We start from the raw sequence: 144,179 nt of genomic DNA, 5'->3' as shown, positions 1-144,179 counted from the left end.
AAGGTTGATTGGATAAAGAACTAATAGTTTGTTGATATCGGGTTGCAGGATGATTTAGATTTGGTGATGTTGGTACGTTTGAGGGGGTAGCATAAGATTTGTGATTGGTTGATGATATCTGGAGAGAGATGAGTCATCATTTTGATTGTGTATACACCTATGATAATACGTTGATGATTCATGCGATAGATTTGACCTTGGATAAAAGGAGAATGCGAGATCCCATGCAAGAATGAAATGCAAGCTAAATGAAAATGAAAATGTAAAGCTACGAACAGACCAGTCACTGGATCATTGCGTTTTGTCATCATTAAGCTTTTGTAAAGTGGGAAGTGAGTGCAAACATCGATGGTATAATTAAACCATGATGACCTGAGCACTGCTTTCTTGGATTTTGATATGGCAAGTTAGAACAAGCATCTAGGTATAATTGAACCGAGATGACCCAAGTGTTGCTTGCGTAAAATAGACAGTATTAACCATTTCAATATGCAAATCATAAATATCTTCGATGATACTCTGATGATCATGTCCTGAGACAAATTTACACATATTAATGATTAATTTTCAGACAGCAGACAAGAAAATATCATGTTCCTTCCCTGTTCCTCTAGTCAAAGACATCCTGGAGTCACTCAAAAATCATGATAGTGAAAATCAATTATAGAAAAGTTGAACAATCATGTTAAAATCATTATCCAAAAGATATCATCCATTGAAAAGTGTGTGATGTGCTTAGACCAACTTTGTGATAGTTTGATGGTTGATAATTTGATCTCGTGTTCAATGTTGGATATGTCACAGTTTTCGCTCGATAAGAGTTGTCTAACTGTTTATTCTACTTGTTTGATTAAGCTCAGTATTGATCAAAAGTTTTGCCCCCAACTAAGTGTAGGATTTTGCCCCAAGCCTAGAAATAAATTCGTTATGATATACCCAATGATCCAAACCATGGCGAGAGATTTAGCTGGGATGCCTGCGTATGTACAAAGGCTTCATGATGCATATGAACAATGCTGATGGAAAATGAATGTAAGCAGAAAGATGCATGAACTGATAGATGGAAGAGCTAGCTGAGAGATAGCGCATGTTTGCCAAGTTTTCACCATCTATTTTTATTGCACTTTTTCTCATATTTGATTTTTTTTTTCACTGTTTTTGTATTTTTTGTTTTTTCACTATTTTTGGATTTTCTGCTTTTTCACTTTTTTTGGATTTTCTGCTTTTTCACTATTTTTGGATTTTTCTGCTTTTGCACTGTTTTTTTAGATTTTCTGCTTTTTCGTTGTTTTTGGATTTTTTCTGCTTTTTCAGACATAAAACTTCTTCAGATGCATGCTATTGATCGGTTCCTCGAGCTGATCCCCATCTTGTGTTGATAGCTAATATGCTCCTAACCCAAATACTATTGTGACCACAAACGAACCTAACCAGTTTGGTTCAAACTTTCCTTTCTTTTCTCGATCTGACTAGTTTCGTGGATTTTCTTTTAGTACTAGTTCCCCAACTTGAAATTTTCTTGGTTTGACCCTATGATTATAACTCTGGCACATTCTTTGCTAATATACCTTTAAATGATCAAAGGCATTTTGTCTTCGTTCATAGATTAATTCTAGTTCTTGTAGTCTAGATACTCGTTGTTCTTCATCTGGGATAAGGCCTTTTAATGATACTCATAGAGAAGGTATCTCTACTTCAATTGGTAGTATTGCTTCCGATCCATAAACAAGAGAGAAAGATGTGGCACCTTTTGGTGTGCGAATACTAGTACGGTAGCCCCATAGAGCAAGGTTTAATTGAATATGTCAATCTTTTCTAGCATCATTCACTGTCTTTTTTAGGACTTTCATAATAGTTTTGTTTGATGCTTCTGCTTGCCCGTTTCCTTGTGGATATTAGGGTGTGGAGAATCTGTGTTGGATCTTGAATTTCTCACATAGCTCTTGTACATCCTGATTCTTCAACGGTCGCCCATTATCAGTGATAATGGTCATTCGTATTCCATAGCGACAGATGATGTAGTTCAAGATAAATGCAGCAATTTGTTTTCCTATGATATTTATGAGAGGTACTGCCTCAATCCATTTTGTGAAATATTTTGTAGCTACAAGGATGAATTTGTGACCATTAGATGAAGAAGGGTTTATCTTTCCTATGAGATCAAGACCCCATTGGCAGAAAGGCCAAGATGTTGCCAAAGCATGAAGTTCTTGTGCTGGTGCATGAATCAAATTCCCATGGATTTGACATTATTTTCATGTTCTAGCTATCTAAAAGGAATCTCGTTCCATAATCGGCCAATAAAAGCCCAAGCGTATGAGTTTTTTTGAAAGGGTAAGACCACTTGAATAAGTGTCACAAATGTCATTATGGACTTCACGTAAGGCCTTCTCAGATTCTTCTTGTTCGAGACATCTTAAAAGAGTAACGTCTAGACCTCGTTTAAATAGGGTATCCACGACAAGAGTAAAATGGGAGGATTGGCGAATAAAGTTTCTCTTTTGATTTTTTGATAAATCGGGAGGTAGGGTGTTATCTTTCAGGTATGTGTAAGTTTGGCCATAGCAGGAGGAATCATGTCCAATAAGTTGACAGATAGTTTGGGAATCAGGATAATTATGAGCAAGGTAAAACAACTCTTCTACCAGGAATTCATAACGCTCTTGATTTTCCTATGTCTGAAGTAGAGAAGCAAGTGTTGCCATGGCATCTGTTGCTTTGTTGTCATTCCTTGGAATCTGCTGAAAAGTTATTTCTACAAAGTATTTCTTGATATCATCAACCATCTTTTTATAAGGCATTAGTTTTTCATCCTTTGTTTGATAGTCATTATTGATTTGATTGATGATGAGCTGAGAGTCTCCAAAGACCTGAAGTTGTGTAATGTTTCATTACACAGCCATTTTGATACCTGTAACCAATGCTTCATATTCTGCTATATTGTTTGTGCACGAAAAGCTTAATTTGTATGCTTTCGAGATTGTATGACCTTGTGGTGTGATGAAGAGAATACCTGCTCCTGATCCATGTTGTGTATATGAACCATCAAAGTATAATTGTCATGTTTTTGTTGTGACTGTTAGGATATCAGCATCGGAAAATTCAATCTGTAAAGGATGATCAGCTTGAAGTGGTGCCTCTGCTAGTTGGTCTGCAATGACTTGTCCTTTTATAGCTCTCCTGTCAACATACTCAATATCAAACTCACTCAGGATCATGATCCATTTTGCTAATTGTCTTGTTAATGTTGCCTTGCTGAGCAAATATTTTAGAGGATCGAGTTTAGCTATTAACTTGATGGAGTGAGATAGGAGGTAGTGTCGTAATTTTTGAGAAGCGAAACCTACTGCCAAGCATGCTTTTTCTATTGGTGAATAGTTGACCTCGTATCCTACTAATGTTATGTTGATGTAGTAGATAGCTCATTCTTTTCCTTCATTATCCTGTTGTGCAAGCAGAACTCCTAATGATGCTTCAGTGGTTGATACATAGAGTAATAATGGCTTTCCTGGAATTGGTGACATTAGGACGGGTGGTTGCATGAGATATGCCTTGATCTTGTTGAATGCGTCCTCACATTGATTGTCCCATTTGAAATGAACATTTTTATGCAATAGATGAGTAAATGGTTGACATTTATCTGCTACTTGAGCAACAAATCTTCTGATTGACTGGAGTCTTCCTTGGAGTGATCTGAGTTGACTAATATTCATGGGAGATGCCATTTCCATGATTGCTTTTACCTTAGCTGGATCCACTTTGATACCTCTAGCTAAAACAATGTATCCCAATAGCTTTCCTGAAGTAACACCAAAGGCACATTTCTTAGGGTTTAGTCGTAGCTTGTATTGTTCTAACCTGTCAAAGATCTTTTCCAGTATCTCTATATGTTCTTCTTTGTTGTATGATTTATCCAATATGTCATCCACGTAGTCTTCCATGAATGTATGCATCATGTCATGAAATATAGTTGTCATGGCTCTTTGATATGTAGCACCTGTGTTCTTTAATCCAAAAGGCATGACGTTCTAGCATAAAGTACCCCACGGGCATGTGAAAGTTGTCTTTTCTTGATCTTCAGGTGCTATTTTGATCTGATTGTATCTAGAGAAACCATCCATTAAAGAAAACATAGAGTGTCCAACAGTTAAATCTACAAAGATGTCAATGTTAGGCAAAGGAAAGTCATCCTTTAGAAATGTGTTATTAAGATCTCTGAAGTCTATGCATATTCTGATGCTTTTATCTAGTTTTGAAACAGGAATGATGTTGGATACCCATTGAGGATAGGCAATAGGTCTGATGAATCCGACATCCCATAATTTCTTTAGTTCTGCTTTGACTAGAATAGCGATATGCAGATGCATTTTCCTTAACTTATGTTTGACTGGTTTGACTCCTGGATTTTCATTTAGGTGATGCATAATAAGATCTAGATCTAACCCTGGCATATCTGCATATGACCAGGCAAAATTGATTTGTCTTCGTTTGAAGAACTCTATATTTTGTTGCATTTCTTCTTTTGATAGAGAATTCATTGGATGAAGAATCTTTGGTTGCTCTATTGTGCCAATGTTAACTGCCTCTGTTGGTTCAATCAAAATGGATGACCTTTCTTGATAGTGCTCAGGTAAAGTGTCAAATCTCCCATCTTCAGGTGCCTCAAGGAGGTTTTCACCGTTAGATGTGTCCTTTCTTTCTACTTTTTCCCAATCTAATGTTGCCAATAAATGTTTTTCAGCATTAGACCTGATGTTGTTTTCTTTATTTTTCTTTTTGCGACTAGAAGATTTGGCACCCACTAGACTGGAAGATGTGTTGCTGAAATTCCTCATGAAATTTGTTATGGGTTCAATTGCATTAAGATATATAGATATGGCATGGTCATTTGGAAAGGTATCAATGGCATTATGTCCTTCATTTTCCCAATCAATGAGCTCAGAGTGGAGTAGAGGTAAGGGATCATCAGGTTGAGATGGTTCGAGGGTATTAAGGGTCATGATAGATATGGCAAAGTTTTCGATATGTATGCTACTGTCTAGAATGATACTCTCATCAGAATGACCTCATGCAAGGAGCTCTTGATCATCCTCGATTAAGTCCAAGTTAGCCGAATGTGATTCTAATTCAAGTGGGCTAGTTCCTGACGTTTGTCCTGCATACGTGTGAACTACATCGACTTCTATATCTTCTTCAAAGCAATTTTCTTCAGCTGATTCTTTAGAGTGATAGGAATCACATTCCCATTCATTAGAATCTATATCACCTACAGCCTGCAATCTACAAATTTGTTCATATAGTATTTGATTTGTTTCGTCAGCTTTTGTTGCTATATCTTCTCTTTTTTTATACTCAACTTCTTCTGGACTGAGATTGAGTTCTGCCAACCTTTCTATGATCTCTGCTGGATTAGTATTAGCTTCTTTCTTGTTTTGATTTAGAGTTAATGTTGCTTGGGAGATATCATTGGTTTGTTTCTCTTGTTGATTTTAAGCTTGCTTCTTTTGCCATTTCATTGTTTGTGCTTGTTTGTCCCTTTCAATTGCAAGTTGTTCTTGTATGTTTTCATATTCCTCTTTTTGTTGGCTAGAAGATGTGGCTTTTGGTAGAGTAATTTGTCCATACCCTAAGCCTGCTTTGTCTATAGTTTGTTGAGTGTGAGGTTGAATAGGTTCTGAGATACCTTCTTTTCATTTCCCTATAGGCCCTGTTCTATTGTATCCTATTTTTTGAAGAATGTTAAATCCTTTCCCATACTTTTCTGTAGGTATTCTGACATTGTTGATCTTTTGTTGAAATTCTTCGTCCTTGTATAGTCATTGTAGCACATCTTTGTCTTTTGTCTCCTCTGATAAGGTTCCGGCACTAACAAATGCTCCATCAAATATCGGAAGATGTTTTACAATTGGTTGTTGTTTAGATTTTGATGGTTTTCCCAAGGATTTAGCAGAAAGTGGTATTTGTGATATTGAATATTCTTTGTTCCCTCGAACTCTTAGCTGCATTTGTTTTTTCATAATTGACAAAATAGAGGCAAATGATTGTTCCTTGGATTGTGTGTTCGAAGATGATGCCTCCCTATTATGAGGAACAATAACTTCTTGAGCCATTTTAAGATTGCTGCAGTATTGAAATGGATTTGAGTCTGTAGAGATTGTGATTTCTTGTCCATTATAGGGAAATTTGACACACTGATGATATGTTGATGGGACAGCTTGCAAGTCATGTATCCATGGTCTCCCTAGGAGTACATTATATGATGTGTCCAAGTCTAGAACTTGGCATGCTGTGTCTTTCTGCAAAGGTCCCACTCTAATGGGTAGTATCACAATTCCCTTGGAGAAACGTTCTTCTTCATCATAGGCTTTTATGGTGATATTTTTCTGGACATCGTATCTTTTGAATATCCTAAGGCACGAACAAGACTAAATGAACAAATATTTAGGCCAGCTCCACCGTCTATTAGAACATGTTTAACGCACGTTTTGTGAATAAGGACTTCAGTATGCAAAGGAGCATTGTGAGGATGTTGCAAGGACATGTCGTCTTCTTCAGTGAATGATATGCAGTGAGGGGTTGTGAGGTGTCTCACCATGGTTTGGAATTTATCGATATCAAGATCTTTGGATACTGTTGTATTAATTAATGCTCTTTCTAGAATTTCTTTGTGTGTAGGTGAAAGCTTTAAAAGTTATAAGATGGATATTTGTGCGGGTGTTTTTTGCAATTGTTCCACTAGATTGTATTGTTTTCCTATAGTGGATGATGTGTTTGTTGTAGGACCCGGAAAAAAAACTTTAGCTTTTCTTCTTGTGATAGCATGAGTAGGTTCATGATGTTGTTTTTCTTTAACTACAATCACATTTACTGCGTGATCATATGTATGAGCGTAGTTTACTTTTGCTTTACCCTTACTATTATTTCTTGTTGATGATTCACCTTTCTCATAGTTTGGAAGCAAAGTTTTAAAAGTTGTATGAGATTCATTTGTTGTATGTCCATCCATAGTTATTACTTCATTGTTAATCAAATCTTAGATGACATGTTTCAACCGCTGACACTTATCTGTGTGATGTCCCTTGTTTCGATGGAAATCGCAATAATGGTTATCATTCCACCAAGGTGGTTTTATTTGAGGTTCGTAATTCCTTTCTTCTGGCAAAGTGATCAATTTGTTTGTGAGAAGTATCTTTAGTGCCAACCCAAGGGGTTCACCAATGTTTGTGAATTGCCTTTGAAAGAAATTTTTGATAGTTGCTTTTTGGTGATGGTTGTTTTGCCAAGCTATCGCTGAGTGAGTGGATAAATTAAAAACCGGTTGCTTTAGTTTCACATTGTTGTTATTCACTATTCCATTGTTGAGGATATTTTGATTTCTATTACAAAATTTTGGCTTATCATTGTGGTTGTTGTTATTGTTGTTGTTGTTATGAGGATTAACTCCTTCTTTGTATATTTTCAACTCACCTTTCTTTATCATTTCTTCCTCCATTCTGATTCCATTATCAATCAGTTTTTCGAAACTTTGATTTTCTTGCATTTTTAAATAATAACTCATTTGATCATTTAAGTTGTCAATAAATATGTCCATTTTTTCATACTCTGCCACTGTACGAGGATACCGTGAGGCTAACCATCTCCATCATTGTAAAAATATCATGAAAGGTTCTCCAACCTTTTGTTTGGCATTACATAGGTCTAGCATTGTTACTTCATGTTGTATGTTGTAAGAGTATTGTGAAACAAACTTATCCACTAACTCTGAGAATGATCTGATTCCAAATGGAAGTTTGGAGAACCATTCCATAGCTAGTCTAGTTAAGCTTTTCGTCAATAATCTCATTAAGTAGGTATCCTCATGTGCAAACTCCCTTACTCATTGTGCAAAATTCTCATATATGATCTTGAGGGTCAGTGATTCCATCGTATTTTTTGTATCTAGGAGTGTCACAACCTATAGGAAATGGTATCATGTTTAGATTTTTGTCGAATGGATAAGGACAGATTTCTTGAAGTGAGTATCTTCTAACATTTCCTCTCTACATATCTTGAATTATCTTGAATTTGTGTTCGCAATGTTTGTAGTTGTTGTGTGAGAGTTGTGATAGGATTATCAACATGATTTGTTCTTGCATAACCATGATTTTGTATTCTAGGAGGATCTGGATCTCTTCTTGTTTCATCTCTAGTCATTCTTGTATCTTCGAATGGAATGTTATTCAAAATTTCTACTTCCTCTCTTTGGGGTATGTAAGTTTCTTCATTAGTTTTGCTATTACTAGGAATTTATGTGTCATTCATTTTGAGACCAAAAATATCCTCATATTGTTCACTATTAGGGGGAGGGTCATTTTTCTTTTGTGTCAATTTATTCACATCAAAATCTTGGGGGAGTGTAGCACCAGATTTTGCTAACATTAGGAAATATTTTTCTTTTTCTTCCTCCAATATTTTCTTCATATATTTATCGAATTGAGGATCCCTTTTGATGTCTCAGACGTGTTGTTCTATTATTTCTTCCTCAACTTGTATTTCATCTTCGTGTTCCATGTTTCTATGATCTTCAGTTATTTCTAACGTTTCTATTTCTGTCTCTGTGATTCTTCGTCTCTGAGCTCTAGTTAAAACGGGCATACACTTGTGTTTGATATTGTGCTAGGATTTGATTGTCTAAAGGTTATTTTGATAAGTGATCAACTATCAAGGTGGATACGATAGAGCGATATGACACTAAAAGAGGATTCAAGTGCTTAAAGGTTTGTAAGTTTTTCGATCTTCAGTTTTGGAGTGTAATGGTGATGATTTGATAAGAACCAAGTCCAGGAGGAACAATATATCCTACGATGTGGGACAAGATTATCCTGACCAAACATTTCAGTTTCATGATAGAGAATGATAGATCCTGATGAGAAACTATGTTTGAGTGATCAGTTTATCAAATAGGATGATAATGCACTTTAAGATGTTTAGATTTTGAACTTGTTGAGGGCGAGCACTTGAAAATCTTGAGGTGTATATGTTCTAAAGTCTGATTTTGATGAATGATAACTTTGACCAAGTGAACCAAGAAGACAATCTAAGCACAGATTGACAGATAACAAGTGTTTATGCTTACTGCAAATTTATTTTATAGTGGGTTAGATTACTTGGCGTTAGTCGTTCCCACTTAGGTTGTTCCCCTCTTATCGACTGTAATGGCTTTAAGAGTTATTAGCTCCTCGGGAGGGCAGGCCTGCTAAAGATATGCACTAATGAAAGAAAATGATGAGTCTAGCTTTCTGATCACCTAAGAAAGGTGAGAGCATACTTGCCTATCATCAAAAATACAAAATACATGATTGTTCATTCCTTTAGCAAAATCAAGTGTGCTAAGAAAGATTAAAGAAGACATAGATTTTTGTTGAATTCTTTTAGGCAACCTACAAAATAGATCCATTAGTAATCATGATGTGTTTTGAATTAGGTCTTTGACTAGCGTATCTTCGACAATCATTCTACAAAAATGAGTTAGGCTGCCAAAAATCTCACAAACAAGTCAGGGTTAGCATTAGTAGTAATCAATTAAAGCATCAAACCCTTAAAATATAGTCAATTTAAAAACCACAGAAGTAGAGTGTCGTATGACACTATTTACCATATCGTACGAGTAACTTTTTGAGAGTATACGAGTCAGGATGAGAGCTCATACGACACTGAAATTTTCCTAAAGGCTCGTATGAGTTAGGATCTCTTGTTGTTCCATCTCACAAAGTATGTTGTATTAAGCCAGAAAGGGACTTGTACAACATTCTGATTCAGACCCAATAGAGATAAAGATTTGATGAGGTTCAAGAGGCCGAAAATGAGTTTTCAGTCCCCAAGGTGGGTGTCAAAATGTCGTGCCTGTGAAGTGTATACCTACAACTGTAACACAAAACACTCAATAAATCATTACAAGCATGGTCAATGAATTTAAAGCAAAGAAAGATAAAACCATAGCTAAGCGATCTATCGCCTCCTAGTAAATGCGAGTATGAATTTTGCTCTCAGATGTGGTTAGGTAAATTCCATTGACTTGACTACACCTAGATGGAGGATTTAAATGATAAATGATGCATTTAAGCTAGCAATGATTAAGCTACATGATTCTATGATTATGCTATAAAATATGCTAAAATGATGTCATTAAACTATGATAACAATGCTCAAATGATAAACTAAGATTGCATATGCCTTAGTAACAATGCATGAAATGCAAATGTGATGGGATGAATCGGGATCAATGAGATGAATCAATCAGGGTCGAGGTTCTTTGTGCTCCAAATTGGGGTCTATTTATAGGATTTCCAAGGCTAGGGGTGAGGTGACAAGAATCAACGATCAATATTAAGTCTAAAGACATCAATGGTGAAATTGGAGGAGGTTGGCAAAGAGGTTGGATTAAAGGGAACATTTGTCATCTCTATGGTGACAAGTGTCAAGAGGCTTCTAGAAGAGGTTGGATGAAAGGGAACATTTAGTGACAAGTGTCACAAAGCTTTGCCCATGAGAGGGAAAAGTGTTCAAGGAAAGGGGACATGGTGGTTAGGATGTGAAAGCTAGGAGAATTTGAATTTAAAAATTCAAATAATAGGAAATGGCTAATTAATCTCAACAACTCATGAATTTGATTTGTTTTAATTAATTACGGGATTTTAGAAGAAGTGAATTTGATGGGGGGAATTAATTAATTAAAGGGCATTATTGAAATGAACTTATTAAATAAATTCTTAGATTTATTAATAAGTAGATGAAAGGGGGAATTTAATCAAATTGCTTATGAATTCAATTAAATTGGGAATGAGGATTAATTAAATAATTGCTTATTCAATTAATTATCTTCAGACCATTTTTAGGTGTATACAACATTAGTGCCTCTAAAGTTGATAGATCTCCCATTATAAATTACTTCTTCCAGCAGAATTATACCTGAAATATATTTCTTTTAACTAGTTCTTTTAACTAGGTTGTTAATTATTAGCCCATATTTTGCATTGCTAGAATTTTGTTCAAGTATCACAACTCATAAGCTTATGCTCCTATCTCCCTTTTTTCTTTTGAGCTTGCATGATAATCATTTTAATATTTTTATCTCACAATGCGGCTTGATAGAGGGAACATGAAGAATATTGAATACTGCACCATAATTTTAATGCAAACAAGTGCCACGTAGTGGCTAGTACTTGACGTTTAGATTTGTAACAGTAATTGAGTATGCTTTTTTCAAACAATTATCAAAGAGAAGAGATTAATAATTGTGTAACCGTTAAAAGCATATTCAATTACTATTACAAATTTAAACGTCAAGTACTAGCCACTACGTGGCACTTGTTTATTTTAAATCTAATTTATTTTAAACCTAAATTGTGCAAATATAATTTAATTTTTATCATCTTACTAATATAACAATAATAATAACTTTGAGTGTAACATATTTATGAATAATTTACTTGCATGAAAGTATATTCTAAATTTATTAAATGTTTTAAACTTATAATCAAGATGAACCCATTCATGGGTTACCCAGGGTTAATCCTGCTAGTGACTGTATGGATAGAGGTGTTAGGTCCCGGAGACAACTGAGAGGGGGGGGGTGAATCAGTTGTCTAATAAATTCAAACCCAAAACTATTTAACCAACTTAATGCTTAATACCGGTAAACCAGTTAAGTATGTCGGTAGACAATGTTAACAGTAAATTGCTATACCGGTAAGGATTAATGCATGAAACATAAACATAAAGTCATCCACAACACATGACACCAATATTTGTACATGGAAACCCTATAAGGGGAAAAACCACGGTGGGAAACCTTACCCACAATCAGATGATACTACTACAGATAGTAAGTGTACATAATGGGGTTTGCACATGTAGAAAGGTCAACAGCCTAGAGCTCACTGCTCAATCGTAAAATGGGAGTCACACTGACTACAGTTGGATGGTTAAATCCAATAAGAATGTACTGCACAAAATAGCATCTTCATATGCTGGATTCAGTACCAGTGTAATGCTGATATGCTTCTACAAAAACCTAGCTTCACCTTCAAATGATGTCTTCGTGTATACCTCTACTTTATCTCGCATATACCTTCACTCAATTCTTTTTTGCATTCCACACTTGATCTTACAAATAAGATCTTACATATATACCATACCCTAAGACCAATTTTAGTAGGTCGTCTCTACAAGATATTACAATAAAATCATTTTACAAACAATATCATATCCGATGCAATAACCGATTGAACATGTCAGCTTAATGCATTTACAACAATAATAAATCATCTCCATAGCGTGCCATGCTGATCTGGAAAAGATAAACCTGCTGGTATAACCCTAGATAACCTAGACCTATTTGCCGGTAAAAGAAAATATGCAAATATGAATATACCAATGATTAATTCTTCAAAACAAGGTGTCCACATGATGTCTTAGACATTAACAAGTGTCTTCCATATCATTCTAGGTACCGGTGAACATTATATCCTGTCGGTGAACCATATACCAGTAATTGTTGCACAGTTTACTTGCTTGCCACTGAATGTTGCTGGATCTCCAAAGTGCTTGTTTTCAGTAGGTGTTGACATCAATGGACAAACCATACCAAAATACCAACAATCTCCCCCTTTGGAATTGATGGTAACACAAGATGGAAAAACCATCAAAATGCCAAAACAGAAATGCCAAATATCAAAAACCAACAATCTCCATTTCTCCCCCTGGGAGCAACATGTGTTTTATCCAAAGATTTATTTTCAATATCAATCTCTCCTCAAAATATAATGTGTTTTTCCATAGATATCTCTCCCCCTTTGACATCAAATGCCAAAGCTACAAAATTCAAGTTCATACAAAATACCAACTACTCCCCCTGAGAAGTAGCTTCCTCATCAAATACCGGAATAAAGATTTGTCTTTTTAATTCTACTGGTTGATGACAATCATCAACTGTCTGAGTCTCTACCGGTGGTGGTATAACTCCAAGCTGATCTCTGAGATATTCAAAAGTCTCCTTAGGCAAAGGTTTTGTGAAAATATCTGCAAGTTGTTCTTTAGTATTCACATAAACCAGTTTTATCTCCTTTTCTTCAACTTTTTCCCTTAGAAAATTTAGTTTGATAGAAACGTGTTTTGTTTTAGAATATAATACCGGATTCTTAGATATATCAATTGCTGCAGTGTTATCACAATATATAGTAATAGGTTCCTTGTATTTTACCTGTATGTCTTTCAACATTTGCTTAAGCCATAATACCTATGTACAGTTAGTTGTTGCTGCAACATATTCTGATTCTGCTGTTGATAAAGATGTACAACTCTATTTTTAACTCAACCAAGAAACTAATCTCTTTCCAAGAAAGAATGCTCCTCCAGTGGTGCTTTTTCTATCATCCACATCTCTTGCCCAATTTGCATCTGTGTATGCACATAGGTCAAAATTTTCATCTCTAGGATACCATAATCCAAGATTTGTTGTGCCTTTTAAGTACCAAAAAATCCTTTTTACTGCTGATTCATGATTTTCCCTAGGATTACTCTGAAATCTAGAAACAATACATATTGCATTCATAATATCAGGCCTGGTTTGTGTCAAATACAGTAAACCTCCTATCATAGATTTGTATCTAGTTGGATTAACAGGTGTAGATTCATCCCTTTGAGATAATTTGTCATTTATAGTCATAGGTGTGCTTACTGGTTTAGAGTTCTCCATCCCAAATTTCTTTAGTAATTCTCTCAAGTACTTGGATTGACTCAAAAATATACCTTTATCCGTCTGAGAAATCTGCAAACCTAAAAAGAATTTTATTTCTCCAATCATAGACATTTCAAATTCTTGTTGCATTTTAATAGAAAATTCCTTACATAATCCATCTTCTCCTCCAAAGATTATATCATCAACAAATACTTTAATAATCAAGATGTCATCATTAGTTATTTTGTAATATAAATTGCTATCTGCATTTCCTTTAGTAAAACCAATCTTCAAAAGATATTTATCCAACCTTGCATACCAAGCTCTTGGGGCTTCTTTCAATCCATACAGAGCTTTTCTTAACCTGCAAACCATATCATTGTCATCTGTCAAAGAAAATCCATCAGGTTGTTCAATATATACTTCTTCTTCGAGATCTCCATTCAAAAATGCACATTTAATATCCATTTGATAAGCTTTGTAGTCCTTGTGAGCTGCAAAAGCCAAGAATAATCTAACTGCCTCAATTCTGGCTACCAGTGCAAAGGTTTCATTGTAATCAACTCCTTCTTTCTAAGAATATCCCTTATACACTAGTCTTGCTTTATTTCTGACAACCTTACCATCTTCATTAAGTTTGTTTCTAAATACCCATTTGGTTCCAATTACATTTTTATCTTTAGGCCGAGGAACTAATGTCCAAGTATTATTTTTCTCAATTTGTCATAATTCTTCTTCCGTAGCTTTAATCCAAAATTTATCTTCACATGCCTCATTGATAGATGAAATAAGACATACCTCTTCATTTTCCAATCTTCCTCTTGTCATAACTCCTTTAAATTTGTTTCCAATTATCTGATCTTCAGAATGATTCAATCTTACATACTGGGGTGTCTTAGTTTGTTGTTGTTCTTCGATTACTGTGGAATCTTCTGATGATACCGGAGTAACTAGATCTTCATTTTGTACCGACGGATTCAGTATAGGTTCATTTGTCACAATTTTTGTTGCCGGTTCAAAATCTATGTACCTTGAAGTTCCTCTAAATTGTTCATCAAACTTTACATTTGTACTCTCAACAATTTTCTGCAATCTCTTATTAAAACATCTATATGCCTTGCTCTTAGATGAATAACCAAGAAATATTCCTTCATCACTTCTAGGATCAAATTTGCCAATATACTCATCTATTCTAATATAACATTTACTTCCAAAAATTCTGAAATACTTAAGAGTAGGATTATTACCAAACCATAATTCATGAGGGTTCTTACCGGTTTCACCTTTGATGTGAACTTTGTTGAATGTATAGATAGCAATGCTAACTACCTCTCTCCAATACACATGTGGTAGATTTGCTTCTGATAACATACTTCTTGCTACATCCAAGATAGTTCTGTTTTTCCTTTCAACAACTCCATTCTGTTGTGGTGTCTGAGGTGCTGATAACTATCTTTTGATTCCATTCACTTCACAGAATGTATTAAAGTCCTTAGATGTGAATTTTCCTCCTTGCTCTGATCTTAAACATTTGATTTTCTTACCGGTTTCATTTTCAACCATTGCTTTGAATAGTTTGAAATTTCCAAGTGCTTCTGATTTTTCTCTAAGAAAAGTAACCCAACACATTCTAGAATAATCATCAATAATTAGCATGAAATATCTATCACCTTGTAAGCTTGTAGTTCTAGCTGGACCACATAAATTAGTGTGAATTAAATCAAGAGCATTATTGGATTTTTCTGGAATACTTTTGAAACTAGCTCTAACTTGTTTTCCAAATTGACATTCCTTACAAATTGTATTATGAGGTTTCACAATTTTAGGTAGATCTCTAACTGCCTTAGAAGTACTGATTTTTACCATGCAATCAAAGTTTACATGACATAGTCTCTTATGCCATAACCAACTTTCATCTATATGTGCAATTAAGCATTCCTTTTCACTGTTATTCAAATGAAAGATATTGCCTCTAGTCTGATTACTGGTTGCAATTTCCAAACCAGTTCTATTCATGATTTTACATTTTCCATTTTTAAATTGTAACTGAAATCCCTTCTCAACTAATTGACCAACACTTAAAAGATTATGCTTTAATCCTTCAACATAGTAGACATTGTTAGTGTTATGCTTACCATCAAGAGATATTGAACCCTTACCTTTGATTGAACAGGCTTTGTCATCTCCAAATCTTACTAAACCTCCATTGTATTCTTGAAAGTTTAAGAATTTACCTTTGTCTCTAGTCATATGATGTGAGCATCCTGAATCAATGATCCATTCATCCTTTGCTTCAACTTTAGCTGCTAGGGCTTGTTCTACCAGTTGAGCAGTAGGTGTCAGTTGATCTTCTATTATAGCAACAAAAACCCATCCATTGTCTGCTAGATCCTCATCAGAATCATCAGTCACACCTTCATCAGCAATGTAACAAGATTTGTCTTTGTTCTTCTTAAATCTATATCTCTGATATTCAGGATTAGGCTTGTATGTTCTTCTAGCTTTTTCTCTTAGTCTAGCATGTCTATCAGGGCATCTTGAAGCCATATGACCAATCTTATTGTAGTTAAAACATTTAAAGGGTGCTTTACCTTCATACTTACTTCCAATTGGACCTTTTGGCATTTTTCTTGCAAATAATGCTTCAAGCTCTTCGAGCTCTTCATTCTCCTTTCTGGATTCTTCAAGTTCTCTTGCATAAAAGGCTCTCCAGTCTTATTTGTCAAATGATGGAGCAGATGATGTTGATGCTTTAAAGGCCAAATTAGTTTTTATAGTAGCAACAAAACCAAATTCCTCAATTTCAAAGGCTGAAAGTTTTCCAATCAATGTATCCCTAGTTATTGATGTATTAGGCATTGTTCTCAACTCATTTATAGCAGTAACCTTCATTTTATATGTCGGTGGCAAACCTCTTAAGATTTTTGAAACAATTTCATCCTCACTCAAAGTTCCTCCACAACATTTAATACCCATAACAATTTCATTTACTCTTTCCATAAAAACAGAAATCCTTTCATCTTCTTCCATTTTCAGATGTTCATACCTGACTCGGAAGCTTTCAAGTTTTGCAATCTTGACTGTGGATTCTCCTTCATTCAGTGTTTCCAAATGATCCCAAATAGCTTTAGCAATAAACCTATCTGATAATCCCATGATTTGTTGATCTGATAATGCGCTCAAAAGTGCTTCTCCTGCTTTGCAATCATTCTCTTCATCTTTAGCTAAGGTAGTTGGAGAAGTCTAGCCAGCTATAGCAGTAGTATAACCATTCTTTGTAACTTCCCATATGTCTTTACCAATGCAATTCAGATGTGTCTCCATTTTGATCTTCCATATCCCATAGTTGCTTCCATCAAGCTTAGGATTGTCCTTCCTGAAATAATTAGTAGACATTGGATCTCCTCAAGTTGTTAAACTTCTGCAAAAGAGGACTAAGCTCTGATACCAATTGTTAGGTCCCAGAGACAACTGAGAGAGGGGGGGGGGGGGGGGGTGAATCAGTTGTCTAATAAATTCAAACCCAAAACTATTTAACCAACTTAACGCTTAATACCAGTAAACCAGTTAAGTATGTCGGTAGACAGTGTTAACAATAAATTGCTATATCGGTAAGGATTAATGCATGAAACATAAACATAAAGTCATCCACAACACATGACACCAATATTTGTACGTGGAAACCCTGTAAGGGGAAAAACCACGATGGGAAACCTTACCCACAATCAGATGATACTACTGCATATAGTAAGTGTACATAATGGGGTCTGCACATGCAGAAAGGCCACCAGCCTAGAGCTCACTACTCAATCACAAAATGGGAGTCACATTGACTACAGTTGGATGGTTAAATCCAATAAGAATGTACTGCACAAAATAGCATCTTAATATGCTGGATTCAGTATCGGTGTAATGCTGATATGCTTCTACAAAAACCTAGCTTCACCTTCAAATGATGTCTTCGTGTATACCTCTGCTTGATCTCGCATATACCTTCACTCAATTCTTTTTTGCATTCCACACTTGATCTTACAAATAAGATTTTACATATATACCATACCCTAAGACCAATTTTAGTAGGTCGGCTCTACAAGATATTACAATAAAATCATTTTACAAACAATATCATATTCGATGCAATAACCGATTGAACATGTCGGCTTAATGCATTTACAACAATAATAAATCATCTCCATAGCGTGCCATGCTGATCTGGAAAAGATAAACCTGTCGGTGTAAGCCTAGATAACCTGGACCTATTTGCCGGTAAAAGCAAATATGCAAATATGAATATACCAATGATTAATTCTTCAAAACAAAGTGTCCACACGATGTCTTCGACATTAACAAGTGTCTTCCATATCATTCCAGGTATCAGTGAACATTATATCCTGTCGGTGAACCATATACCAGTAACTGTGGCACAGTTTACTTACTTGCCGGTGAATGTTGCTGGATCTCCAAAGTGCTTGTTTTCAGTAGGTGTTGACATCAATGACAAAACCATACCAAAATACCAACAAGAGAGATAGTTAAATGGTCAAAACCAGAGAAGGGTTGGGTGAAAATAAATTTTGATGGAGCATAAAAAGGCAATCTAGGGATCTCAGGAGCAGGATGTGTGGCTTGTGATGATGAAGAAAAGGTCTTGTGCAAGGGGGCTAGAAGACTTCAAGATGACAATAATAATGAGGTGGAAGTTCAGGCGGTTCTACTTGCAGTTGATTTAGCAGCTAATCTGAAGGTGTCAAAAATATATTTAGAGGGTGATTCCCAAATTATTGTCCAGGCTTTGATTAAAGGACATACTCCGTGTTGGAAATTAAACAAATATGTACATATAATAAGTGAAAAACTAAAAATGTTCAATAATTATTTCATCTCACACATGAAAAGAGAGGGAAACACTCTTGCAGATGAGTTGTCAAATGAAGCATGTGGCCTTGAGCCAGGGGAGGTGAGGTGGCAGAATGACATAAATAAAATTGTTAAATGGAGTTAAGACGCATTGCCAAGTTGGTACAACATTAAATTCAAATCCCTTATCAGAAGCTGGATTTTTTCCTGCGCAAGTGTGAGTTAATGAGTAGTTATTGTGACATGCTCTGAATTGGCAGCAATGGTGGAGAGCCATGCATTAAATGCCAATTTTGTAATGCCCACACTGATAATGCATAGACTTGGCAAGTTGGTGAAACTAGTTTCAAATCTGGTTTTATCAGAATCTCTGTAATTTTCAGAAAGCTCAGAAATGGAAGCTAATTTCACCTTGGAATAGTCCAAACTGATGTTGAAATTTCGTGGTCCTATTCCGCCAAAGAAACTCGAGAGAATATTTCTCATTAAAGACCTGCTGCTTTTAAAAGCAGTTCAGCTAGTTGTAGTAGAAGAGGTGGTTGTCATTGGTCACCGTTATAGGTGCAGAGCTGACATCTACTCGTTGCTCATGGCTTGGGGTCTAGAGCTAGGACACACGGTTGAAGAGTTGCGAAAAGTGTTGCAGAGACTAATTTCAGGGTAATATCTGTTAAATTTGGAATCCCTGCTGGAGTGGGCGGTGTTGGGTGGGGATTTAATCTTGCATAAGGTATCTCGGAGGAAAATGAGGAGATGAGGGCATGTCACTCGTGCATTCAGTTTCTTCGACGCCATGAGGAAGTTAAATTGTGTTTCAAGGATGACACGAAGAGAGGCTGGGAAGGGCTTTTAATCTTCTTCTAGATTATGGAGATAGAAGATGTGATCAGACAGGAGGGTGGTAGGAGAGCGGTGGAGAACGCGAGCCCTAGGAGGTGGATAACAAGGAGACTATCCACAAAACTAGCTAAATAGGCAGGAGTTGATGCAGAAGGTGGATGAGATGGCAGGGTGGTTTCTCCAATCCAACGAGGTGCAGTGAGTAAGAAGGAAGAAGAAAGAAGGAGGCGACAAATTGCTGGAAGAGGAGGCTCTCACCGTAATTGGTTGGCTGGTGAATCGAGTTCCTTGGTTGCAAGAGGAATGAAGGAAGAATCATGAATAGGTTATTACAGGCACGATACCCATAGGTGCCATTTTTCTTTGCTTTCTTTTTCAATTAATTTTACAATTGAACTTTAAAATTCAAGTTGAAATGCCTATTTTTTGACAGCCAAGATGTAATAAGTTTTTTCGTACTTTTAAGTATGGGGGGTGGATGTGTGGGTGTTGGTTACTGGTTTTAAAATTCACCTTTTGGGAGGGTGGTGATGGCAGTGTAATGGATGTCTTGTTTTGGGAGTTTTTTGATAGTTCATTATCTTTCCGAAGTTGTAATGATTATATCTCAATTAAATCAAAATATATATTTTACCGATCAAAAAATAATAATCAAGATGAAAGGAGTGTTTATTAAATGTGGAGTACTTATTTCTTTTAAATCTAAATTGATTAATTAATTTGCATCAAAATATTTTCACCTAGTTAGTAAAAAAATAATAATACAGTTAAACAATTGTAATCTAAAATTCACCATAAACTAGTTTTCTTTCAGTTATAAATGTTTTATGTTTGCTAAGTTGATTTATTATGTTAGTTTGTTCTTACCATTCTATAATTGTTACGAAGCAAATAAATGAATAAATAATATTTACCATATAATTTACTTTTCTCACTTTTTAATTACTATTATAATATTTATTCCTCTAGAACAATTATTTTTTAAGAGTTATTTTATTTTCATTTTAAATTATTAAAATATATAAGAATTGTTTCTTGAGTTATTTAATTTAGGTAAAAATTATTTTATAATTATTTTAAATATTAGCTTTACTTATGTCATTTTTTAAAATTGAATAGTTTTTAAACATATAAATATTAATATGTATTTAAATAATATAAAAAAATTATTTAATTATTGAATGATAATGATCATAATTATTATCTAATCTAATAATTAATAATAACTAAAATTATAACTATAGTTTAATTATTATAGAAAAATAAGAATAAAACTAATTAATTTGATGTCCAACAGGTTGAGCTTAACTGGTTAAAACATTGGGTTCTCACTATGGAGACCCAAGTTCAATTCCCAATAGGGACATCTAAAATGAATTCTAAGCTGTAATAATAATAACTCAAAATACTGCAGCTTCGACCTATTACCTAAAAAAAAAAAACTAATTAATTTGATTATAATAATCTTAACGAGTAATTATTTAGTTAGATAATTTAAATAATTATAAATGAAAAATAGTTTATTTTAGTTAGATTTATAGTTTAATTGATTAAAATACTTATAATGATAAATTCTAATAGTTCTAAATTAAAAAATTAAAATTCTATCTTATATAAATTTATTTATTAATTATTATTTTAAAATACTAAATTATTACATTTATATTTATAATTATGTAACCATATTTAATATAATTATATTCACTCCATACCTAGTAATAAAATTTATTATGTTATTTACTTTTCCCACTTTTTGAAGTTGCACATTTTAATTTATTTGTATTTTAAAACCTCATAATTTGCCATAATGGATCTGTAAAATAAATTTGATAAGAAAAATTAAACATGCTAAATATTATTTTAACATACCTAAAAATTTGTCTAATAAGATGTAAATTTTCCAAGCTAATTAGATTGGAGAAAAATAATTTCTATAATTTAGAAACTTAAAAATCATGCATCTTAACTTTATAAAAATTAAAAAACATATATCAAAACAAAAAATTCATAGTTTAACCTGTTAATGGGTCCTTACGGGTTAATCCCCCTTTAGAAAAAGAGGAGGTTACATGGGAACCACCGAGCAAGGAATGGATAAAAATAAACTTCGACAGGGCATCTAGGGGAAACCCGGGAGCCTCAGGAGTGGGAGTAGTTGTGAGAAATGATAAAGGGGTCATCCTTTTCAAAAGAGCACGATGACTGCAAGATGGAACAAATAATGAAGCAGAGGTATAGGTCGCACTTATGGCAACCGAATTGGCTATAAACATGAAAATCCCAAGGCTGCACCTGGAAGGAGATTCCCAAGTGGTCGTCAACGCAATTGCTAAGGGAAATACCCCATCATGGAAATTATCCCATTGGGTGGAGATCATTAGAGAGAAACTCAACCTCTTTGAGGAGTTTCAAGTCTCCCACGTCAGGCGAGGTGCCAATGCAGTGGCAGACCTACTCTCCAACATCGGATGTGACATGACAAGCCAAATGGCCAAGTGGTGGAAGGGAGATGGTAGAGTGTGGAAGTGGATTTAATGCAGTCCTAGAAGAATGAAACAATCTACATGCACGCAAGGCAGCCCGTAATGAGGAGTACGCCCTCTCAAAGACACTGCAATTAATGAGGCAGTTGCCAAGTGTAGAGTACCTATTAGAGATGATGGTGGAGTGCAGCAAATCTGCTGTGAAATATCATTCTTTTTATATCATTGATTATGCATTTATGACCCGTCGCAAACGACGGTGGAGGAATAAATTAATTCGGTTTGGGAGTGGAGTATTATCAAACAATTTGATTGATAAATGTTTTTCATGTCATTTGCATTGTAGAGTTTGGAGATAACAGTTTGTGCAGGTTCAATGGAGGCAAATTTTACTCTGAGAACCGAGAAGAAATTGGTTCCTTTTCTGGGGACAGTGTCGGATAAAAGAATGCAGGGACTCTTCAAGTACAAAGAAGAGAAATTGTGGAGTGCAGCACGCCTAATGCTGGGGGAGGATTTGTCGCACATTCACTTCTGTTGTAGGATGAATATGGAGGTGTACTCCTTGATTATGGCCTGGGCATGTGAATTTGAACCAGAGATAGAGAAAATAAAGCTCACGTTGACAAAGTTGATTGACAGGGACTATCTGATAAACCTTGACTCAATTTTGGAGTGGGTTATCCCTCAGACAGGAATCCGCATTCGGGAGGGAGATGTTGAGGAGGAGATATTGCCTTTTGCCCGAGGGTCGGAAAGCTGAATTAGGGAGCAATGTCGTGAGCGAGCTCGCATCGGTTGGGAAGCCATGAAGCTCTACGTCAAGCTAATCAAAACAGATGAATTTTTGAAGGCCCTCAAGGTGGTGGCGCGTATGGAGGTTGGGAGAGAGTTGAGTGACTGTTTTGAGGAAGGGTGGGCGGTCCAACTGTTAGCCAGTCTAGAAGGTGACCCTGACTTTGGGAGTTTGGATTGCATCCCGAAAATGAAGAGCGAAGCAACAAAGGGAAAGGCACTGGCAGATATCGCGGATGAGGAGGAGGAGAAGAAGAACCAGAGCGGGAGCGACTGAGCGGCCACAGGTCTATAAATTTTGTTTTGCTATTACTTCTATTTCTGGTTTTAAAAAAACTATAATTTTATGGATGACTGTAATATTTAAGTGCAGAGATGCACAGTACTTGTTTCTTATTCCTTGTTTTTAACTTTGAATGTTCTCCATAGTAGGTCAGGACTGTTAGTTTTTTGGGCCGATGTTTAAATCTTGTATGGCCTCGGATGATTGTATATCCTTTTTGAATCAATATACTACAAAATTACCGATCAAAAAATAAATAAATAAATTCATAGTTTTAATTGGTGGAGAAATTTTTTAATAATGAGTTAACAAAATACAATGGCAACCGATTGCAATAGTACTAGCCTAACGACAAGTACTAATAAGTGGATATATCTCTTCTTTAACAAACTATCTATGCAAAAATAATAATTTTGGTTTTCGTTCATTTTTATTTATTAGTAAAATTATTTATTTCACATGCAAATTTTTAATAGTTTAGTTGATCATCTATCTCTTTCTTTCTTTTTTTACATGTAAATGATCATAATTACAACAAAAATATTTGTATGTTCTTATCATAGATAAGATTATGACTTAACTATATTATCTTCTTAAATTTAATTTGTGTTCTTTAGTAAGAAATTTATAACCTCCTTCACTAATTTCTTTGTTAAGCTATATATATATAAAATTTTATTTTTTAGATATTTTTATGTATATTTGATTTGGAAGCATGAGCCTTTATATTAACATTTTAAACTTTCTCATAATAACACATGAAGCAAATGTGCAAAAAAAAAAATGTAAAAGAGTATTGTCATGTGAATATCTCTTACTACTATTCCTATATAGTTTCAATGGTTGAGTGCATAACTCAAGAATAAAAGATAAGTTTTATGTCATGTATAAAAAAATAAGACATAATTCTTCTTGACTAGGAAAAATATATTTAATCAAGTGCAATCCTAAACAAAAGCAGACTTTCTCTTAAGATGAGGAAAAAGGGGAAATACAATATTTTACACTTCTTTCTCTTAAAAGATTGTTCTTCAAGAAGAATGCCTCATTTTATTAGTATATAATGAAAAGGAAAATCTTAAAGCCATATCCAAGAATCCAAGCTAATCCATCACAATGTGATTATGCCAATGAAGATAGACTTTCTCTCCAAACATTTTTAATGGCATCATCAAGCCTCAAGGGGCTCTAGCCATACCTCCAAACAAGAAAAAACACTATGTACATTGAGCTCAGTGACGATAGCTCAGTCAAAAAACCCATTTACCCATTACACAAAAACAACACTCAAGAATTCTCACCAACTCATCTTTCTTATAACACAAACACATAGAACACAACAATTTTTTCCATTACTAAAATTATACAAAGCGTAAGTAAACTTATCTCTCTAAAATCTTGGCATGTTGAACTCCATCTCCATATGCAATGGATCTCTCTCTCTCTCTCTCTCTCTCTCTCTCTCTCTCTCTCTCTCTCTCTCTCTCTCTCTCTCTCTCTCTCTCTCTCTCTCTCTCTCTCACACACACACACACACACACACACACTCAAAATAAGGATTCTCCAAAAGGAGAAGTGGGTAACACCTAACTCATTATTCCTCAACAAGATATGTAGGAGACTCAAATTGAAAACCTTGGACATGGAATTGAAGTGTGTAATGTCCTCCACCCCATCAATGAGGGTCTTTTCCTCATTAAAGAGGGGGGCATGCACTTGGAAGTGCTCCCTCAATCTTTCCACCCCCATCATCACCTCAAAACTTGCCACTACCAATTATAAGGACTTTTGAGGGTTTATATCATGTCCTAGAAGCATGAATGCATGATTATTTGGCCCCTACCTTAAAACCCTATGGGTCTATTTTTGCACTCTAACCAAAGAAATTGACCAAATAACTCTCTTTAAAGGGCCATTCAGGTGTCTATCCAAGTTTCAAACTTAGCTATGGGTTCACAAACCCTAACCCCACTCACTCCTCACATGAATCACAATTAATTGCCCCCACAAACCATAAACAAATTACCTCTTCAATATCAACCCTCACAACCTTAGTCTGCCAACATGCTAACTCTATTTCGTTCTAAGTTCAAAAAGGGTAAAATTTATATCCTTGTGAAGAAGTTTTTCAATTAGCTTTTGATGGTTCTCCCTTCTTGTAATAGCATCATTATTTTTTTGTGCATTACCAACATGATCATAAGTAACAATAGTATCACATTACTTTCTAGAAGAATATCCTAAACTTTAACTATACAAAAATCCATTTGTAATTTCAATTCGTATTCCACCAATTACAAGTACATAACACTTCATGGTAGTGACAATAAAATTTAATGTGAAAATGAAATACAAGAATATTGTTAGACAATCACGTGATTTATCACCTAAAATATATCTAACCATCTATTTAGGAAAAGAATATAACAAATTAGGGTTATATTAATCACATGCGAGGCAGAGCCTTATAGAATGTACAAGTTAATGAAAGATAAAAAAAATATGACAAATAATAAGATTTATATTGCATTTAATAGAAATAAATAATAAATATAAAAACACTTGCAAACCTCTATATAGTTGAGAACTCTCAATTTTCCAACAAATACAAAGAATAAGATTTTTTGGTGAGTTATTTTGGAGATTGTCTTTAGTTCAAACCCCTGCAATATTCTTTCAACCTCTACAAATATCCAATTTATTGGGAATAATAAAATAGAATTCTTGTACTCCTATCCTAAGTGTGTCTAGGAATGAAAGATTAGTGACAATGTAAATATTGTAAGCTATAACAAAATACATAGAAAGGATATGAATATCCCAAGATGCTTAAGGGCACTACAAAAGAAATATTGTAATGGCAATAAGAAGATAGAGAAGACAAGCAAAAAAACCAATAATAATACCACCTTTTGAATATTTATGAAGACAAAGAGACAAGAGTGTTGTTAAATGCTACAATTCCTTTTAGAAGAATGTATTAGAAGTGTTGGTGTGCTCAGAAGGAGGAGAAAATGATGCAATCAAGATGGGGGGGGTTCTTATCAAACTACCTAATCTTGTAGCCTTAATATCCCATCCAAAATAGTCTATGGAAACAAAACTTGAAAAATCTTTATTTTGACCTTTATATATACATCTATACAATAAAATTCCTTGGGAACAATATCATCTATGAATAATTTCAACAAAAGACAAAGTTCAAAAAAAATTCAATGTTTTTAGGCACTTCATACCTACAAGCATTCAAATCTTCATGCCTTCATTCCTCATTTGAAGTCTGATATATTTATTCATGCTACAACTCTCATGGCTTCCTTGAACATCACAAATACACCTGGAAATTCTTCACTCTCTTCTTCTATCTTTCTCCTCTTGGTAAGCTAATTGCCTACAATCTTCCCTATGCAATTTTCTGAAGCAATCTGCAAGTACTCTCTCCAAACTTGTTGTTTTTGATTGTTTCTTGTTAACACCATTGAATAATACATTTTATAGAGATTATAACCCTTGTGAGACATCACAAAGGGACACCAAAATCTTCTCTTTCATTTTCCTTCAATTGTCTTTTGGAGTTCCTTTGTATTTGCTTGAAATTCCTCACCAAATGCTTCCAAATATGAAACCCAAGTTTTTCGCCCTATATCCAATGAATTGATGTAAATAAATTTTAAAAATGAACAAAAAACAAGAACCAAGTTGTTCTCTTTGGGAAATTGAAGAGTCTTCAATTATTTTCTAAAAATCTCACAACATTTTTTGTTCGTTTAGGTACCCTAATTGGAAGAATAAGTTAAGAATCAAATGCCAAAGGTTATATTCTTTATGAAAACTTTTGTAGGAATCCAAATTGAGTAAATTAATTCATTGCGAATTTACAAATACCAATTAATCCCTTCAACCTTTGAAACCTTGAAATTATGCAATATAATACTTTAAAAATCACATAAAACATCTTGTTTGCCTTCGATTTTTCAAATGAAAGTCAAGAATTGTCAAATGAATATCTTATCCTTTCAACACTCCACAATATCCTCTTGAATCTCCAACCTACACCAACAATGAAAATCTTGAACATAAAAAGATAAATTAGATTTTTGGTGATGTAGGATTGCTTATGAGCCCAAATGTTCCTGCATTAGACACACTAATTAAGAAGTTTGTGAGAATAGGCTCACAAAATGGAGTTGGATAGTAGAACTATCCTTTTAGGTTGTGAACAACTCATAACAAACTCCTTCATTGTATTATGATAATACAAACACTTCTTCATTTGCCTCCTCCAACGTCTAGTTGGAACATTCACCATCCTTCTCCACTATATATTCTCTTCACTCCTCTTCCTTGACATGGAATGTACTCCAACATAATTTGACCTTATCTGACAACTAAAATTATTACACTTATCTTCTCTCATGGGATACAACCCACCATATTTTGGCCACCTGCACCAACATGTATCAACTTTATTCTCTACAACACCATACATCTATTTCTCTACATATAGATCAACACTAATAAAATCCATATTTATATTCACCACATCATGCTTCTTAACATACAAATAATCTTTCATAAATTCAATTGAGTATGGTTTTACCTCTTCCTTTGTTATCACTTCAAAATGAAAAATGTTATGGATTACCTCACTCTCTTTCACTATTGCAACATCTTCTTAACTCTTAGTTGCACTTCCAAATACCTGTATGACCTCCAAATGACTCTCATATACTACTGCACTTTCCTCTTTCTCATAGTCAGCCTCTACAATTTCACTTTTTTTTCTCTTTCTTCATGCCTTTATTAAGACATGATACTGCAATATTTCATTTTCCTCTTCACCTACATACACAAAATCATTTACAAATACATCTTTGTTAGAAAAATAATGGGACTCCCTCATACGCATGTTTTTCTCTTCACTTCTCTTTTTTATTGATGGTCTATTATTCCTAAAGACTCTTATCATACCATCATTTTGTTCATTCTATCCATTTACATCCTTTCTCTCTTGATAAGGACTAAAATTCCTAAGGGGTTGCCCAAAACCAACCCCAAAAGCTTCCTCTTTTCATCTTCACATACAATTTCCAACTAGCAATGAAACTCACATTCACACCTATCCTCTACCCAACAAAGATTTTTAGAAGACACACCTCTCACTTCCTCTACCCATTCTCTCTTAATGGAGGAACTATGTGCACCTTCTACCTAGCTTCAAACACTGTTGGAGAAAAATAGACATGCTCTCATACAAATTTCATCCAAACCATGGTCTTGGTGTAAATTGCCTCACATTTGGGAATCCATCTACACACTCAAGATCTCTAGCTCTGATACCATTTAATGCAATCAAGATTAGGGGGTCTTATCAAACTACCCAATCTTATAGCATTAATATCCCATCCAAAACCCTATATGGAATCAAAATATAAAACTTATCCTTATTTCAACCTTCATATATACTTTTATACAATAAAATTCCTCGATAACAATAAAATCTATGAAGGATTTCAACAAAATACAAGATTCATAAATTTTACAATGTTTCCAGGCACTTCATGCCTATAAGCCTTCAAGTCTTCATGCATTCACTCCTCATTATAATTATAATATACTTCTTCATGTTATAGCTCTCATGGCTATCTTGATAATCACAAACACACCTACAAATCCTTCTCTCTCCTTCTATCTTTCGTCTCTTAGCAAACTGATGTAGCCATGACCCAAATGACCCTCAAGGAGAACAATCTGGATCATGTAGCAAGAGTAACACACCAAAAGAAAAAACACATAATGAATAAAATGTGAAATCAGACATCCACAATATCATAGATTCATTACAAACTAGCCGACAACATGTGGGTAAACATGCAAGCTTACAAGCCTTATTACAGAATATATTCTAGAATACAATTTGATGCCCTCCTAAATGGCACAAGGTTAGTCTAAGATCAAAGAACACAAAACAACAAAAACATTAGTGTTAGTCAATCTAAAACTAAACATATGAAGGCATACCAAAAGAGACACAAAGAGACATGCTAATATATCTAATAAGTAGAACAAAGATCATGAGACATCTCCAACTGTCTCATAGCATGGCCTTAGCTTCTTCTCCCTTGTTCCTCTCCTCTCCAAGTTCCAAAATAGTGTAGCTCTCAGCAGCTTTTTGCACTATGGATGCTTATGGAGGATTGAGATTGTAGTATAGCTCTAAATGTGAAATAAAAAGCTAATACTAATGCTAAAATGATGTATTTTAACCAAAAAGACAAGATGTTAGATTGCTTATGCTAAAATGCTCTCTAAAATGTCTATAGCTTAGATGCATACAAGTTTTCAGGATCTGGATTATGAAGGAATGGGCTCTATTTATAGGAAAAATGGAGCAATGGATGGCCAAGATTGAAGGGTTTAATCAAGGGTCAAGCTTGAAAGTTGGGGATCCATGTGCACAATTTGTACCAATGAAATGGTGGCAAGTGTCAACATAGGGTTGGGTTGAAAGAAGGGGTTGGAGGCATTGAATGCCTGAGAAGACCTCATGGTTATCTAAAGGCTAAGGGTCAAGCCTAAATTAAGATTACTCACTGGATTAGGAATTAATCCAAGAATAAAACCTTTGTGCAAATGATTAAGAGATAATCATGGTCAAAGCTTTAAAGGCTTGATGAGACCTTTGGGTTGGATAGAGGTTGAGTCAAAACAAATGTTTTAACCATGTGGGAGGGTTGAATTAACCATTAATGGTTATTGGAGACTTTGGGGATTAAGTGGTTGAAGGTTGAAAGCCTTTAATGGTTATCAAAGACTTTTAGACTTTGAGAAGTGACTCCATTTTGCTTAGGAATGTGACAATATTTAGGGGATGGTTTAGGCTAATTAGGAAGGGGTTAGAAGAATCTAGAAGGGGATTAGATTTTACAAGTGGATTTGGTGGGTGAGGGAAAATAGGATTTTTTAAAAAAATAAAAATTCATTTATTTCAAAATGTGTGCGAGTTGCATTTGTAGGAAAATGCAAGTGGGGTGGGGATAATGATTTAAATAAATGTTTTATTTAATTTATTTAAAAGAGGAAAAGGGGATTTTATTAAATAAATAGATTTTATTTATTTAATTGATTGGAATTGGATTTAATGAATTAATTAAAATAAATTGAATAATTTATTTAATTAATAGAAGAATGTTTGGAGATGAATTAATTAAATATTAATTTAATTAACTGGTGGCTAGTAGATTTTTAATCAAATAAATAGTGAAATATTCATTTAATTAAAATGGACAGATTTATGTGACTACATTTGCCCCTCTTTGAGACGGTGCAATTTATCGCATCGTTTCAAAGAAAGAAAAACTGGTGTGAAGAAATGCCCCATAAAATGTAAATTTAATGGGTGGTATGCCCCCTCGAGAGATGGGCTGACTTTTTTTGAAAAATCGGGTGATCTCTCGAAAAAGAATGAAAAGTGGAGGGGAGGTAGAATAGAAGAAATTAGAACTAATGATGAAAGAATGGGAGAAAATGGAGTGAATATGAAGAAACAACAAGCCAGCGAGTACCCTGAGGTCATGCAAGAGATACATAGTAGATGTAGTGTGGGGTTTGGATTGATGCTATACAATTGATCAAAATTGGTTGAACAATCTGGTGCAATCGGTTTAATTGCCCCGGTCAAGTCAAAGCATGACAGTTGATGCCAGTTGTTTGCTTGGACAAGATAAAGTCTGAGTAAGTGAATCAAAGTGACCTGATGTGACTTAGACAATTGATGTAATTGCCCGATGAAGTCAAGGTATATGAAGCAAAATACTCGTTGAGACGTAGACAATTGATGTAATTGTCTGTTGGATTGTGTTTGATTGGTTGATCAATTGATAGTGTGTGCATGTGATGGATGGTTGTGGGGAATCATGGCAGCCCCGTTGAGACTAGGCCATTATGATAAATGCCTGATGTAGTCTAGGATTACCATGATCGATTACCTATTGAGACCCGAAGATACTTGATCAGAGTATCTGTTGATAGTCTAGGTGTGTGTGAGTTGATGTACCTGTACAGACAGAGTAACTTGCTTAATTTTTTTGGATGAGTGAGGATGGGAAGCGATGAAGGGATTAGGATGATGTTGATGATCAAGATAGGGAGGGTGAGGGGGGATTTGATGTTAGATAGAAGATATGGAGGATTAGGACTGAGTCCTATGGAAGAAGAGGAGTAAAATAGAGTATGCATTATTATGACTATGTATGCATGATATGCAGCTATTATGAATGTATGGATGGGTGGAATGCAACGAAATGCAATATATATAGATGAGATGAGATGACGATCCATAGTGCTCTATTTTCATCATTGAGCTTTAAAATGTTGGAAGAGAATACAAGCATCTTGACATAATGATTCAAGATGACTTGCGTATTCCTTTCATGGATTTTATATAGCAAGTTAATACAAGCAACTTGATATAATGGATCAAGTTGACCAGAGTATTGCTTGCGGAACAGACAAGGATTATCTCCTTTCATGCATGACTTGGATCGTCCTCCTTGATCTTAGGCTGATCATATCCTGAGACAAGTGCATACCATACTAAGAAATAAAAACCGTTATCCAATTTGGATGAGGAGGAACCAAAGAAGGAGCATTGTACCTGCAAACAAACAGTATATACATAAAGAATAAAGAATAAGGATCCTTGGTAATGGTTCATGTCCATATGGTCGAGGTATACGCTGTAGTCAGCAAGTCGTAGTGATCTATGACTGCATTTTGCACAAGATCACGTAGCTTGGTGAACTTCCCACGTAGACACCATTAGTACATGCCCCAGAACTTCATCGGAAATGATGTGCAAATGATACAAAACAATGCTAAAAGATGCTGATACAGATAAACAAACGATTGTACTCACAAATCAACCAAGTATTTGATAGCTTAACATAATTTTCTTGTCAAAGAAAACGTCACTTTGTCTTTGTTTTGATAAGGAAGGATGCATCCTTGTTTAAAAGACAGTTTGATTGTTGATGTTGATTGTGTGGTTTGATTTGATAAATGGTCGTCATGTGAGTATTTTGTTAATGTTTGTTTTGTATCTATGCGAATGAGTATGTACAATGTGTTGCCATGTTTTTGTGGGATTTTCGATGGTTTTTCGATGTTTTTGGATTTTGTGGAATGATTTTGAATGTTTGTTTGGATTTTGATGAGACATTTTTTAATGTTTTTGTTATTTTGATGATTGCTCGAATGAAGAACGTAATGACACATAAGACAATGTAGAATCCACTTCCATCACTAGGATAAGGGTATTGCCCCCAGTTTGTAGACCTGACTATGAAAAGGTGGGATACTAGACGCATGGAGTACTTTCTTAATTGCAGATCAAATATCAAGCCATGGTTGGGATGGATGAATGTGTGTGTGCATGAATGTGATTGCAACGAGCCGGAAAGATACTGGAGCCATTGCCTTCATGAGTGGCGCCTGTTTGCCAGGTTTTTCACCATCGCACTTACCCAAGGTGCCACCGGAGTGGTTGTTCACCATTTGGATGCATGATTTTTTCTTTACTTTTTTGAATGTTTTTGTATTTTCTTCAGGACATTTTCTAAATGTTTTGGGTATTTTTCTGATATGCAGGGGAGCCTGATGCTCTGTACACCTTAAGTATAAAACCGTTTGAGGTGCATGCTATTGATTGGATCTGCGAGCGGTTCTCCTTCTGATGTAGCCAACTGATATGCCCCGGACCTGAATACAGTAGTGACAACATATGGGCCCAGCCAGTTTGATTCAAACTTGCCTTGATGTTCTCTGTTTGGTTGGTTGCGAGGATTTTCACGAAGAACAAGATCACCTACCTCAAATGTATGAGATCTAACTCGGTGATTGTAGCTTCTACTCATGCGTTGCTGATAGGCTTTTAGGTGATTGTATGCAGCTTGTCGCTTCTCATCTAGTAACTCTAAGTCCTGAAGACGGGATACTCTGTATGCTTCATCATCGATGAGATTGTGCAATGAAACCTGTAAGGATGGTATCTTGACCTCAATAGGTAAGATAGCTTCAGCACCATAGACCAATGAGTAGGGAGTTGCGCCTGTAGGGGTCCAAATGCTAGTTCGATATGCCCATAGCACTGGATTCAATTGAACATGCCAATCACGACCAGCATCATTGATTGTCTTCTTTAGGATTCTCAATATGTTTTTATTGGATGCTTCGGCCTGACCATTGCCTTGTGGGTAATAGGGAGTGGAAAAGCGGTGTTGGATATGAAACTTCTCACAAAGCTCACGGACATCCTAATTTTTGAAAGGAAGACCGTTATCTGTGACAATGGACATGGGCACACCATACCGGCAGATGATGTAGTTGAGGATGAATGAGGCGATCTGCTTGCCGGTGACTTGGGTAAGTGGAACAGCTTCGATCCACTTGGTGAAATATTCGGTGGCGGTAATAATGAATTTATGGCCATTAGATGAAGATGGATGGATTTTACCCACAAGGTCAAGGCCCCATTGACAAAAAGGCCATGGTGTTGTGATTGGTTGCAGTTCCTGTGCTGGTGCATGTATCAGGTCACCGTGAACTTGACATTTCTTGCATTTCCTGACAAAGTAGTAGGAATCCTTTTCCATAGATGGCCAATAGTATCCAACTCGCATGAGTTTCTTGGCCAGTGACGGACCACTTGAGTGAGTTCCGCAAATTCCTTCATGTACCTCTTCCAAAGCCTTTGTTATCTCATCTTGTTCCAGACATCGAAGGAGAGTACCATCAAGACCACGTCGGTATAGGGTTTTGGTAATAATGGTATATCGAGCAGTTTGGCGAATGAAGGTTTTACGTTGGTTATTTGATTGGTTGGGAGGAAGGGTGTGATCACGGAGATAGGTGTAGAACTCACCATACCATGGGGATTCAGAACCGACAAGGAGACATATCATCTCGGATTCGGGGATATCATAAGCGAGGATCCAAAGCTGTTCTACCAAGAACTCGTAGCGTGTTGAATTCTGTGGAAGATCTAGTAGAGATGCGATGGTAGCCATAGCGTCAGCAGCTCGATTCTGATCTCTTGGTATCTGTTCAAAGGTGATAGTAATAAATGATGTCTTTAGCTTGTCCACCATTTGCTTGTATGGCAGGAGTTTATCATCCTTAGTCTGATACTCATCTGTTGCTTGTTGAATGACCAATTGGGAGTCGCCATATACTTGCAGTTCTTGTAATTTCCATTGTATGGCTAATCTGAGTCCCGTGATCAAGGCCTCATACTCTGCTATGTTGTTTGTGCATGGAAATGTGAGCCTGTAAGACTTCGGGATGCTGTCACCTTGAGGTGTGATAAATAGAACGCCTGCCCCCGAGCCGTGCCTAGTGTATGAACCATCAAAATATAGTTTCCATGGTTGTGCTGTTGTGATCATGAATATCTCTTCATCTGGAAAATTGGAAATGAGAGGATGATCGCCTATGAGTGGTGCATCGGCCAACTAATCTGCAATAACTTGACCTTTTATAGCTTTACGGTCCACGTACTCAATGTCAAATTCACTTAGAATCATCACCCATTTGGCCAAGTGGCCTGTCAATGCTACTTTACCGAGTAAGTACTTGAGTGGATCAATCTTTGCAATGAGTTGTACCTTGTGCGTCAACAGATAGTGCCGCAATTTAGTGGCTGCCAGGATTACTGCTAGGCAAGCTCGCTCAATAGGTGTGTAATTGAGTTCATAGCCAACCAGTGTGCGAGAGATGTAGTATACAGCACACTCTTTGCCTTCTGCATTATGTTGTGCCAGTAGTACACCCAATGCTGTACTTGTTGCTGAGATATAAAGTAAGAACGGTCTACTTGGATCTGGTGGCATCAACTATGGTGGATTCATGAGATAGTCTTTAAGTGCCTGAAATGCTTGTTGGCATTTGTCATCCCACTGAAAGCGGATATTTTTGTGTAGCAGGTGTGTGAATGGGTGACACTTATCAGCCAATTGTGCAATGAATCTGCGGATGGATTGAAGTCGTCCTTGTAGTGTCCTTAGCTGACTGATATTCCTTGGTGGTGGCATGTCCATGATTGCCTTAACCTTTGCTGGATCGACCTCAATGCCTTTGCTTGAGACAATGTATCCTAGAAGCTTCCCGGAAGTCACTCCAAAGACACATTTCTTTGGGTTGATTCGAACATGGTATTGTTCCAGTCTATCAAAGATTTTATCTAAGATGTGTAGATGTCCTTCTCTAGTGAGTGATTTTGCTAGTAAATCATCCACATAATCTTCCATCATAGTATGCATCATGTCATGGAAGATGGTGGTCATTGCTCATTGATAGGTCGCTCCTGCATTCTTTAGACCAAAAGGCATTACATTCCAGCAGTATGTGCCCCATGGACATGTGAAGGCTGTCTTATGTTGGTCCTCTGGTGCGATCTTTATTTGATTGTACCTTGAAAAGCCATCCATGAGTGAAAGCATGGCATGTCCTGCTGTCAAATCTACTATGATGTCGATATTTGGTAAAGGGAAGTCATCCTTAGGACATGCCTTATTCAGATCTCTGAAGTCTGTACAAATGCGGATGCCCCCTTTTGGTTTGCCAACTGGCACAATGTTGGAGATCCATTCTGCATAATCAATTGGTCTAATGAAACCAACATCCAGGAGTTTCTTGAGTTCTGTTTTGACTAGCACGGCAATCTGAGGATGCATCTTACGAAGCTTCTGCTTGATAGGTTTGGCTCCTTTTGCTACTGTGAGATGATGCATGACTAAATCAGGATCAAGCCCAGGCATGTCTGCATATGACCATGCAAAGTTGATCTGACGCTACTGGAAGAACTCTATAAATTGAGGCTGTTCCTCTGGAGTGAGAAGAGATGCCAGATGTATGATATGAGGGTTTTCAGGAGTCCCCACATTGTATTCTTTGGTTTCCTCGATAAGAATCGTTGATCGTTCCTGTTGTGTACTAGCAGGGAGAATGTCAAACCCTTCATCCTCAGGTGCCTCAGAGAGGTTTTCACCGTTGGATACGCTCTTTCTTTTTACTTTTGTTGGATCAAATAGTGCCACAGTGTGGTTTTCACTGGAAGATCCATGTTTTAATGTTATATTTTTGTAGCTGAAGGGTATGGCATCCGCCCCGAAGTATGCTGCGCTATTAAGTTCAATGGCGAATCCAGCTTTGTGATCCCCGCTTAGTAGATTATCCCTTAATTCCAAAAAGTCAATGATAACCTCATCATTTTGGAAGAGGTCAAGACATGGGGGATTTGGTTGGTTCCATTCGATGAGTTCAGGGTGGATAATGGGCATTACTTCATCGATTAAGTTAAGTGCGGGAGATGTATCAGTGAGGGTTAAGACAGTGTGGTGAAGGTCATTGATGGTACTCTCCCTGTCAGAATCAAGCGTAGGATGAGACGTAGGGTCTGTGGAAGATGTTTCCAGCTCAGGTATCCAAGTGGTCTTTATCTGTGCTTCTCCGTAAACAGGGATGTCTTTGCGTGGCGGAGGTGGTGATGTGTCTTCATCATCTGAAGTGTTAAGCTGCACAGAATCAAATTCCCACTCATGTGAGTCGGTCTCTGAATCACTTTCCAGCATCCGATTGCTATACCACACTGGGATGTCGTTAGAGTTGAATACTGCAGGCGTAATTGGTTTATGTACCTTTGTAGTGATCGGTGCTGCAGGAACTATGATGGGGATTAAAGGATTTGTTACTGGAAGTATCGGCAGTGTTGATTTAGTGGCTTCTATTGGAATGGCTAGTGCCATAGATGCTGCTGCGGGTGCTGATACAGTTGTTGCTACAAATGGTGTTGCTGATGGGATTACTGGTTCGTTTGGTGGGATGGTTGGTACTGTAGATGGTTGCGGTGGGTTTGTGAGCCTCGATGGGGCAGTGGGGATAGTTTTTGATGGTGCTTTGATTATGAAAGGTGTCCTCTTTGCAGTAGGTGGGCAAAATGGTTTGTTGGGTTTGCCTTTGAATCTGAGTTTAGGAAGGACTTCTTTTTCAAAGCCTAGGCCTGTATTACCTTTGGGCTTGAACTCTGGCAGTAGCGGTTCATGTCGTCCTTGTTTGCAGGATCCCAAAGCACTCTGACCATCATACCCCATTCTTTGCATAATGAGGAGGCCTTTGCCATATTGTTCCGTAGGAAGTATAACTTGCGGTTTTTCGGTGGTGATGGGATCTTTATAGATCCATTCCGCTAGGTCCTCATCTTGTGTCTCTTCCTCTTGACTCTTTCCAAGGGTGAAAGGCGTCAAGGCACATGCAGGCGTGATTAGTGGTTTTTGGAGTAACTGTTGTGGTTTACCATGTGTTCTAGGAGAAGTGGGCATTTGTCCCACACAAAAGAGCTGACTCAAGTTATATTCCCCGGGACCTTCCTCTGCGACTTTCATTTTAAGCTTTTCTTGCTTGGGTATAGGAGTTTTTGAACTGGCAAGAGAGACGGGATTTACATATGATGTTGAGGAAATGGCTTCCCTATTATTAGGAATAGTAATCTCTGGTTGATGGCTGATATTATGGCAAAACGCAAAGGGATTTGCATCACCCAGGATTGTGATCTCTGCACCGTTATGTGGGAACTTGATACATTGATGATAGGTAGATGGAACGGCTTGCATGGCATGTATCCAAGGTCTCCCTAATAATAGATTATATGGCAGAGGAAGGTCCAGAACCTGACAGATGATGTGCTTTACCACAGGGCCCACTCGGATTGGTAGTACCACAGCTCCTTTGGATGAACGCTCTACATCATCATAGGCATTGATGGTGATCTTCTTGTGAGGATCCACTGATTCTATTGCATATCCCAATGCTGTGACCAACTGTAGTGTACAAATGTTTAGGCCTGCTCCATTATCTATCAAGACTCGCTTGATCCTGTGTTGGTTGATAAAGCCTTCAATGTGTAGCAAAGCGTTATGAGGTTGTTGGAACGAAGAGTTGTCACTTTCGGAAAAAGTGAGACAAGGTGATGACTTTAGATTCCCAACCATGGCTTGAAATTGGTCTGTATTTAGGTTTGCAGGGACTGACGCCTCCTGGAGTGCTTGATCCAAGATAGTTTTATGAGATGGTGATAGGCGTAATAGCTCTAAAATGGATATGAGCGCAGGGGTTTTGTCTAATTGTTCCACAAGATTGTACTGCTTTGGGATGGAGGTGGTGCCTTGTGGAGCTGCCTTGATGGTAACTTTGCCGCGGCGCGTAACAACATTGCAATTTGAGTTGGGATTTTTGAAGGTTATTGTTGCAACTTGTTCATTGGCATCATACAGATGATTGATAGTGTAATTATACGCAGCTTGCGTATAATCAGTGATATCAGGACCTCGTCTAGAAGTGGAAGGACCCCTTTGATCTTGTGATGGAAGTGGATTTTTGAACATCAGATGATCATTATTTGTTGTTTTTGGGTCATGTCCTTCAATCTCAATTTCTCCTCGATCAATAAGATCTTGAATGAGATCTTTCAATCGGTGACAATTACTTGTCTTGTGTCCTCTTCCTTGATGGAACTCATAGTGTTCAGTATCTCTCCACCATGCTGGTTTGACTTGAGGCTCATAGTTCAATAGCTTAGGTAGAGTGATCAAATTCTGAGAAATGAGTTGTCGCATCACTGTTTCAATGGGTTCCCCTAAGGGAGTGTATGTGCGTTTTTGTTTATGTGGACGAGGTCTTGGTTCATCATGAGATGTGATGCGACTTTGATTGGAAGGAACATTTGTGTTATTCTGTGGTGGAGGATTTTGTCCTGCAAATCGAACCACAGGTTGTGCATTTTGGATAGTCCGAGCATCCACAACCCCATCGTTGACGATATTCTTATTCTTGTTCCAGAAGTTCGGTTTATCACTATTGAAGCGCGGGCGAGGACCATCTTTTGGTTCATTAAAGATTTTGATGAGTCCTTTTTTGATGAGTGCCCTTTCACATTTTATACCCTTGGTGATCATATCGTTAAAAGAGTCTGTGTCTTTGACATCCAGGTGAAATTCCATTTCTTCGTTTAAGTTGGAAATGAAAATTTCCACTAGTTCTCGTTCAGGTAACTGAAGAGAACGTCTGCTAGACATTTGACGCCATCGTTGCAGGAATACTGAGAATAGTTCACTTGGTTTTTGTTTGGTGTTGCACAGATCAGCCATGGTGATGTCGCGTTCAATGTTATAAGAGTAATGAGATAGGAACTTCTGGATGAGTTCCTCAAATGTTCTAATGCCACCTGGTAGTCGGGAAAACCATGATGTGGTTGTTCGTCCCAAGCTTTGGGGAAAAAGGCGCATTAGGTATGTGTCTTCATATGCCACTTCGAGGCAAGCAGAATGAAATTCTCAGACATGATCACGGGGATCCCCCTTTCCTCTATATTTTTCAAATTTGGGTGTTTCAAACCCACGTGGAAAGGGTGGCATATAAAGATTCCTATCAAAAGGATAGGGACAAATGTCGTTAAGTGAGAATTGATTGGTCTTAACACCACTATGAAGTTGTTGGGCGAGATTCTCGACTTCTTGCCGCAACATCTCCATTTCATTTGGAGGAGGAGGTGGTGGGTTACCTCGAGGAATGTTATATCTGGTGTGATTTCTACCTCTTTCCTCCTCACGGCGACTTTGTCTTTCTGATGCTTGTCTTATTTGGGCAAGATCAAAGTCAGAGGGAAGTTTGGCTCCTTCTTGAGTGAGTTTTAAGAAGTGAGCATCCGCATTGCTCCTTAGTATTTCATCAAATAATCTGTTAAAATGAGGGTTATGCTGAACCCTTTCGATTGTTGAAGGAGTAGGAGTACTTGGGTTTTCGTCATTCACATTTCCTCCAAGTGCTTCTTGAAATTCATTGAGGTTGTCCTCTTCTTCCTCAATTTCTATTTCTCGTTGTCTTGATCGCGATCGGGTTTGAGCCATTTTGTTTACAAGTTTTGTTTGAAGTTGATTGAAGATGATGATGAGTTTGAAATGAGAGATTGATGGTTGGTGAATTATGTGGTATGTAGATCTCTAGCACTTTTAAGGTAGATGTAACCGAAATTCCTTCTTCGAATTTGCTTGCTTGTTTTGATAAGATTTGATGTGATAAGGTGTAGAGAAATCTGAGATGTGTTACAGATTGAACTACCTAGTAATGAGAGGATTCACTCATGAACTAGTTTTAACCTACGTAGATGTGTCTCTTAGGATGAGCTTATCCTAGATGTAGAAACAATCTAAAAAGTGATGTGATGTATTTGATTCAAGCAATATCTAAAAAGGAGTTGTGTGACAAGAACCTCTTAATGTTTTGAGAGTTTTGGGATGGATTGATGATGGAATAATGATGTATGAATGAGATGATGGATGTTTTGTTTTCAACTTCAATAAAAACTTTGTGTTACAAATGGAACAAACTCTACTTCTTCCCTTTCAGGTGTTGGTGGCACTTCTCGAGCTGTGTTGTAGGTGATACAGATGTTTGGGAAGAAGTTGGGATTAATCTTTCCTCCTTGATTTTTGTGATAACTCAGAGCTCTATATTGCATAAAAGCTCTGTGGTTCAATGATTTTGAATCAAACTCGTTGGTTTTACCTTGAAGGTATCGACGCATGCGATGTAGAAAGACTCTGTGTGAGACAAAAATTTGTCTATTGAGATAGAAGAATTTCCTTCGTTTGATCAAAGCCTTTGAGCTTAATGGTCTTCTTTTCAAGTTGATATTCTGATGACACTTCTCCTTTCGCAAGATGTGAAGAATGGTCATAAAATTTGACTCTTTGTTGTTGCACTTTGTTGATGTGTTTGGTTGTTTTGAGAAATGTTGGATGAATACTTTGTTTTTGGGAAGTGATTTTCTGATTTTTCTTTGACAAGAAAACAAAGCAAGCACATAAACACAAGAATGTAGCCTCAATAGGCACAAATGAGTATGGGTCTAGATCAACCCAATCCTTGGACTTGTATATGACCCTTCCTTTAGATGTATTTTAAGGTGTATTTCCAAAGCCTGAAGTCGGCTCAATTTGCACTAGGTCTGTAAAACGAACACACTTCAAACACTTTTTATCCCTAAGGTCAAATGGCCAGTTGTGATAAATTTAGCCCACATCTTGATATTTCTTCGACTTTGGTACTACATACCTTATGAATCCCGCCGTGGTAGGTAAGGATGTGATATACTAAGTCTTGCGTGAGCATAACAAATAGATGATCCCTATGATGGGGGAGTCACCACTTTCATCAAGCCACAAGTGACTTTTCAAAAAGGTATGTTTTCTACTCAAGGAAATATGTATGGTGAGTATCTTGGGAGCAAAACCTTCTATGCTCTTGCACTAAATTATATCTCAAATATCCTCAATCAATAGAACGGGTGGGATACTATTTAAAGGTGTTTAGTCATGTTCGATGTTTTTGGACATAAGTTCATTCTGCAGTGACTCACTTAAGAGCCTTGTAACTAGTGGTGGGGCCCATTTGTCCTTTCGGCCAGTTACACTGTAGGAACAGCTATACCCAAGGCTACAGCTTTCGCTCTCACCTGATTTCTATAGCGGCTCGAAGGATTTACCGCTCAAGGTCGTTCCCAAGAGTGATGTGTCTCTTGGCAGGCCTCTCTTAAAAAGATAAAATTTTGAGTGTTACTAACACTTTTCTCTTGCACCTAGGACCACGAAAGCCAAGGGAGAGGATAGTGTGTGTTAGAAATAGGTCCACTCGACTGACCTTTTGCACAAGCGTGCCAAATACGTAAAACACTTGTTCTTTTTAATCCAGCATTTTGCAAAGATGTTTTAACTATTTGGAGATGTTGCTCCAACAGTCATGGTGTTTGTTTTAACTTCAAAGGCAATGTGTTTTGTAATCTAGAATTTGGAAATCCTGGTCAACTTAATGAAAAACACGTTTTGCTTGAAGGAAAATTTGTTTGCAAAAATCAAAATAAGTGGTTTGTAAGTTTTTAACTGCACCAAAATTTGAAGTGTGGCTTGTGATTTTTAGATTTGATGCAAAAAAATGGAATTGTTTGGTTTTAAGCACCAAATAAAGTGTGTTTCCTAACTTGCAAGAAAACAAATGTTTGAAGTTGTTGTTCTTTTTACCTTGCAATAAAGAAAGATGAATTTTCTTTTAGGCACCAAAAACAAGTTTGAGGTTCATTTTATGCACTCCAAAATGAGATGTGAGGTTTATTTTAACTTGTGCAAGAAGGAAAAAATGGATTCTTTTTTAACCAACTTTTGAAAGAAAGTAAAATTTTTTTTAAGGCATCTAAACTAACTCCTTCCCCTGCACAAAAAAAAAATTAGAACCTGCACACAGTCAATGATCAAATGTTAGTGTGGGCTTACACAAGCCTAAGTTCTGATTTTGGTTACAAAGCGACTTGGACAACACTCTGTCGCAATAGCGCTATTCTGCTTTTTAGACAGAAGCGCTAATTTATACAATAGCGCTATTCTGCGCTCGCAGAAGCGCTAATTTATACAGTAGCGCTGAAATAATAGAAAAGTCCGAGAGGGCAAAAGCGCCAGAATAGTTTCAATAGTGCCCAAACTGTGACAAAAGCGCCAGAAGGTAATCAGTAGCGCTAAAACATTTTCAATAGCGCTATTTTAGGGACAATAGTGCTAAAAGAAATTGTTTCGATAGCGCTAGAACGTGTTCATTAGTGCCGAAGCGCGACCTGTGTGGTAGTTTCAACAAGCAAAAATGTTAGTTGTCAAAAAAATAATCAGAAGGTTGCGTGTTCGATTCACGTCGGGTTCACCAAATGATGCCCTCCTAAATGGCACAAGGTTAGTCTAAGATCAAAGAACACAAAACAATAAAAACATTAGTGTTAGTCAATCTAAAACTAAACATATGAAGGCATACCAAAAGAGACACAAAGAGACATGCTAATATATCTAATAAGTAGAACAAAGATCATGAGACATCTCCAACTGCCTCATAGCATGGCCTTAGCTTCTTCTCCCTTGTTCCTCTCCTCTCCAAGTTCCAAAATAGTGTAGCTCTCAGCAGCTTTTTGCACTATGGATGCTTATGGAGGATTGAGATTGTAGTATAGCTCTAAATGTGAAATAAAAAGCTAATACTAATGCTAAAATGATGTATTTTAACTAAAAAGACAAGATGTTAGATTGCTTATGCTAAAATGCTCTCTAAAATGTCTATAGCTTAGATGCATACAAGTTTTCAGGATCTGGATTATGAAGGAATGGGCTCTATTTATAAGAAAAATGGAGCAATGGATGGCCAAGATTGAAGGGTTTAATCAAGGGTCAAGCTTGAAAGTTGGGGATCCATGTGCACAATTTGTACCAATGAAATGGTGGCAAGTGTCAACATAGGGTTGGGTTGAAAGAAGGGGTTGGAGGCATTGAATGCCTGAGAAGACCTCATGGTTATCTAAAGGCTAAGGGTCAAACCTAAATTAAGATTACTCACTGGATTAGGAATTAATCCAAGAATAAAACCTTTGTGCAAATGATTAAGAGATAATCATGGTCAAAGCTTTAAAGGCTTGATGAGACCTTTGGGTTGGATAGAGGTTGAGTCAAAACAAATGTTTTAACCATGTGGGAGGGTTGAATTAACCATTAATGATTATTGGAGACTTTGGGGATTAAGTGGTTGAAGGTTGAAAGCCTTTAATGGTTATCAAAGACTTTTAGACTTTGAGAAGTGACTCCATTTTGCTTAGGAATGTGACAATATTTAGGGGATGGTTTAGGCTAATTAGGAAGGGGTTAGAAGAATCTAGAAGGGGATTAGATTTTACAAGTGGATTTGATGGGTGAGGGAAAATAGGATTTTTAAAAAAAATAAAAATTCATTTATTTCAAAATGTGTGCAAGTTGCATTTGTAGGAAAATGCAAGTGGGGTGGGGATAATGATTTAAATAAATGTTTTATTTAATTTATTTAAAAGAGGAAAAGGGGATTTTATTAAATAAATAGATTTTATTTATTTAATTGATTGGAATTGGATTTAATGAATTAATTAAAATAAATTGAATAATTTATTTAATTAATAGAAGAATGTTTGGAGATGAATTAATTAAATATTAATTTAATTAACTGGTGGCTAGTAGATTTTTAATCAAATAAATAGCGAAATATTCATTTAATTAAAATGGACAGATTTATGTGACTACACAATCCATTTGGACCTCTAGAGGAGTTCAAAATACAAATCATGAATCTAAATCATCATCTATATTCCCTTATCCACCAAAAGATCAAATAAAACAACATATATAGCATCTAGAACACATTCAGGTCAGCCGCAAAAGATTGCATTCTCCAAGATAGGAAAATGAAATGTGTAAAATAGATTGGACCCAAAACATGAAGATCTCCTCCACTAAAGGGAACAACGAAGTGCGGACCACCAAGGAAGGTCAGCCAAGGGCTTAGGAACATAGTATGTGGTGCCAATTAGATCCGCAAGTTGAGAAATTGCTCTGCAAGAGAAGAAATCTCCAACTAGCGTTAAGCTCAAAACGGCTTCAGGAACCAAGAAACAGCCAATCCAGAAGTGATAACTTGCCAGAAAAGGATCCAAATGAATTGGAAATCTAGAATAAGGAATAGGAACACGTATAGAAGCCAAGAATCCAATCCACAATCGAAAAATAAACAGATAACAAAGAATGTCGGAAGAAAAAAAACTGCAACACAAAACGGAAACAAAACTAAAACAAATATCTTGGTTGATGCAAGATTTCTCATTGACCAAGGATGCTCTTGTATCAGACACCCCATGTAGAAAAATATGTTCCATGAGAGGAAGCTCATGAACGCCGAAAAGGATTCGAAATATAGACCCCATGCTCATTTCTAATCCAAATGTCCTCTTTGTCTGCAAAGTTCTTCCTCCTTACTCCTTTCGGTAACTCGGTTGAACTCTCCATCCTCTTTTCCACTTATCCTCTTTTTCCTTGCTTCATATATGCACATTGTCTCTTATTACCACTCTCTTTCTTCTGCAAATCTGCTTTATTTCTTCCACCGAAACTCTTCTTATCTGCCACCACAACTCTGATCTTACTGCCATCCGATACCACCTTGATAATAGATCCATCCACAAGATCCTTCTTCATATCCATACCATCATCCGGTATAACCTTTGCAACCTGCTTGTCAACATTACAACTCTTCACAAGACTCAAATTCTTCACTTCCTTCTCCTTCTCCTTCAAAGAAGACAAAGTGATTTTCTACCCATACTTCTCAATAGTGGTTAGGTTTCTTTTATAATCATAGATAGCTCCTCTATCATATTGCCAAGGTCTACCCAACAAAACATGACAAGCACTCATAGGCAAAACATCACACAAGACCTCATCTTTGTAAGGCCCAATATTAAAATTCACTAAGCACCACTTTCTCACCTCTACCACATGATCATTTTGCAACCAACTCACCTTGTAAGGACAATGGTGCTCAAGCCTCTTCAAACCAAGCTTTTGTACCATGTCCTTTGATACCAAATTTTCAGTACTATCACTATCCACAATAACCTTACAACACTTACCTCCTAATTTGCAAATAGTTTGGAAAAGATTCTTTCTTTGAGTAGATCGGGTTCCTTCTTTGCTCTACTCCATCAAGACTTTTAAGCATAATGGATTCTTCCTGCTCTAATGCTAGCATGCTCTCATCTGAAACTCCAACATCTGGTTCCTCACGTGCCATGAAATTCCTTGCCATTCCTTTGTTACCAGTTCCTTGAGAACACTCATAAGATCTATGTCCAATTTCTCCATACTTGAAACATTTACCCAAGAACTCCATATTGCTACTACCATTCCCTTTTCTTTGTATCTTCTGATCCAGTTCTTTACTCCATTTAGATTTTGGTTCCTCAATAGTTTGCTTCTCCATACTGCCACTCATCTGCCCTTTATATGTTGCATATCTCTCTTTTCCTCTACGGTTATTCTATTGTCTTCTCTTCACTTTATCTTCAACCTTCAAAGCATATTGGTAAGCCTCCTCAACTGTAGAAATCTTCAACATACTCATCTCATCCTGAATGTTAAAGCGAAGTCCAATTATGTATGTAGCCACCTTCTCCCTATCCATCTCTCAATGTCTGAATCTGATCATCACCTTGTAGAACTCTTCAGTATGCTCTTTCACACTCATTTCCTTCTGCTTCAGGTTCTACAACTTCTTCAACAACTCCAACTCATAGTCTCACAGAATGAATTTAGCCTTCAATCTCATGACCATTTGCCTCCACCGGGTGATTTTCATCTCACCGTTCTCCACTCTATCTCTCTGCAACTCTTTCCACCATAAAGCAACATGCCCTTTCAACTTAGTTTGTGCTAACTAGACTCTCAATGGGTCCTTAACATCTTCAAACTCAAAGTAGTCCTCCAATTCTCCAACCCAATCTATCAAGTCTTTTGGATTCAACAAACCCGAAAAAGTTAGAAACCTCAACTTTATGAATTTTACTCACTTGCACCACCGCTCTAAGAAATCTTTCTTCTCCCTCATATGCTGGTCCTTCAACCTCTTTGGTCTCAAGCTCTTCTCCTGCCTCTTCATATTCATCCTCCAATTCTGGATTCCTCTGCAAACTAGCCAATGCATTTCGGATCTCATTCTTGAAATCCTCCATCATTTGCTTTACCCTCCTAGGGTTCATCCTCCTTGGTGGTATCTCCTCCCTTTGCTTCGATGCAACTGTCTCAACTTGACGAACTAACTACAAGGTTTCAATTGCCTCTCTGTCGATGATCTTTTGAACACACTTGCAGCCTACCTCAAATCAGTGATCTGTTCACCCTAAGGAATGCCTCAAGGGTCACAACCAGCTCCGATACAACCTGACGCAACCATGACTCAAAGGGCCCTAAAGGAGAACAATTTGAATCATGCAAAAAGAGTAACACAATGGAAGGAACAACACAAAATGAAGAAAATGCAAAATCAGACATCCACAATATCATAGATTCATTACAAAGTAGTCGACAACATGCGGGCAAACATGCAGACTTACAGGCCTTATCACAGAATATATTCTAGAACATAATCCATCCAGACCTCTAGAGGAGTTCAAATTACAAATCACGAATCTAAATCATCATCTATCTTCCTGTATCTGCCAAAGGATCAAAGACAACAACATATATAACTCTGGAACACATCCAGGTTGGCCATAAAAGATTATATTCTCTAAGACATGAAAATGAAATGTGTAAAATAGGTCGAGCCCAAAATGTGAAGATCTCCTCCACCAAAGGCAACAACGAAGTGCGGACCACCAAGGAAGGTCAACCAAGGGCCTAGGAACATCGTGCGTGGTGCCAATTAGATCCGCAAGTTGAGAAATCTCTCTACAAGAGAAGAAATCTCCAAGCCGTTAAGCTCAAAATTGCTCTGGGAACCAAGAAACAACCAATCCGGAAGCGATAACTTGCTGGAAAAGGATCCAAATGAACTGAAATTTTGGAATAAGGAATAGGAAAACATATAGAAGCCATGAATCTAATCCACAATCGAAAATAAATAGATACCAGAGAATGCCAGAAGAAACAAAAAAATTGCAACACAAAACAGAAACAAACTAAAACAAATATTTTGGTTGATGCAAGATTGCTCATCGACCGGGGATGCTCTTGCATCACAAGCTAAATGCTTACACTCTTCCCTATGTAATTATTTGGAGAAAACTACAAGTACTTTCTCCAAAAATTTTGTTGTTGATTTTTGATTGTTAACACTATTGAAGGCTTCATTTTATATAAATTATAACCCTTGTGAGGCATAAAAAAGATGCACCCAAATATACTCTTTTGTTTCCCTCCAATTGTGTTTTAGAATTCCTCTGTATTTGCTTGAAATTCCTCATCATATGCTTCCAAAAATGAAACTCAAGCTTGTTTCACTATATCCAACAACTTGATATTATAAATTCATTAAAAAAAACAAGAATCAAGCCATTCTCTTTGGGAAATTGAAGAATCTTTAATTATTTTCTTAAAAATTCACTATATTTTCTCTCCATTTAGTTACCCAAATTGGAAGAATAAGTCAAGAATGAAATTCCAAAGGTTGCATTCTTTATTGAATATTCTATAGGCATCTCAATTGAGTAAGTTAATTCATTTTCAATTTATAATATGCCAATTAATGGACCTTCAACCTTTTAAATCTTGAAATTATGCAATATAATACTTTTAAAATCATATGGAACATATTGTTTGCCTTTTTAAATGAAATCCAACCATTGTCAAATGAAGATCTTATCCTTTTGACAAACCACAAGATCCTCTTGAAGCTCCAACCTACACCAATAATGAAAATCTCGAATATAAAAAGATAAAGTATTTTTTTTTGTGATGCAAGATTGCTTGTGAGCATGGATGCTCCTACATTAAAAAATACTAAAGAAGGTCTATAAAAATATGTAGATAGATTTAGAGCATACAATTAGGATAATGTCCAAGAGAGAGAGTGAACAATAAAATAATGGATTTTAAATGAGAAGAGGAATAAGTAAGACAAAGTTATAAATCTATTTAGATTCATCCTAAGTAGTTACCATCAACTTGGGTGGTTAATATAGAAGCAAAAATGTTCAAGAATAACTACTAAATGAGAAACTATTATGAGACTCTAGCATGTCACATGAATGTCTATACATTATGCTTGTGTACAATAACCTTGGCTTTTAAAATAATAAAGCAATAGAAAATACTAGGTTAACACAAATGCAACATCAACTTGACAAAAAAGACCATACAAGGAAAAGGCCCTAGCATGATTGTGTGGAAAGGTTAATGGAAGAATGATAATGGAACTAAAAACACACTAGAGGATGAATACAAAAGTGAACATAAAACATAGTGTCAAATTACAAGGGTGTGCAATTTTTACATTATAATTTAAAAATTAATAAAAAAAATAAAAAATTACAATCTTGAAGTGTGTTAAAAAGGATTGTATGTAATGAAATACAAAATTGGAATATTTATATATGTGGGAACATAGATTGTCATAGAAAAACACTAAGGAGTAAAGTGGTATTGTATTTACCTTGTTTAGGCCCTAATCTCCATGCTATATATTTTTATGCTTATGTTTATGAAGCCAGAGGAGGTGGGGACTCTAGGCTCTATTGTTGTGGACTAGATCATGCCCATCCACTTGTACTTTAAATGAGTTTGAGGAAATGAGATGTATAATTAAACATAACGTGGTTTGTATATCTACACATTAATGTAAAATAACTATGACACACTTTTGTATGCCCAAGAGAATACATGAAGGGTAAGAATGATGATATGGAATTTTTTAGTCCATGAATCTTGAGATGGGATTGAATTTTGATGTCATTATTTTTTAGGAACTTAATGAGATGGAGGCATGCTTCTCAACTCCTATGTGATTGATACCTATGATGACACCATGAAAAATATGACAACTAATGAGTGACCCACCAATTATAAAAAGATGCTACACTCTTCCCAATGTAACTCTTCGCATCAATATCTTACCCCTTGACATCCGTATTCAATGAAATTATAACAATATTATAAGTACCTCTAGATATTTATTTGTAACAAAAAAATTTAGCCTCCCTAATAATTCCCACTAGTAATCCTTTGTATTTTTATTAGGTATCACACTTCAAAAATTTAGAGCTCATTTTCTCAATTTTGAAGGGTTTTAACAAATTCCAAATTTTGGGGATAGTGATTGATACACAGGCTTGATCATGTGTGTAGGTAGTTTAGAATGTAAGGGAGAATAGGTCTTTTATAAAATTTTCTTAGACTACTTCTTGGGGTAAATCATGTTTTTTTTTTTATATTCATAGAAATGTATACTTTAATATTAATATAAATATAAACTATTATCAATAGAAAAAAAACTCCAAATTTAATTTTTGATCCAATAATATATTTCAATCATCAATATCAATTTAAAAAATCACTAAAATTAGAGTTCTATATCAAAAGTCACTTCTTCTAGGAGTTTGGGAAAAACATGGTAGACATAGGATCACAAGTGATTAACACACTAATCCTACTATGCTAGGGCACTTGATACACACATTACAAATAAATAATAAGAAACATAAAATGAAATATTTATTAGAAAGAGGCAAGGAATGTATCCTCTTGAAACCAATAGAGCTTATCCATTCTCGTTGGTTTTGTAAGATAATCTAAAACATTATCCAAAAGTATCCACCTTTTGTATCATGACCTTACCAATTTTAACCATCTTATGAATAAATTGATATTAAATATATATATCCTTATTGTTGTGCCCTCTAAAATATTACTCTTATTATTTTAGAATTAGGGATTCTTGTGTCTAAACTTGTCATTGATTTTTGTTGGTGTAAATAAATATTCATTTTGGATATTATTACACTTACTTAAGTTAACTTAGGATAATGCATCTCTTCGTAGTTTGGATTTGAGACACTTAGGGAAGTGTGCACATAGGGATAGAGCTTGTAGGAGAAATTCCACCTTTTGTGGTCTTATTTTGCTGTTACACTCCACATTCGGTGGGTCATCCACCTCTTGTGGAATATTATATTATTTCTCCTACCTACCCCTAGTATTTCTTACCTACCCTTGTTTCTCATTGATCCACATGTCATATTTGTGTGCTCATACATCCATATGGCCTTGCCTATATAAGCCGACCTATATTCATTGTATTGGTGAATCCAGTTGATCATTTTGCATATTGATGAGAATACAGTTTGTTCTTGTCATTCTATTGTCTCTTTTATGCTTTTCATTATGCCCTTGATCTTGGCAAAATCCTACATGGTATCAGAGCTATTGGGGCTTCATTGATTGGTTTTTGGAGCCATCGTGGAAGGCTTCTATTTTTGGATTTGGGGATCTTCATTTTTTGGGGGCATCATACAGTGATTTGGACATCACCGTTGAATCCGGGAAGCCGTTTCCATAAATTTCAACTATAAAGTTGACCTATTTTGATGAATTTTTTTTTCCCTCATTTAGGCTATTATTGTACGAATTTCAAAATTTTATAATTTATTTTTCGGAAAAAATTTCATATTTTCTGAAAAAATTTCGAAAAAAATTAAAAAAAAATTAAAAAAAAAAGTTTTTTTGCATTTTTGAGGGGTCCGCAGACCCCCCCCGTGCAATTTGTACCTACGTGTTGCAGGTGTTGCAGGTTTGTACCTGCCGCTGACGTGTCCTCCCACCGCCGCTGCAGTGTACCTCCCGCTCCGGCCGTGTACCCTCCAGAGCCCGTTGCTGCCGCCAGCCGTCCCGTCCTCCCGACTTCCACCGTCCCCGCCACCGCCCACTGTTCAGTAACCTCCGGCAGCGCCACATCACTGTCGGCAGCTGCGCCTCCGACCCCACCACGCGGAGCCCAATCGGCCACTAGGACCCCACCATGCGGCTCACAAGAAGACTTCCATATGCCACGTCACCCACGTCACGCAGTCCGTTCGTACGCCACTGCACAGTGCCACGTCAGCATTCGTACTGCACAGTCATCTGTCCGTACAATACGAACACCCAGTCAGCAGGGAGGTGAAGTTTTCGCGACGGTCATATGGCCATCAAATTTAACACAGTGAAGTGCTGACATCAGCGCCACATCAGCATTCTTTGAAAAAAATTTGACCCCTCTCCATTGGGCTTTTCAGTTTTGCAGTCCAACTTTGAAAGGCCATATCTTGCTCATTTTTGCTCCTTTTTTGGTGCAATTTTTTTTAAATGGGCTAAAATTTCGTGATCTTCATAGTGGTGTGGTTATTTTCTGATTTTGGTGCATAGGTTTTTCAAAATTTTCGGATTCTCTCAGTTGTACCTGTCCAATCCTCAATTCTGCAACTTCAAAGGCCTCGTTTGAGCTCATACGACCTCCTTTTCAGGTGCCATTTTTTTTGAAAGTGTATGTTTTTTCATCTACTTTCATAATCTATGATCAGATTTTAGAGATTTTGAGTGGAAATTATACTTTCAGATACTGGTCTTATTTGGCCTATTAGGTACTTGTAAATTGCTTGGATCTTAGTTAGATCTCTTGCATTATCAGTTTGAGTCTCTTTTGGCTTTATTAAGGTAGTTGTAAAATTGTAAATTAGAAGTCCACTTTGCCATTTTTTGCAAGTGGCCCATTGTATACGCACTAATTATAAAGTGCCAAATCATCACATTTGGGGGGGGGTTCTTTGATTGAGTGAATTTGGGGGGGTGTCTTGTGTGATTGTGCCTCTCTTTGTGCTCTTTCCATTTTTGTTGCAATGAGTCCTAATAAATTTCCACCTTTAACTCCACATAATTATGCATCATGGAAAATTAAAGTATGGAGTAAATTAATGGAAAAGGGTCTCACACATTACATAGATGGAACAATAACAGCACCACCTGATCCTAAGGCTGATCCAAATGCTCAATTAGAATGGCTCACAAAGAATTGCATGGCTCTTGGAACTTTGCGCAAGTATGTATCAGATGACCTCATTTTTCACATTGAGAAGTGTAAAACAATCAAAGAGGCTTGGGATATGTTTCAGAAATTGTATGGACAAGTTGATGAAATCAGAGGCTATCAGATTGACAATGAGCTCACCAAATTGGATCCCAAGAGTTTTGATACAATCCAAGATTATGTCACCAAAGCAAATGAGCTAAGAGCAAAGCTTAAGGATTGTGGAATTGACAAAAAGGATGCTCAGTTGATATTCAACTTGTTGGACAAGCTTGCACCAGAATATGCAGCATTTGCATCTAGCTTCCAAACTCATCGTTTGACAGTGGGGAGTTCTTATGTTATGCCTTCATTTGATGCTTTCATAGAAATGTTGATATTGGAACAATCTAAGTTGTTGAACATGGGGTTTCTCAAGTCTTCAAAGTCCAAGGCTTTGGTGGCTAATCAAGGGAATCAAGGAAGTCAAGGCAAAGATTCCAACAAGAAGAAGAAGCACTCTAAGTCTAAGCCACACCAGGAAAAAGGACAATCATCCTCTCCATCACAAGGCGATTTTTCATCCTCTTCCAAGAAGGGGACACCTCCTAAGAAGGATAAACCAACTTGTGCATATTGCAAGAAGTATGGTCATGATGAGCATCGATGCCACGCAAAGCAAGTTGATGAGTTAACTAATCTACTTAATAAAAACAACATCAACTTGCCATCCGCCTACACAAAGAAGGATTCATCTCCTTCCTCTTCCTCACAGTCTAAGGGAAAAGGGCAAGAATTTGTGGCTACAACAGGTTCTTCACAGCAATGGATACTTGACTCGGGTGCCTCATATCACATGGGTTCTACAAAGGAGCAGTTTTCTTCATTGGAGCCATCTAAGGTACCTCACATTTACATAGGTGATGACACACAAGTAGAGGTTGAAGGGAAAGGTTCAGTTAACATGGATGATGGAACATTTGAGAATGTTCTCTATGTTCCTAACTTGTCTACCAACCTTCTCTCCATATACCAAATCACTCACTATGGGAATGGGAAAAAGGTTGAGTTTACACCAGATTCAGTTGTGGTAAAGGAACTTGATGATGATGCCTTGGTAGCAGTGGGACAAGTCAGTGACAACTCAAGGCTTTATTCATTTTCCCACTTTGTGCCAAGTTCGCCTTCTAGGGCCTTGCTTACTCATTCAAATTCAGAAAGTAAGCTATGGTATGAGCGGTTTGGTCACCTCAACTACCGCTATCTTCAGCAGCTCAGCACTAAAGACATGGTCACAGGTCTACCTCGAATCAATTTTTCAAAGGGTGTATGTTCAGGTTGTTCCATGGGCAAGCATCCCGAAGAGAAGTTTGATAAAGGGAAAGCTTGGAGAGCGTTGGAAGTTCTTCAACTTGTTCATAGCGATGTAGCAGGTCCATTTCCAGCACCTTCATTTAGTAAGGCCCGCTATGTTCTTACCTTCATTGATGACTACTCTCGCTTCACTTGGGTCTACTTTCTCATTCATAAGAGTAAAGTATTTGACAGATTTCAGGACTTCAAGACTAGTGTGGAGAAGCAATCAGGGAAAGTGGTCAAGATTCTTTGCACAGATAATGGAAGGGAATATGTGAACAAAAGACTTGAGGATTTTTGTACATTTGAGGGGATTGATCTTCAACATTCTGTAGCATACACTCCACAGCAGAATGGGGTTGCAGAACGCAAGAATAGAACTCTCAAAGAAATGGCTAGCTGTATGATACATGCACGTTCTCTTGATCCTGCCTTTTGGGCAGAGGCTATTAGTTGTGCCACACACATCCAGAATCAGGTTCCTCACAAAGCTTTGCAAGGTATTACTCCTTTTGAAGCTTGGGCTGGTAGGAAACCGATTGTGAGACATTTTAGAGTCTTTGGGTGTCCAGCATGGGCTCGCATACCTCCGCAGAAACGCAAGGCATTGGAACCATAGAGTCGACCTTGCATATTTGTTGGATATCCTGAGGGTGTTAAGGCATACAGATTGATGGATCCAGAGACACATGAGGTGTTCATTGAGAGGAGTGTTCACTTTGAGGAAAGCTCTCCTACCTTAGCCTCTCTACCTCCTCCACCTTCCTCCATTGTGGATAGTGATGTTAGTGATTCAGATGATGAGACTCCCTCAACTCCGACTCGTGGGGTTACACCTCCGCAGGGTCCACTTGCAGTTGAGGAGCCTCGTTCTCCACCTCCACCTAGACCTCGTTGGGCTCGACAGACACTTGAGTCCGCAGGTTCTCTTGTTGGGGATCCTTCAGATACATGGAGAACTCGATCACAACATCAGGATCTTCCACATGCATTCATTGCTACCGCTTCCGATCCACAGACATTTAGGGAAGCATCAGGGGTTCCTGAGTGGGACCAAGCTATGGAGGAAGAGTATAGTTCCTTGATGAGGAACAACACATGGGATCTAGTCCATCTCCCTAAGGGGAGAAAGATGGTTCGATGTAAGTGGATCTATGGAACCAAGTTTGCAGCGGATGGTAGTGTGGATAAGTATAAGGTTCGGCTTGTTGCAAAAGGTTTTTCTCAGGTTGCAGGTGTTGACTATACTGAGACCTTTGCACTCGTAGCCAAGATGAACTCCATTTGTTTGACACTTGCTATTGCTGCAGCTCATGGTTGGGCTGTACATCAGATGGATGTGAAGAGTGCTTTGCTTCATGGTGATCTTAACGAGGAGATTTATATGGAGCAGCCACAGGGTTTCATCCAGGATACTTCCTTGGTTTGCAAACTACGAAAATCTCTCTATGGCCTTAAGCAGGCCCCCAGGGCTTGGTACGCCGAGATGGATTCCTTTCTTCTCTCCGCAGGGTTCACCAGGTGTCATTCCAATCCGAATGTCTACATTTTGCGACAAGATGACTCTCACTTGATACTTGTGCTCTATGTTGATGACTTGATCATTACAGGGAGTACTTCATCCATCATTTGTTAGAGTATTCGGGTATTTACTTGATTAATTAAACATTCTTTGTTTAATTATTTAAGTTCCCTTTATCTCTTTTACACTTAAGCTAACTTTAGGTGCATATAATTAATTGTTTTAATTAATTATTATGTGCAAACCTAGGTTTTCCCTTTTTAGGGTTTCTTGACCTATTAAAGGTTGAGTTCTTTCTTTTCATTGTAAGAATCACATTACATATTTTTGTGAATATTGAGCTCTCTCTTTTTGAGCATATTCTCTGTGTTTTGTATGTTCTTCAGACTTTGCTTCATTGCTTCTCCTTGTAACAGGTTATTCGGCTTGCAGAAGATCTTCAGGCTCCTGTGCTGTTGTATTTTCTCAACTCCTATATCATTAGCAGGGTCAAATCTGCTTTGCATGACAGATTTGCTATGACTGACTTGGGTCTTTTGCACTACTTTCTCGGGATAGAGATTTCACAGTCACCTTTCGGGATTACACTATCGCAGCCCAAGTATGCTCTTGATCTACTTGCACGCTTTCATATGGCTGATTGTAAGCTTGCCCCGACTCCCTTTCTTTCAGGAGTCAAGCTTGAGGCTCAGTGTTCTTCTCCACCAGTTGATGCCACTTTGTATCGTCAGCTTGTGGGTAGTCTCATCTACTTGACTCATACACGCCCTGATATTTCATTTGCAGTTGGCATGGTTTCCCGCTTCATGCAGGAACCACATGAGCTTCATTGGAAAGCCGCCAAACGCATCCTTCATTACATCCAGGGTACACATCACTATGGGATTCACTATGCAGCAGGCACAGGACTTCGCTTGGTTGGTTACACAGACTCTAATTGGGCTGGCGATCTCGATGATCGTAAGTCTACTTCTGGTTACAGTTTTCACCTTGGTTCGGGCCCCATTTGTTGGCAGAGCAAGAAGCAACATGCTATTTCTCTCTCTTTGACTGAGGCTGAGTATTGAGGCGTTGTTAACGCAACGACTGAGACCATTTGGCTCCAACAGATCCTCACAAAGTTTGGATTCACCACTCCACGACTGACAGTTCTACATTGCGACAATCAGAGTGCTATTGCAATCTCGAAGAACCCAGTCTAGCACCAGTGGACCAAACACATCGAGATTCATATGCACTATATTCGAGAGCTCATCTAGGAGCAAGTCATTGATTTGCAGTATTGTCCTACAGTAGAGCAGGTTGCTGACATATTCACCAAACCTTTCACTGAGAGTAAGTTCCAGCAGTTGCGAGCTCTCTTGGGGGTGCGAGATGTGTCATTAGTGGGGGTCAGCTGACTTCTCCTTCCTCTCTTATGGGGGGGACTTTTTCCTCTTTGAGGTTTTGTCCTTCTTCTTTGAGAGTCTTTTGTACATTCATCTCTCTTTTGGGGGGGAGTTTTTTTCCCACTGGGTTTTCTCCCTTTCTCCGTTTGTGAGAGATTGCATTGCATAGTTTTTCTTGCATTTGCATATTGTACATGGGTACCTATCATGGCCTAGTAGCCGGGACCCATCTTACATTGTTGACTTGAGTCTTCATTCCCCTAAGTTGCACTTAAGGGGGGGTGTTGGTGTAAATAAATATTCATTTTGGATATTATTACACTTACTTAAGTTAACTTAGGATAATGCATCTCTGCGTAGTTTGGATTTGAGACACTTAGGGAAGTGTGCACATAGGGATAGAGCTTGTAGGAGAAATTCCACCTTTTGTGGTCTTATTTTGCTGTTACACTCCACATTTGGTGGGTCATCCATCTCTTGTGGAATATTATATTATTTCTCCTACCTACCTCTAGTATTTCTTACCTACCCTTGTTTCTCATTGAGCCACATGTCATATTTGTGTGCTCATACATCCATATGGCCTTGCCTATATAAGCCGGCCTATATTCATTGTATTGGTGAATCCAGTTGATCATTTTGCATATTGATGAGAATACAGTTTGTTCTTGTCATTCTATTGTCTCTTTTATGCTTTTCATTGTGCCCTTGATCTTGGCAAAATCCTACAATTTTAATTACCAATGTTTAAATGTGTTGGATTGTGTGGACATGACAATAGTTTTTACTTTATTTCTTTGTTGTAAATATTTTAATGTTCGTTCATTTTTAAAAATAAAGTCATTGATTCAAATTTGATGCACGTTCTCATGAAATCAAATTATACATAAAACTACTAAACTCGGTTCCCATTAGAAACTAAAGAGTCACAACACTAGTTTCCTCCTTATAAGTTGAAATGGGCAGCAAAAAGAGAACAAATTAGCTTTAAAATGAAAGAAAAAAACTAGAAAATTAATTAATTTTGATACGCCAACTTCGTGGAGTCTAAAATATTACCATTCTAGGTGAAAATCAAACTTATTGTACTACAAGAGATCTAGCTTCATGTCTATGGAGGGTTCCCTTCATAAAGAATCCAAGACCAAATCTACTCCAAAGGCCTTAAAAATGTAGATTATAAAGATGTAAAATATATTAAAAATTTCATATATTTATCCAAAATTCTCTTCAATTTTGATTGGATTAGGAATAACAAAATTTTATTACAGTCTTACAATCCATTGTCAAACTACTCAAAAAATTTAGAAGTTTGTTGACTTGGTTTAAGAGAAAAGTATACTTTAATATAGTCTTGTAAAATCCACTACCGAATTGTTGGAAAACTCCAAAACTCTTCCGAAATTGGTTTTGAAAAAAATAGACTTTTTATTATATTCTAGTAGTCTACTACCAATTTTCTCATAGACTCTAAAATTCTACCAACTTGGCTTTGAGATAAAAGCATACTTTTTATTACAATTTATTATCAATTGTCAAATTGATCAAAATTTTCAAATCACTACCAACTTAGTTTAAAGGGAAAAAAAAAATTTAATTGCAATTTTGTAGTCCATAGCTAAACTAATCATATGAAAAAAATATAAAAGTCCTTCAACTTGGTTTTGAGGGAAAAATATATCTTTATTGCAGTGATGTAATAGATTTTTGAACTACTTGAAAAAAATATGAAAGTCCACCAATATGATTTTGAGGGAAAAACATATTTTTATCACAATCCAAAAATCCATTGTAAAACTATACCAAAGTTCAAAGCTCCCTAAAAACTACAAAAACAAAACAAAAACAAAACAAAACAAAAAAAAACATATGAATTCAATACTTAAATCTTCATCTGGAAAGAAGATTTACATAATTTGAATGAGCTAGTTAGCTTATTATAATTTTGATACTATTTTTTTAATGTTTGTGATGGTTTTCATAGTCAAGGAACTATAAGTATGAAGATGGAAAGTGAAAGGTTCTTAATATTGCAACAATGTTATTGAAGATTTTACATATTGATAGAATATTTTTATTAGATTCACATTATTTAGATAGTATTATGAGATCGGAAGGTGAATATTTCAAAATAAAGTTGGACAATCAAAATCAAAATTATTATTAAGGCTTTTAATTTTGAAATTTAAATAATATAACTTTTAGTCTTTTATGTTGTATTTTATCTTATATGAGGGAAAAGTCTTCAAATTTCTTGAATGGATTTTGGCCTTCCATGTTGTATTTTGTCTTATGTAGTTTAGTGGAGGGGAAAATATTCATATTCTCTACCAATGTAAACATATATATGTGAAAGTGCGATGATTCTAAGAGTTGTAAATGAAATTATTGATTCACAATACAAATTTTGTTCCCTTTTTCTCACTTCTATTTTTCGTATTAGGTTTTCAACTAATGGGTTCCATTTTTTTATTCTTTATACATTAAATTCAAATATAATGTGATGAATTTGGAAATATGCTTCATTTCATCGGTGATTTGTTGATTTTAAATTCATTTAAATGATCAAATTGAGAATGTTAGTGTGGTTCTAGTAATTAATATTCATCTTGCACAAAGGTTGTAGAAATTATAATGACAATTTGTATGTGAAATAGGGTGGTTGTTTATTATTTATTTTAAAGGTCATGATTTCATTTGAATATTGTACCCTTTGAAATTTTCACTAAGCATGGCCTACTCAAAAAATGAAGTAGTAATTAAGTAAATTAATCTACTCGTTGAATTATGTTGAAGAGCAAAACTAATAGGATCATATTTTCCTCTTCTTTCCTACCTCATTTTGAAAATTTTATTATATTGTTTAGATTGAGATTATTTATATTTAATTTAATTTTTTTATTCTAAATTTTAGGTTAATATTTCATATAAATGGTGATTTACTTAACTATTAAGTCTAAGATCTGAATTTTTCACACCATGGGTGTTTGTAAAATGGAGTTATGTGGAGTAATATGCACTTTTTGGATATAAAATGGTGTTTTTTAATTAAAACTACCATCAAATTCACTATTTTATCTTGAAATTTAATCAAATCCCCTTGAATAAAACAACCAAACCACTTATGTACCATGTTATTTGAGTACTTGTAAAACCCACAGCCTAAATTGGATACATGTTTCCAATTGATTGCTTGATTGTCTCCATAGAATAGCCATTTCTAATGCTCAATACTCTCTAACTAGTGGCCAATGAACAAGAGACAATAGAATTGTTCTCCTCTAAAATTTAGATTTTGCAAGACCTAGGGGGTATCCCTTTATCAATATCAATGGATTTGACCTTCAATGTATCAATATATTGCAATAGCAGAAATGTTCTCACTTAGAATTGGTTAGGTTATTGGATAGTTACTCATTATAGGCTCTAAGAACATATACAAATTAAAAATAATTTGTAAAACATAAAGCATTCAAATGATTTATCATTTAGATTCTCACTTCTGGATACTAGACAAAATGAATTTTTGATTAGTGCTTATTTATGGTACAAAGTCAAATATTTCCTCACAACTGCCTATTTGTAACATCTAAACTCAAATTTCAGCTTGTTAACGGGCCTTGTTAGGCTAAACAAATTTCGTAGCATTTTGTGAAGGTGGAATGGTCTAATCTGAAGCCAAGATGGTTCAAAATCAACTTTGATGGGGCATCCAAAGCTAACCCTGGCCCCTTGAGGGCTGGGTTCATGGCCCAAGACTGGGAAGGAAAAATTATTGCAATTGGAGACTGAGTTGACAAAAGGCACAAATAATGATGTTGAAGCACAAGCCACGATAGAGGCTTTGAAAATGACAAAAAAAATAGGGTTACAAAAGATACACCTTGAAGGTGATTCAAAAATAATCAACAATGCTATTAATAAAGGGGAAATTCATGCATGAAAATTAAATAAATTTATATCCATCACCAAATTCATTTTAGAAACTTTCAAAGATTACGAGGTTAGTCATGTGGTATTCTTAGGAAATGAGATGGCAAACAAGCTATTGAATTGGGTACTTTCACTGAATGATGAAGGGAGGAGTATGGTTGAGGTTTTCAGTGATCTTAATCTTGGATTGAGCATGTAAAAGATACTATCATCTCCAAAGTGCATCTATGATTTTGTGAGGTGACAATCGAATATAATGGGAGTTGGCTTGGGAAGTTTTTAAATCTCGTGAAGGTTGCAAGGTGGAGATTAGTTGATGCAACAGGTGGTGAGTTTTCCAAATAGTGGAGGCTAGTTTCACTCTCACCACCCTGAGACAATAGATAACCTTTATGGGGTGAGTTTCAAAGAAGAGGTTGAAGGGCCTATTTAAGTTTGAAGAGGTGATTTTTTGCAGATTTTGGAAGTACTATTCGGTTAGGAGTTCCCATTTACAAAATATCGGTATAGAACTAACATTGACATTGTTTCAATGTTGGTGGCATGGGGACTTGAGGTGGGAAAAAAGGAAGAAGTGGAGTGGGTGGTGAAGGGGTGTGTGGATGATACTAGTTATTCGGGCTACAGTTGGTGCTTGGACATGCTATGGCGGGTGTTGGCTTCCTTCCTACAAAGGGGGAGAAAGGTTCAAAGGAGGAGACACCACAACAACCATTGCCCTTCATCTGTTGGTCGAAAGGATTGAACAAAGATGAGCAAAGGGTTGAAGCCTATATCGAGTGGGAATCTTTGAAATTGTTCGTGCATGAAAAGGAGCACAAGCAAACGAAGGGAAAGAAGATTACAGATATAGGGAAGGAGAAGGAATCTTGTTTTGAGCTCAAGGACCATTGGGTTAATGGTTGTTGAAAGTCGTGAACAAAAAACAATAGTTTTGTGTTGTTTTGTATGGAAAGTTGGTTAGTTTTTGGGGTAATTTGGTAAAAAAAAATTGTATAGGAGTTGATCATTGTGGATTAATGGTAATTTTTTTTTGTCAAAATGTAGAAATTTATATATAGTTGTATTTTTCTCTAGGGAAATATGTATGGAATATTGGAATGGATTTGGGTGTTTTTTGTAGTCTTAGAAATGACTAGTATACTAGGAAGGACAATGTTTTTTACAATTGTAAATTTTGATAATTGGTGATATACTGGAAATGTAATCTAAATATTTTTGACATATTAATATAAATCTCATTATTACTGACAAAAAACATATCTAAACTCAAATTCAATGGATTTAATGGTACTTGTGCCTTACACTTATACATCCAATCAAAAGGAATCTTTCACAACTCCTCTTACAAATCCTTAGTGTCATACAAACTTCTCCATATTCCACTTAAAGAAATTAACCTGTTAATTGAATAAAAGCACTAAAAAATATACAATTCGAGAAATTTGCATAAATAAACTCAAAGACCCTTGATCCTTTCGTTTATGAAAATTTATGTATACACCTTGGAGACAATTATGAAAAAATCACGCTTTTCATATAAAATAGTCTAAATTGAAGACATTATATAGAGATTTTCATTTATAGGACACATTCTCTTCTAAGGCTAAAAAATATGACCTTTTGCAAAAAAACGCACCCAACATAAAAATCCTAGAATCCATTTTATAATATTACAAGTTCCTTACATAGAATAGTAAACATGTCAGCCTAAAACCAAAGCACATGACTCATGTGAATCTTTTCAATTATATTTGAAATGTTTATTTAATAAAATTTGTTTGGGGACTCGTGGCCAACCATTACAAGATATGATCTTCTCTTTAAAATTTGTTGAAGTCATTCTAGGAGAAGGTCAAGATTGATGTTGGCACTCCCCCATAAGCCAAAAAATTAAACCAAAATTGTTACACTTTTGGAGAACACCAAAATTTTCAAAACTATGTCATCTACTAAGTAGAATGTTGACTATCGAAGCACATGATGACCAATTGAAATGCAAATATGTCCTATTCATTATACTACTCTATCCAAGATGCACACACTATCTCTAAAGGCCATTAGAAAGAGAGTGTTTCAGATATCCTTTCATTATGTATAACATATTTGCATCCAATATAGCCCTAGTCTCTTTGATAAATTTCACTAGTTGTTTGTCCAGTTTTGACATGAATGCAACAACTTCTCCAAGTATAATCAACATTTCACTAGTTGATTTTAGATCATCAAGCACACGTGGATCAAACCTTGGACATTTATGAACCTTTTTCATGATTGTAGTATTTGGTAGTCTACTTATCAGTTATCCACTTCAAAAATTCTTGATCTTTCATGTTTTTCACATAATATGAACTTAAATAAAAAAAAAACATTTCCATGTTTCGTCAAAGATTTTTTATTATTTTTGATAGTTTGTAAGCAATAAGGTCATTAAGTATGCTTCTAACTCTCTTTATTCTTTTTTCTTTGGATTCATATAAATTTTCCTTCAACTCCTTAATTTCTTCAATCAAAATTTCTCTCTCATGATAATGGCCATGTTAAGATAGAAGAAGTAGAAACAATTAGTATTGTGGTACTTGAACATAATGGTTAGAGTGATATCATTTAATTGAGCTCTACAACAACCTTCATATATTTTTCTTCTAGCATATCGAAATCTTCCTACAACTTCTTTGTTGCTACTTCCCTAAATAGAGTTGTATTAATTGCAAGGGATGCAACTTGAGGGGCAGTGGTATCTAATAATCTCTTAACAATGATATATCTTATCAATTATTGAATGTTATCTGCCACTTTCAAATTATTTGTATTTAGATATATTTCCCAAATAGCCAAGGTTTCAAACTTTGTTCTAAATCCCGATACATCCATTTCATTTTGGTGAACCACACAGTTCTTAAATTTTGCATAATTTTAATTTAGAATTTTTAGAGTTGATTTCTTATTTAATTTATGAATCATACAAAATTTGTTTTGTTTTCACTTTCACATTTGATTACATTTCTAATTAGCTATATTTATCAAGATCATTTGTTGAAAAGAGGCATATTTCATTTTATATTGCTTGCATTAATTCATTACATCTTAATGTATTGCATAATGAAGAATCAAGGATGTTCATGACATCTATTTAAATTCTAAAAGCTTTCATAGACATTTCATATTCTTATATAATGATATTTTCAAAGGCATTCATGACATTTGTGTAATTTCTATAAGCTTTTATAGACATTTCATATTGCTATATATGAGATTTTCAAATATGTTCATGACATGTTTTGCTTTTATAAAAGATTTAGTAGATGTTTCATGTTGCACCTTTTGGTAATACCTATATAAATGATGATGTGATGAATAATTCTTGTCCATCTCCTAAAGTTTCCTTTATTCATAAGGACATAAGGATATTTTGGCTCAAAAAGAATAAATCATTAATACTTTTCTTAATGATCTCTCTCCTAGAGAGGAAGCATGATTTGGCACAAGAGGAGCATGCTTTAAACATTTATGATTCAAATCTTGAGATATCTATGAATTTGTATACCTATTATTATCCCAAAGATTACTTTAATCATCAAAATATTTTAATGCAGGATGTTATTCATTTCTTGATGCATCATCCAACATAACACACCTTTATAATTGGTAGTGTAAGCATATTTTGAAGTATTAAAAGGATGAATATATGAATGAGGATTGGTCCTTGTAAGAGGATGTGCAAATTCATTAGCATCATCCAACATAATACACCTTGTTGGCTAGTGGAATTTATGGTTTTTTTCGTGAACCCCTAGCATAACATAACATGCTAGTTGTTGGACCATGGACTCTTTGTCTCATCACAAATTGGTGTATGCTCTTATTATTTTTAGAAGTCTACTCGTGCTCTTGCAATATAATTCCAAGAATGATATTAGGGATTGATAGTTTTTTTTATATCGAGGTCTCTTCAAGTAGTTGACTTGGAGCCTTTACTTTTGGTACTAACCCCTTTTTTGTGTCCATTTTCTTGCCTTTTTTATTTTGCCTTGTGTTTTGTGTGTCTTTCTTTGAATTTTGTTGCACATGAGTTAAGTTCCTAAGCTTGGGAGTTTGATTCGCTTGACTCAGTGGCATCTTATCTCTTGTAAGTCTTGATCCTAACTACTCACTCTACTTTACCATGAATATGAGCGTAAGTTCATACTCTCACTAAAGTGGTGGCTAAATTTAGTGTCACAAATTGTACCCCCTTATAATTTCAAACTCTATTTTGGGTCCTTGATTTAGTGTACTCTATCCTAGATCATTTTAAGTCTATTTTGGCCTTATTTTGCCCCCGATACTCTACAACCACCTTTCTCTAGTCCCTTTTTGAGTGGAATAGAGAACTCAACACCCTACTCCCTCCAAAATAAGTCCAAATTCAAATGTGTGTGTGTGTGTGTGTGTGTGTGTGTGTGTGTGTGTGAACTCTCACCATTTGTGATCCAATCCTAATATTTTCATTCGATTGTTGGAAGTCAACCTCAATTAGGAAATACATTGTGAACCATATATAAAGCAATCATTTGTCATTCATAAACAACAAGTTATAAGAGCAAGCATTCCTAATTGACTCAATTAGGAAAAAAATTGAGTATTCAACATTATGGAGCATCAAGCTAGAACAACCTACATGCAAGTATGATTTCATGATTGATTTTGTTATGTCTCATCATGTTATTGCATCAACAATTGAAGGAATTTTCTAAAGAGCATTTCATCACCCCCATTATCAATCCTAGGGTAATATCATTTTATCTCAATATTTCAATTATGATTTAGCCTGTACCTTACTAAGGATAAGCTCTCTTTTACACCATCATTGTTGTTGTAAAGGTGGAAATGCCAACATGGGGTTTAACATAGGTAAGCTCCTATACAACACAACATTTTTTCCTCTTTTTTTGTGTGTATGTATATATATTCGATAACTAAAAGTTACAAAATTGAACAAAATAGACTAAGATAGATAGTTTTAGACTTATAGCAAGTGAAAACCCCTAGACTATGCCAATTTGCACACTTTTCTAACACTTTTAGGCTGATTTTTAGAGGAATAGATATACAAAGCCTCTTGATTTGAAATTTGAAGCTTTTTATTGACAAAGACACCTTTAGACTAGGGCACCTAGCACACTGGTCCAACACTTTCAGCTCTAGATTACTGCCATGGGTTCTTCTTTGTCTCCTGATTTTAGATCTATACTTTTGTGTTAGCTTCTAGTTATGTATCTTTTTTTTTTTTAAATGTTGAATGTTGTCAATTTCCTGTCACTTACACCTAGATCTTGCATATTCATATAATATCATATCATATCAAGTCAAATAAAAAAGGGGAACAATTAATCAAAGTGTTCGAGTCTCCTTGAGGATTGAGGTAGAACCTCATTGGTTGTTCCCCCAATGAAATGATCCCAACATTAGAAATTGTGAATGAATATGTTCCTAGTTTGCATTTCCAAGCTAAGGCTCTATTTCATCCATTTTAACAAGTAAGAATGATACATCACAAAATATATTTGAATTGCGATAAAATGAACCACCTAGATTGATGAGTTGATTATGATGGATTGCGACAACATAAGAGGATATTTTAAAGTTGATATGCTTACTCATCATTGGATTTGGGCATTCAAATTCTTCATGGAGATTTGAGTGCCATTTTTTGTGGTGGTATTCTCTCATGGTTGATGGTTTATCATTTATTGTTTTCTATTTTAAATATTTCTATAAATTGGTTCCTAGGATGAAGATGTAGTATAATATAATTTTGCAAGGGGTTATGTTACCACAATGTTGCTTCCCACTTTTTTGTACATCTTGATTTTTGCTGAAATGATACATTTTTTAGAAAATATAATGATTTAAAATTTAAGAGGTCCCATTTGAAGTAATTAATTGAAGAGAGTCAGATCAAAGGCTCTTAGATCAAAATTTATTGGATAGAACCTCTCTACTTCTAAATCATACTTGCAATAGAGTCTCCTTTGCATCTATCAAATGCGAATAAAAAACTAATTTTACATTTGCTTTTGGGGGATCAAATGAATTCATTTAGAAGTTTAAAAAAAAAAGTATTTAGCCCTTATTATAAGCTTTCCAAATAGTATAATTTTTAATATATTTAATTTCATTAATATATTTTTATTTTATTTCTTATGAATGTAGGGTTTTCACCGAACATGAACTTCTTTGTTCAATGCTTATGGAAAAATAGTAAACATCACCCAAAAAATTATGAAAAATATTTATGCACTAGGTATCAAAGTCCTCTTTCGAACAAAAAAATAATAATTAATTTTTCGTTACATATACAACAAGTTATGTAATATCAAATGGACATATGTCAAAATTATATTTAACTCGACTTCAAATCTTAATAAAATATGAAATATTGAAGATAATGTTACAAAACCAATTGAAAACACTAGATATGGATGTAACAAAACCAAATTCGAAAGAATCATGTTCACTCTATTATAGAAAAAAAGTTATGCTATACAAAGTGAGTGTCACTCTTTAAAAGTGTTGTTTTTTGAAAAAAACTAGTTTTCGAGGGAGATAGAAAAATGGAAGCAAATTGATTTCAAAAATTATAAAAAAAATATTTTTAGAATCTACATACAAAATGATACAAATCACTAGTTCACATCATCTATAAATTCCTTACGATTTAGAAGTCATAGGTGTTTGAATCTAAAGTTTTTTTTGAAAATGAATATTGCAATGTCAAAGTTGGCAAAAAAGTGTAACCCACTATTGTGGGTCATCAACATGTCAACATGTTTTTTCTTTTTATGAAGGTTTGATCTTGTTGACGTGTTCTAATTGGATTAATACTATGAATTTTTTGGTTCAAATTTGAAGGTTTAATTTTTCCAAGAGGGTTTTTAGAAGATATACATATAATTGTGGTATTGATTTTTGTGCATGTATTTTTTTTTGAATCTAATAGATTGTATTTTGCATGCATTTCTCTCCTCATTGAGTAGTGTAAGAAGCAATTTTGCTATCGAATTCCTTTTAGTGAGTATATAGGGACATGCAAACATAAACATGGGTAAGAGATAAGAAATATGTGTAATGTATTATAAGTAGTTGATATAGGGTAAATGACTCTACTTTTAAAAAAACACAACATTTGTCAATGTGTTCATACATCAAGGCACTCTTCTCAAAATGTGCCCAAAACTAAATGAAAAAGACTCATGTATGCAAATTGGGCCATCACAATAAGTATTTTATAATATATAATTTAAATATAATTATTTTTCTCTAACCTTTATTTTTCTATATATATGTATTCATCACCTATAGCCACTACTAAAAATCACCTTTACAATCCATTGGTTTGTTAGATTGAGATGATGTTTTGACTTTAGAAGTCATTCTAAAGAAGCTTAGGTCTTACAATTACAACTGTATCATGAGCTCAAAGGTTGTCTTATCTACAATGTCTCTTATATTCTTATTTCAACAGTATGTATTCATGCATAACAATATGCATATACATAGGAAGAGGGGTGTGTATTTGAACAATGCCAACATACATTTGTAGAAAACCATTATTTTTAATGTAGGGATCAATACATAGTGGGATCCACAAAACAAAGTTCTAATATGCACCACCATAACCTTTTTCTCCATGAGTTGCCCTCCATCCATATAGGAGTAAATCCAATGAAATTGATCCTATAACCACCATCCATGTTTTCCAACGACTTGACTATTTGGTTTGCCCTTTTAAGGCTCTAAAATATCATTTGATTTTCATCTTAATGTAATATATGAAGACATTTCTTGTACTAAGGGAAATCAAGTAACCTTTCATGAATCTTATTTTAATATTAACGATATCATAATCTTATAGATCTTGCATGCCACTTTCTAAGTACACAACTCTTATGATATAACTATAAGCAAAACAAGTGTATTGCAATTTATACAATTTTTTCTCAAACATATTGACATGCCAATTGAAACATTAAGTACAATTTTCAATTAATTAGCATACTTAAAATTATAGCAAAATTTCATAGTTTTTTTTTACATAAATAAAATATATATAGATTTTTGTTGTCATATTTTGACAAATATTCTTCATTTATTTCATTACATGTACTTTGACAACATCGATTTGAAACACAATTTTTGTATATAGATTATAAATAAATTGATCAATCAAATCACATGAAGAATAATATAGATTCTTATTAATAAATTACTTAGATTAATGTCCATGAGATAAAGAAGAGGGAATCTCATGAAATAAAAATAATTATGCTACAAGATTTATTAGAATGTTTCTTTCAATAATAAGGGTTCTCTTACTTTTAGTTTGAAGATTTGATTAGGTACATTTGAAATGGGATAGAAGTTACTCCACCAAATTAAGCATTCTTTACATTTATGAATTATATTAATTTTTTATCAATTATTTTTTATTATATACTTATTTATTCTATTAAATTAAATATTAAAAAATAATAAAATTCATAAAATCAGTACTTCAAAATATTCTTAAAAAATATAACAAAACACCCATAGATTTTTTTATCAAAGGCCCCCATAAGATCCCACCCTTGCCAGGATTTAAAATTTTGGTAGGGTTTAAAATTTTGCGGGGACAGTTTTGTAAGATGTTGAACTTCTGGGTATGTGGAATTTTGTGCGGGTTATTTACAGTAGAATAAGCTTTTACAGATCAATTTTATGGTGACAGTTTGTACAATGTTTAACTTCTGGTTCTCAAGAATTTTGTGAGGTTTATTTACAGTAGAAGAAGCTTTTGCAGCTGCAAAAGCAGCAGCCGTGGTCATGGGTTTATACAAAAGGCTCACCAGGATCTTCGGTAGCTATGCCGCCTCTTCGTCAACTGTTTCAGATCCTTCAATAACATTTAAGTCGGACATGCGCCAGGTCATAGAGTCTCAGGTAAATAATAACATACATTCAACTGGTGTAGAAAAATTGACAAAAAAACAATTATGCGTTGCTGATTTTTTTATCATTTGTTCTTTTAAAATTTTTGGAACACCTTTGTTTAAGCATTCTTTATTCCAGAATTTTTCCTGGAGCAACTGTATTAACGCTGGAATGATCTTATTAACCTGAAATAAGTATGCTATACATGAAATATACCTTATTAAACCTGAGACAAACTTTGTTAAAACCTTTTTGAACTCCAATTAATTTTCGGGAAACATAATCAAACTTGGAACGACAGTTTAAATTCTGGAAGAACTGTCTGAATTCTGCAATAAAAAGGTTTAGAATAGTATTTGTATAAAATCAAACTAAAATGTTTAACTGTGGAAAGCTAAGAAATCTTTTAGTTTCTTGTGGTGTCATAGCAACATAAAATAAAACAAATATATTTTGGGTAAAATCTGAAATATTTAATGCGCCTCCTCATAGTTGGTTCTGGAAGCCACCGCAGAGCGGCAAAGGAGAAAGCGCAAGCACTTGGTGGACGCTACAATACACGAACGGAAATCCAAGATGCCCGAGACTATCAATCTACTGGCAGGTGATAAACTTAACCTCCACCACCGCATTCAAAACCTTTGTCGTGCTAACAAGTTGGATGAAGCTGTGGTTCTCTTGAAACAATTACAATACTTTAGAATAAGGCCAACAATTTTCACATATAATACTGCGCTAGGGCAACTTCAACGGGCAGGCCAGCATGCCAAAGTCTTTGCACTTTTTGATTTCATGTGTCTAGCTGATGTCATACCTAATTTGGCCACATATAACATTGTCCTTGCGAGCCACTGTGAATTGCTAGACATTGAAACTTCCTTTTCCATTCTTAAGAAGATCTATGATGCTATGTTTATGCCAAGTACTGTGACCTTTAACCATCTGATGAAGGCGCATTTTAGGCTTGAGAAATATGAGGATGCAATGAAGATTTTCAAGGAGATGTTAGAAAAGTGTCATGGGGTTGACCCAACGACCTATGCAGCAACAATTGAAGGATTTGTTAACGGCGGTGCTATGGACCAGGCATCAGAGGTGTATATAGAAATGAAGCAGAGGGGTTCAATTTTCAGCGAACCAGTTTTCTGTAATTTGATTAAGGGTTATTTTGCTGCCGGGAGAGTTCAGGAGGCATTGGATGTTTTTGAGTTTATACCAGAGAAGGTCGAAGAAACTGTGATGTCGTACAATGCTGTGATGGATGGGTACTGCAAGGAAGGACAGATGGGAGAGGCGCTAGGGTTTTTGGAGAGGCTTAGGGAGAGGAATTTGATTCCAGATGTGGCATCGTTTACGATCTTGATGACTGGGTACATCAGGCAGGGAAACTTGCAGGAGGCTGAGAAGCTCATCAGGTCAGTCTGTTTGCTGTTTATCAATTTGCTAGATTGTTATTGTGCTATTTTCTCATTTTGCGTGTGATCTGCCATATTCCAATGGATTCCCATTTTCTACCTTTGAAGTGCTGCAACACTTCCAATGATTTATAAATCTGCCCAATGTTATTAGTCTAACGACGATTGTACAAAGTCATCGAGTAGGGGACTTATAAGGTGGATTATGACTAGCATCTTTGACTGACTATTTATAATTCGTAAGAGGTAATTATTACACCTACAGGGATTGCTTGAGAGTTACTTTGACTCTTGCTTTTGGGAGTCAAACAAGTCAATCAGAAGTTACATTCTATATGTGGAGTTCCTTTGGAGGTGGGGTGCATGGATTGAATGTGGACAAGCTTGACTAGTTTTTGGTTCATGGTTTTGAGGAATCATTCTTGGTTTTTTGACCATCCTTTAGCCTATATGTAGGGCTTGGGATGAAAATTGGATGTCCAATTTTATGTAGGTTTATGTGCCAGAGTTTTTTAAGCTTCAAAGTATTCTTCTTTTTTGAAACTTGAAGCTTGATATTGTATTTTAACTTTTAGTTGTTGATAATACATTTATTTTGGTGCGTTGGAGGCTGGGTTTATTTCCCTTGCAAAGGTTTTCAAAGTGTGTTTCAGTGTCACTCTCTTTTGTGGTTGCATTTATTCTATTTTCACTTTCTTCCTTTTTAGTTCTTATTTTAAGTATGGTTTATATGATGAAACTCTGCTGAAATTAAGCTAGATCAGAAAATGTGTAATACTCCTTGTAGGATTAATTTGGAATTGTAGTGTATTTTCCGTTTAGTAATTGCCATAGTTTTGTGGGACATGTGCTTTTATCCCCCTTACATTATGATAAAACGCTTCTTGTATGAGATATATTTTTAAAATAACATAGAGGAATTAAAGTTAAAGATATTTGAAAAGGATTGGAGGCCTATTTGTTATCTCTTCATGTTGATTTGTCAAATCCTTGTAATTTCTATATGCAATGTCTATTCTACAGACCATTGGGCAAGCACATTAGCAAATCTCATTTGAGTATTTGGATTTTGAACAGTTAATACTGTCATATTGTTTTTTGCGATGTAAATAGCTTTTTTTTTGTTGAAAAGAGGTAAAAATTTATTCAAAGCAAAAGGCCATAGGCCCAACCAAAGACACCCCACAAACAGAAAGAAGTTCCCAAAGGAACCCCACAAAAAGAACAACTACATAATCCTGTCTTCCATAATCAACTTCTTTAAAGTCATCGAGTTCTTTGGGGACAAGAGCCCCCAGTCATCCACATCCCACCTATCAAGATTCTCTGAAGCCCATTTAGCCAGACAGTTTGCCACTCTATTCCACTTGTGAGGAATATGACAGAAAGAAATATGATCAAAGAAGAACACTAAATCAGAATTTGCCTTGCCACCAAAGCTAAATGCCAATTAGCACTGTCCAATCTTTGCTCATTTAGCATATCCACCTCAATCTGTGAATTAGATTCACAGATAATCCTTTTCCAACCAAGGGAATACCCTCTCACAATTGCATGAAGTGTAGCAAGAGCCTTCATTAGATTGTTAGACTGCTGCCCCTTATAGATAGAGGAAAAGAACATAGCACCTTCATCACTGCCTCTACCAATGCCACCAATTCTCACATGTCTAGGGCTCCCCTTGGAAGAACCATCAATGTTAACCTTTGAAACTCCCTTAGGAAGGGGAAGCTATCGCCCCTCTCTATGAATCTTTTGTTTGGCCTGCCTAGATCTTTTACCAACAGAGAAAACTGAACCACTGCCTGCCAAATTCAAATTCCTTATAACAGCCAAATCACTAGAATCCATTGTCACAGAAAGATCACATTTTGCTGAAATAGTCTCTTGAAGCTTGCTGACAATCTTTCGCCACAACTGAGGGCCCACTATTTTTGAATCCTAAAAGATCCTTTGATTCCTTTCTAACCAAAGTTTTCCAAATAATAAAAGTGGGGCCAATAACCCAAGCAACCTGCAGAAAAGAGGTCTTAGCTATAGGTCTCCTCAAACTTTCCCAGAACTCAACTAAAGAAGTGGCATGGGCACAAGCATGATCCATGCCTCCCAACAGAAATGCCAAATCTCCTTAGAGTAAGGACATTGAAAGAAGAGATGTGAAGTATATTCTTCACTATTTTTATAGGGAACATAGATAGAAGGGCCCTGAATACCTCTGTTTTGCAAATTCTCCTAGGTGAGACACTTATTTTGCGCAACAAGCCTTTGGAAGAAGTTGCATTTAGGCCAAGAGAATTCATTCCACACTTGCTTCCACCAAGGCACACCAACCTGACCATACAACTATCTATCCAACTCCAGGTAGTCCGAGGCAACAAAAAATTTGCCCTTTGGATTAGGGCCTCAAGCCAAAAATTGAGGGGTGACCATCCCAAGAATCGAGCCAAAAAAGAGCATCGGATTCCTTATTACAAATCCAAAATAGATCCTCCTTGATGAGTTTTGCCCCCCTTTTGAGAGTTTCCAAATCATGGAACCCTTCCCCTCAAGGCCACAACGAGGCACATCCTCAAGGCTGCAACGAGGCACATCCCAACTGCTAATCTCTGAAGGTACTTATGAGTTAGAATTCTAGCCCAGTCCTGATCCTGGCAAGTACACCACCTCCAATAAAGCTTAGCAGATAAAACCTGAACAATCAGACCAGCTGGCCGGAGCCCAAGACTTCCCTCTTGCTTCGGCCTACAGATTGAATCCCACCTAACCAAACTCCATTTTGAAGAGTGAAAATTACCAAACAAAAGAAATTGGCAAGTGAGAGCATCAAACTCTTTGACAAAGCTAGAGGGGGCAACTTGCACAAAACATTTGTAAATAGGAAGAGCTTGTACAACCGACTTCAAAAGGGTTACCCTTTTAGTAGATCCATCTACAAGTCCAATGGCTAACCTTCTTTCGAGACTTATCCAAAACTTCCTACCAAAGCTCTCTATGTTGTGGTCCCACACCAATGGGGATATTGAGATGAACTAGAGAAAGAGAGCCAATTTGAAATCTAAGAATTTGAGCAATGTTTCTCTGAATAAGCCGAGGAGTATTAAAGAAGAAGATAGAAGACTTAGCCTCATTAATTTTTTGCCCTGAGGCGGCCATATAATTGCCCAAAGTCCTCTTGAAATTAACATCTTCATTGATTCTGACCATGCCCATCAAAGCTGTATCAGCAACAAACTGAAGTTGAGAACGAGGCATTGTCTAACACGAGACTTAATAAATCAACCAAGCCCTTCAACCATGATAAGAAACAAATAGGGAGAAAGAGGATCCCCTTGTTGAAGGCCCCAAGAAGCGCTGAAAAGCTCAAACGGTTCACCATTAACAAGAACTAACACAACTCATAATCCAGTTAACCCAATCACCCCCAAATCCAAAGGCCAGAAGAACTTTTTGTAAGAAAGTCTATTTCACTTTGTCATAAGCTTTTGACATGTCAAGTTTGATGAACATGGCCTTCTCCTTAGAGGTTGCCATGGAATGAATGGCCTCCGCAACAATCACAATCCCATCAAGAATTTGTCTACCAACAATAATATTAGCATATATTATTATTTAATTGTCAATAATGTATTATAGGTAGATTAGATTCTTTCTATTTTTGTGTTTAGTTATCGAATGTTTCTTTAGGAAACAACCTTAGCGGAATTGCTTATATGTACATTTCATTCGTTGAATAAAATCATGCAATTAACATCATTTCATGGTATCACAGCGGGAGTAAAGAATTTTTTTGGAATTTTTTTTTAATCCTAAAAATTTTTATATTGAGTTTTTTTAGTGAAATTTTTAAAAAGTTTTTCTAAGCTCGAAAAATTATCCCTCGTGTTGGTGTTTGTTCGTGAAGCTCTGTGGTGGTTTGTAATTCATGATTATTATATCTCGTGAGACTGAAAGAGTGCCAAGGTTTTTGGTGCCTATGTTTTCAAAGTTTGTCGAAGGGTTTTTTCCTGTGCGTTGTCTTCCTCCTGTTTTTTTGCGACTCGGGTGTTCTTGTTCAAACTTGCAATGACCTCTTTTCGTGTCCGTGTTTGGTTTTTTTTGCCATCGCTTGGCTTGCACGACGTTTGTTTCTCTCGTGACTGGATTCTTATTATGTCTGCCTACGTGACAACATTTTTGTCTGTGTTTGTGCCGTTTTTTTGTTTTCTTCAGCTCTCAAGAGGCCCGGTGACTCTATGTTCGCGTGAGGTTTCCTGGTAGCTTGCGATTTGTGTTTGTGTTGCCGACTATGTGTGACAGCTCTGTTCTTTCTTGTCGTCCAAGTCTGCAGCTCCTCTAGTTTTCTTTGCTTGCCGTTTTCTAGTCGAGGTTCCACTGCTTGTGTTTTTTTGTATTTTTTTCCAACTCGAATTTTTTTTCTTCTTAGAACTAGCAATGGGTTTCTGTCCACAATTTTCAAAAAATCTTGTTTTGTTCTCGCGGGTCGGCTCTTCATTGTTCAAGGCTAGCGCACAATTTTTTGTGTCAACCTTGGGTTTGCATTTCTAGGTCTTCATATTTTTTTTTTGGTTTTCACTGAAACTTGTATTTCTAGGATTTGTGCCTTGAAATTCGTGTTAGGGTTTTTTGCCTTGGAATTCATGCTTCTAAATCTTTTATTTTTAGTGCATTGGGATTAGTGCCTTAGGTTTCATGCACTAAATTTTTTAATTAGATTTCTACCTCTTTTGTTTACCTCGTTTTCTGTGCCTCGAAAAGCACGAAATATGGCATCTTTGACCAACATTATGTTGGAAGGCAGTCAAAGGTTCATGACCGAAACTACAACATCTAGAAGCAGCGAATGATGACCATTTTTGAATATCACTACCTTGATGCACTCGTTTTGGGTACGGAAACTCATCGTACAACACCTGGATAGGATCTGGACAAATTTGATGAGTGTAATCAAGAAGTCGTGATGCTTATTAAACTTTTTGTTACTGATGATCAACTGCCTCAAGTGCTGATTGGCAAGACAATTGTAGAAATTTGAACTCATCTGAAGGATCTCCATGAAACATCAGACAAGAGCCGTGCATTCTTTCTAAAGAATTACCTGTTGTCCATAATGATGCCTGAAAAGATGTCTCTGTAGGAGCATCTCATGAACATCAAGGACATCCGTGATCAGTTGGAGGCAATTGGTCTGAAGATGGAGAAAGAAGACATGGTAGTCATCACTCTGAAAAGTCTACCAAAGTCTTATGAGCACTTTATTGAGACGCAATATTACCTCGACTAATGTTGACTTGAAGTTTCTAGAACTTTGCAACAAACTTCTGCAGCAAGATCACTGGAAACAATAGTTTAGTAGCAGTGCTTGTTCGTCCTCCACAGAGCAGCCTTTTTCAGCTAAATCCTTTGCTAAGGATAAAGGGAAAAGTCAGTCCTCAACAAAAAGGCTCATGTCAATCCCAAGACAACATCAAGAAAAGAACATTCATTGTAATTATTGCCACAAGTATGGTCACATGAAGAAAGATTGTAGGCAGTGCTTGGCATCTTAACAGATAAGATGGGAGGGTCTCAGCTGAAAGCTAATGTTGTTGAGCACATTGAGTAGGAGGAATTTGCCTTTTACATGTTTATGGCTTAAAGACTTGCAGATCATGTTAAGTCCTTTGCCTAGTACATTGATTCAGGTGCTTCTCGACACTTCACTCCTCAGAGGGATTGGTTCACATAATACATGCTATTCACCAATTTAGTGATCTTTGGAGGAGGGGAAGAGTATACTATTGGTGGCAAGGCCAATGTGCAGATTCAATCTAGTGGGAGGAATTTATTTTTCCTCAATGTATACTATGTTCCTTGCATGGAACTCAACCTTCTCTCTGTCAATCAGATTATGAGACACTCCTTGGCTTGATGAGGTGTTCAGTTCGCATAAGTGCAGCATTGTTGATCGGGAAACTTGCACTACAATTGCTATGGGTATTGAGGATCATGGTCTTTATAGATTTGTTGACACTGGTGATTCCTAGGAGCATGCCATGGCAGCCAAAAGTTCTTTCATCAGCAATCTCTGGCATCAGTGGTATGGCCATTTGAACATACACTCTCTCTTTGTTGGGAGGTTTTGGTTGTTGGTCTACTCGAGATTCAAACTCAGAATCATGGGGTTTGCGGAGCTTATCAGGTTGGAAAGCAGCATCAGATTCCATTTTACGGATGGTGATTCTTGGCGAGCTTCTAAGGTATTGCGATTGGTTCATGCTGACATTTGTGGTCTGATGAACACTCCTTCAGTTATTGAGTCCATATATTTCTTGTTATTTGTTGATGATTTTAGTTGCAAAATGTGAGTGTATTTTCTTAAACAAAAATCAGAGGTGTTTGGTATGTTTCAGAAGTTTAAGGCCTTAGTAGAAAAAGAGTCTGGTCAACAAATTATAACTCTTAGGTCCGACAATTGGTGGGAATTTTGTTCTTTTGATTTCTCCAACTTCTGTGCACATCATGGCATCAAGCGTTAGCTTACCACACCTTACACCCTGTTGTGACGTTTTCACACATCGCCCAATTGCAAATGGGGACCCCCACTTTTTTTTTGCTTTCTAGGATAGTGGTAGAGTCCTTCGCCATTAACCTTTGCATTGAAGAGGTATAGTTGGTCAGGTGGCTAGAAATAGTCAAGTCAAGAGGGTTAATTGCACTTTATCAAGAGATAGGTAGCATGAGGAAGATGAGATTAAGGTTGATGAACCTCTATTGCTCCTTCCTAGGAATGAATTTCCATTGCTCCTTTGGAGAAGTAAACTTCCTAAATTGCTGACAGTGCTCATTAGCTTGAACAAGAGTTTGATAGAGGAGTCTCTTAGATCAAGTCTAGTCAACTATGCAAGTGTTTCCTTCTTCATTCGGGTAATCTGATCATACTTCATTGAGAGGTTCCATTGCTCCTTCGTAGGAGTGAAATCCTCTTCCTTTGCTCCATTCTTGGAGCGAATTTTGCTTCCTTTGCTCCTTCGTAGGAGCGAATTCCCTCTCCAAGCCTCCCGTGACATCAAAAACTCCATTTGGCTATCGTATGATGTCTTAGTTTGAGCAATGAATGCACTCCTCAATCAACGACCTTGAATTTGGTTATGTATAGGGGTCATTTCCTTTGCTCCCTCTCAGGAGTGAAATGTACTTCCATTGCTCCTTCTCAGGAGCAAAATCCTCTTCCATTGCCATCATCTTGGAGTGATGTGGACTTCCTTTGCATATTTGAGGGCAATGAACAAGTCTAGTGCCTTTAACATCACTGAAAGAGGTAAATGCATCATGATTTTGACAAAGGAAAGAATGGAGATGGCAAATTTGGAGTGACTTCCTTTACTCCCCTCCAGGAGCCAAATTGACTTCCATTGCTCCCATTTAGGAGCGAATTGCTCTTCCTTTGCTCATTCATAGGAACAAAGTCATCTCCAAGGCATTCATTGAGGGTAATTTGATGACTTTTGTGCATGGAAACTAAAAACCTAAGACATGAGTTGATGAAACCAAGCTAGAAGGGCTAATTTGAGGTCACTTCCATTGTCTAAGTTTTGAGCAAAAAACACTTCCATTGCTCCTCATCTGGAGCGAATTACTCTTCCTTTGCTCTTTCATGAGAGCGAATTTGCTTCTAAGACCTCACATGAAGGTAATTTGATGCATATGAGTTGATGAATGGAGAGTAAGTGGGTGAAAACTGGGCTAAGTTTCTAAATTGCAATGACTTCCTTTGCTCCCCTTTAGAAGTGAAATGTGCTTCCATTGCTCCTTCTCAGGAGCGAACTCACCTTCCTTTGCTCATTCATGAGAGAGAAAATCTTTCCTAGGCACTCTTTAATGATGATTTAGAGCATTTCAAGACACGAGGGTAAATTGATAGCTAAGTGGGCTGAGATTAATTTCACTTCCATTGCTCCATCTTAGGAGCGAAAATCACTTACTTTGCTCCTTAGTTGGAGCGAATTTCCCTTCCTTTGCTCTTTCATGAGAGCGAAGTTGCTTCTAAAGCCTTCCTTGATGATAATTTGACACACTCACATGCATGGATAACAAAATCACAAGAGATAAGTCGATGGAAAGAGGGCAGATTGATGAAATTTAGCTAAGTGGGCCGAGTTTGATGTGACTTCCATTGCCTATGATTTGGAGCAAACTTCACTTCTATTGCTCCTTCTTAGGAGCGAAATTCCTTCCATTGCCTTGTAACGAGCCTAAGATCATCATATGCTGCCTTTGCCAAGCAAAGAATTCAATTTCTAATCAGCAACCTAAGAATTTGACTAAGTGTGAGCAAACTTCCTTTGCTCCTCCTTGGGAGCGAAAGTGACTTCCTTTGGTCCTTTTCAGGAGAGAATTTCACTTCCTTTGCTCTTCCTTAGGAGCGAAGTCACTTCACTTGCACACTCAATGGTGATTTGATGAATTTTGACTAATGGAAGAACAAATCTAGAACCTTCGCCCTCGCTTTTGACCATTGAAAGGACCCAGTTCATGGAAATTTGATGAGGAACTGTTGGAGATGTTGAAATTCAAATGCACTTCCTTTGCTCCCTTGGAGGAGCGAAAATCACTTCCATTGCTCCCTGATAGGAGCGAAATTCCCTTCCTTTGCTCCTTCTTAGGAGTGATCTCCTCTATAAATGTACCTATCAGACCTGCAACACATAAAAAATCAGAGATCATATCAAATTAAGAGGGTATGTAAAGGTTATATATCATGTGTGCTTGATACCATATTTGTTTTGTTTTGCAGATGTGAGAGCATGATGATGCAAATTGCAAGGCAACACCTTGAAAGAATAAGAGAAGGAAGATTGCAAGATCCCCACCACCATACAACTTCAAGAGGAAAACTTCATCGGCAAGCACAAGGGTATCAAGGAAGGTGATTACACAGGAAGGATCTCAAGGTATTCAAGAATTCTCACTGCATCACATTGACATGAGGAAGTCAAAACCTTGGAGTGTAAAGGAGGGATCATACAATCAGCTCAAGGCAAGATAGGCAAGCAAGGGTAGAAGGTCAAACTTGATCATCATCACATCAAACTTTGAGGCATTGAGTATCAAGGGATATTGCTAAGATTATCAACACTTGCTTGTGATGAGGTATGAGGTCTACAACTGCAGATTGAGGTGGCATCCCAGTCACTACTCCAATCAGAGGAGGTCCTACATCAGCATGTCTCGATTCATTGGACCAAGCTCACCCATTGGGGCATAAACTCCAATGCACCTACCCCCACTATCTATTGGTCAAACGCTCAAGAAATGATGTGTCCGAGCATTGTAATTATTCCATTGGCCAGAATAAAGTTTGTTGTAACAAACCCTAATTAGGGTTTCATTGTTAAATCTTGGCCATTGATCTGAAACAATCCTGGCCACTCATTGTAATGAGATCTCTATATAAAGCTCAAGCTCTTCATTTGTAAAGGTTAATAGTTAGTAGCAGAGAATTAGCGAATAGGAGAAAGATAGAAAATAGGAGGTTAATAATAGTTAGAAGTTAGATTAGGAGAAGGAGGAATTGTTGTTAAGACTTGTAAATGGAGATACTCTTTTCATTGAAGTTATGGTGAAATGTGTTATTTCAACAAGTCCCATGATGTCTACTTACCTTCACGTTGACTAGAATGGAGGAATTTGTTGAATGCATTTGTGTGAAATCCATTTAGTCCATACTACTAGCCTCTTGCTGATTGTAAGTGTGCCTTGCATGGTCAACTGGAATTATATGAGCTTAACTTCAATTGTTATATGTCCATTGTTTATGCATTAACTTGGATGGCAATCGATGTTTGATGATAATGATTTGAACATCTTCGAATCGCACCTTAGAAGATTGCATTGAGCTTGTGTCAAATTGTTCGGTTTGATGGTGAGACCTTGCCCAGTAGGATTCCATCGAATCATTCACCCTCTTTTGCATTCTAAGTCTTAGGATAGAATTCCTCAATCCTTTCGCTTTTGCCCTTTTTTCCAACTCAAGTTAGTTTAGGAAAGAAAGCATCACAAGATTGCAACATCAGATGATCAAGTTCTAGCAATTAAAGCATTCATGTACAACGTAAGGCCCCTTGGAGGATCAACAATCACAACGACCAACTGTGCTTATTCACACGTCACAACCTGACATTGAAGAACCTTTGGAGTTATCTCAAGTGACCCTTGTGCGAATCTTCAACATTTGAGAGACTTTGATCAAGAGAGGATAAGATACTTTTGGGTATTTAATTCTGTGTTCGCATGTGCCTAAAAAACACATCAACACATCCCTCGGTAGAATGGTGTTGTTGAGCAGAGAAATCGCACAATAATTGAAATGGCTCGGTCTATGTTGGAACATAGAAGTGTTCCAAAGAAATTTTGGGCATAAGTAGTCTACACTGCTATCTATCTTCTAAACCAGTCTCCCACCCAGGCCATGAAGAAGAAGACTCCAGAGGAAGCCTGGTCTGGCACAAAGCCCAAAATTAGTCTCTTGAAAGTCTTTGGCTCTATAGCTTATGTTTGGATTCCTGATGCCAAGTGCACAAAGCTGGATTCTAAGAGTCAGAAACTCATGTTCACCTAGTATAGCGATAATCACAAAGCTTACCGGTTGATTGATGTAGACATTGATCGTCTCATATTCAGTCAGGATGTTGTCTTTGATGAATAACAAGGGCCTTTTCAGCTCTCTTCTCCTGTTTTGAGCCTTGGGGATTAGCCTCTGAAGGCTAAGGATTTGGGTTTCGTCTTCCTTTAGGTCCACTTGATGGGAGGGATTCAATAGACTTTAACTCAGAGGTTGTGGAGTCTCCCTGGCATGTTGTTGCACCACTCAACTTTCCTCAGGAGAATCTTGAGCAAAATTCTGATGACTTTGTTATTGACATTCCTGGTGATGTTGATCCACCTATTTTAGATGTTGGTACTTCTACTCTTCGGCTTATGTGGTGCAAGACTATTGGTGATCTTCATGATGATGAGCTCATCGAGGGTAGAACGTTTAGAAACAAGAACAAACAGTAGCCTATTGCTCTTATGGCCAACATTCATAGTGTTTATGAGCCTTAGACATATGCAGAGGCTAAAGGTATACTTGAGTGGGAACAAGCTATGGAAGCTGAACGCCATAGTCTTTTGAAGAACAATACTTGGTTCCTTTCTGATCTTCCACTTGGGAAGAAGCCCATTGGCGGCAAATGGATGTATAAAGTTAAATACAAGGTACAAGGCTCGATTAGTTGCTAGGGGGTTCTCACAGAAAGAAGGCATTGACTATGAGGAGACTTTTGCTCCTACAGCCAAAATGAGTACAATTCGGCTTGTCCTTGCAGATCAAACAGAGTTTGTGCCAGTCCTTTGACATGATAGACTTGGGACTTCTGCAGTACTGCTTAGGTGTTGAGGTTTGGCAGTCTGATGGCAATATCTTTATCTCTCTGTCCAAGTATGCTAGGAGTTTACTTGATAAGATTCGGATGTAGGATTGCAAACCTGCCTTTACACCTATGGAAAAAGGGCTGAAGTTGTCAACCAATTCAGATTCACTTGTGGTGGACAAATCAATGTTCAGGCAACTAGTGGGCAGTCTCATCTATCTCACCACCACTAGACCTGACCTCAGTTATGCAGTGAGCTACATCTCTCGCTTCCTGACAGCTCCTAAAGTTGAACACTGGGTTCTAGTGAAGCGCATGTTGAGATATGTGAAGGGCACTTTTGACTTTGGCATTCTGTATGGTAGAAGAAAAGATTCTAGACTCATTGATTTCACAGAGTCAGATTGGGCAGGCTTCGTTGATGATAGGAAGTCTACATTTGGGTATGTCTTCAGTTTGGGAATTGGTGCAATCTCATGGACCAACAAGAAACAACAGGTAGTAGCTCTTTCCTTGATCAAAGCAAAATATTGAGGAATTGTTAAAGCAGCTTGTGAGGCAATTTGGCTTCAAAGGATGCTTTCGAACATCTAAATGTCTCAAGCAGGTCCTTCACCCCTCTACTGTGATAATCAAAGGGTGCTCAAATTTGCCAAAAATCTAGTCTTCCATGAAAGGACCAAGCATGTGGAGCTTCATTGTCATTTCATCTGCTAGCTTGTAGAAGACAAATCAGTTCAGTTGCAGTATGTTCCAATTGAGAATCAGATTGTAGACATCCTCATCAAGTCCCTAAGCTCGGACAAGTTTGTAAAATTTAGGGGGCAACTTGGTGTAGTGGATAGATTGACCATTAAGGGAGGGTATTAGAATAATATTAGCATATTTTATTATTTAATGGTCAATAATGTATTATAGGTAGATTAGATTCTTTCTATTTTTGTTTCCAATTATCGAATGTTTCTTTAAGAAACATCCTGAGCATAATTGCCTTTATGTACATTACATTTATTTAATAAAATCATGCAATTACCATCATTTCAAATAAATCCTCCTTGCTTATAAGAAATCAGAGCTTTGATGCACAACTTGAGTCTTTTTGCAATCAATTTAGTGATAATTTTATAAACCACATTGCAAAGAGCAATGGGTCTAAATTCATTTAGACTATTTGCATCATCTCTTTTAGGAATGAGAGCAAGAAAAGTAGAATTCATGGCCTCAACATCCGTTTATTTCTTTGCAACTCCTGAACCACCTGTAAAAAGGTCCAATTGGATAATATCCTAAAACTCCTAGAAGAATTCAATTGGAAAGTCATTTGGGCTTGGGGCTTGACCCTTTTCATATAAAACACATCTTCAAATTTCTGCAACGAGATGGGATGAATGAGAGCCTCATTCTTCTCATTAGAAACCAATGAGGGAATGCAATCCAGATTAATGTTTTCATCTTCTCCTATGGGGGGGGGGGGTCCTCAGTAAATAGAGTAGAGAAACACTGAGAAGCCTCTGGAGAAATTTCTTTCCATAGAAGAAAGTTGCACTTACAAAATTATGAAAAAAGGCTGTACTCCTATCCCCTTCCTGAAGCCAATCAATACGAGACTTTTGCTTCTAGAAAATCTCTTCACGAAGTTCCCATTTCTCCAAATCCTTAACAGCCAAAGTCTCCTTTCTACTTAGATCCAAAGTAAATCCATGGTCTCAGATCATGCAAGTAATATTATCTAGTCGAGCTTGAGTTGACATTTTGTTGAAGTGAAGGTTTCCAAAGCATTTCTTATTCCACCTCTTGTGCTCATATTTCACATATTGTAATCTTTTGACAAAAGAATACATAGCCCTGCCATGAGCAGGCTTCCCTTCATACCACCAATTGTTCATTAAGTCTAGGAGAGAGAGATCTTTCAGCCACATAAGTTGAAACTTAAAGAAGGGTTCCTTGAAGCTTTGAAAGTAACCACTAAGAGTTTGATCAGCCTGTGATCAAAACCCCTCCAATCTAATATCTTCGAGGTTGTAGTCCATCTATCACCCATCCAATAGCATCAGACGAGAAATATATCAAGCCTCTCCGAAATAGCATTTGCTCCACTTCTTCTGTTGTTCCAAGTGAAGATACCATTACTAGGATTCACATCAATAACATTCAGGCTACCAGTATCATCACTAAGGAGGTTAGCAGATAGATCAAGCTTGACTATACCCCCTCTTTTTTCTTCCAAGCTACACACTGCATGAAAGTCACCAACCATAATCCAAGGTAGGAAGGAAACCAGAGATCGGACAAATCTAATGTGATCCCAAAGCTACAATTTGCCCAAGAGATCTATAGGAGCATAAACATTAGTAAATAGACAAATTTCACCAGAATCCAAACTAGAGGCAACCATCAAGATAAATAAGCGGCTTGAAGTCCACCATATAGGGACAACCTTCCTTGGGTCCCAAAGACAAGCCATTCCACCCGAACTACCATGGGCCCCAACGCATTGACAAGAGCCACAAGACTAGATTCTAGGAGCTTTATCTAACAAACCATCAATTGTCAATTTAGTTTCTTGAATAAAGACAATGTTAGGAAAATTGGAATGAATCAAATCATGAATAGCCTTTTGTCTAGGGATGCTATTCATACTCCTCACATTCCATGATAAAACAATCATTTATGAGATTGGGAGAAATGGGAGACAATGGTATTGATTGACCCAGATTCCACCAAAGTATCACCCATTAACTTCATCTTCTCTTGGTCTTTCTTATGCCCAACCCTTGAAGGTTTCTTCGGAGGTTCCTTTTTAAGGGGTTTTTGCTGCAAGCCCAAAGCATGAGAAGCCCCACTGTTTTTCCCCCACTCCAAAGCCTCTTTCAGAGGAGGAGAGATTGGAGTTGCCAACGCTTCAACATCTTTCAAGCTCAAGGCCCCACTTGGTTTAGACGCGTTTGGAAACCGAGAAGCTAAATTAGCTTCCATCTGCCCATCATGCCGATCCTTCAAAGACAAGTTTTGATTATCATTCCCTCTGTCATCTAACAAGATCACGCCCAATGATCTAGCACTAGAGGCGAAATCAATTGGAATTCCTTCCTCTTGAACCAAGTCATCCAAAACATCAAACCAATTAAAGTGTTATCATTTTTCCTTTCCTTTGAAGTTCTCTTTTGACCTCTCCCCTTATTGCAAGGCTTAATGGGAATAAAGCCTTCCTTATCTACAGCCCCTTCAGACATAAGAGCCTTGCCTTTATCTATCTTAGGAACAAAATTTGAAGGAGCATTAACAACAAGAGTTGTTGAGTTGGAACCGGGACTGCCTTTGCAAATGCTCATGCTCATGATAGATTCAACATCTGAATGATAATGCATCATAGTCATGTTGTTGAATCCAAGAAGAGGATCCAAGACATATTTCCATAAAGGGTTATTTAAATCAATTTCCACACATATTTGAGCCTTCATGTCCTACTTTTATGTAGCATAACCAATGGATTTGCCAAGCAAAAGAGAAATCAAATGAAGAATGTAACTCCTCTAGAACTTGTGTGGAAGCCTTGGAAGACGAACCCAAATTGGGAACCGTGAGGGAAGCCCCTCAGCAGAATTGAACCCCACATGCCAGGGTTTGCTGAAGAGCCCAACCTAGTTATAAAATATGGGCCACCTTCAAAAACCTTATTCTTGTTCGCCATGCACGAGAAAACAATTGGAAACAAATTGTTGGCCACCATCATTATCTCTATATCCCCTTTAGGGTTACAAATTCATTGTGCGCAAGAATCTAGAACCAACAGAGAAAGTCGAAGTCCCATGAAATTACAAATAAGTGCATGATTACTCCAATATGGGATGTTATCAAAGATTGTTTCTGGCTGAATTACCAAATTAGGGTGATCTTGGCACCTCTCTAAACAGGCATTCACTTTCTTTATTCTAGATAAACCCTTTGAAGATAGAGACCCTTCACCAGACAAAATTTTATTCATATGCTCTAAAGCATTTACATGCAAAGAAGATGAAGGTTCAGAGACATCCATAGTCCCCAAGGCCATCAGACCCGAAGAGACACTTTTCTCTGCCATGTCAATACATATTAGAGAGTATTGAAACCCTTGCTCATTGATGGGAACACAACACTCCTAACTGAAGACACAAAATTGAACTCAGAAGGATTCAAAGATCCTTACACGAAAAAAAGAGACCAAAGGGTCCCTCCACATGGGCAGATAACAAGAAAAGCTAGTGCCAAAACTGCAAAAAAAAGGCCTAGCACATAAGCCCTTCACACTCAACTCCCCGCCAATCACCTTCCAGGCTCACCACATAGCTTAAACCCCAACACAAACCCCTTATGCACTGGTTGAGCAGGCAAGAATTCGCGGCTAGGGTTTCCCCTAGCTCACACAGGAAAACGCAGCATCTGTCCTTCTCATGATCGCTCCCATATTCCCAATTGAGATGTAAATAGCTTTTATTTAGCTTTTCATCCTCAAATTGTTTTGTAATTTAAGTTCCCGTGAAGCTGTTATTCAATTTGGAGTAGTCTTCATGGCAGGGCATCCAAGTGCTATGCTGTTGAGCATCGACCACATTCAGTAATTTGGGATTTACTATCTTTTTCTAATAATAACTTATATTATTTATTTTGTGTGTCTCCCTGAAAAGCTTAAAACTAACCCATGTGCAGATAGAAGATTTGTTTCCATGAAAATATGAGAAATATCTGCTTAAGAAAGAAACAAACTTGATAATCTCTACCCAAAAAGGCTCAAAACTTGTGGTTGCAAATTGGCGCAAATTTTCTTGTACATTTTTTGTAGGACAGATGTCAAATAAGGCTGAAACAGAATTCAAAGTTGACCATATGTTGGAGGATTCTGAGGTTATAAGAGATAAGTCATCCAAATATATATAATAAAAATAACTGTTTGTTTTGACTCAAAAAAATCTTTCTACAAACATAATGGTTTAACAACTTTGTTCAAATAATGAAAAATGTTCATAAGGGTCACCATAAGGATACACGAACCAACTGATAAATTTATCTGTATGGTATAAGAGAGTTCAGAAACTACATTCATTCACAGTTATTGACATTGTACTTCCTGAATGTCTTCATTACATGATTGATGATACTGCTAGTATATAGAAAGTTTTGAGGTGAGATAGGCTTATGATTCATTGTGGTCATGTTCCACAATTTTTGTAATTTTTGAATTTGTGGCAATGATATGCTTGTATTTTTGAATGTCTATTTACATGACAGAAGTCTCTTTATACAGGCTAAAAATCTTACAGTGGCATTTAGTGTTACTGTTTTCAGCTGTCTACCCTATTTTTTAATTTATTTTTAATTACCCTCATCTCTTCCAGTTGTCTACTCACTTTTTTATTTATTTCTATCTACCTGTCTGATAGCTGCACCAATCCACTTGCATAGGGATTTGATTGATAGATAAGCATAGTTACATTCGAGCTACATTAGATGTCTTGATCATTTCATCTCTGCTTAGAGGAAATTGTCTCCAATCTTGATGGATGAGACAAAACTACCTCGTATCTTCAAATATGAGAAATGAGAAAATGGAATTTGATGAAGCTTGAAGTGCATGCTTGTGACAGATTTATGATGGAGCACTTAGATGAGTATAATCTAAATATTGAATAAGAGAAGTTGGAAAGTTTGGGAATGAAAGATCGTAAAGATTGAAATGCTTTGCCAGTACCAAATGGAGTCACTCATGGGTATACAATCTGTATAAAATTTAAATTGATGATATGCATGGAAGATCTTTGTATTGAGAAAATAACATTGTAGATGGGAGAGGGTTGTTTTAGGCCTAGCTGCATGGAACTCAATCATATTAGTTGTTGTTAGCAAAGCCAATGGGTGTCTTCCTTGCTTAAGAGTATCATTAATGGAAGGTAATAACACTGTCAAAGAAAATGGCAACACTTAAGCTGTGAAGAGTTCATCTTTGAATTGTGAGGAAGCTCCCATAACATCATGATCTACCATAAACTTGAAGGGGCTGGGAAATATAGAATTCATCATCAGTTTGTTAAATTTTAAATTGGCTGGGGTAAAAGGATATTCTAGTTAGAGAGAGAGAAATAAACTTGATGTAGTGTCGATTCCCTTGTCCTCTCAATGTAGCCTTTGGAGAAGGCAGCGAGGTAGTAAGGTGGTGGTAAAAAGAATTTCTCACCAGTGGAAGTTGTGGTAGAAGAGTTGCAGTCTCCAAAACAATATCCCCACCATGGGTTGTGTGGCTAACCTAATAGGAGTGGATGGAGTCTTTTAGTAAGGACAACAAGATTCATGTAGAGATTTTAGTAAAGGAGAATTGTCAATTTCCTTGACCAGTATAAAAGTGAATATGTCAGGCTTGTTTCTATACATGAAACCAAGTTGCTATACAAAATCATTGTGGAGATGTCATATGGTTGTGTCTATTGTTGAATCTCAAGTTGTAACACTATCTTTATCTACCACATAATTTGGACTTTGGAGTTACAATGCTTTTTTGTTGTTGTTGGTCATGGAACTCCTGGATGAGTTACTAGACCAAGTCGGGTGTTTAAGTTGTGCTTGGGTAACTTACTAACTATTCATCAAATAAACACAAAGGGATACAGAAACATAAAAACTCATTGATTGTTAATGTTAGAAACACAAATCCATGAGCATGAAACTTAGTTTTGGAGAACCCCAAGCTAGATTTGATGCTTAAATGGGCTGCTAGAAGGAACCTGAAATCTGAATGGCAAGAAATCTTGAAATCTGAAAAGGAATCAGCATTTGGAGGTGGAAATTGAGAATAGAAAAGGGAGTAACAAATTGACTACGGAAATTGAGAATAAGGGACTGTAGAAAGAATCTGGTGCATTGAATACACATTATGTGGATTAAAGGCTGGAGGCCAGGGCTAATACCTAGAATGAGGAAAGATGAGTAAATCCCTAGTAAGCAGTGGGTGACTGCCGAATTTCAAAATTTTAACTTTTCTATTTCCATTTATAGTTTTTTTTATTACAGCAGATTTGGATTTATATATTTTTGTAGCAGCTATAAAATATGGTTGTATCAACTTAGGGATTATAGCAGAAAAATTCTAGAATATCATTACTATGGTATATGTATATGTGGGGATGACCTCAAGTGATAAAAGCTTCGGGGCTACCAAAGCAGAGCTGCAGGTTTAGTTCCCAAGTAACATGATAAAATATTGGAATTGGGTAAATGCCATATCCAATTTGTTCAGTGTTGTGTATTCCAACAAATAAGGCTGGATGCAAATTTGGGGTAAATTTGATGGAAGGGATGCCAAATCAAATAATAATAATTGTCTATTTTTAGATGATTTTCTTCCTTGGGCTTGTAGTATTGGAGACAGCTATAATTTGGTTAACAAAGGAACAATGACATGAGCTTATTATGGAGAAACCCAATGGGGGAATGAGAAAACTTTAACAAATTGGGGTTGTGCATTCTTATGTCAACAAGAATTAACAATTATTACAAGAACACTATGGGATTGATATGATATGTATACAATGCTTGCACAAGCTTGTCTTGCTTTAAAACACATTAAAAAGACTTACGTGACTTCTGCTAATTTATATAGGCATTCTACAACTGTAGATTATTTTACAACTGCTCACAAAGCTTTTTTATGCATAGGCTTGTAAAACAGACACAAGAGCCCAAGAAATATTCTACCTTAGTTAGAATGGGAGATGCCTTTTCTTTAGTTTTGGGATGAAGTTCTTCTTTGTTGTATTTTGTAATGTCCCCAAATTATAAATACCCAAATTTGCCCTAATTCTTAATTGAAACAAGGTAGGGTTTAGAGATACCTTTCACTTTGATTGAACCCCTGCAAATAAGTTAGAAAATACTCGACTTAAGATAGATCTATTAATTAGAAAGTTACAAATATATATATTGAAGTATGGATCTAATCACAAGATTGCTTAAATCATATTTGAGAAGGCTCAACCATTGAAGGGTTAGATAGGGTGACTCGATAGGGTGCCGTAGAGACCCTCTACCCTAGGCCCAAGGGCGGACCTTACCCCCCTTGGCCTCATGTGGCCTGTGCCATCCATATGAGGTGGAATACCTAGTGAGGTGTCCTATAACCGTTCCCCTCAATCTTGCCACCCCTATCCTACTTCTCATGTTTGAGCTTTCCTATTACATTCATTTACCATGATAGGGAGTATGAGGGGCACTCACAAGAGGGTGCCCTGGAAGTCTATCCTTTCTAGGCCCAAAGGCAGTACCCTTTGTACCCCTTTGGCCTCATGGGACTCCCCGGTCATATACCATGAGGTGGCATACCTAGATGAAAATTCCAACACCATTCCCCTGCTTGTAATTCCCTTTCCCTCTGTCATGGCTGGAAACACTCAGAATATATGGAAATATACATTTTACATGAAGTAATCTGCAGAGAATATTAGTCTGATTTACATATACTATGACACACACACACACACACACACACATATATAAATAATCATATCAGCAGTGCATGATTAATTATAAAGATGCAGAAATAGTTATATAGACACTGATATGCAGAAACAGATATACAAAATTGTAACAGCACTTAATGATTTGCACAGAAAGTTCTTACCATGCTATAGAAATCAGATGCACTGCCTGAGAATTTGTGTCTTAAAATATATCAGATTCTTAATGCCTTCAATGCCCTTCCTTGGAGTCTGGGATGTCTCATTTATTTCCTTCCAATTGGTTTGTAGGATGGCGACTTCTCAAGTGGGATGTGACTGATGAGATGAAGAGTCTATTGGATGCTACTCACATCCCTTGTTTAGTTAACTAATCCTAATCGACTGGGAGAGATTTCTTAAGGAAAGAGAAGGAGACGATGTATAAGAAAACCGCGATTTCTATGCATAAAGAAATCATGATCTGCTCACCACAATAACCATGATCTGGTAATGACCACAATCTGCCTGCTGCTCTTGTTTGGTCCCTGTTAAGAACAAGAAATTGTGAAGTCTTACTGCAGTAAAACAATTTCTTCGATTCGATCTGCTGACCAAAGAATGCGAGTTGCCAATTGGGGGGTATCAATTCGGGGGCATGAAATATTTGGATGAATTGTAGTCATTGAATAAGAATTTGCAGGCATAAGTGATTGGTGGAGACCCATAGCCTATTTTAATTTCTGTAGGCCAAGTGGGATGTGATAAGGGAATAATTAATTAATTAATAAAATTAAACTGTCTAATAAAGTCATTTTTCGGATGAATTATATTTAATTAATTAATTTTATTGAGTTGGACAGTTTAATTAAGAAGTGACTTATGTATTGGACCCAAAACGTGAAGTTAAATTATAAAATCACTTTTTGAGGGAAATAGAAGCTATTGGAAATAATAGTTATTTATTTTCAAAAAGTGTATATAAGGGGGATATGAGGTGAGAAAATTCATTCTTGACAAGTTATTTTCAAAACCCCAGTTTTGAAGATTGTGAGCAACTGTTCATCTTTCCTGCCTAGGATGAAAACCCTAAGGCAAAGATTGGTTTTGAGGATGGAAACCCTCCGAAACAATTTATGAATGGATTTACAGGTGTGTTTAATATTGGAGTTTATGGAGATATGTGCTGAAGAGTTAAACATCATTTCTAAGTTTGTTTGAGTGTTCAGTGAAGTTACAGATTGAAAGATTATTAGATTTGCGTAGCAAATGATAATTTAAATTTTACTGCTTGTCCTTGTTTGGAATTTGGTGTTGAATAAGTGAAATATTATGTTATCAAACCCAGTTGTGAAATTAATTGAATATCTACTGAAAATGCTTACAAATCAGATGAGGGTTTATTTATGGAGGCTAAATAAAGCCTAAGCAGGCTGTATCATTCCCTATATTCAGCCGTACCAATTTGTTTATGTACTAAGGGACTGCCTACCAATAGTGAAGAAGGCATGGGAATTTGTGAGAAGGGAATCACTGAATATGATTGGAGTTTTGGTTGCCCAACCCAGCCATTCCTTCTTGGGTGTTAGTAAGAGTCTAAAAAGGGAAGGTGAGGAGGCATATGAATATTGAGAGGGACATGGGAGAGTTTAAAAGACAGCATTTATGAGGGAAGTCGGCCCCTTATTATAAGGGTTTGGAGGTATTGAGATGGCTGCTTGAGGAATAATAGTAGTCAGTTTGGAGATTGGGCACAGCATATATTAGGCCCAAAGCAAGGGTGTACCACTCAGCATACAGGCTGTACCAGCAGAGAGTTAACATAATTTATTGGGAATGGCTCTAAATCACGATTAAGACTCGAAATCCATACTTTTTTAGATTTCAGCATATTCTTTGTATTTGGTCCAGCACTGCATAATGGTTAGTATATGTTTATGATAATCTGATATGGCTCTTATTTCGGTCTTGCTGATGTAATTCAAAGGTTTACTCAATGTTATGCAGTACTTTGTACTTGCCATACTTTGAAGTTTATTGGAAAAAGTGTTGTTGTATTTGCATTGTCATGTTTTCAAATATTTACAAGAAATATACAAACAAGTGGAATGTTTCGGTGCTGGCATTTTGTCAAATTCCCAAAAAAAAGAAAAGAAAAGAGAGAATTTAGCCTGGCACTTTACAGAAGGTGCCAGCTTTATTCTATTTGGAGGTGTAGTGTCCCAGCCAAAACACATATGCAATTCCATTTTTTGACCTACTACAAATACTTATCATTTGGGACAATAATATGGAATTCAAAAATTTATATCAGATCTTAAATAACTTAGATTTAATTCACTGTTCAGACATTATCATTATCATCACATTCTAATCAACAAACAACAAATAATAGATATAACTCCTGATCTTTCTCTTATAGTTATTATAAATAACGACTATATATATTCAAATAGTTTGCAACGTTAGCAACTAACTTTTATCTTCATACCACAACAACAACAAATCAAACCAATACAATGGCGACTGAAATCTGTGATCAATGAAGCTCCAAAGTGACCTCTGAATGAGATTGCTCTCCAGCCAAAGAGGTTTCATCTTTTGACTTTTGAAATCAAATGGTTTTTACCTTTGATCTCCATGCTCGGGCACAAGTGCTCAATTAGTTTCTGGATAGGGGTTTGTGTATAGTAATAGATGATGATCCACCACAACAATGATAGGTTGTCCATAATGTGAATCTGCATCTTCCAATTTGAACTTATTATGGGTGGGAAAGATTCTGCTTGAAAAAGTTATGGTGCCAAAATAGACCATTAATGACATTATGACACGTGTTGGGGAGTTGGAAAGAGAATGTAACTAGAGACAAAAATATTGGGGTGTGGGGGTTGGAAATACCACAGGATTTAAACTACAGGTTAGGGTGTCGGGGGTTTAGCAGTGAGCATGTTGGTAAAGAAAGATCCAAAGCCCTACAAATACAAAGGAAAGAGTGGAGGATGGATGGGAAGCATGACATGATGGAAAATTTTGAAACTCCGATAGAAAAAAAAGAAAAAACAAATTTGGAAGGAAAAACATACTTAGAAAGGGGAAAAACATGTTGGAGTAAATGAGGATTTATCTCATTTACATATACTTAAGTTTCACTTAGGTAGTCGGCATTACATATTAGTTGCATAGTATTTAATACTTGCACATGCATTTAATATTTAATCTGGTAGTTACAAGTCAGTTTGTTTCTACCTCATCACTCCTTTGCTATTTATATAGGGTGCTTGTACATGTTTTATCATCTCAATTCATTATCCGCTCATTGGTGAAATAGCCTTTGTTGCTTCTTGCATTGTGAAGGTTTGTGTTTTGCAGATTGTTGTTCCTGGGTTAGGTGGTTTCACCAATATGGCTTCAGAGCAGACAACGTTGCGTCCCCTTTTGTTGAGAGTTTTTATCAACTTGAGTTGTTGAGGTCCCGGGAATTACAGATTGGCGATTTAAGCACCATTTCATTTGGTGCATCTCCGTCAATTCCAAATTTATTTTCTCGGTTATACTATTGGCTGCATTGGTAGATCCATTAGGTTGGTTGACTTGCACTATTATTTGGTTTGTGTTACTTTGATGAGTGTTTTTGGCTGTTCAAGCATTTGTTGACTTGCACTTTATTTGACAAGGAAGTTTTGCTTCTGTGGCTTCATATTTGTGTATTGGTTTCCATTCATTGATGGTTATGTAATTGAGATTGGTCGTTTGATTGGCAGTACCGTTTTCTTGTTAAGTGATCGATTGTATTGTTGACAATTTTTTTCTGATTGGCTTGGCTCTTTTCCAATACATTGGCTCACAATTTTTGCGGCCATGCTATATTTTGATCAACAACTTTACCAGTGGTCAACCTTTGAAACAAGTCGGAAGTCCTTTGACCCCCGTGTGCTTTGATGTGGTTGGAATTGGCATTTCTTTTGAAAGTTCGGCGGTCTTTTCTCCATTGTGGATCGATCAGTTTTTTTGGGGATCTCGACTTATTGTTGAGGCCGAAAGTTTGGTGGTTGTCTTTGTTTGATCGAAGAGTGTAGGGATTTGCAGAAGCCCATGTTTTGGGTAGACTAGTTGAGTCGAGGGCACTTTTTGAAGTTGTTAGGCATTGTACCTATTGACATCTCCAATAACATTTGATTATTTGTGACTAGGTGTTTGGACTAGCACATTTTCACATTGAGAGTTACCAAGTTGGATTGTGGATAGGTTTGCATTTCTACTTCCAGCCTTGAGCCTTTCTATTGGCTGATTTATTTTTTGATTTGGAGCGGACTTTATAATATTATAAAGTCTCAATTCAACATTTGCCTTTAGGGTTTTTTAATGCTATTGGAAATTTTCCGTGGGCCCCTCGTGTGTAGGTGTAAGCCTTGTTCTTTTGGACTTTAGTCCCATTGATGTTTTTTTTAGGCACAATCAAACACAAAATAAAATACCCAAAAGTATCTTATCCCCTCTTGATCAAAATCTTTCCAAATGCTGAGCTACGTGATCAATTGGAAGACTCCAAGGTTCCTAATGTCGGGTCACGACTTGTGGATAAGCACAGTTGGCCGTTGTGATTGCTCTTCCTCCAAGGGGCCTTGCATACTTCTTAAGGGATAGACAAATGTCTAGACTTTAAGGAATGCCTTGCAGATGATATGCAATAAAGCTCTTCTATTTACTACTACTTCTACTGGTTTGATAAAAAAAGTGCAAAAGATGAGGTTTCAGAGAAACTAAGCTATGCCTAAGAATGCAAGAATGAAGGATGACTTTAGTGAAACTCAATTAGTCTTTGCTTAGACATGCAAGAATAACTCCACAAAGGCTAATGCGATCTTCTAAGGGTATTAGATGATTTTCAAATCATTACCAAACATAGACACCATTAATTAAATGCATATCAATGATTAACAATTGAACTAAAGTGCTTTCAAGGATTCCAGTTGACCACACAAGGCGAATTTGCAATCAACAAATTGCTAGTGGTATGGATTAGGAGTTTCACCATTAATCAACACAACATGCTATCATTCAACTTAAATACTTAAACTAATTCCAAAGATTGATTTGAGAAGATGAATAACCATGCAAGAAGCTTCAAGGATTGAATAGAAACACCACAAATTCAACGTCTTTATTAATCCAATAGCAAAAGAGCAACAATTCTTCAAGTCCTTCTCTTATCTCTCCTATTCTCTATATGTAGAGTACAAATTAAATGAGGGGGGTTTATATAGAACTCCCAAATACAACGAATGACCAAGATTGAATGAAGATCAAAGGCCAATATTTCGCCACCTAAACCCTAATTAGGGTTTGATAAAATAAAAAACCTATCTAGATAACATCATAAAAAATATCAGCCAATGAAGAAGTGACATCAATTGGCACAAATAATGAGGAAGCATCCTCCAATAAGAAAATGAATTGCCACATAGGATCACATCAAGTTGTCATCTAGAATTTTGTTCCCTTTTTTCTTTTCCTTTTTGGCATATTCAATCAATCTGGTCGTCATACATTCAATCTCAGTTGTCGGGGCTGCTGGCAGGTTCTTCAATTGCTCTTCTAGATGGATGACTTCTTCAAAGGATGTGATGATGGCAGTATCCCATCCAGGCTCAAGATCTCTTGTCTTGCTAACGAGTACCATGAGTTCATGTATATTATCTAATTGTTTCTCTGTGATCAACCTATCCACTCCATGGAAGATGACCTTTATTCTTTCTTCCAATTCGTTGGTGTCTATATGCATTCTGGGATCTATCTTATTCTCAAGAATGATTTGTGCTACTTCCACGATCTTATTTTGAATGAGGTGAATAGTTTCTTCAACTTGATTGCACCCATTACTAATATCTTCAAAGATGACCCTCCTCATGCAAAGCAAGCTTCCCCAATGTAGAAAGCTCGGTGATGGCCCATCCTTCATTATCCCTTCCTTCACCAAAACTTGCTTGGATGTCTTCCTCATTTCTTGCAAGACTGGGATAGTGATGTCTCTAGTGTAGACAAATGTATCAAATGCCTCCATGAGAGCTTGAGTTCTCCTAGGAACCTTTATAACTCTATCAAGTGGCTTCATCATGTCTCTTATGAATTTGTTCGCCATCTTGAAGGATTTGTCTATCCATGCATCCATCGGCTGTGCCAAATTCCTTATCTTCTCCGCATGATCCATCGATTATGGAGGAAGCAATGGTGGTGGTGTAATTGATGGATCATGTTGCCTCAATGGTTCCTTGAATTGTTGGAAGTAGTTTCTCCATGCACTAACTTCTTTCTCCAATTTCTTGTTCTTTTCTACTTCCATCCTAAGCTTATCATGAACTGTCTTCACTGAATCATTCATATCACCCAATGCTTGCTCAGTGGTAAGTGGACCCAAATCAATAGTTTCCATGTCATATTCTCTTGCTGTGATCTCATCTTCAAATTTATCAACCATTGGAGTGGCGATTTGTATCATGCGAGGACCTGTATCGTCCCTTATCACTTTGGACATCTTTGTTGCTTTCTTCTTCTCAGTGATTCCTTGAGTCCGACCTAGGAGACTATCCAAGTCACCTATTGGTTCTTCATCCACTGCTATCACCTCTTTGGCAAGCCTCTCCCTAAACCATGCAGGGATAGATAGTCTTCCTTCCCCCACTTGTGTTTCCTCGGGTAATTACTCACCTCTAGGAGGGGAAGTTGTCTCATCATTATCTTCTCCTTCATCTTCATCATTTACTTGGCCGTGAGGAGCGGGATCTTCTTGATCTTGTGATAGCTTTCCTTTATCTCGCCTTTCACTTTTGTCATTCTGAATTGTGGATTCCATGGATTCATTCACCTCATGACTCAAACTCTTATCAAGTCCTTGGTTCTCATTGCCTTCATTTGGATTCATTTCCACTTCACGCTTGGAAGAAGTACTAGAGGGATGACTGAAATTCAACTTATGTTTTTTTCTTGATGATTCTCTTTCTTCGTGATCTTCCTTTCTTTTGGAACCTTTGGAGTGGGTTGATTGAGAAGTGCTTCCACTTGCACTTGCATCTTCTTCATCATCTACTCTTGTTTCTAAGTCAAATGTCCATGGCACATTTTGTTCTTTCAACTTCTAATGCTGGACATCCACCCATCTGCGTGTATAGGCCAAGACTTACTTCATTAAGTCTTTCAAGCTTGTGACTTCCATCTCAACCCAGTTGATCTTTATTTCCTTCTCTTCATTTTCGTAATGGAGACACTTGCTGCTATCTTGCGCTTGATCAGCAACACTAAAGACTTTGCACTTCCGAATGAAGTCAAGAGGTAGCCTAGAATGCATCCTTCTTTTCACTTCAAAATCATTTTGAGCATTCATCCAAAAGTCTTCCAACTGCCTTATATGCTTGTACTTCTTTCTAGCGACTCCCCTTACGTTATCATAAGGATCAAAGTTATCTCTAGGAGCAAATGATGTGAGTAAATAGAGAGATAATTCTTCTTCGGCAATGTCAGCTGCAAGTAGAGAGGGGCAAACTTCTATCGAATTTCCAAGTGAAATGGGGAAAGCAATGCTGGACCCATGTTTATGCCTTTGTGCCTTGACATATGCCGCCAATTGCCTTACCACCTCAAGTAGCACTACCCTATCTGTCGGATAGCGTGGCAACATATAAGGAGGGGAAGGGCATCCTTGAATCCTCATGTAGGTAAACTTCGGGAATTGAATGAACCATGCACCAAATTGTTTGATCAATGCTTGTGCTTCTTCTATAATATTGCCTAGTCGTATGGTATAACTGTGTATATGACTCACAAACTCCTATTTCTCCAGGTCCTCTTTCAACTACGCCTCTATAATATGACATAGGAGCTCATATAGAATGTCCTAGCGTGGATGAGCCTCTTCAATTGTACATATAGGCTATTGCTGATAAGTCTTGCCCAATTGATCGTATCTTTGCCATGGGTGATTGTCTCCACGAAGAAGAACATCCAATTCTCAAAGTAGAATGCTTGAGGTGCACCTACGACTTGATTGAGTAGAATGATGAAATCCCTGAATTCATCCTTGAAATCAACTCTATGTAGCCTGCCTGGCATCTTGCTCTTGCCGGGTCTACTCTTCAATAGCCAATACTTGTTGATGATTCCCAAGCATGTCTCCGGATCATCCTCATAAAATGCCTTAGCTACTTTTTTGCTTCTATAGATCATGTCTTTTGGCTCAGGTAGGTGGAAGGCTTCACCGATAGCTGCTTCTGAAAGGTAGGCAAGCACTCTTCCATCGGGCCACTATTGTCCTTGTGTGGGAATCATAATGTTTGGCACATTCAATCATCAATTCATAGCATCAAACAGAGGGAGGGAAGCCAGCTGCCTTGATGATTCCACTGTCCATCATCTTCTTTTGTAATGTCCCTGCTAACTTCTGATATGAAATCCTAATATTTTTCACTCAAACATTTCATCAAACACTTAACTATCATGGTCTCATCTGCTGTTCTCAGTTTTGTTAGACTTCATGGACATTCTAAGGCAATTAATTCATGTAATATGAGTCACAGCAATGACATAATATCATAGAATTACTTTGGAAAAATAACTACAAGGAATTAGAGATAAATAGGGCTCATTCAGAGACACATTTACTTGTTGTCATTTAATCAAATGGTTGGCATACATCATCAGAATAATGTGCAAATCCAAACCAATCCTATTCCTTATTAAGGACCCGTACAATATAATGATATAGATCAATACATGAACCGATTACAAGGACCAAATATCTGGTTTCTTTCTGAGGACTAATGACTGATAAAATTACACTTTCACCACTACAAACAATGAAATGAGAGATGATGAACCTGGTAAAGTGTAGTCAAGGTAGGCGATGAGGGATCATGCCATATCCTCCTTGTGCAAGCCTTTCCAAGGCTAAATCGAATTTCTCCACAGTCCGCCCTGCTGCAGTATGGTGGATGACTGATGAACTAATGTAGACAGCCAATAACCTCCCCAATTTGCCTCCCAAATGGATCGGTTTCAGTGCAGGGTGATAGCGCCTTACTGATTTGTGAGTTTGGAGGTCTATACCAAGTGATAACACCCAAATCGATGGGTCTCCCCTTTGCACAGGTCCATCTAAGTCTGATCACTGATTTGTGGTTGTATGGACACCAAAGCTCATTCAAAATAGTCTCACATGGATCGCCTTGCTCTCTAATTGGAATTGCTGCCTAAACTTGAGATTAGGTGCAACAATTAGGTGTAACAAGCAAAATCGAGGGTTGGAAGATGTCTACACAATTCTGGTATATGCCTGCAATACACTTCGATTTCATCCTCTAAGCCTCCATAATGGTATCGCCCTCCTCTATAGACAATAATGCTGTTGTCAAACAGTGATAACTTGCATCTAACATGTCTCCATGACAAATCGTGGCACAATAAAGTCTGAAGCAATCTCCAAACTGCTGTAACTGATACGAATCTCCAAATTAGCTCTATATGAGAAGCTGAGTGCTCCTCACTCTCTAAGCAACCCTTCAGAGGGTCTTTCACCTCCTCAGTTATGCTGACCAATAGGGAGGTATCGTTCCCTAAGATCTTCTGCGGACAACCTGTGTTTCCACAACTCAACAAGAGATAACATAAACAACTAATGATCAACATGAGTTTCCCCTCTTCTATTTATTCATTACATAACACGTCACAATCACCTTCTAGAAGATAAGGGTAGGTACACTTAATATTATTTAATTAAACATGTTATTTTAATGTACCTTCAATTTATTAATTAAATAAAATTCACACGTCTCCTGATACATGTTATCTCCTTATAACATCAAAATATCAAATAATAAAGAGATGTGAAATCACCAATCACCGCCATGTCGACCCCCTAAACAACTATAGGCCAACCTCGACACAAGTGCATGTTCTAAGGAGAAGGGGACATTACATCTTTGCTGTCGCCGTGGCCTTGCTTGTATATGGCAAGCTTCGGAAAATCTCTTGAAATCAAATTTTCCAAGGTTGGTATCTCCTATGTTGCTCCAGCAGGAAGTGATCTTAGTCTCCAACACCTCGCCTTTCGAGTCTTCCTTGATAAGTGCTTGACGTGTGCCGGCCCCACTAGTCTTTGGTGTTGCCATTCTTCACCTAAGAGAGTTGTCTAAGTTAGGCTTATGTGTAAAAAGCCTCTAAATTACCAATTCAATGTCTAGGAAGCCTTAGAAATGATAATGAGTGGCTATTAGATTGACTGAAATCTACCTTAAGTCTAGGCAAATCTGAAAATGAATATTTAATACCACTAATTTCTCATTTTTAGTACGCTATCTGCACTTTACCCTTCAAAATTCATGATGCTAAAAGGTCTGATTTTAATTAAAATGATAAAAAATTAGCATAAATCAGACCTGCATCAATTGTATATTGCACATACCTCTGATTTTTGATGATTTTAACCTTATATTAATGCCTCTATTCAAAAGACGTGATTGATGATACTTAGTAAGCTTGCTGGTGCTGAAGGTGAATGACTGAATTAGCTTTATATCTGATCCAATTCGCTGCACCTCTGATTGAATTCGCTGCTCTGCTTTTGGGAGAAGAAATTTGCTTTGAAATGATGACTAATTTTGAATGCCTCTTTATAGGTGTCAAAGGAATAGGTGTGTCTTTTCCTTCCCAGGCCGACTTGGTAAGGTATTGCACAAAAAACATTATCTCCTTTAGGGCCGACTTGATTAATTTTTAAACATTTTTTATTTGAATTTAAAACCTTAGCACCAAAACACCTATCCAATCGGGTCTTTTAATGAGGAAAGGGAAGTTCGCTTCAATGGGGAAGCAAAGGAAGTTCGCTCCAAAGTGGGAGCAAAGGAAGTTCTCTCCTTTCCAATGGCAAAGGAAGCAAGTTCGCTCCCTTCCATTGGCAAAGGAAGTGACTTCGCTTCCTTCCAATGGCAAAGGAAGTGCATTGAATCCGCCATCTAGCTTACGCTCAGCAACCTTTTCATCAATTCATACCTTTAGGTTTTGTTCTCCATATGTCTAAATTCATCAAATTACCTTCAAAGAATACCTTGGGAGCCACTTCGCTTTGTTCCTTTGGCAAAGGAAGCAAGTTCGCTCCCTTCCATTGGCAAATGAAGTGGCATTGCTCCCTTCCAATGGCAAAGGAAGTCACTTCGCTCCAATGAGGGAGAAAAGGAAATGACTTAGACATCAAACTTTACAGCATCATTACATCAATTTGTTCCTTCATTTCTCATATCAATGATCGGATGCAAGGTTGTAATCAAGGTAGAGCACAAGAAATGCTTAAGATTTCGTTCCTTCATTCGCTCAAATTCACCCAATCGTCTTCAAGCATGCAATGGAGATCATGTCGCTCTCTTCCATTGGCAAGGGAAGCAAGTTCACTCCCTTCCAATGGCAAAGGAAGCAACTTTGCTCCCTTCCATTGGCAAAGGAAGCAACTTCACTCCCAAGGAGCAATGGAAATTTTCATATTGTTAGCTGAATTTTGCCTTTGCAACCTGCCTCTCAATCAAGCGTAATCAAACCTCTTGGATGACAAGGAAATCTTACATAATTGGTGAAACTTCATCCAAGAGATGCATCTATTAAACTTCCTTCTAATCTTGTCATGCTCAAATTGACCTTACTTGAAACCTTCCATTGGATCATTCGCCACCTTTAGCTTTGATTAATTAGATTGATGATGACATCGACCCTACTCACTCAAATTTGCAAGAGATAACACGCTAAAGGACTCAAGGACTTGAAGCAAAGAGGGGGTCCCCATGTTGATGGGGTGCTGTTGTGAAATGGTCACAAGAAGTCCCACATTGCCTGTGAACCTAGTTTTTGTCTCTTTATATGCACTATCTGTGTTGTTATGGTGTGAGTTCTATGTGAGCTCATGATGGCATGGAGCTTGAGGGTGATTGAGGAGATTTGCTTGGCATGGATTACTCGCCACTTAATTGTGTGAAGGGCTTATTTTTTGCTTCCAACATTGAATGTGGTCATTTGGAGCGATCAACTACTATCAATTAAGCTCCTTGGTGCTTCAAAAGTGCCTCATGAAGGCCTTTTTTTTCATTTTTTCATTTTTGCAAACGAAGGCCATTTGTTGCAAACCAGATATTGACAGAAAGCTGTTTTTGTCAACTCCACATTGGTAGAAGTATTTTTTAGTAATTTTGTTGTTTGATGCTGATTTTTGCCTTCTCTTTTGGAGAGGAGTTTTGTCCCATTGGGTTTTCTCCCCTTCTCTGGTTTGTTAGAGATTTCATTTCATTGCATTTGCATTGTACATGGGTACCTGAAATAGTTTTGGAGCTGGGACCTATCCTACATCTTGCGTTCCATATTGCATAATAATCTACTTCCTAAGTTGCACTTAAGGGGAGGTGTTGGAGTAAACGAGGATTTATCCCATTTACATATACTTAAGTTTCACATTGGTAGTCGACATTAGATATTAGTTGCATTTAGTTGCATGGTATTTAATACTTGCATGTGCATTTAATATTGGTATCTAGTATTTACAAGTTTGTTTGTTTCTACCTCATCACACCTCTTCTATTTATAGAGTGTGTTTGTACATGTTTTATCATCTCAATTCATTATTCTCTCATTGGTGAATAACCTTTGTTGCTGCTCGAATTGCGAAGGTTTGTGTTTTGCAAATTGTTGTTTTTGGGTTGGGTGGTTTCGCCAAGAAAAAACATAGCAAAACAAGACCAAGAGAGACACGAGAGACAAGGAATAGACCTAATATTTATAGACTTAAATTAAATGACTATGGACATGACATGAGGTGACAAATTAAATTAAATGACTATGGACATGACAAGAGTTGACAAATTCAACAATAGTTGAACCCATCACTTCCCTAATTATCATGAAATCAATAGAGTATAGGGGTTCTAGAGGGACCAAAATACAGTCAAAGCCTTGAATCTTCTTTTTGAGCCATGCAAGGCATCCAAAAGAATCTATCTTATCTTGGAGTGTGAATGTCTAGTGTTGTGGAGCCTCAACCATGGTCATACAATTATTACAATGAATCAACCTAAATTGTATCAAAATATGATTTAACAAAGGTTTATTCCTGCTTGTATGGAGGCTTTGGATCCCAAAATCTTCAGTACTTGTGAGACTAATGATGCCGTCATGTTGTCTTTGGTATTGTACTTGGATTCACATGGCGATTGTCCTTTCAAACTAATTTGTCAATTCCCCGACTTCCCTTTTCTTGTTGCAATACAATGTGCTTCTCTTGTTGATGATTTTAACCTAAGTTGTTAAATTGGAATTGGGTATGGGTATGTGAGTATGGTACACTAGTATGAAATATTTTTTTTCGGGTTAGGTACATTTGGGTATGTCTATACAAAAAAAAAACATATAAAAATAATAAATATGTACATATTTGTAGCCTATAAACAAGAATTCAATTTAGAATACCACATCATGCATATCTTCAACAAAACTACCACAAAAATAAATAATTTGAAATACAATATATTAGTTTGATACCAATTTGTCAAAAATTGAATCCCATGATATATATTTTGATATCATTGTTCATTGGTTTAATATTAAAATAATATAATTAGTAATCATATGGGCTATCCTGAAGACCAACATTAGCATCACCATTGACATTAGATAATGTAGGTAGATTAGAAGAACCACATGCAGTCCTACTGCCACTTGCACTAAAAGTATGTTAGGTATTCAACTCAAAAAAAGTGAAGATTGTATGGCAATTGAAAATCCAAATCATTTCGCTTTGGATCTACATTTCACAATTTCATGCTCCCTTGTACTCATTTTGATTATGATTAAGGAGGTGCTCATAAACTAGCTCTTTTGCCTTTCTTGCTGCCAATTGGTCGCATTTCATTGAGTTGATGAAGGAGTATGTACTCCAAGTATACTTAGATGAAGAGGAACTAGCAACCTATTTAAGAAAGAAATCTTCAAATTTATAATTAATACATTTTATATTATAAAGATGATAAAATAATTCAAATTTAGAGTGTGCAATAAAAATTAAAAAACATGCAATAAAATTTTGATCACAAGAGTCTGGAGGTGTGGTGATGTATGGCTATTGAGGTAACACCAAGTGTGGTCATCCTTCCTATACTTGTCATGAAGAGCAAAAACATTTTGATGACTCTCAGCTACAAACTTAGTAAACTCATTTGTAACTAAATCCTCCATTTTAGGATTAGAGAAGAGTTTAGTAAGTGCTTTCCTATACCATTTATTGACTTCTACATTTTTGTATGGTGGCACCCTTGATAACATAGCAAGAATCTCATCATTGTAGAATTTGGAAGTCAATATAAAGGCAATGAGGTGTAGTTTGGTGATCATTTTGTTCCACAACTCAACACAATTGTATGCACCTTTTTGAAGAAATTTTTTTCAGGATATTTTTTTTTTTCATTTTTTAATGATGGATTTCATCTTCTTGATCATTGAGTAGATGCTATTGTATACTTCTCTCAAATGCATCTTATCCATGTTAATAAAGCACATCATCCTCATAAAGGGCTCTGTTGGAACCCTAAATTTTCATAACAATGCCCCTGACATGATCACCAAGCTTTTGTGTTTAAAGTGATGAAATGTTAAAGCTACAAAAGTTTTTATTTATTTAGCATAGAATCCCACATATTGTCTCCATTATGCCTTAATGATATGTAAAAAATTCCTGATAAATCCAAGAAAGATCAGTAAGATAACCTCACTAAGCAAACATTTCATGACTATATTGGAATAGCTATTCCGATATGATAAATCAATGTTAGATACTGATATCAGGATAGCTAACCAGATCCAATGAATTAGTGTTGAATATGAACATCGGGATAGCAATGCCGAACATGAAGTCTTGATTGCCTGTCAGAATGACTAACAAAAGGGGAATAACAATTCTATGTGATTCCGATAGAACAAGCTATTCCGATAAGCATTACATCGATATAGTTATACCGAACAAGATATTTGAGGCACCTATCAGAATAACCACCAAAGGTGGAGAAGCAGTATTATGTAATGCCGATAGAGTAAACTATCCCGACATACACATTTCGGGATACATCATGCCGATACATGTCTTGTCGAAATAGTATATGAGATCGGGGTAAGCTCAAAAGGCTATCCGGATGGTGCAAGTTATCCCGATGAAAGAATATACAAAAGGAAAATGAATATGATATGTCTATCGGAATAACTTATGAAGTCAGAATAGCACATCAACAGGGTTCTAATTACCAAAGCTATCTCGATGGTGAATAAATAGAATTACATTGGGCGAACTATCCCAATTATGCACTTATGACCAAGGAACTGATATCGGTAAAACCTATGGCGATGAAGGAAAATGAAGGTGATATCCCTATTGGTATAACTAATGAGATTGGGATAATGGATTATCTATGACCCGATAGAACAACTTATCCCAAAAACGAGTATATGAAGTGACATCGGAATAACTACTCCGACAATACACTCTCCACTGAATACTTCTATCGGAATAACTTACAGCGAAAGGCAGAATCAAAGGTGAAGATCTTCATGAGGATAACTTGTGAAGTCGGGCATTCAGTTTTTTGGTATGCCGATAGTTAAAACAATCCCGATAGGCATCATCCAAGATGTGTTCGGAATAGGCAACCTGAAGATCAGAATCCAGTTGGTGGTTACTCATCGGTATAACCTATCCCGTAATGACGTGAATTACAGACAGTTTCCAGTAGTGACTAAATTGTTAGAAAGGCGCCAAACTAGAAGACATGAGAGATGAATCGAAGGGATGTGACCCTAATATGTGATATTTATATGTAAAACATTATAAGATTCAGGGAATTAGAATAAAAATGAATTGTAAAATATAAATAAAAAATGGATTTGTAAAATATCATCAGATAGGAATAAATAAAATACAATTAGTGTTCCTTCTTCTCTATTGTGCTATAGTAAATTTCTCTTTAGATCAGTTCTCTGTTATAACCATTTGAAGCAAGTGGTTGTTATCTTAAATCCTTGTGTGAAGATTTTATGTTGTAATTGCAAGTAGAAAAATATAGAGTGCATCTTAAGACAAAAGGCGGCGATTTGCATTTTATTCTGATTGGTCTTTCTGTGAGAGTTAAATTCAATCAGACTTACTGTACCTAAAGATATCTAATTGTAACATTGAGGGTTAGGTAATTGACAGATCCATCCAAGGGAGGATTTAAAAATTGTCTTTTAGAGTTATACATAAGGTTTGTAAGTGAATGACTCTATTGCCCAAAAGAAATAAGGCACTGGTCTAGTTGCATGTAAAATTCAATTCAGGATCAATCAAATCATTTTCAGTTTTATTTTTATGTTAGTAGGAAGCAGAAGTAGAGAGTAGGAGTAAGAAGTAAAGATAATAGAATCAGATTGAAGCAAGAGTTAATCAGAACAATAGGATAGTTTATCCCAAAGACATATGCCACTTTGAGATAAACAACAGAAGTAGAAGATACATTGTAAAATCTGCTATAAAAAGTACCAAGTAAGAAGATCAGTTGGTGAGTAGGTACACCCGCCTAGGTTCTACAGAGCCTGAAGTGAGGGAGTTAGCAACCTTGAAAGGTTCACTCTGTCAGTTGGCCAAATCAATTGGAAGATTTGATCATTGAGCAAGGCATACTCATAGAATTTTCCAATCTGTTGATTTGAGCACCAACAGATTGGTGACTCTGCTAGGGATAATAAACAAAGAGCTCTGCTGTGGGAAAGAACTCAAGAGAAAGTAAAAACAAAATATTCCTCTTGAAGGAGGTGGCAACTCTGTATAAAATTATTAATGAAGAAATCAGTTACTGCAACAATTTGGCATCCAAAATGTACCAATACCCATATTCTTATGAAGTCCCATGTCCAGGAATGCAATGCACACAACAACAATGGCCACTACAACCATAGAAAGGAAGATATATTCCTGAACTATATGAGCCATTGGGTTTTAATGATATTCTAGAGTGTTCAGAAAAGCTTCTCTATGAGAAAAAAAAATATATGCCAAGGTTCCATGGAGAGGAAAGTGAATCATCGATTAGGCATTTGAAAGCATTTTACAGGTTTATTGAAAGTTTTGAGATTTACTTAGAAGAATTGATCATGAAACTGTTCGTGATGACACTGGAAGATGTTGCAGAGCAGATTTTCAGGTTGTTGTCCCCGCAAAGCATCTCATCATGGGAGGAACTTGAATGGTGGTTCGTAAAGGAATTCTATGGCGTCATTGAAGAAAATGTATTTGTCATCAATCCCTCAGTCCATTCTCCACAATGTTTTACATTCCATAATCAGATTCAAACAAATCATTATATTGATCCTTAGGTACATATTAATGCATTCTTCAACATAAGGAGAAAGGAAGGTGAATCTAAAAAAGATTAATTGGTAGGATTATGACAACTTATTTGCAAATACCTGATAATTTGCAATTAGCATGTTTGGTTGCTATGGAGATGAACAAGGCACTACATGACGTGCGTGAGAAGAGTAACATCAACATAAGAGATGCAAATGAAGACGAATATATAGGAGAATCAGTTATCCCTTTGGAAGGCCCATTCGATGAGGAAACGATTGATGATATTCACGATTGGGAGTCAGAACCTGAAGAAATTGTTGCTAACATTGATGATGAGGAATGGTCTCTATGTGAAGAAGCATACTTATCTGACTGTGAACAAACGATTGATTCATCGAAATGTGAGAACTACAATGATTTAATTGATGAAGAGGAACACCCCAGTTATGAGGTAAGTGAGGAAGCATCCATACCTGAAAACCATGAGGACACTTTGCTAGAAACATAGGCATGTATCAGTAACAAATTTAGAAGAAGAATATTCACTTTTTAGTAAACAAATTTCAGATCTTTTGGATAGAGAGTATCAAAGAAATGCAGCAAAGGCAAAAGAGGTGTGTAATGGACAGTGGATAGAATGTGCACATACACCTGGAAAGCTTCAATTTTTTTTCAAATCAATTGGATGATGACATGACAAAGGATGGCTGTAATTTGGAAAAAACTTTATGTGATGAGACTTCCTATTTCTCTAATAAATACATTAAAGACGGTGAGAGCACATATGATGACCGACAAATGGAAGTCATATGAGTATAAAGATCATTTTCAAATTTTTACAAATCCTCTTTGTAATGATATAGATAGCGATGATGAAATGATATACTGGCATAGTGTACCGGATAAAGACCTCTATGTGTTCCCAAATCTGTTGTATGAAAAGGAAAAAAATTCATAAGGAGAAAGGAAGGTGAATCTATAAAAAGATTAATTGGTAGAATAATGACAACTTATTTGCAAATACCTGATGATATAAGGCCTAATATATCTACACTTACATAATTACTCATGAGGGAATGCGGATTTGATAGTTTGCAATTAGCATGTTGGGTTGCTATGGAGATGAACAGGGCACTACATGAGGTGCGTGAGAAGAGTAACATCAACATAAGAGATGCAAATGAAGATGAATATATAGGAGAATCAGTTATCCCTTTGGAAGGCCCATTCGATGAGGAAACAATTGATGATATTCACGATTGGGAGTCAGAACCTGAAGAAATTGTTGCTAACATTGATGATGAGGAATGGTCTCCATGTGAAGAAGCATACTTATTTGACAGTGAACAAACGATTGATTCATCGAAATGTGAGAACTACAATGATTTAATTGATGAAGAGGAATACCCCAGTTATGAGGGAAGTGAGGAAGCATCCATACCTGAAAGCCATGAGGACACTTTGCCAGAAACATAGGCATGTATCAGTAACAAATTTAGAAGAAGAATATTCATTTTGTAGTAAACAAATTTCAGATCTTTTGGATAGAGAGTATCAGAGAAATGCAGCAAAGGCAAAAGAGGTGTGTCATGGACAGTGGATAGAATGTGCACATACACCTGGAAAGCTTCAATTTTTTTTCAAATCAGTTGGATGATGACATGACAGAGGATGGCTGTAATTTGGAAAAAACTTTATGTGATGAGTCCTCCTATTTCTCTAATAAATACATTAATGACAGTGAGAGCACATATGATGACCGGCAAATGGAAGAGTCATATGAGTATTAAGATCATTTTCAAATTTTTACAAATCCTCTTTATAATGATATAGATAGCGATGATGAAATGATATACTGGCATAGTGTACCCGATAAAGACCTCTGTGTGTTCCCAAATCTGTTGTATGAAAAGGAAAAAATTTCATAAGGAGAAAGGAAGGTGAATCTATAAAAAGATTAATTGGTAGAATTATGACAACTTATTTGCAAATACCTGATGATATAAGGCCTAATATATCTACACTTATGGAATTACTCATGAGGGAATGCGGACCTGATAGTTTGCAATTAGCATGTTCGGTTGCTATGGAGATGAACAGGGCACTACATGATGTGCGTGAGAAGAGTAACATCAACATAAGAGATGCAAATGAAGACGAATATATAGGAGAATCAGTTATCCCTTTGGAAGGTCCATTCGATGAGGAAACAATTGATGATATTCACGATTGGGAGTCAGAACTTGAAGAAATTGTTGCTAACATTGATGATGAGGAATGGTCTCCATGTGAAGAAGCATACTTATCTGACAGTGAACAAACGATTGATTCATCGAAATGTGAGATCTACAATGATTTAATTGATGAAGAGGAATACCCTAGTTATGAGGGAAGTGAGGAAGCATCCATACACATAGGCATGTATCAGTAACAAATATAGAAGAAGAATATTCACTTTGTAGTAAACAAACTTCAGATCTTTTGGATAGAGAGTATCAGAGAAATGCAACAAAGGCAAAAGAGGTGTGTCATGGACAGTGGATAGAATGTGCACATACACTTGGAAAGCTTCAATTTTTTTCCAAATCAGTTGGATGATGACATGACAAAGGATGATTGTAATTTGGAAAAAACTTTGTCACGAGTCCTATTTCTCTAATAAATACATTAATGACAATGAGAGCACATATGATGACCGACAAATGGAAGAGTCATACGAGTATAAGATCATTTTCAAATTTTTACAAATCCTCTTTATAATGATATAGATAGCGATGATGAAATGATATACTGGCATAGTGTACCTGATAAAGACCTCTATGTGTTCCCAAATCTGTTGTATGAAAAGGAAAAATTTTCAGACAGTATGGACAATACAGATGTGTGGAAATAACATGGGTGATATTGTGGTGAAATCATGTGATAAAAAACCCATATAGGAAAAGGAGTTTCAGGAAGAAGGTACATCAAACAAGGGTATGCAATATGATCATCACATAGAGGTAACTCTATCCAAAAATGACTTCCAAATTTTTTATGGCAATAACAAGGTGTATTGTGAAGCAGTACTAGAGGAGGAAAATAATTATTCTTCAAGTCCTAATGATGATACTCCTAAAATAATTTTACCTAAAGATAGAATAAAATGTGAAAACCATGGTTAGACAGATAATGTGCAAGATGCCTAGAAGATAGGGACCGGTAGTGAAAAATATGTAAATCAGGGACAATTCCAAAAGGTAGATTTTCATAGACATGAGGGTATGATAGTTTATCAAAGTTTGAGGTCCCTTGTGATGAAGAAAGGAAAAGAAAATAGTTCAAAAGATCCTTACCATGATTCTATGATGGAATATGGAGATGACAACAAAAGACATTATAACATATATGGCAAACATGGAAAGATGACAATTGATAGGCTTTATGATGGAATGAGATTGCACAATAGTATGTACCAGGCTGGCATGATAGTATATGATGAAAACCAGGTATCTGATCCAGGAAAAAATCAGTGTTCAGATTTTTGGGGCCTAGGGTCACCAGATGCAGTGTTGATTTAATTTGCAAAAGAGATGTGATTGGCACATGGTTTGCTTACACCAGAGATAGCTGGATTCTTGCTATGCCCGCAGGGGGCATACATCCCCAGATAGAGCCATTGTTGGAACCTTAAATTTTCATAACAATGCCCTTGACATGATCACCAAGTTTGTGTTTAAACTGGTGAAATGTTGAAGCTACAAAAGTTTTCTTTTACCTAGCATAGAATCCCACATATTGTCTCCATTATGCCCTAATGATATGTAAAAAGTTTTTGATAAATCCAAGAAAAATTAGTAAGATATCCTCAATAAGCAAACATTTCATGACTATATCGAAATAGCTATTCCGATTTGATAAATCAATGTTAAATACTGATATTGGGATAGCTAACCCGATCCAATAAATCAGTGCTGGACATGGGCATCGAGATAGCAATGACAAACATGAAGTTTTGATTGCCTGTTGGAATAACTACTCTATGTGATTCCGATAGAACAAACTATCCCGATATTGCCATTTTGGTATAGCTATACCGAACCAAGCATGTGGATGTCTATCAAAATAGCCATCAAAGGTGGACAAACGGTATTTTGCAATACCGATAGAGTAAACTATCCCGACGCACACATTTCGGGATACATCATGCCGATACAAGTCTTGTTGGAATAGTATATGAGATCGGGGTAAGTCCAAAAAGTTATCCCGACAAAAGAAAATACAAGAGAATGCATTATGTATGTCCATTGGAATAACTTATGAAGTCAGAATAACACATCAACAAGATTCCGATCGTTAGAACTATCCCGATGATAAATAGATAGAATGATATCAAGGAAACCTATGGCAATAGAAGGAAAATGGAGAAGGAATCCTTATCGGTATAACTATTGAGATCGGGATAATGGATTATCTATAACCCAATAGTACCACCTATTCCGAAAGGGAGTATATGAAGTGACATTGGAACAACTACTTTGACAACACACTCTCAACTGAATACCTCTATCGGAATAACTTACAGCGAAAGGTAGAATCAAAGGTGAAGATCTTCATCGGGATAACTTGTGAAGTCTGGCATATAGTGTTTATTGGTATGCCGATAGTTAAAACAATCTCGATGAGCACTTCCTAAGATGTATTGGACATAGGTAACTCGAAGATTAAAATCAAGCTGGTGGTTACTTATCGGTATAACCTATCCCAAAATGACGTGAATGACAGACAATTTCTTGTAGCGACTACAAATTAGAAAGGCGCCAAACTAGAAGACATGAGGAATGAATTGAAGGGATGTAACCCTAATATGTGATATTTATATGTAAAACATTAAAAGATGAAAGGAGGGGGAGAATCAATTGTAATGTATAAAAAAAAAGTTTTGTAAAATATCATCAGACAAAAATAAATAAATTTCAGTCAATGTTCCTTCTTCTCTATTGTGCTATAGTAAATTTCTCTTCAGATTAGTTCTCCGTCATAACCATTTGAAGCAAGTGGTTGTTATCTTAAATCCTTGTGTGAAGATTTTATGTTGTAATTGCAAGTTAGAAAAATATAGAGTGCATCTGAGACAAAAGGCGGCTATTTGCATTTTATTTTGATTGGTCTTTCTGTGAGAGTTAAATTCAATCAGACTAACAGTAATTGAAGACATCTAATTGTAACTTTTAGGGTTAGGTAATTGACAGATCCATCCAAGGGATGATTTAAATTTTGTCTTTTAGAGTTATACATAGGGTTTGCAAACGAATGACTCTATTGCCCAAAAGAAATAAGGCACTGGTCTAATTACACATAAATTTCAATTCAAATCACTTATCCACATTTTTCAATTTCATTTTTATGTTTGTAAGAGATATAAGTAGAAGTTAGAAGGAAGGATAGTTCAGAAATCAGACAATAGGAACCAGAGTAGGAGAAATCAGATAATTGAAAGATAGTTTATCCCAAAGACAAATGCCACTTTGAGATAAACAACAGAGGTAGAAAATACAATATACAAATCTGCTATAAAAAGCACCAAGTAAGAAGATCAGTTGGTGAGTAGGTACACCCACCTAGGTTCTGCTGAGCCTGAAGTGAGGGAGTTAGCAACCTTAAAAGGTTCACTCTGTTAGTTGGCCAAATCAATTGGAAGATTTGATCTTTGAGCAAAGCATACTCATAGAATTTTGCAATCTGTTGATTTGAGCACCAATAGGCTCAATGAAACTAAGAAAATATTTAACTCAACCCCACCAAGTGTCAACTAGGATCATTTGCTTTACATTTGTTGGTCTCTCACTATTGGATTGCTTCCATAGGGACCAACTTTGGCTTGTGACCATGCTAGAAAGTAACTCTTGCACCTTCACAAGTTGTCTCAAGATGATTAAAATTGAACAAACAAAGAAAAAAGCATACTTAAATTTTAAATTTTTTTTTTTAATTAATTTTGTAATTATTGAAGTGAAATGTAAAATTTTAAAATTGAATTGTTTCAATTACCTTCAACGACTGCAGTTGTGAGTATGATCTTAAAATGGCCTATGACATGTGGTGGCTTGTGAAGAACATTTGGATTTCTTCAACCTTAGCATAGATTTGTTTGATCCAATTTATTTTGAAGGTCAACTTTTTTAGCATGAGGTTGAGCAACTGGACATCACAAGTAGTCTAAAATATATGTGAAAATTGTGTTTCAACTAGCATATTTGCTGCTATACAATTCTTTGCATTTTTTGTTAGTAGGACAACATTTTGAAGATCCACTTTTTATTTGCACTACATAAGAATGTCAACAATAAATTGTGCAGCCTTCACTTGTTCTTCACAATCCATTGTTTTAAAAGACATTGCTCCTTTGGGGACATTGCAAACACATTGATTAATGATTGATTTTTTGCATCCTTGCATCCATCAAGAAAAATGGATGCCCTAGTTTGTTTCCATGAATTCTTAATGAGAGCCAATGAAGTGTCTATATTTTTTACCTCCATTGCTAGTAACGTGTTGCACACCTTCTCATAGCTTGGCCTTATATACCTTTGTGGAGCTTCATTTACATTTCTCAACATATCTTGCATATAGTGATTGAACAACATTGAAGGACAATCCGTTTAGATAGAGACATGTTGCAATGGTTTAATTTGTGATCTCTCTAGCATCATGTTGAAATGCTTTCTCAATTGGTTCCCTCATTCTCTTCACATTAGTAAGCTCTTTTTTGTTCCTACCCAAAAATGGGTGGCTCTTTATTACAATATTAGGGAAGACATTGTGAGATGGAGAAGAGAGGGACCTCCATGATCCCCTACCTCTCCTCAAAGGATGGTTTACGCTACAAGCAATTCTTGCATTTTCTTTCTCTTGCTCTCTAATATATTTTACTATTTGACGAAGTGGCACACCTTTAGTAGTCTTTCCTAGACATGCTTTAATTTCCATGTTGGAAAGGGCAAAAAAATGGGCTTTTTTTCAATTGTATGAGCTAGTATATTTATGATTATAGACACTGCATATCTAAACAAATGTTCCACTACCTCAAATTTGTTGTATCACTTGCACATGCCTCTACAAAGGTGAACTTAGGTTGGTTTTGAAGGTGGGTTGACCAATGGAATTAGTATTGACTACCATTATAATCTCTACAAGAAGTTCGAAAAACGATAATTGAATAATAAAAGTCAAAGATTTAAATTTATATACCTTTTTTTAAAATTTATTACTAAAAAATTATTGTAATTATGATATTATTTCTTTTAATTTTTGTCTAATAAATAAGGATTATTACTTGAAGTTTGAATATATAAATAAAAAATAAATATATTAATAGTTATGCTGAATGCGTTTCATTATTTGAAACGAACTGGCTGGCTTTGAGCATCTATGGTGCGGATTGTTGAAGATAGAGTGTGTAATAGTGCAAAAGTGATCTCGCGAAGGGAAGGACTAGGTTCTCTTGAGAGCCAATTTCACAACATACATTCAGATATCTCCAACTAGTGAAATTGGTGAAGATATCTAATTACAGAAATGGAAAGAGCAAACGACAAAGAGTCTTTGGTTCGGATTTGAGCGTCTCGATCAAGAACTTCAGTGCGATGCACAGTCGTCTACGCAATGTGCTGTAGTCTTGTATGGACCGCAAACAGAAAAGACTCAGAAACACAAAAGCCAAACTATGTGTTTCAAATGACTTGTTAAACCTAGGAGTTAGAAATGTAATAGTAAATATAGAGATAAAAGAATACAATAAATTACAAGATTTAAGGGAATGAATGAGAGGAACAAAATCAATAAATACAACAAACCTCCGTGCGGTTGACTGCTATCAAGAAACTTGCACACATACAAAAGAGGAAAATTGTTGGGGCTATATAGGGGTTTGCCTTAGTCAAACCCCCACTTTGGTATCTCCACCTCCACGAGCAACCAGATAGATAGATAGATCAGAAAGATAAATAGATAGATTGATAATGATCAAATAATCAAAGGATGTGATAAATCCCAAGATGCTCAAAGACGTGAGGAAGATATTACCTGCAAGGCTTGAGAAAGCTAAGAGAGATGCAAAGAGTAGTGTGAGAGGTTGAGAATGCTGTAGAAAATGAGAGAGAGCAAGAGAAAGCTGCCAAAGCCAAGAGAGCTAGAGAGATTGCTAAAAGAATCCAAAGAGATCCAGAGAGCCGAAGAGATTGCATGATTGAAGGGATAGATTTAAAAGAGATAACAGGAGGGAGAGAAGAGGGTGGTAAGCCGTTTAGAAGATTTTGAGCTGTTTCCATCAACCAATGTAGGTGACAAGTGTCAAAGCACTCAAAACTGACATTTGAACGTTGAGATGCCATGGTGTGCAAATGACTGTGGGGTGCACTAATGTCTAGACGAATCACTCGAAAATGATGAATGGCAAGAGAAACACATGGCTAATATGAAACAAAAGCTGAAAGATAGGTGTTGGAAAAAGGTGTCTTGAGCATCCTGAGGGTCACAACCCTATTTACTACTTATTTATTTATTAATAATTTCATTAATTATTATTTAACAATCTTTATTAATAAATATTTTATCTATAAACATTGAATTGTAATTAAAATATTTGTTATTTATTAAATATTACACTATTATGATAATTAAAATGTTTTTCAATATCTATACTATTAATTATTTAGTCAAAAATAATAAGATATTATTATTGACTAAATTATTATTTTATTTCCAATATTAAAATGTACATAAATTTATTTGAAAGATATTTATAATATCAATATATATTTGTATATATTTATTTTAGATTTATTTTGATTAAAACATTATTTTATTGAATTATTCTAATATTGAAATTACTTATTTCATTTGGGAAGTTATCTAATATTTTATTTATTGTAATTAAATTAAATATATAATTTTAATTACAAATCTGAAAAAAATATATCATTTTACTTAAATATAAAATAATATAAAGGGGAATCTTTATCTTTTTTTAAAAAGAAAGTAATTTTAAGTAAAGAAATATCTCCTTTAGCCTCCCACGTAGGAAGAAAGGAGATAATGTAAGGAGAAATGTGCAAAGGAAAGTGAATTAATGATGAATTTTATGTGTCCAGATGATGATCAATTTTCCACCAAAGGCTGGAAATCAATATTACTTAAGGAATTTGGGGACAAATCAGTCCCAAGGGGATCGATTTTCCACCATTACATTTGGTGGACAAACAAAGGTAAACATAAAGTTAAACTTAAATGTCCCTATGAAGTGAGATTTTCCACCGGGGGAGTCAATGTGTTTTTTATCCCACATGCATTGTGTGGTGAAAGTTAAAGGTGAAAAGATGAATAAAAAACCCAGGCCAGCGACTATTATAATATCATTAAGTGACTGATTTAGCGCCTGGAGAGATCAAAGAGCAAGTTTGAAGTTTGCCATTGCTGGGAAGGTGTGATTTTATGCCCAAGGCATCAAGTGCGCCATTATTGGAGGCGTTAGCTACAACATAGAAGGCGCCATTGCTGGTTGAAGACACCATTATCAGAACTGAGATAACATTTCCAGCCGCCTTCCGAGACACATAACATTGCTTCCAGCCATTGATTCAGGCAAAACGTGGCGATTTCCAGCTAGGCATGGGCAGATCGCTTCAACCATGAGGATGGCGCTATGAATATGAATATTTCCAGCCATTAATTGCAGAGGTGTATTCAGACATCAAACTTAGAAAATCAGGCCTGGAACAGCATATTAGACATCAAAATCAATCATTTATTAAGTTTAGAGAGGCATTTCCCGACTTAGAAATCAAAATCAGACTTAACCTAAATCTGAAAATCAGGTTTATTGAGGAGGAATTATCTGGATTTTGATTAAGATCTCCATTGTTTTCAGAATTTGTGTTACATAATATTAAATTTCTGATTTTATAAAGCTCCTAATCTGAAAATCATTTAAAAATCAGAACATAGAACATTTCTTGAAATTTAGTTATTAAGATTATTTTGAAGGTTATTGACTTCTAGCTTCGTACAAGTACCATGTCAAAGGTGGGGATAACTGCAAGAAAGACTCAATTGAAGAATGTGCTTGAAGGATACATTTTGGAGTTGCAGATGTCTTCCAAGTGGAAGAAAGTTGGAGATACCAACATGGAATACCTAGATAGGAAGAGGATGAAGCGGAGAATGTCTGGAACAAAGAACTAGCTACCCTCTCCCTTGGCGGTCGACATCATGAAGAGTGGAATCTACCATGTGGCTGGCTTCCCACCATCTATACAATGCAATGAGCTTATGGTTGAATGTGCAAGGCACTACAATCCACAATCCAGAACAATCAAAACACCTAAGGGGTTGGTGCTTGCATAACTAGCCGGGGAGTCAATAAGGGAGGCCTTTGGAATCCCTAGATACTAGGACATGCAAACAAGAACCAAAGAGGATGCTCAAGCTATGTTTGAAAAATGATCTGAGGCATGTATGATGCTCATCAATAATGAATGGGTCCTCGAGGCGAGGCGTCACCACTCCAAGTTACCTAAGCGACTCCTATGCTCAGAGTTCAAAGAGGAGTATAGCGACTTAATATTTCTACTCAACTGGATCATGGAGGCACCTCAAGGAGCTCTATTTGAAACGTGGATGTTCTACTTCGTTGAGGAGATAAGATGAAACAATGATGATCAACTGGGCAAAGATTATAAGTGACAACCTAGACATCCAATTGAGAACTTTGGAGAGAATGGAGACTTTCTACATGACTTTCTACCTAGTCTACATGCTAGCAAGGCAAATTGTATACAAAGGATTGATATGCAAAGGTGAAGTTGGAAACAGCCCCGGACAATACAAGGTGTATGATTGTTATCCACAACTCCACCTACATGTGAAGGAACAATTTAGAAGGGTGATCGATGCATTCACCATGTACATCACATGGTTGCTGCAAGGTGGATTGCATAGGCGATTGTCCAAGGAGGTAATGTCATTAGTTGAAAAGTACGGATCATGGTATATTCAATTTCCTACCTTCACATACCTAAGGATTCAAGGATTCACTTCAGAACCATACAAGCTTCCTAGGTATCCGACCGACAAGATGGTGTTACTTGAGGTAGTGAGGCAGCTCATAGAGTTTGATTGCATCCAGAAGGGGAAACATAGGCAAGGTGTTACTTTTCCTATCATGCTTGGGAAGATGATGGAGATATGTCCCATTGCAATAGCAGAAGAGACAGTTAATGAAGAGATGGAGTTCTTCCATCTTGGAATCTATAAAGCTAGTAATCAATTTCATCCATTTTAGAGAATCTCAACGGCTAAAGGAGAAAACTTTACACACAAGATTGACATCGAGGACTATTGGGCTAATCTTACGGATGAGCTCGGAGTAAGGAGAAAGATGTGGTCTCAGATGTCAGTGGACTTCATGAGGAAGTGTAACTTCTTCTCATTTCTTGATCAATTGAAGAATGTTGGGAATCATATTCATCTGCAATATGCGAAGGAGAAGGACAAGCCCATTCCATCACCTAATTGGTCGCAACCTGAGTTGGTATGTTTGAATATTTTGATAAGAGAACTAAATGATTGCTCTAGGGAATGGGTGGACAAGCAAATAAATGAACTAAGAAGACAAAAGACCACCTTGAGTTATGAGAGAATGAGGAGTGAGGAGTCCTCTCTCAATGATGATGAAAGGACCATAAGCAATAAAGAACAAATAATGATGAGGAGAGTTAGGCTCCTAATAGAAGGAAAGGTATGCCTGGAGGAACACAAGCGAAGGGTAAGGAGATTGTTAGTCAGGAGTCCAGACACAAGAAACATGAGTCTAACACACCTCAATCTACCATGAACTCTTCATCCGTGAAGGAGAATGATATGACAAAGGATAATAATTAATTTGAGCAAGGTTCTGACACGGAGATCCTACCGGAGAATGATCAAGATGAACATGCATTAGTACAATCAGCACCACATGAAGATGAAGAACAACAACCGGGATCTCCTACCATTCAGCTTGAGGTCCATTTGGGTGATGATGTGGTGAATTTGAGTAAGAAGGGAGCAAAGGATGAGGTTATTTCAGCCTTGAGAGGACTTGATGAGGATCATCAACTCGAAGATGGGATGGAATTTTCTACAATTCTTGATTGTTTGATGAGCAATATGGAGAAAAAGAAAGTGATAGAGGCACAACCCCTTGAGGGTATTGATGAGTTCTTAGCCCGAATTGGTGAGGCTAAAGAAAAAAAGAAGGCGAAGAAGTTCTCTACGATTACTCACGTATTGTGCAAGTGGCTGTCCCAATTGTTGACAAGACTAGAGATGTGATCACTCCCATCGACTATCAGGTTACCTTAATTGACTTTGGACCTACTACGAAGCAACAAGAGTTTCAAGAGCTAAATGATACTGCCAAGGCAATTGAGGCATGATTGAACAAAGTTGAAGATAAGAAAGAAATGCTAGAGATGGAAAACAGGAGACTCAAGGAGTATATTAAAGGGTTAAATCCCCTAAGGCATGAGGATCCTACATTTGTTTCGCCTATTGCTATTTTTCTCATGGATCACCTAATGATTATGAGGCGATGAGGAATACATACCAGGAGGTTGGAAGATGGATAGAGGATATATCAAAGCAAGTGGATGGCTTCCTAATCCAGTTCATCCAAGCCTATGATAGAACAACCCTGCTCATAAGCAGGATACAATACTTGGAAGGAGCATGGGGAGAGTTCCAACTAGTGCAAGAAAAGACTATTCGTCGCCTCAAGGCGCTGAAGCTGATTCCTACATTTGTATTGATCCAGGAGGGAGTTGTTCATGAAGGTAATGTGTATGATTTCCATGGATGGTATTGTTCCTTGGCCATGAAGAAGTCAATGTTTTATCATGCAAAAAATGAGTGTGTGGAGATGGAAGGATCGATCCAAGAGATACAATCAAAGATCCTTGCACAATTGAAGAGTTGTTGGGACAAGATGTCCACACGTCCAACACTTTGAATGTGGAATAATTGAAGGAAAACATGAAGTTTGTTTACTTCAAAGAGTTGAAGTCTATTAGGAAGAATCAGCTGAATGATTTGGTTTCCTTCATGATCCACATCGACAACTTGCAAAAGCTTACACCGAATTGGGAAAACATTTTTATGCTTGCTTAGATGCCTTGGATGTGATCGAATTGCATCTTGATGGATTGCCAAGTGTCACAATGGAGGAGCTCAATTTAGTTATGTCTAGATTCGTTGAATATGCAGCTTGAGAGAGGAATGAAGGAAGGACTCTTCTAGAAGACAACTTGCTTGATGACTAGGCGACATTTCATTGGACCTCATTTCTTGAGTTTTGTGACTCCACTTTTTTTATGTAAACCTTAATTAGGGCAATGTTGGCATGATCTTGGCCCCTAGTTTCATTTTGAGACTCTATTTAAACCCCTTCTCTCATTTGTAAGAGAGAGATTTTTGAGAATTGTTGCTTATATGCTGCCAAATTGAATTTAATCATTGAACTTCTCTTACCTCCAGATTTAGTTTACAAATTTGTTTTAAGTGTTTTGTAGTTGAACGAAGGAAATTGTTGAATCAATCTATATGAAATTTGTTTTATCCATACCACTAGCTATTTGTTGATTGTGAATTTGCCTTGTGTAGTCAATTGGAATCTAATTTGAGCTTAACTTCAATTTTACTTGCACATTGATATTGACCGAATGGATGGTGTTCGTGTTGTAAGGATTTGAATATCAATTGAATACCTTAGAAGATTGCACTAAGCTTGTGTTGAGTTGTTCATTGTATGACAAGACTAAGCCTAGTTGAATTTTATCGAGTCATTCACTATCTCTTGCATTATAGGTTTAAGATAGGATTAGAATAGAACTCTCTAAACCCTTTCATTTTGCATTTTATTTTAGAATCTTTGTTAAAAATAGATCAAGTTCTCATCTTGCAAAATCAGAAGTCATTTGAAAATTGTGGCAGACCTACTCCCATTCATGATAAGTTTAAGTCTTTAGAACAATTGTTTAAGTCCCTTTTTGTATACAACAAAATCATATTTGCCGTTGAGCTACCTACACGTCAAGAATTGATATTAGAAACCTTGTAGTCGTCTTAGTTGATCATATATATATATATATATTTTTTTTAAAAGATAAGTGCTATCATTTATGGGGATAGCTCCCTATATTGCTTGAAATCATGGAAATTACGTACGATTGTAGACACATAAACATATCAATCCCTCTGTGCACATATATCCAACATTACATAAAACAACCAAAAAGTTATCAGCCCACTTTTACCCATATATATATTTCGCATCTAAGGTGATTTTGATCAAGAGGGTGTAAAATACTTTGGTATTTTATTCTGTGTTAGAGTTGTCTAAAAAACACATCAACAAAACCCAAGGTTTCTATAGTTAGGTCTTGACTATGCAAATTGGATAGTGTCAGGAAATGATGTGATATGCTGGTATCACAAAGGGACTTACGTTTATGAATCACAGCTGGAACTTGCAAACTAATCTCTCTCAAACAAAGAAATATCAAAAGGAAAAGGGTTTAGAGAATCTATTCTAATCCTAAGAACAATGATGATAGTGGATTATGCTAAGATAGACAAATTCCTTCAACCAAGCTTTGCTTTGTCATGATTACAACTACACAAAACTGATGCGATCTCCAAAGGTAGTGAATGATTTTCATATCATAAACATTCATCCAAATACTCAACACTGGCGCAACTTGAATACATATCCATAATCGAACATAGCAACAATAACTAGGCTCAAGCTAACTTTACAATGCAGCTTACAATGAACAAACCACAAAAAGTATGAACCAAGAAATTCATCACATATCGTCGCATTTGTCCATTAAGATCAATGAACTTTTTCTAAAACTTGAATTGAAACTTGAGAAGTAGAAACCATGAAACATGTTGAAATAACACACAAAATCTATCATATCTTCTATGAAAGTAGTATGTTTATTACATCAAGTCTTGGCAACAATCTCTGTCTTCCCTTCTACTCTACTTCTACTTGCTAATGCTGTCAACTATTAATCTATTAACTCCTTACAAATGAAAAGGCCAAGTCTTATATAGACATCTCAATTACAAATGAATGGCATGGATCTAGTCCAAATCAATCGCCAAGATTACATGATGAAAGCCTAATTAGGGTTAGTTATAACTATCTCCTCTTTGACCAATGAGAAAATTATATTGCTTTGGACACATGTTCTTCTCTTGAATCTGGACCAATGAGAAATAAGGTTTAGTACATTGAATTCAGTTCCTTCCACATGTGTAGCTTGTTGATGAGTTTGGTACATTGAATTTGGACATGCTGACTTGGAATGACCGGATTGGTTGGCGCCACCTCAACATACATATCTCTTGATGCTCAACATCTTTAATCCTTTGACGAATGTGATGGGTCATATTCCCAAATTGCATCATCTTCTAACTTTGATTAACTCTTTTGAAACTATCTACTCAAGATGCATTCACTGATTTCGTCTTTTGCTCTTGCATTCTACCTTCATCTTTTGTTGCCTTCATGATGCCAATGCTCAGTCTTCATGTGTAGTCATTTCAAGTATATCCTCCATTTGCACGGTCTCTTCTTCTCACCAACTTGCAAACGATATCCTTGACTTGGACGACTTCCTTCTTGTAGCATCTTTTTTCGTTTCTTAGTTCTTGATCTTGCCTCTTGGTGTAACTCGATCCTCCATTTGGTTGAACTATTCTTCATTGCATTGTAGAGTCCTTTCATCCTTAAGTATGAATGTCTCCTTTCCTCACATTGTGGAATCACCTTTCTTCTCCTCGAATCCGTTAATCTTACTCTTCCTTTAGCATTTCATCTCTTATATTTTCTCTTCCATAATGTTGATCTTCTTGTTGTATGTTGTTCGCCATGTGGTAGAGTCTTCATCTATCTTGGGTCTTGGATCTTGACTTTGATCTCCACTTTTGCATGACTTGAACTTAGCTTCTTCTTGCATGTTGTCATCTTTATTTCTTCATCCTAAGTTGTGAAGTGTTTCTCTCTCATGCTGTGAAGGCCTCCTTGGAGTAGCTCCTTTTCCACCTTCATTGTCATCTTTCATCTTTGCCTTGTTGAATCTTCCACAATCGGCCCCTTCACATGATTTGATTTCCCCATGTGAAGTGTCTCTTCTTCATGCATCATTCTTTGCACCCATCACTCCTCACGCTCCCTCGCAATTTTCCCATATTGTGAACTTGATTCCATACTATCATTTGCTTGCAATGTTCCTACAAAAGAGTACATTAAGAAAAATTATAATAATTCAAATCTGTAAATTGCATTTAAAATTGTTTGTCTTTGTACTTGAAATATGGAAATTACTCTTGTTAAATTGCTTTAAAATCTGGAAATGATTGTTATTAATGATGCAAAACAGAAATTGCTAATGAATGAAATAAAATCTGCTCTGGTTTTTACAACAGTTCTGGTCTCTCTCCTTTTATCTGCCTTGTTTCAATGTCTTTTGCTCTCTTTTGCAAACTGTAGGTGGAGGAGTGAATGGTGTTTGAGTTGTGAAAATAATTTTCACATTTACTCTTCATCACATGGCATCTTCCTTACTTGAATTGATCTTTCAAAACTCTAATGTCGCTGATGATGATCAGAAACTATTGATGAAATTAATCAATTTCTGCTCTTTATTTCGAATCACCTATGCCCTTAATACCTCGATTTGCTCCTTGAATTAATGAATTAATGTTTGGATTTGAATTGTGAAGTAATAAATATGAATTCTTGCTCCTATATATACTTTAATCACTTCATAAGAGAGAGTTGGCTAGGCTCCATTTCTTCACACGTTTCATACACCTTTGTCCATGTTTCATATGCTTTCTTTAAACTGAGTCGGCCTTATTACACACGCTGCATCATTATTTTCATCTCTTGTGAGGCCCAATAACTTGGTTCAGCCGTACTCCTCTCCCACACGTTTTACCTTGCAAATGATGGTTGGCCTACTCACATTTCAAACAAATTGGCTCACCTTTAGGTTGGCCCTATTCACCCTTCGCACACCCTTATATGTGGCGGAAATTCACAGTTACCATGCATTTGAAGCCAGAATTTACATCTGCTCTACACTGCTTTTCAGGATTTACTGCTCTTCATGTAATGCAAATAGGAATTTAGAGCAAGTCATGCATTGTATTGCAGGTTTTTTAGGGGTTTATATAAATCGGAAATTTAACCTGCCCTAGGTGGAAATCAGAGCAGCCCTTGCATTGTAGGGCGGAGTTCAAGGGGTGTCATGCACTGCTGGTTGGGATTTTTAGGTGTCTATGTAATGCAAGGCGGAAACTCTCATAATGCATGCATCAAACAGGGCAGAGATTGCTTATACCTATGCATTCCTTGGCAGAGATTCCTTATGCTCATGTATAGGGAAGTGGAGATTTGTAGTGTGCATGCTTTGGTGAGTGGAAATTAGGGTTGTTTATGCATAAACCTAAGCAGCATTTAGCATTGTTCATGTATTGAACAAGAATTCAAGGCGGATTTCGCTAGGTATCATGCATTAAGAGAGGCGAAAATTGCTAGAGTGTATGCATAAACCTAGGTGGCATTTCACATTGTATATGCATTGAAGGGGCAGAGTTTACTCTAATGCACACATTGAACAAACAAACTTACACTTGAACATACATTCCTAATCCAAACTTCACCTTCAATGGTGAAAATTCACCTCACGCATAGATTACCCTGTACAAGGCGGAAATTCAATCTCATCATGCATAAACACACCTCAATCTTGACAACGTTTTACAACCTCGACAAATTTTGACAACATTTTACAATTTTCACATTCCAAGCAAACTCACCTACAATTTCACCTCCTATTTGGTGCTAAAGCTCACTCATGAATGTAGACTCTCAAATTGATCACTCTTTTGTTGACAAATCTCCGGACTATCATCATTTTTTGCATTGACCATCGCATTCCTTGGTTGTCAAGACGACTTACCTTTCCTCAATTGCCAAGATTGTGAGACAAACACCGTTGCGAAGCTAACAAAACGCAAAGCCTAACAAAAACACCTAGGACTAGCAAGCAAAAACTAGGGGTCCCATTTGCAATGGGGTGATGTGTGAAAACGTCACAACAGCACCCTGGGAGGTATTTTATTTCTTTTGAGAAGGCCTTTTGAGCGGCATAGATGGAGCTGTCTTCTTACTACTGAAGCTGGCCCTTGCTACCGAATCTTCTAAGTTAGGGCTATTGTGATGGCCTCCTGGAAAGTTGTAGGGTTTAGGGCCTTGAGTAACCCTTTGAGGGGCTCAGCTAACCCTTTAGCAAAGAGTACTATAAATCTCCTATCTATCACATCAGGCAACATGACACTAAGTTTTTGGAATTCCGCTACATAATCCTCCACCTTGCCATTCTGTTTCAATTGTGCTAGATCTCTGAAATGAACTTCCAGGTCTGTCCTATCAAATCCTTGATCAACCTTTTACTGGATCCTTCTATGGTGGAAATTGAGTCATGCCTTTGGGTCACTATTCCATGATAGCACCATAAATGAGCTACTCCCTCCAAATACAGTGTAGCAAATTTAATGGCCTCCTCTTGAAGCATGGGATTCAAAGAGAAATATGTATCGAATTTCTGTAGCCATGACCTTGCTGTTATGCTGCTTGATCCATCGAAATTGGGTAGTGTGATCTTACCTAAGCAGTGCTGGATATCTTTCCTCTCATCATATCCTTTCCTTCTATGTCCTGTTGTCTTCTTCATTTCATAATAGTCCCTTAAAGACAAATCTGCACGGATGTCAGGACTTAGGGCGTAATAAACCTGATAAAACTTTTCTACATCTTCCTCAGACTCATGCTTCTCATCATTCATGTTATTCATGTTAACCTCTGTACTCTTGTCCAGGAATTTAGCCCTGAAGATCCTCGAGCTAGCTGAAATCGGACTCTTCACTTTTCCTATAGCCCCATCCTTATTTGAGAAACTCTCACCCTCGTTGTCTCGATCAGACTTGTTGTTACTTAGCTGCTGGCCCAAACCTTCTAGTAGTTGAACCATCTTTCCCATTGATTCTCTAATTTCTTTCATATATTCTTGGGAAGGTTCCTCTTCCTTATCCCCCATGGTGACTCCTTTTTCTAATGTTGTTGATAACTTCTATAACACCAATAAATTAAAAGAAAAAAATATAACCAGTTAAGAAGGCACCATCAGAATTAATAGCAGATATAACATCAATTGTTTCTAGATTTCTTCAATATGCCCAAACCACAAATATTATCATTCTGACTGTCATAAATACTTCATTCCAGATACAGAAATATGTTCAGATTACAAAATATCCCTTCAAGATTGGTCGGGCAGAACCTGTGATTCAAATCAGAATGTTACCCAACCCATGTGAAGCTTAGCATCAGTCTGTTGAGGTTTAGTTGGTCTGCAAAATCGCATTTCCCCTTATTACATAGGTGTCGCAGACATACTGTGGAATAAGGCTATGTGATCTCCTGGCTCACACTTCTCCAATCCATATCAGACAATCGATGTATTTGGATCAGATGCTCTCCACCATATCTGCTACTCACAGAATATGTCAGAATGATGGTAACTAATGTTTAGAGCGCCTGGAAGTGGTGCTGTGAATTCAACTGGCTAGGCGTCCTAATCTTCCTTTGCTTCGGGCCTCTTCCTTATAGCCTGGTTGATGCATTTCTACTCGCCACCTCTCTGCAATCAACTCCACCATGTTTTCCCTAATAGTTGCGGCAGATCCTCTGCAATTAATGGTGACAAGCTAATCAGCAATAAGTCAAATCAGCGCTTGGTAACCAGAATTCACAAATGTAGGATTTTCTTCCCACCTTTGCTTGGAATCTGAGATGATCGTCTCAAACCCTGCTCATGCACACAGGCGATTCAATTTGATTATCAAGCATACCTTATTCTCCTTCGATTACGCCTATATATAGGTGCTTTTGCTGTGCTAAGGTGGTTGATGTCGGCTAAACAAAAATAAAAACAATCTTTAAAAATTAAGTTAATTAACTAAACACGATGCAAAGTCGGCCCAGATCCGACTTAGGAAATTTAAACAATTTTATTTGTTTAAAATTTCCAATTTATTAAAAATTGATAAAGACAAAAAGGTAAAATGGGTGTTATAGAACACCGCTTAGGCCTGAAGGACCTCTCCTCAAATCGGGGTTATCACACTCAAGGCTGGATCCTTCAAAATTTGAATAGGAAGTTGTAGATTTGGTGCTCTGATACAATGTTGGAGTTAATGGCTGAATTCCACAACTTCTAGAAATCACTTGCAAGCAAATTCCCTGTCACAAAGATCAAAGCAAGATAGGTTTTTCTCAACAACTTGAGAATTTTCTTAATGCAATTGCTTGAATTAATGATTACAATAAAAGATGAATCCTTATGAAAAGGAGAAAGAAACCCTAGATGAAACCCGAGGTGAGGATTACATTAGATTGTGGCAAGTGTCCTCATCCAATGCAATGAGATACCATGACCTAAAAATAACTTAGTCTAATAATAGAGAAAGCAGTCTTAGTTTTAGCTTAAGTGAATAAAGTAAAAGTGGCTTAATAATTAATTGATGATTAATTGGTTATTAGGTGATTATCTATTTACTCCAACATGATGTCCATCAAATTCTTTAATTAAAAAGAAGAGTTTATTTTTAGACTCTAGAGTTTTACCCATGTTTTCCCAACTTCAACCATTCAACTTTTCTGTGTCTTGATTAGAAAGATTCAATACCTGTTCAATCTGTTTGTCTTCCTTGTTGAACACACCCGGATGCTGAGGAGGGGTGGGTGGGGGTGTGAATCAGCATACACTAAATTCAGTTATTCGTTGATCCTTAAAACATTAAATCCAGTTTTGCAGAAGAATAGAATAAAACATGCACCACACAAAGATACCAAGATTTTTACGTGGAAAACCCAATGTGGGAAAAACCACGGTGAGGATCAGCTTACAATATATAAAACAAGTGTTAGAATATCTGTTTTAGTCACATTGCCAAGGAGGCTCACTGCCACTTGGACTTGTAGTCTAAGGTGCACTGCCCTAGGGCAAGATACAAGGACTTGTGGACTGAAGATAACTTCTTCAGGGCAAGATACAATATCATAAACATCACAACTTTACAATGAATAATGCTAGGTGAACTGCTGTGGAAGAAGCATCTTAAATGCTGGTAATGCACACTGAATTCGTAAACTTCGCATCAAGGCAAATATTCACACATTTCTTTTATCAACACACTTATAACACTATTCACAACTGATTCGTTCCATATATACCCTTTGCAGCATCCAAAAGCATCTATTAGGTCGGCTAAATAGGACTCAATAAGGGAAACGTGTGACAAAGCATAAGTCAGCTCAAAAACGTAATACTATATTACCAAGATAGGTTGCAGGTCAACCCAGCACATGATTGGCCTCAACAAAATGATAACACACCATCAACATGTGCTTTAATCCAAATGGAATAGGTCAGGACCAACCACAATCAATGGAACAAACTGAATTGGCTGCAAACATCAGTTTTGACATCAGTGACGACATACACATTGCCAATATCCTTACTCAGATCAACAAGTCTCCAACATTCCTTTCTATCTAAAAGTGAGAGAGTTTCATGGTGGTTATTTTTTAGGAATATTCATTGGTCATAGATTCTGCAGAGCTCATCCTCTTATACAGGACAAATTTGGTCTATTGTTATTGAATGCGAAAAATAATCATACAAACCTACACATTTTATCAAACTAGTTATATCATTTATGAATGTTCTACTCTTCATAGATGACCCAAAGTAGGTTAATTGGACTTGAAGAATACATTCAGGTATAGGAGAGAAGTACCAAGGTGGACAGACAACACAACTACAAATTGTTGGTCGTAAAATGGGCTTTGTACTACTTGTTAAGCTACGTTGGTTAAGTATGTTTGTGTCGTCGAGGGTAGTTGTCCGTTGCACGACGGTTCCCCACGGGTGGTAACCGCAACCCTCGACCGTGTCTTTATATATGCTCTTGTACTTGTTGTTGGAGACACTGAGGCAGAGAATGATTATTGTACTAGACATTTTGGCATTAATGAAAGCATTGCTCTGAGTTTCTGGTTTCTATCCTATGGTTATCATCTGACTGTTGATATGCAATATTAATAACACACCCCACGGGGGAAACACAAATTACTAAAGAAACAAAAATATAACACTCAGGTGAACTTAAAACGGTTAACCTGAAAAATAAAAGCTAAGTGCAAATAGTCTTGTAAGGGTAGATCCCTCAAGGAAACATGGGGCTGACAGAGACATAAGTAGGAATAACGACAGGAGGTCAGCAATGTGGTGTTTCTCTAAGCCTCTACTTCATAGAACAAAGAGCATCATTAACTATTACTGCTAAGGACCAATCCTGGATCTAACCAACCATTCTAGGAGGAAGTTTAATATATTCTACTTTATAGGATCTCTCTCTATATCAATGGTGGATGAACCTCTGGTTGTGTAAGGTCTTTGATCTTGATATGAAGTGAATCCACTCCACTTAGAATGAGACGGGCATTCTAGTTGCTATACACAGAGAATACAAGTAGCAACATGGTGGGCTCTTTTGAAATTTTGAAGACCAGCTACAGGGTTATTGAGGAGCATCTGAGTATCCTCCACCGAAGGACTTGTGATAATCAATATGATTATGGTAATTATAAGTTGGAGGCATCAACCAGTCAAATGAGCATGCTAGTGACCAAATGTTTTATTTAATCTTTAATCCGACAAGAGCCAAAGACAACATATTGAAGTGAATATACATACTGTAGATAATTCTGATTGAATGATTCTAGACATACTCTAAGCTTATACTGTCTACCTCCCACTATATCAAATAGTTCCATGCCCAATGCAACATCCAAAACGCTCACAAGGAGAGGAGGCCATGGCTTGCTTACAAACCCAACCTTCCCCCACCTTCAGATCTGCCATTTTTAAAGAAAACCTTGACATTTGAAGAGAGGATCTTCTCCATTTTATGGAGCAACATTCCCAGAAATTGGTTGTCAAGCCCTTTTAGCTCACCCAAAAGGTAAAGTCTTTTCCATGTTCTTTAAATTCAGACTCATCTAAGATTCTAAAATACAATTTCTTTCCATTCACAAAATAAGGTTTGTCAAATAAATTTTGTGTTTTTTTCTTAAAATATTAGGAAAGAAGCTTTTATGGAAATTTCAAGTTTTTGGTCAAAATTGTGTGTATTTACATTTTGACCATTTCTTTATTTTTTTTCTCATTTTTGAAATTAACTTCGTTAATCTGTAAGACCTCATAAATGTTCTAAAAACTTTAGAGCAAAAGTTCATCTAAAATTCACATAAAAACTTTAGAGCAAAAGTTAATCTAAAATTCACATAAATCGATAAATATACAATTTTTAAATGTTAATAATTCTGTATTTTAATGTTTTTGGAGTATACGTTGTTTATATTTCATGTTGTATGAAATCAAAAGAGTTGTTTATATATTTCATAATTGTAAACGAAGTTCCAATCCTGAGTTCTGAAATGATTGCATGCTTCAGGTCAATGCAGGAGAAGGGATGTTCTCCAACTGCTGTGTTATATAACACTCTGATGGATGCCTATTTCTTGCAAAGTAAGCATGCAGAGGTTCAGAAAGCGGTTGAGGCGATGTTGGAAAAGCAGTGTGAACCGGATGATAAAACATATGAAATGTTGTTTGATGGATTTCTTAAAATGAGCAAGCTAGACGAGTTTTTGAAATTATTTAGGAAAATGACACAAGTTGGCTTTAAGCCAGAAGTTACTATCTATAACAAATTTTTTACTACTTTGTGCAATGAAGGGAAGTTAGATGAAGCTAGTAGGCTTTTCCATGGGATGGTGGATGCAGGGCGGAACCCTGATGTTTGGACTTACAACATATTAAGAGAGGGATTTAGCAGAGAAGGAAGAAAAGGGGAGCTCAAGAAGCTTTTCCAGAACCTTTTAGAAATGGGCTTTTTGAGTGAAGATCTTGTGGCTCAGCTCAAATTGTAGGAATGGTGGGTTTGCTAAACATAAATACTCAATTCAATCATCGAAGAGAAATCAAAGATGAGAGGTACTCTGTAGGTTAATTCCATACGGTGCATGTTTTACAAATATAACAATGAAGTGATGCTCTGGAATTTAATTTGCATGAAGTGTCTAATGATCTTCTAGGCTAGAGCAGGTTTAGAAGAGATGACAAATTTTACAATCTGCAGGGGACCTGATTGAATAAGTGTAATGGGAATTCAACTTGAAGGTTTTGTCACGAACAGTGCACATATGGTAATGTTCCCCTGAAACTTTTTGCTTGTAATCTCAATATATTGAAGGTTAAGTGAATTCTTATATTACATATTTGGGAAGTACGCAATTTTTTTAAATTTTATAAAATGCAAATGATGTTGGTTATATTGTTTTCAATGTGAGACTACATGCTTCTATTCAAATTTTTTTGAAGGTTGCTAACTTTTAGAGTACTGTGTATTTGATGTGTAAACAAAGGTGTGGAAAACAAAAAAAAGGTAATTACAGTGTTAGGTTTGTGCTTTGGGAAAATACTATATTTTTATGGGTTTAGTGTACTACATTTTATTTCTAGGTAACAATATTTCTGTCTAAATTACTTTTGCAAAATAGTTATCTTAGCACAATTGGTATGTCAAATGGATGTCTTGCAAAGCGCAAATTCATCTTACATGCTACTCATTTACTTGCAATTCTTTGTCCATGTATGTACTTTGTATGGTCCTGTGCACATCTTTTCTTATCTATAGATTGCAACACAGAGATAGTAGGGTTTTTCTGGTCAGTTAATGGCAATATCTATTGCAAATTAGGTTGTGCAGATCACTGATTTTGTAAATGCTAAATTGATGCTGGCATTGTTTATCAAATCATGACGGATTATGCTGTAACAAGGGAAATAAGAGGTTGGATGCCTGAATGCTTGGGTCTCAGATAGGTGGATATCTTGTAATCTTGATGGAAGATTAGGTTCCCTATTTAGTCAAATTATTATGAAGACAATTCATTATTTTCTGATATATTATGTAAGGCAGGCATTACGATGGCAGAATATTTTTCATTTTGAGCATCGGGAGTTCACGAGTTTATTGTAGTCATTTTCCGTATATACTCTAGCACACTTGGTGTGTTATTTGCATTCCAGATTCGACATGCTCACCATATTGGCTGTCAATAGTTTTGTTGAGGTTGATTTTGCTTTGAGCAAATGCTAGTGATATTTATTCATTCAGATTATGGATTTCTGTTTGTTTTCAATAATACGTCTGATTACCTTATTTTATACTATAGTAAGATATTTAACGTAGATTTGAACAGTAGGTTGGAAAAAGAAAAGTTTTGGGAATTTCCTGATATGCATTGATGATGGTTGTATCAAACTTGCTGTTTGGTCTTGTAAGTGATTGTTATCTCAAAATTTCCAATTAAGGTTATGTTTTCGACAACTCACTCTAAAGTTGTGTTTTCTCTGGTTACTACCTTTTATTTTTGTTTTGTCTACCAACCTTTGTTTGTTTATAGTGGTCCTTACTCTATATATGGTGTACAAATTGCCCAATAGAAACTTGTGTGCTAAGGCTTGGGAGGGTTGATAAGTTTGAGGATTCAATTTTGTGACCAGTGTTCAATTCAAGGCATATTGGAATTGCAAAGCATGGAAGTGAAAACAGAATGATCATAATTAAACAAAATATTATTTACTAATAGCAAAATTTGAAAAATATACTACCACCATTAGAGAGTATTTTGAACTAGAATTCTAATAATTGTTCATTTTCAGAAATCCAATATTGTATGCCCAAAGTATGCAAAAAAGAAAAAAATTAACTCCCTTATGCCAAGATTGGAGGTAGGTGGTGGTCCCTTGGTAGTAGTTGAGTGGCTAGTTTGTGGTGGTTCGACAACATTGTTGAATGAATGCTTTTAATAACATTCACGAGGCCAAGCAGCCTATGGGATCCACAGGTAGCCAAGAAACAAAGCATGTAGATTCCAAAACATTATGCCAACTAAACCTCCTTTTCCTTCTACATCTTGTATCTTCTATTGTGTATCTTGATTAGGAAATCTGCAACTCTTGTTATCTTTTCTTCTTCGAAGAGATTACTCAAGGTGTTTACTTTTAGCGTCTCAATATAGTTGATCCGAATATCCTTGCTGCACATTCCATGATGTAATACCATTTTGTCTCTACCACTCCTCTTTAGGTATCATTCATTTTCTGGTTTTGCATCTAAGTTGATGTGAGTTGGTTCTTATTTGAGTGATTTCCATTTTTGCTTTCCATTTTGTTTTCATACCTATGTAGTTCTTTTGCATATGGTCATGTGTGAGATTGAAATGTTTGATATAGTATTCCTTTTTTCTCTCGAGTTGTCCTATCCAAATGCTTTCTTTGAATTTTTCTTTTACACAATTTTTTATTTCTCTGTTGTTATTTGGGCAATCTTTTATGCTATTATTTTACTTCTTCATCCATTTAATGTTTGGCTTCATCCGTGTGCTCTTCCTTCTATCTAGTTTCTCTTCAACTTTTATTTTTGGCCAACAATGTATCTCCATGTTTTCTAATCTTCTTAGATAACTTAGGAATCGAAACATAGTTGACACCTCAATAGAAAAAGTCCCCTCCTCTGCCAGGACAATCTCGTATGGAATAGATGATTTAATCTTGAGGCTATTTGCGATTTTATATTTTTTTAACCCCTTTATATGTCTCCATTTGCTTGTTAAAGTGTTGTTGCCCCATACATCATATCCGTAAAGTACCACTGGAACCACAAGAAGACCAAAAAGACTCTTCTTAGTTTTGCAGTCCCATAATTCAACTCTTCTACATCTATTTTGTAATGAATATGGAGCTTTCCATCCTCCTTGAATCTTTTTTACTTTACATGTTTCCTATTTGAGTTTATTGTGGAAGTCAAGGCCAAGGTATTTATATTCATTGGCTGTTTGTAAGGGTTGCCTTCAAAAGCAAATTCTCTATGAACTTTCTTTCTTTTCAAGGTAAAGATCCTTTAAGAGTTTCTTCAAATATTGTGTTGTTTTTACCACTAAAATAACATCATCGGCATATAAAAGCAACTTTATTACATGATTGGTCAAGTAAACTCCACCACCAAACTCGTCTATCCATTCTTTTAACTTGCCAATGTTTATCCCAAATAAAGTAGGAGACAATCGGTAGCTCTGCTTGACCTCGATGTTACTTCCAAAGCATTTGATAATCCTTGTTTGGTTTAGATTTTGGTCTAGACTTGGTCGTACAATATGTAAACAACCCTATAATGTTCTAAAATTTTCTATTCTTCTATTCTACTCCAAAATTTCCTTCTAGGTAATGTGTTAAAAGCTTTCTTGAAATCAACAAAGGAACAAAAGACCTCCCCTCCTTGTTTGTTCCAAACCTTCTCAATCAAATGTCTAAATGTGATGTAATGGTTGAAGGTAGAATGCTTTGGTATAAAGCTCGCTTGCCCTTTTGCCTCTTTTCCCTCCTTTTCAGTGCAAGTATTGATTTGCCTTTCTATCATGCTCCCAAAAAGTTTATTGAAAAGAGGATTGATCATTATAGTGCAATAATTTGAGGGGTTGTTGATGTCTTCACTTTTGAGCAAATGGATGACAAAACTAGTCCAATTTGTCGGAAACCCATTTTGAATTGCCCTTTTGAATATTCATTTGACGAGAGGCATGACAATTTCCAAGCCCCATTTTAAGTATTCTGCTTGTAGGCCATCTATGTCTCGATCTTTATCCATCGCAAGCCTTTTAGTTCATTCCTTAATATTGTTTGCAAAGAAGAGTTTAATTCTTGAATTGATTGCCGGAGGAATGTCTTTATCTTGTTCTCTCTCATATATTTGCTATGCATATTCTAGGCATTGAAGATCCGTGATGCTATTCACTTAGATTGTCTTTTTGTTGCAATTGTTTCCAAAATCCTCTTGGATTGTGCTTCCCCAGTGAAATCAACTCTTTTCTTCTTGTTTGCATATAAGCCTCTTTCTTCATTTTTACCAGCTTTTCATATTCCTTGTTATTACGTTATATTTTGACCATTTTCTTTGTTGCCTTACAATTTTCATCATACCATGGGTTTGTTAGGAAGCTATTCTTGTTGCTTCTTTTAGGCCTAGACCTTTTGCATGAGTTGAGTGCCTTGAGTATTATTAAGGTCAACTTGATGTTGCCTATTGTTTGCTTGTTTGACTTGTCTAGCCCATTGGCTCCCATTTTATGCAATTATTTTTGAGCATTCTTTGAAAGGTTTCTTGGTTTTTGTGCGTCAAAAGGATTGTGCCTTGAGTGACCTCTTTCTTATATGTTTGTTGTATCTTCTCTTGGTGCTGATTATCTCTTTGCACATTAATCTTTACATGTATTGGGTTGTGATCTGGTTTCATTTCTATGGGGCAATCCTTCACTTCTATGATTATTAAACTTGTCATAAGTTTCTTGGAGCTATAACATATTCCACCACACTTTGACCATTGTAGGTGTGACATGTAATGTTCCTTGAACTTGGACAAGCTTTTAAACCATTGCATATGATAAGATCATATAAGCTGCAAACTTCCAACAATTTTGCCCCTTTTTGTGTGATAGCTCCTAATTCATCTTGAAATACTCTTTCCCATTTTTGACTCCCTCTTCTAACTATAAAGGATTTTCTCCTATGGCCTCTTTATTGCTAAGGCAAGGAGAATGGTTATTTGTTGTTATAGCATTTAAGTCCCCAATTAAGATGAATTCTCCTGTGGTTGTATGCTGATATATCTTTCTTCAAGGTTGCATATGGGTCCTCTTTGTCTATTTTTTTTTCTCCTTATAGAACTTTGAACTATGAGAAGCCAAGTACCATGCTACAAGATAAATTATGGGCTTTTTAGTCTCTATTTTTATTTATATGTACGACTTATTTGGGTCTTACCTTTCCACTTGTATATTTTTTTCCCACGATTCTCTTACTAAGATTGTTGCCCCTCCATGTCCCTTTCCACTTTCAGTTACCTCATTCCATATTGACATCTTCATGTAGCCTTCAAAATTTGTTACCTTATAGCCCTCATGTTCGTGTGTTTTAAGGAGCGCAATTATGTCCATCTCCTTAGCTATGAGCCCTAAACTAGGCCCTCTCCTCCAAGGGTAACCTCTACAATTCCAACTTACCATTGAGAGGTGTGCTCGAGGCCCCTCGATTTCCTATTTACTATGTGTTGTTGAATTGGGCTTTCCCCTTATACATCCATGCTTCATTACTTGCAGTTCTTGATGTTGGAATGAGTGATGATTTGGTAATGATCGAGTTGACAACTACCGATGTAACTGTTGGCAAAGTGTAGGCAAAAAAATGTTGTAGTGATAGAGCTTTGTAGTGGCAAGGTGGAGGAACTATTGGGCAACAATGACAATTTCTAGTTGCACTACTCCCATTTAGCTAGGTATTTGTTAAGCCCCTCAAGGCTAGAAATCCTTGACCCTAGTTATTGAAATGGCTAGGGCCTAAAGAGTTCTTAAAAAATCAGCTTGCTTTCATTGACATCAACTTTGAAAAGGAGATTTGACTAATTTGCAAGTACGTTTTTTTTTTCATTTTTTTAACCATTGAAAAAAAGATTTATCAATCACTACAAATTTGTTGAATTTTGTACACTTTAGATTTATTGATCACTACAAATAAATTTGGTGAATTTTGTACACCTCAAATAATTATTGGAGGCAAATTTATACATAGATTACATTGATTGCATATAATATTGGCGTGGAATGATAAAGTCGTGAATTTTTTGTCCAACTTTTAAGACCCTAAAAAATCATCCTAACTTTTTTAGACTTCAATTTTGGTGTTGATGCCTTTTTAATGTAATGGTGATGTCCATTTTGCTTCAAGATGCACCATTTAAAGTTTCAAGGTTGACTATCTAAAAAATGGATTGAGAGTTGTAGAGCTAAAGTTTTGAAACCATTTTGGAGTTGATGATTAAACTCCCACAACACCTCAAGGATTATCTACAATTATAACATCCTTTCATAGAAGAGAGAAAAGTAATTGATTTGTTATGAATCTTGAAATTTTGTTAGATGCAAAATGAATAATGATTACAAAACATGATTATAAATCTTTAATATAAGAATGAAAATGAAACCTTAGATGATGATATAATTAGACTATGATGTTTCTTTAATTGTATGATTGGAGATAAAAATTACACGATCTAACTAAAGTATGTTAATGTGAATAAGACCTAATAACATCTAATTAACTGATGAACTTTTCAAACCAACATTTATTGGTAACATTTTTCCTTATAAAACAAGTACAATAACATACTTTATTGTGTTGAAGGCAAGTAGCATGTCTCAAACTATAGTGAATCATCTTGGACATTCACATGATCCTTTCTCAAGGGACCAAAGGTGTCTTTATCTCGATCGATTGGATTTTTTGGCCTATAAATCACTTGCTTATTATTTTGCTTTAGTTTTTTTTATCAATAAGTATTATAAGAGCTCTTTTAAAACCTCTAGACCTTATTGAAGTGTGTATGTAATGTTCCATATTACAACGCTACTTGTTAACCAATAGTTACATACATCATTTAACATCATTATGTCTTATATTAGGTTATTGAGATTAGAAGTATATATAATGCAATAAATAACTAATTAAATTTAGGGTTCGTCTTCACTTCTTCCCTAACCTTATGGAAGATGGTGGAATTATTGTGCTAGGGCACTTGAAAACAGTCTACAAGTGGGCTCCCTCAAGGTTTGTTAGGAACATATGTTTATGCTCATCTCAAGCCTCTCCCTCAAGGCTTCAGAAATATATGTCCTTACCCATCTAGTGATTGAATTACTCTGCCTTTGCCCACACAAACTAACCTATCCTCATGCGAGGCAATAGCGAACGATTAAGGAATGGGCCATTAATACAATAGTCTTTCATGTACTATGAATGTGAAATTAAGTATGACTGCCATACATATTGCAGTCTATATTAATACTACTATTAAATTCTGCACAAGAACATTATTATGCTTCATATATCAAGCACATTCCCATGCATACCACCAAGAAAAAGGATGTTATTGCTTGTAACTTAATAATAGTTCTGATCTGATCTGATAGATGGTGATCTCCACTAGATGTTTTTGATTCCTTTCCTTAATGTCTCTTAATGTGAGGGAGAGGTCACACCTCTTCATCATGGATGCCCTTTGGCAAGAGACACACCCTTTCACTATTAGCACCCTTTGAAAGAGTGCAACTCTTCATTATTTCTACCTTTCGAAAAGGACACAATCTTTCGCAATTAGATCTGCACTTTTGATTCCTCAAATTACCCCCTCTCAAATGAGGTTCTCTTCTCCCTTTTACCTTCACCATAACCTCCACCATGACTTTGACGACCTTCATAGCCACCACTGCCCCCACTGCCATATCCTCCACTGCCATTGTTGTTGCCACCTTTGGCTTGGGCATGGTTTTACTTATCAAGGGTGCTTGCGAGATGATAGGCACAAGTTTTGAACTCATGATTGCCCTATCAATAGGGTTCGTGACTTACTATCACATTGAAGGGTCATCCCCAATAGTATCTATTTTATTGATACAATATAAAGCTTTACATTTGAACAAAGTTTTGCTGTCAAAATGACCATCTCGCCACCCTACCATTATATCCCTATCCCCAATAACATCTATCATCAAAACTATACCAACCTCCCTATAGTATATAGGCATTAAATAACTTGACTGTAAACATATATAATTTAACAAAATGTCATTCAAATGGCTGAGTATAATTTGGATAGACCCCTGATAGCCATACAAATTTAAACTATATATCAACAAAAAAGAAATTGCATAAAAAAAAGAGGGTATTCAACCTTGATGGACAATTTTCTTTCCTTTTTTCTTCGTCTTCTACACTCGCATAGGGTTGTTGAACCAAAAGGCCCTTGGCTCAAAGATTGGCTCCAACCCACCCTTCTTTTATGCTTTTGCTTCAACTCGAGTCATCACTTCCCTCTCATGCAGGTACTCTAAGTGAGATTCCCATCCCACTTGGGCCTTTGTTCTACACTCCTCCCATGATCCTTTAGTGCTCCATGCAATGAAAGGCCTGAGGCCATCCTCACTCGCGCCTACATCCTGCCAATCGTCCTCTTCATCCTTAATACCTCTCCTTGGAACCACCAAAGCCAACATTGCCTTTAGGTAGAAGACCCACTCATATTCAACACACTCTCTCACTACCCACTCCACTTTCGCCTTGGTTTCGAGTTCAAATCCCCAGGTTAACAAATTTCACAATGCTAGCATTCACTCGATATCGGTGTTCAGTTTGCATGAACTTGGTGTAGGAGCACCTCATCAAAAAGCTATTCATGACTCTGAGAATGAAGACTAGGATCATTAGGATGTGTTAGTGTGTCTTATGTTTCATGTATGCAAATAAACCCCACCATGTAATCCAATGTCACCAATTAGGCAATTTGAGAAGCCAATTGGGACAATGTGGTAAAAAGGGGTAGTAGATGGTTTAGATTTATGTTTAATAGGTTTGAGACATGTTTTGTGCTAGTTTGGTTGGTCCATGTGTGTGGATCCAAACCTTAGGAAGTATGATAACTTTGTGAGCAAAATTGCAAAAATGCAACTTTTGAGTGCAAAAGTGCGACTTTTTGTAATTTGGTTGGGGAAGCCTTTCAATGGCTCCAACCTAATCCAAATTCGGTGGGAAACCGTTGGGGAGTTGTATAATCCTTGTGGGCTCGATTCCCAAGGGTGCTGGTTATTGGAGTTGGAGTTTGCGAATCAATGATACACTGAATACTTCAGTTTTTCCCAGAAATTTTGAGTTTGCATGTGTTGTACATGGCTATACGGATCTGTTTGAACCCCACAATCCATGGAGTAGATAGGAACATGAAATGGCTTTCTTTTGGCGGTGGTTTGAGGTCTTAACCATTCCAGAGTAGAGAGAACCCTCCATTTTACTTACTGTGACCCAAAAAGTGAGGGTTTGGAGAGGGTTTTGAACCAAAATGGCTTTATCTTGCACTCCAGTCCATTACAAGACTCTTCTTTTGGAAGGATGTAGGATAAGCCTTTGTATTTTAGTGTTTTTATGTTTTGTTGTAGGGGAGACCTTGTTGTGTGGAGAAATGAATATATTTAGGTAATCATCTCTATGTGACTACCTAGGGCAAGTTTTAGGACAGTCGTCATAATTTGTCTTAGCGATGGATTCTAGGTGTGCAACCCTAGAATTAGAAGTTTCTCATTACCCCCCACATGCCTATTAAGTTGATTTTTCATTTGGTCTACCGGTAAAGGTAGTTGCTTTGGAAAATAGGGCTAATTGCCTCTATTAGGTCTCTTAGCCTCTAAAAGGAACAAACCTTACATTTGCAGATCTGACCAAAAAATTTTGGGGATCAGTACACCTTCCAAAAGGGTGTTCGAAATACTAAGTTGTTTGTAGGGGTGTGTGGAATATTTTTGAGTTAAAGCCAAAACACCGGTATAAAAGGGCTACTAGCCGAAGGGGTAGGTTTACAAAGGAGGTATAAAGATTTAATGTCCAAGATCAAAACCAGTGCCTGAAAGAGGACTTAGATGTTATGTGTGGACCAAATACAAAATCCCAAGGAGTAGGGATCACTGGTAAGATACTTTTGAAGAGTTGAAGCCTTTTGCTCATCTTGAGTAGGCCCATGACTAGTGAGTGTGTGAGTAGTTTCATCCAAGGTGTAGAGTCCTTCCTTGTAGGACCCTTGTGAGAAGTTGAAGGGTCACTAGCCTAACCTTATTTGGGCATGTTGTTAGGAGTTTGGGTAGACCTCTGCATCAGATTTCTTCTTAGAGAATAAGATCCAATATTTGCAAGAACAGGGAGTCATGGATTTTGAAAACACCCTTTAGTCGCTTCTCCAAATTCTGACCGAAAAAAGCCAATTGTTGCTTCACTGTCAACACAGTAAATTCACCTCCATAATTCAAATACCTTCACCAACCTTAAGTCAACAACTTCTAGAAATCTCTATGAGAAAATGAAAGGAACAATTCCTTTTTAAGGCCAAGTTAATCTGGAATTAACTCCTTGTATTAATGATTTCTATCCCATCTATCCCATCCGTCCCCAATCTTGCCAAAAAATGATGGCAGATATCACGATGGTGGCGTACTTTCCAGGCTTTCACACCATTCCAAATCATCGTATCATTCCAAAAACTCTGCAGAAATATTAACATTATTGACACCACCTACTTAGACAATGTGTCTGCCACATCATTTCTAGAGCGATACACGTGTGAGATTTTAAAAGCATTAAATATTTTCAATAAATTACAAGTAGATTAATGAATTTGTTAATGTTCAAGGCAAGCGCCTTGCCTTGGATTAAAGCATTCATAATAATCCTCGAATCACTCTCCATATGGATTTTTTCGACATCAATTTTTTTTGGTCAATAACACTGCTTCTAGTGCCGCTTGAGCTTCAACAATATTCTTCATATTGTCCTTTAATTTTTTCACTCCCACTATGATATTACTCCTAAAACCTCTTGCCACAAAACCCGCACCAGAGGGTCCCGAGTTCCCCTTTGAAGCCCCATCAAAATTGACCTTGATCCAGGCATTCCCACTTCACCTCTTTGCTTGCCAATGTGATTGGATTAACCCGACTAAGACCATTAATGGGCTATTAGACACACCTTATTATTCACCTTCGATTAAGTACATTGTCTTCTTGTTTGAGCAAACATATCCTCAAGTCTTTGGGAATCCCTCAAATGAATTTTGCTTTCCATTTTTAATTATTTTGAGTTACAAAGTGATTCTATGTTTAGGAAGAAGATAGTTGTCACTCTCTATTCATAAGAGAAAAACTTTTCTTGATTACTTGAAATCTTCATAATACCAACCTAGAATTTATTTTCTTGGTAACAACATCAATGTTTTAAGTGCAAGTTGACAAGATGCCAACACTACACACAAAGAAAACACATAGTTACAAACTTCTAAGTTGTTGGGGTCTTTAATATACAAAATCCCTAAAATATATCCTTGGCAATGACAAAATACATCCCTAATAATGATTCCAATATGTTGCTAGTCAAATTTGTAGGTTCCCAAATCCCTCAAGTTAGTTGTTTCCTAAATGCCATGGGTGTCAAATTCAAGGAAAATGGCATACAACTTGTGATTAGATAGGGACAATGATGGAAAATTTGGCTAAGTAGGCAATGACTTCTTTAGCTTTTGACTTTGCTAGGCCAATGGGTGTTCCTTGAGTTTATTAAAAATAATTATAGGGGATAAAAATAAAAACTAAAACAAACCACACTTGTTTTATACAATACTAATTTTTTCTTGTCACTTAGAATATTTATGTTGGTTTGACAATAAAAGGGTTCTACACCATAAAGAAGAACTACTATGTAAAGAGTTTGAGTATTTTGCTCTAACGAATCCTAATGACATTGCACATATCTATAGATGAAAAAATATATAAGAAAAACAACACAATATAAAAGGAAGAATGATTTTATGTGCTTGAAATATGTTAGTGAGATGGGATGGTATGAGGTTTTATGATCCAAAAGGAAACATCGAATAAAATCAAGTGTATCATACCATAAATAAGATTTACCAAGCATTATACCTATATGTTCTGCACATAAGCTACACTCTATGCATGCAAAGAAGCAAGTGGATGAATTTGTTGAACATCTA

At 36.5% G+C, this 144,179-nt stretch overlaps 1 protein-coding gene across 13 annotated transcripts; it reads left to right on the top strand.

The window, feature by feature from the left end:
• The first annotated feature begins 69,218 nt into the window (after positions 1 to 69,218).
• Positions 69,219 to 133,662, top strand: LOC131076027 (pentatricopeptide repeat-containing protein At3g49240, mitochondrial). Of its 13 annotated transcripts, none has more exons than XR_009113304.2 (6): positions 69,219 to 69,604; positions 70,088 to 71,010; positions 131,931 to 132,472; positions 132,618 to 132,684; positions 132,904 to 132,923; positions 133,248 to 133,662. XR_009113304.2 is itself a non-coding variant. In XM_058013048.2 (4 exons), exons 1-3 carry the CDS (start codon positions 69,488 to 69,490, stop codon positions 132,406 to 132,408), a joined length of 1,518 nt encoding a protein of 505 aa, XP_057869031.2. In that variant the 5' UTR covers positions 69,219 to 69,487; the 3' UTR covers positions 132,409 to 132,413; positions 132,618 to 132,810. The 13 variants fall into 13 exon arrangements, 2 of the variants coding, with proteins under 2 accessions (XP_057869031.2, XP_057869030.2); XR_009113303.2 differs by having other exon boundaries at positions 133,239 to 133,662; XR_009371959.1 differs by lacking the exon at positions 132,904 to 132,923 and having other exon boundaries at positions 131,931 to 132,413; positions 133,239 to 133,662.
• Positions 133,663 to 144,179: the final 10,517 nt, after the last annotated feature.

The sequence above is a fragment of the Cryptomeria japonica genome, chromosome 3 (assembly GCF_030272615.1).
Source record: "Cryptomeria japonica chromosome 3, Sugi_1.0, whole genome shotgun sequence".
Taxonomy (NCBI): Eukaryota; Viridiplantae; Streptophyta; class Pinopsida; order Cupressales; family Cupressaceae; genus Cryptomeria; species Cryptomeria japonica.
Note: the sequence above shows the minus strand (reverse complement) of the source record. Positions and strands in the feature narration are given on the sequence as shown.

Coding starts and splice junctions, on each gene's coding strand:
- LOC131076027 (XM_058013048.2), top strand. CDS start 69,488: ATGGGTTTATACAAAAGGCTCACCAGGATCTTCGGTAGCTATGCCGCC. Junction 69,605..70,087: donor GCCAGGTCATAGAGTCTCAG/GTAAATAATAAC, acceptor GCCTCCTCATAG/TTGGTTCTGGAAGCCACCGC. Junction 71,011..131,930: donor GAGGCTGAGAAGCTCATCAG/GTCAGTCTGTTT, acceptor TGCATGCTTCAG/GTCAATGCAGGAGAAGGGAT.